Consider the following 144,179-nt stretch of genomic DNA (forward strand, 5'->3'; position numbering starts at 1 on the left):
GCAAAGAGCCACAGCCAGGAATTGAGTCCACGGAGTCTAGCTCCAGAGTCCTGCAGTCTGTTTTTTTCATGTTACTATTCTCAGAATATAGCACAGTATAGGTGTTGGGTATTAAGATCTTAAAAAAAAACCAAAGACAGTTTTCCTTGAGCATTTTCAGGATAATGCGATTCAAATTAAAGACGGGGAAAACAGACTTTAAAACCTCAAATTTGTGAGGAGAAATGCATTTTAGCTACACAGCCTTAACTTGCTGGCCCAAGGCCAGCAAGAATTTTTTTTTTTTTCAAATTTATATGTATTTTTCCTTTTGTGACAATCTGATGTTTCTGAACGCTAGGGGCTCCCTGATTCTCTGGCTTGAGAGTAACTTTTTCTTTTAGATTTTTTTAAAGGGGGTGGGGGAAAATGTGGCCTTAATTATGCTACGTCTTAGGCAGCTTAAGGAAGGGGCTGTGCTTTCTGAATCCCTTCAGAGCCAAGTGAGGAGGGCCCTCTTGTTCCCTCTCTCTCTTTTTAAAGGACCTCGTGAAATAAAAGTGCAGAAAACAAACCCGAGGCGATCACAACTGCAGCCGCGGCGGCGGCAGCACAGCAACAGGAGGAGGAAAAGTTGGAGTTGGGGCCGGCGCTCCGGAGAGGCTGGGCTGCGCGCAGCTCTCATTCATTAAGTCACCTAGCTGCGGAGGAAGGTGGTGGAGCGCCCGCGCTGCCCACTAGCTCGCTCGAGCTCACAGACTCGCGCCAACCCAGCGCCTCTCGAGCAGCGCAGCTCTGCAAAAGTTTCTGCTCGGGATTTGGCTTTCTTCCCCTTGGACTTTCGAACGATTTGGGGTTGAGAAAGGAAAGAAAACGGAGGCACTCAAGGGGAGCAGAAAACACCACCATCTGCGTTGAGAGCAGGCAGCGAAGTCGCACTCTCGCCTCCGAGCCCCAAACCCGGGCCGACCCCCCGACCCTCCCGAGCAGCCTCGGCCAAGAAGCGACCCCAGCGTCTGGGTGTGTGGCTGCTGTTGCGGGGCGTCTTCGCGGGGCGGGAGGCTCGCGCCGCAGCCAGCGCCATGCAAAACTACAAGTACGACAAGGCGATCGTCCCGGAGAGCAAGAACGGCGGCAGCCCTTCGCTCAACAACAACCCGAGGAAGGGCGGCAGCAAGCGGGCGCTGCTCATCTGCCTCGACCTCTTTTGCCTCTTTATGGGTGAGCCCAGCCCCGCTGTCCCTTGGCCCCTGGGCCCCTCGGCTCTCGGCGCGGGTCCCAGCCCGGCGGGGTGCCTGCGCGCTGGGCTCCGCACTTCCTCGCTGGCGCGGGGCCGCCGGCCGGCCGCGTCTCCGGACGCTGCCGCGCTGTCAGTCCCTGGAGGCCCCCACAGCCTTCTTGGGGAGACTTCGGTCTCCTTTTGGCCCCCTGGCCCTCGCCCTCCCCGATCCCACGGACTTCCCGGCCTGAACATGAATGTTTGGGCGTGCTTAGGCTTTCGCGGGCAACTGTAAACCCACTCCTTAAAAGCCGTCACCGCTTGGAAGCCCAGGCGGAATCCCACGGGAAATGTGGGTTCATCCCTTTAGTTAGGGGAAGTTGGTTGAACCATGAACTAGAGCCAGCGCATAGCTTGTTGCCCTCCATCCAAGTAAAATGGATCTGCTGGAGCGCCGGGCTCCTGCCCGGAGCCGAGCTGCCTTCCCCTGACTGTATGTAAACATCCAACCCCTTCCGCCGTTGCTGCCCCGGCCAGGCCAGATCTGAAAGCTGGCCTTTCCACTTGCTCCTCTCTTCAGCGACCCCCCAGGGCTTTAGAAGGTGCTCTCTAGGGAACTGATGGGTGGTACCCATTCTGTAGTGACTACTTCTTAAGCGCCTACTGTGTGCCAGGGGGTAATTTTAACTAGCTCCCTGACTCGGTGCTGTTCGGGTGAAGAGCCCCATTTCACCGATGAGGAAACTGAGGCACTGGGAAAACAAGCCACAGTCAAGTTTTCGGACCACAATTAATGCACCTCAGAAAGCTGAGACGATAGTCCACTGTTGTTTATCAAACTAGTTGGGAGGGCTGTGGGAGTAAAAGGAATTGGAGTGGGAGAGTAAGGATTTATGAACTCGGTGCAGGGAGGGAAAAGCTATTGACACGAATCTGCAGAAGTTCCAAGGTTGAAGTCAGCGTAGTTTTTTTTTTTTGTTTGTTCGTTTTGTTTTGTTTTTCAAAGCGAATCGTGGTGTAATGGAAAGAGCACAGGACTTGTCATCAGAACCCAGCCCCTCTGCAACTTCTCTGGTGTGCCACCTAACTGCCTTATTGGCCTTAGTTTCCTCATCAGTTGAGTGAGTGGGCTGAACTTGATGCTCTACAAGGCCCCTTCCTGCATTAAGAACTCGGATTTGGTCCAGGAGCTGCTCTGCCAACTCTGCTAACTGAGAAACATCTGTGTTCCCTATTCAGTTCCCTTAAAATAGAACTCCTGCACTGAAACTTAACATCCCCTTTGAAATGGATTTGTCTAGGCAGATTGTGCAAACCAGGGATCTCTTGGGCTGGACTCAAACTACCTCTGTTTATGACTCTCTGTAGCAGGGTCCTTTGGCTTGCCGACCCATAGTAAATTCTGAGAGTCAAAGAAAGATGGGACTCTAAAGGATTTAAAAATTGTGCTGTGTGCATAGGAGGAAAGGTGACTGAAAATTCCATCCCCACCTCTTCTTGGAAATTCAACATTAAGATGCTATGTAAGGAATTGTCACTGGGGGGCCCACCTTCCTGAAAGTGACTGGCTTATTATCATGCACAGTGGGAAGATGAATACTTTCTTTGCCAAACTATTGAATTTTTAAAAGACCCTCTCTGGTTCTGGGGAGAATCAGGAAATGCTAAACATATTGAATCTGTTCACTGTAAACTTGCCTGGAGCTTCCAGTGTTTATTGGTGTGCTGGGTTGGTGGTAGGGTGAGCGAGTGCTTCCTTGCCAGCCGGTGCAGTGTGCCTCCTACTGACCTACTTTGTGATTAGGAAAGCCCAGCTGGCATATGCTTGACAGCCTTTGTGGCCTTATTGCTCTCCTCCAGTCCCAAAAGATGGTGTATTATTATTATTGAACGAGAAAGACTGTGAAGGAATTTGCAAAAAGACACACTATCAGTGATGCTTTAGGCAGGGACATGGAAACCCCAAGCTGCTCTGCTGGGCATGGAAAGTGTACGGAAGGTCTATGTTTCACCTGCCCCAACTCTCCCTGCCCCCAGCCCCATCACCCAAAGCTAATATTCTAAACCTAGTTATTATGTTTACTCACTGTTGGCCTGTTTAAGTAAGTGATTTTGTTTACCTCTAAAAAGTAATGGTAACAGAACCTTGTATTTTATTACCAGACACACAGCTATCCATTTAATGTATGTGCCTTGCCATTAAAGCCATGACAACTAAGTCATTTTCAAAGTGACTTATCAGTGCCCCCCCCCCCCGCGTAGGCCTAATTACAATACCACTCATTTAATACCTCTAACAACGTTAGTGGGGAAACCTGTAAGGCAAATATTTACTTGAGAAATTTATGCAAGAGAACTCTATTTGGCTCTCAAAAGAAAATTAATAACACAACATGTGATTTTAATATTCCACACACCAAAGTCCTGAAAAAAATTGTTTCTACTTGCTTCACTTTTTGCCTAAAACTGTCAGTATGGTTTAATTTTTATGTAGTTTATTGATCATATGGTCTGGATTACAGGGCACTAATATATTAAAAAGAGAGAAATAGTTTTCTGTTTATTCTCTCATAGGAATATACACCAAGCTTCATCTTCTTGTATCTGGAAAAAATAAAAGCCCATGTGCTGTGCAACTGGAAATATGCAAGCAGTTTAACTTGTTCCACATACCTTTACAGAATGTTAAATCATTGGTGAAAAAAACAAAAGTCCACTCGTTTGAAGGCCAAGAGTCCAGTGTCAGAGAACACCAGTGGGAGTTTACCTTCCAGTGAACAGCTATTTTTACCTTTGCCGACTAATTGTTTTTATAAATACAGTTATGAATCTTTGCATGATAGTTATTCTGAAATGGGTTTTGTTTCGCTTGCAATTAAGTAATATATACACACCTCCTGTTTTCTGTGCCTTGGTTCTGGTGTGTGAGGTTACAGGAGAGCAGCAGAGAGTATTCTCAGGCAAGAAGGGAGGTGCATCTACTACTGTTAGCTTATTTTTAATATGAACTAGTTTATGTACTCTTCACTAAAACCCTCATGAAGAGATTATCTCCACTTTATAGGTGAGGAAACCAAGTATCAGAGAAAGGAAGGACATACTGAAGCCGATTGGGGTTGGTGTTGAATTCTCAGTGAGCGACTGGAGTCCATCCCCCTTCCTGTTCCTATCTCAAGAATCTTGAAACTCAGATTCTCATCAGTAAATCCTGAAACTCAGTTTGCAGAAAATCCTGCTTTTCCACATTTCTTCCTAGTTACCCATTTGCACCTAAGCAGATAGATAAAGGCTGTTCAACTCTGCTGGTTGGTTGTATGGCCTTGTTTGGATTTGGGGCTAGTTCTAGTACTAATTCCCAGATTTGGAGGCACCTTTTACCCCACGAGACAGTGGTTCCAAAGAAGGAACACAAAGCAACACATGGCTGTTCCACAACACAGAGTTTTGGGAAATCTATGTTGAATGTCCGTTTCTGTGCCTTGTCTTCCCTCTTCCCTATCCCCCTCCCTAGATACAGATAGAGGGCCTTCTTCCAACCCATACACTTGGCTGGGTTGGCAGTTTAGACAGGTCCAGCTTTTTGCCCTGTGGTCCTTGTTCAAGGTTCTTCATCTTCTGAGTTCAGTTAGCTCATTTGCAAATGATAATCAGAAGGGGCACTAACTACATTGCTGTGAGGATCAGAAGAAACATTGGGTATGAAATTTATTTTGTCACCTCTCAAGAGGTGGACAAATGCAAGGGATGAATAATCTGGAGCCCCGGATGAAGTTTTTGTGGTTGTCTTCTTATCTTGTGTCTCACTGGTAGATTAGATCGTGAAGTATATACTCAGTAATGATGTTATAGTGAAGAACACAAACCATTCACTGCACATAGCAGAAAGGCATATTTGCCCAGTAAATTGAGAATGGGTGATTTCTATTCATTGTTCATCTAAACTTTATCAGAATTCTTGAGCCCTAGATTACCATCTAATCCTCTTTAGAGAAAGTTCTTTTGATCAGAAAGACTGTTCTTCATTTATTTGGCTTTTGATACCAGGAAGTAAGTTAGCTAAGTACCAGGATGGGATGTTTAAGGAATCGGGTGGTGGTCCGGTTAGTCTGAAGGTCCTGATTCCTGTTCCATTTCCCACCAGAAGGCAAAGTCACTGGGTGGAGAGTCATGAGGCAAGGAGAAAGAGGTTCAAAGAGGCAGAGGTTGAATTTGGACAGTCAGCCACCTTGCTATATAATTTATTTATTCCAAAATGTTTCTGGACATTTCCCAGTTTGCCATTAAATGGTTAAGATGTAATTCTAGCACCAGTGCCATATATGGGATACTTAGAATCATCATCTGTTATTAAACTATTCACTTTTAATAGTGAGAGGAAGGCAGTGTTGTATAGTGAAGAGAGAATGGGCGATTTGGAAGCTTCAGATCCCTGTCCATCCACTGCCACCATCTAGTTGTGAGGTTGCGGATAAAAGTAAGCTTTCAATGGATCTCAGTTCTTTTCCCCCATTGGTACAATGGCTGGTCGGGCGAGATCATGTCTATTGTCTAAGGCTGCCATGCAACATTCAGTGACCAATTTCAAGAAATGACATTCACATGTGTTGACTGTCTCCCTCATGTACACTGTCTGTTTAGCTCTTCATTGTACATAACCTCACTGAGTCCTCGCAACGATGAGGAGCCTACGGAAACAAGTTCTGGTCCTATGCTGCTACTACCTGGCTGTGTGACTTGGTGGAAATTCACTTGACTTTCCTGGGCCTTTGTTTCTTTATCATTGCAACAAAAGGAAGGGACTAGATAATCTCTCAGACCCCTTCTAGCTCTAACAATTTTATTGGTTTGTGCTGGTAGGTATTGTGATGTAGAAACTAAGTAATTACTTCTCTTTTAACAATATGTTAACATGTTTCACCAAAGAACTGGTGCTGACAATTTGCTTACCTTGGTGATTATTCTGGAGAGATGGTAAGCACTTTTTCTGGAGTTAACCCAATGTATGGAAGAATGGGCTAGACTTCTCCTTGGGGGGATGTGTGCTCTCATCTGCCTGCTGAAATTTATACTAATCACAAGCAAACAAATAAATAAGGTGACCTTCCTGCTTTCTGTTGCTCTGTTATTATATTCACTAAGTATAGGTTTTTAATAACTCAATAGGTTTTCGTAGCTTAATCTACATGTGAAGCACAGAATATAGGAACAGATCTTCATTAATCAACTGGTGAACCATCTAGTTGAGCATCCTGCATGGACTGAAATAAAGAAGGGAACTTCTATTCAGTAGGTAGGCCCAGCTGACTCTCCTGGGATAGCTGAAAACCTCTATTTTCTCTTGTCCAGAATGGCTTTTTTTCTTTGCTCCTTTTCCCTTAATTTTCTCATATACTTAATAGATATACCATGGGGGTGTAGCTGCCTTTGGGGGAGACTACTAAAACCAGAGTGGGTGGCCTTTTCCACTATTAGCCCTTTGGATTTCCTGTCCATTTTGGAGTCTTCCACCCCCCCGGCGTCCTGCGCTGTTGTTCTGGCTGCCAAGCCCCTTGGTCACCCCATGATGCTAACGAGACCATAGGAAGGACTTTTTCCCAGCGTAGGCAGTTATATTTACGGAGAAACTCTACCCTGTGTGCCAGCCAGTTCAATTCAGTACACATTGTTTGAATAGTCATGATCTATTTTGGGGATGCCCTCTATTGTCAATATTACACAAATTCACTTAATAAGGAGACCCACTTGGTGTGAAATACAGATTCTCAGACCCCTTCCTGGGACAGGACAATTCAGTAGGCTTTGGGCCAGTGCCTGGGATTTTTGTATTTTATCAAAGCTTCTTGTGATTCTTATCAGGCCATTTGAGAATTACTATGGTGTTTAGTAGCTGATGTCTTAAGGGCAATTGATTTATGCAAAGGGCTTTTTGTCCCTGTACTGAATGCTCTGGCACTTGCCACATTGTTAGATGTCTGTACTTTTTTTTTTCATTTGTGGCTAGTATACCTGTCTTTTTCAGTAAAGACAATCCAGCTTGTTATAGTTCGTCAAAGGGAAAAAATTACCTCTGGGTGCCACCCTGAGGTCTGCTGTGATTTTTAGTGCAAGGACTTGGGAGTGTTTCCTAATTGTCGAGAGGCTGGGATTTGTTCTTATTCTGGGTTCCAAACTGAGTTCTAGGTAGTTGATGTTGGCAGCTAACTGGCCACTTTGTATAAATAAGGTGTTAACACTATAAATATTTTCTTTTGAGATACTGAAGTTTGTGTGTGAATAAAAAATGAATGGAATAAATTAGATTCCCCAACAGAGCCTTTAAAAGATCAAAATTAGCTTGGCAAAGTATTGTAGAAATAATACAAGATTTGGATTCATGTACAGATGGACTTGAACCTTGACGTAACGCTAAGATAGGTGTGACCTGGGCAAAAATTATTTAACCTTTTCAGGCTTCAGTTTTCTGATCTGTAAAGGAAATAAACAAACTAGTGACACCCCTGTGTGATGATACTCAGATGACATCATGGATCTGCAAGCACTTTGAAAAGTTAAAAAACATGTACTTTGAAAAGTTAAAAAGCATGTACTATTAGGTATTATGTTGGTCATGTTATTCATAGTAACAGTGGTAATTTCCTTTCCTTCCCAGTGCCCTCAGTCCCAGTGGTTCTGTGGAATCCTCTTTCATTTTTTGACACCAGTGTTGCCTAAAATATATGAGTAGAAAAAATTGTGAGGAGAATCATAAGCAAAAAGCAGGCAGAAGGAACATAAATGTTTCTCATTAGCTGAAGAAGAGCAGTGGCAGGTTTCCTGGTCTGGGAAAGTTATATTGTAGGAGCCTCAGCTGCCTTTGGTGGCTGTTTGTCCCCCTTCCCCTCCCCCTTCAGGAAGATGGCCATATCATCTTAAGAGAAAGACAAATGCCCCGTAGGAGAGTGGAAGGAGATTTGGACAAATGGTCTCATTTAGCATTAACTCTTCTCTATCTTTTGTCAGCCCAGGGCAAAACCTAACTAAATAACATTGCTGTGATTGAAAGTTATCAAAAATGCTTGTTTATCCAGGGTACTCTGCATATTTGTTGAAGAAAGGAGTAACTGTTCTGATGATCATCTTTATTATTCATGCTAACATGTGATATAGATATTAGATCCCTTTTATAGATGAGGCAACTGCAGCCCAGAGAAGTTAGGTAACTCACACAAGGACACCCAGCTCCTAGGCAGTCATCAGAGCTCTTGTCAGCTTAGCTTGCTGCCCACTTTTCAGTGCAATTAATGCAAAGAAGACTCGCTCTTTTCCATTTCATTCCACTTTATTTATTTCAATTGTATTGAGTCAGAATATGTATAGAAGGTTCTATAGGACTCAGTAAAGGACACAGATGTGAGTCTTAACACAAGGATCAGTTTGAATAGTGGACGAGACAGAGTTTTACATAAATAATTGTGAAATAGCTTAGAGTGTGCTGAATGAGCCTCTCGGTGGACATAATAAAATACCATCAGAACAATTCTTCATTGTCTAGATTCATGGAACTTGAAAGTACCTTAGAGATAGCATTATCAACAATGCCAAGGTCATTTTTTATCTTGGTCACTAAAGCAGGTCTCTTTGAACAGGGGAAGGTTGGAGGTCTGAGGGGTAAAGCACAGGCTTTAGCGTCAGACAGATGGGAAGTTACTTACTGTATAAGCTTAAGCAAGTTACTGGAGGTCGCTGAGGCCTCAGCTATCCCATTTGTAAGATGGGATAATATATGCACGTGAAGTTGTGAGGATATGCCTGGCATAGAGCATGGTGCATGCACACCCCACTCAACAGGTGGTCGCTGCTCTCATCACTGTGACCATGGACTCCTACTCCGTGCCCTGGATTCATGTGTGGTGAGCCCGAGGCCTGGACTGGTTAGTAATTAATTGTTCAGTTATAGTGAAAGAGCAGGGCCTAGAACCAAGGTCTTGGCTTTCAACCATTTTATTTTTCTGGTGTTTACTTGTCAGTTTGAAATTTGATGCCATGTGTGAGGCAGAGTTCTCCAGAGAGCTTAGGCTCTTCTTTCTCTTGCCTGCATCTATTAAGAGAGGAACAAGACAAACAGGTTTAACTTCTAATCCAGATCAGTTGGTGGTAACTGAGTGAGGCCAGAGATACATGGGACCAATTTGAAGGACCAGACCATTTCTGATATATTACTTTTCTTCAAACAGGTGCATGTTCTAGAAAATGCTTATTACCAAAGACAGCTGCTGACTGATTCAAGCTTAAACAGGCACCATCTTTTTCAAATGATGTATTCAAAGGAGAGAAAAAGAGAACCCATATTTTCCAAGTTTTGCTTTTTAAAAACTTCTCCACCATCTCTTGAGGTAGAAATTATTCTAATTTGACTGAGGAGGAAACTGAGTCTCAGATTAAATAAGTTTGTCAAGGTCATGCATTAATCAGCGGACATTCAAAAGAAGTCTAGGTCAAGTTCTTGAACATCCTTATGAAACTATTCTTCCTTTAGATCCTGATTAAATTATAAATTATAATCTGCATTAAAATCCCCAAATTTAAAACAAACCAAACAAAATAACACACATAAGACCCAGTTGGAAACTTTTGAAAGAAAGTTGATTTCTGTGTGCTTTGAAAGTATACGTTGCAATCAGAGTATTGGTGGTAAGTGTGTTTTTGAGGTTTGTCATAAATGAACTAAATTATATGCCTAGAGAGTTGTGCAGAGAAATGCAAATCAGTGTAAGCGCCTTGTCATAATGAGCAGTATGCTTTGGTTCCTGTTTATGCATCCCTAAAACATGTAATACACGTGATTATATTGACACGAAGGAAGCTGTTCTCATTGATGGTTTCTGTATATCTGGCCCCCAAACTAGTCTGTGGTATCAATCATGTAATTTCTAGAGAGTCCGCTTAGTTGTCTATGTTTGTATCTGTCTTTTCAAGTACACATCTTCTGCATGTGTTTCTTGAGCATCTACTAGATCTAGGGGATTCCTTGCCTTCTAAGAATTCCTAGGCTGTGTGTGTGCATGTGCATGCGTGTGGGCGTGCGCGCACACAAACACACACACTGATGCTGACTTTGTAGTAGTACAGAAGAGACAAATTTGGTGACAGTGATGAAATTTGCTTAAGGGCATGGACCTGGAAATACCTTTAGCCATGCAGGGGTAGAGGGTATTGTGGCTAGGGTCACAGCAGTGCTAAGACTCTTGGGAAGGGTGAGGAGTACAACAAGTATGGTGTGTTTGCACTGAGTGGGGCAATGATGGTCTAGGAGATGGGACTAGAGAAATAGGCTGGAGCCAGATTATAAAAATAAAAGCAGGCTGCAAATGGCAGGCAGCTAGGAAACTTGAACTTTATTTGGGAGGACCAGCAGAGCAAATAAAGTTTTATTTTTGTTTTCGTTTTCCTTTCATTATGGAACATTTCATATAGAAACTAAACACAATCTAGAGTGAGGGGTGGAATTGCTGGGTCATAGGGTTAACTTAATGTTTAACTTTCTGAGGAACTGCCAAAGTGTTTTGCCAAAGTGGCTGCACCATTTTAGAAATAACACAAGGTTAAAATATTAAGAACAAAATACAGAAGTTTTACAGACAATACTTAGACTGACATATTTGTGAAAAAAAGTAAGAGGAGATTAAGTTGATTCATGTTGATTGCTGGGCTTGAGGGGAGGAAAATTGGAGGTGGAGAGGAGAGAACAGTTGGGAAGCACAGGAGAGCGGTACCTAAGGCATGGGTGGGGGGAGGAGGATGGGCAAGAAACAGGTAACAGGTAGCTCATGATACTCTGGTTGGGAACTTCTGAACTGTGAGGATGCCGCTCCCTCCACTTCAGATGCAGTGTTTATAGAAAACTTACAAAATCCTTATTATAGGATTAGTAAATGCTTATGTTCATAGCCTTATTGGAAAGATGAGGCTGTAAGTTATCTTTTTTTTTTTTTGGCTTGGAATTTTTAAATTTCTCAAATGCCCCTTGAAATAAACAGGCCATTAGAAATCTTTTTGGTTTATAGAGACAGTTGTTCTTGGGTAACAATGGTATTTAAAAAACAGTTTTATTAAGATATAATTAATCATGCCATACAATTCATCCATATAAAGTGTATAGTTTACTGGCTTTTAGTGTATTCACAGAGTTGGGCAACCATCACCATTATCAACTTTAGCACATTGTCATCATTCCAATAAGAAACCTGTTGTCATATTAGTCACTCCAGGTCTGCCCTCCTGCCCCTGAGACCCCCCTGCCCTCATCCCATGGCAGCCACTAATCAATGTTCTGTTTCTATAGATTTGCCTGTCTGGACATTTCATGTGTAAGTGGAATCATATATTGTGGTCTTTTATGACTGGCTTCTTTCACTGAGCATAATTTTTTTAAGGTTTATCCGTCAGTACTACATGTACTTTTATTACCAAGTAATATTCCACTGTGCACACATAACAGCTCTAATTTATACACTTGTCAGTCAGTGGGTTCTCTGGGCTATTTCCGTTTTTGCTGGGAGGGGCTGTCAGGAACAGTGCTGCTAGAAACATTCGGTGCAGATGTCTGTGTGGACATGTGTTTCCAGTTCTCTCAGTGTATCTGCTCCGAAGTGGAATTGCTGGATCATATGGTAACTCTATGTTGACCTTTTTGAGGAACTGCCAAGTTATTTTTCATAGTGGCTGTGCCATCTTAGGAACATATTAGGATTAATTAAATATATATAAGGAAAAAACACAAAAGTTTTACCAAAGACTTTTGGAATTAACATATTCATGAAACCACTATAATGTCGCTTTGTTCTTAGGGGCATGTTTTCACAAAGAAACCGTTTTTAATCAAGTAGTGTCACTGGATTTAAGATGAGCGAGCAGAGAACAATAGCGTTGACTACAAACAGGTGCTGGGTTGTGGGCCAGACCCGCTGGGCCGCTGAGTGACACACTTCCTCAGACCAGGGTGTGACAAGCCGATTCCTGCCTCCACAAAGGACAAAAGCCTTGAATCTTCAGAGTTCCTTGGAGACAGTTAAAAGTCTAAATATTAATATTGAAACCTATATATTACTAGGATCTGCTTTACAAGATTTTTAAAATCATGAACTGGAACTGTAGTTCCTGATAAAGATGATTATTCATACTCCCCCCCATACATAATTATCACCTCAAGAATTAGATTGCCATCTATCTTTTAGACTCGTGTGTTGGATGCTTGGAGGTGTTAAAGAATATAAGGCACAAGTAAGTACAGACCTTTAGGAATTAGTTGGAACATCAAGTTGTCAATGGCACTTACAAGTGCGTGAGAAATTAAACCGCTAGATATTACAAGAGGTGAGGAAAAGGCCCTCACCTTTATTACTAGGAGCTTTAGATGACATCTCACTTAATCTTTTCAATAACAGCAGAAGGAAGAGGTCAGTAACCTGGTTTGCAACCCAGTGAGGTAAACGATTTGCCCATGTCCACGTGGCTAACACAGTGTTGGGGCTGGTGTGTGGGATCGGGTCTGACTGACTCATGACAGTTGCTAATGTTTATCTGGTGCTGGCTTTGTACTTCCCTCCGGCTTAAGCACTGTGCGTCCATTCCCTTATTTAATCCTCCTCATTACTGCTATCTTCCATTTTACAGAACTCAGGTGCAGAGAGGTTAAAAATATCTACCAAAGGCTATGCAGCAAGTGAGTTGGGGAGCTGGGGACGACTGTCTTGTGAGGCCAATCTTAACCACTAGACTTGATTGCTTATGTTTTCTGAAGCCCCGATTTTTCCCAACCCTGGCTGGCTTTCACATTAGCAACATGATGCATTGTCTAAAGTGAGCGAGTCCTGTGATTCTCACCCTGGGTTCTTTGGACCTACAGAGATCCGATAGGGCAGCCATGAAGCATCATGGTCTTTTCAGCATTTCAAAAATATCTAATGTGTATTGCAGGCTTCCCAGTGATTAACTTGCTCAGACTGACTCAGAGGTGAGCCTCAGCCTAGACTACTCAGAGCATCTGCATTTTGCTAGTCGTTTGGATTTGAAGTGGCACCTGTCAGCTCTCTCTAGGCTTGCCGTTCATTTTCATAAACAAGGAGATGGAATTGGCACTTTGTACACTTTGATTAATAAAAGCAGAGAAATGATTTTAAACAGTTAATTTGCTAGATAAAGATGCCTTCCGGACATCACAGAGGCTCAAGAAAGAACTGCAAGGGTTCTTTAGTAGTGAAAAGGTGGGACATCCTAGAAGGGACAAGCAGCAATGTGTATGTAGAAGAGGAAAGGACCATCGGATGCTGGGGAGGTTCCCTAAAGGGGGGGCCCCTAGTTCAAGTACTTGAACTAGGCCTTTGTGCCTATGGGCCTGATCTTCTGTCCTTGTGGTTTGGTGTAACCTTTGGTTCACATTGAGAAATTTTGAGCTTCTCTGCGCATGTCTGTGGATGCTGCAGAAATTTTGAGCTTCTTTGAGCATGTCTACAGATGCTGCATGTTCATTAAATGCAGTAAATAGACCTTCCACCAGTAGCCTCTTCCCCACAAATGACCCACATTGTTGTAAAGTTAGCAATCACTGACAGGAAGTGGCAAAAATGTTCCTCAGCCACACAGTAATTTCATTAAACACTTGCTCTTATAGTTGTTTTGGTCAATTCAGCCTATGTAAGTTTCTGGGGATGAATGGCCTAATACACTGTTTCTCATCATTGCATTTGTCTTGTTTGTCATCTTGGCTCTAATAGATATTTTGATTAAATAAATGCATAGTGTCTTCTTTGGGTGCAACTGCACATACTGTGAATCATAGGGAGGAACTTCTGGCAGGCTGAGATTTTAAACATGTTTCCAAGTTGTTACCAATTCACTTGAGTCTTCAGTTAGTAGGCTTCTCATGTAAATCTGTTTGAAAAGTGGGGCTCCAGTGATATGGCAGGAGGGATGATGGGCTGCACTCACCCCTGTAAACCATTGCTCAGCAAGGTCTGTAGCTCAGCCATTGTGTAGACACAGAAGTCCTGGGAGCTGCCTGGGAAATTAAAATGTAGTTCTTGGGTCAAAACATTCATAATACAGGGGAAAATCAACCATCTTTTCCTAAAGCCATTGATGGGGTTGAAGAACCTATAATTATAGCTTTGTCTTAAATGGGTTATTTATAGTCGTTCTGGCCTCAGCGGAGGAATTCAAGCGTTTATTATTAATTAATAATCTCTTTCACTGAATAGTTCTACCAAATGATAATGCATGCATCTTAAATTTGAATGTAAATATCCTTTGTTGCCTCAATTGATTTTTCTCTTCTAGATCTCCTGTTCTACAGCCCTGAAAAAACAACAAAACAAAACACCAAAACTACCACACCCAAAATATTATTATTTTCAAATATCAGCTGGAAAAAGAACATTTTTGAACCTTGATAGTTAGGCATATTCATGTATCTTATAAAATTGCACAATCCTGAAGGGGAGATACTGCTCTAATTGATTTTCGAGGTGAGGCAGTTGCCTTTTGGAGAGGTTGAGGGGCTTGCTGGGGATCCTGCAACTGGAAAATGGTTGACCGTGTGGGATAAGAACCAACCAACACCTATGTGCTTTCTTCTAGCAACAAAACTAGCATTGGAATTGGCACTGAATATAGTTTTCGATAATATGCACATGAACACAGCAAGCAAACCAGAAAGTTTTTAAATTAAATTATCAGGTCTTATTAGGTGTTCAACTGTGAGTTGGAGTTGAAAGTCATTTGCTCGTTTTAGTATTGCCTGTTTGATTGTAAATTCTTAGAGGACAGAGATTAGACTCAAAACCTCTAGGCTGGAAGGGGGAGGGGCATGAACTTTACAGAATACTTCTCTGGCAGGTGGTAGTGAAAGGGGCTTTACATGCATTGGCAACTTACTCGCATTTCACAACAACCCTAAGGAGGAGGAGGTTGGAGTTCATTTCAGTTTTTCATAACCTGGTCCACAGTGCCCATCTCAACTCTTCTGGGGAGGTGGGTGGTGACATACTGGATTAATAATTGAACTAGTTAATCACTAGCAAAGATGGTTTACTGAGATTCCAGGGGAAGTGCTTTGCTAGAATCTGCTTTGAAGCTGGTCACTAGGACTACTCATCCACTTTTTTTGAAAATATGTCAAAGATAATCTCAGCTCCATTTTGTAGAGCCTTAAAAGGGCAGAGACATGGTAGAGAATACTTTGCCAATTTCATACAGAGGTGGAATGACTGTCCTGCACAGGGATAGAACTGCATATTATATTGTTAATTCTTCTTATCAGTCTTCTCCAAAGGACTTAAAAAGCCAAGGAAATGCGACATTTTGCGTGAAGTAGCCTACCCTTTGGTTAAAGGCTCTGTGTATTTCCCAGGCTATTGTGGGGCTGCTATTCAGCTGGGATTTGAATGGCGGTGGTGTGATTAGCATGAGAGCAAGTGTATAAAGTAGGTCTTTTTTCCCCTTTCCTAAAAGAAGTTTTGTGGCATTTCTTTTTCTGACAGAGTTGGCATGAAGCTTTGACAAACACAGACCCATGGAAAAGTTAAATAGGACTTCGAGAAGGCCCATTTTGTACAGGCCCTTCAGACTTAGAATGCAGAGCAGCAAAGCAGCTGGCGAGAGACACCTCAGACCATAGGAGTCATAGCAAGGGCTATTCCTCCGCCAGGGACTGGTGATGAATGGGAAATACAAGGCCAGTGGGGAACTGTAGCCTTGGTTCTTGACTGTTCTCTGTTGTCAGAAAAGTACAGATGAGAACATTCCTGTTGTTTGTCTTATTTATCCCTGAGTATTTGTTGAGATAAATACAAAGCACTGAGGGAGAAGATACAAGAAATACAAGAGAAAGTCCTGCCTTCCAGGAGCAGGTGGAAGGATGAGAAGGTAGACACACCAGCTACGGATGGAGAAAACTTGGCCAGATGTCTTGAGCTGATCATTCAATGAAATTTTAAAAAATAAACATCCAGCTGAGTGCTGAGCTGGGCTTTGTTTCCAGCTTGGCTCCGTTAGCTGGGTGCCCGTTGGCCAGTCACTGGCACTTTAGGTACATGAGGGTGAGGACCCACTCCCTGCCTGCCTCGCAGAGCTGTTGAGAGCAAAGGGTATGGGTATCCATGCAGGAAAATGCTTTGAAGAATGATGATTGTAAAGTTGTATTTGTACGTGAATATAATTTTCTTTTATCTTCTGAATCTGAGCTCTCTAATCTAGTTCTATTCTATTTTATACACATTCTAATATACATAGAAAGCTGAAAACATTTATTTACAGGTCCCCCCCAACCCAGGGTGATGGCCTCTCCTCTGTATAACCTTTAGGCAATGGTTATACAGGAGTCATTTCTCAAACTGCAGTTCTGATCATGAGGGTGCAGGTCCTTCTCTTTAGAACAGGACTTTTATGACCCTTGTTAGCTGCAAAATCAACTTATGAGCATATGTGAGACCCTTCAGAATCTGGCTCTACCAACCCTTTCTACGCCCCCCACCCCCGATTCATTGCCTTGTTTCCAGCCCCTCTATGCCCCTCTGTGCCCTTGTCCCCGACAGCTCCAGTCTGTGGCGAGTCCAGTCACTTTCCTGCCCATGTCACTCTTTTTGCTTAGTGTGTGCTACTCACCTCTCAATACTCAGGTCAAGCTCCACCCGCTCTGTGAAGCCTTTCCTGATTTCCTCGGGGCAGAACTCAGTCTGGTTTGGGCTTCCAAGTGCTTTGTGTTGACCTTTCCCATGTGAAACTCTCCGGTTGGTTTCACAGCTTTGTACAGTTCTATCCGAATACATTATGATTTCCTTGTACATAATGGGTGTTCAAAAATTTTTATTGAAGAAAATGTCAATGAAAAGTTATTTTAGAAAATGCAGACAAGAAGCAAAAAGAAAAAAAAGCTTTTTGTTGCCTGTACTACTACAACCCTAAGGCAGCCACTGGCACGGTATCTCTTTCTATAAATAGCTGAATCATTATTAAGTATAATTATAAAGCTAAACACCGGGTGTCTAATACATACCTCCTTCAAGTCCGTGTGATGAAATGGAAAAAACCTTTGCTTGCTAGAGTTTGTACTAGCCCATAATGAAGTATTAACTAACCTGGGAGAATTGGGAGTATGTAACTTAAGAGCAGCCAGGTATTTTAAGTTCAATTTTGCCTTCCTATAGTGTTTTGTATTTGGCCAACAGACTGAATTTGTGCTAACCATGATGGCTCCTATTAAAAAATAAAGAGTTGAACTTACCTTAAAAGCCAGGGCTTCTCGATTCTGAGGGCTGAGATCGGAAGACCAAAAAGCCTGATTCAGAAGAGAAGAGAACTAACGGCATTCCTGTGTGTTTTATTCAGTCTCTGCGGAATCCTAGTGGAACTGGTGTATCACTCCAGCTTTACTGATGGTAGAACTGAGGTGTAAAGAGCTTAGGTATTAGGAATTAACCTCAGAACTGTGTATCTGATTCCAAAACTCGGGCTTCCAGACCGTTGAAACAGTCCTCCCACTCTCCCACCCATTGGGGCACAACCCCCGTACTCATCTTTTCTCAATTAGTACTCAGCCTCTACTTGATACTCCAGTGATGGTGAGTTTGTTCCTTGGAGGCAGTTCTAAGTGTCCCAAAGGTTATATTAATATGCAATCTACCTTCCTGTAAGCCCAGCATCAACTATGTTTGATTCCATGGTGATAGGTAATTATTAGCATTAATAATAATATTAATCACTTTTTATAATTAAAAGCCCCTGAATAAATGATAGTAATGTGTCATTTCAACAAACATTCACTGAGCACCTTTAATGTACCTGGTACCTAATGTTGACTTGGATGCTGTCCCAGCCCACTTCCATTTTATAGATGGGAAAGCTGGACTCAGAGAAGTTAACTGTCTTAGAAAATGGGTGAAATCCAGAGGAAACAAAACTCTTAAACCTTATGCAGACTCAAGTTAAAATCCAGTATATACCATATTTTAAAGTATCCCTTTACACTCTAAATTTGGTTATTCTGTAGATCAGACATCGGCCCATGTGTCAGTAATCTACAAGCCTTTTAAACCTCAACATAACATTCCACAGCACAGTAATACAGCAGTGGGCAAAAGCAGGCTTTCAGTTGTTCATATGGAAAATAATAGAATAATTAATGACAAGAATAAACTGTTGTTTTACATACTCACCACTGTAAATCTACTTTTGCCCACCCCTATATGTTCTGACTGTAAAAAATGTTTCAGAAATATGATTGCTTTAAAAGGGAATAACCCTCTCAGCATTCCTCCAACTTCCTGCCAGCCTTATTTTGAGTGCACAGGTACTCTGATTGACATCCACCTTCATCAGTATTGGTCTCATTGTTTCGTAGACCCACCCCACAGGTGTCTGCCTTCTGGCCTTTGATCACGGTTTTTCCCTTCAAAGCATGCTCCCCTTCTGCTCTGCCTGTGGGAAAGGCTATCCATTCTTCCTTCTGGTTTCTGCTCACCCCGCTTCCTCACCTCTCCAGCTTTGGTATGCTGTCACCTTGTTTTCAGCTCTGACACTAGTTAGTGACCTTAAACAAATCACTTACACTCTCTTGGTCTAACCTTTCTTTCCTAAATAATGGGGCAGAATTAGATGGGTCTTTAAGATCTGCTGAGGTCATCATGGAAAAATGACTCTGCACCCAGGACAGTGGGATGCCCTGACTGTGCTGAATTGTTGAGTCCTGTCACAGGGTTGTGACATAAACGGGGACATGAAGAGAGTTACCACCATGAGGCTTTCATAATTTTAACTTGGAGTCATAAAGTTTTAAACCTATTTAAGAGGCAGTGTGGCACAATGGAAAGAGGATTTCGTCTTGGTGTCAGATGGTTCTGGGCTCAAATCTGGGCCCCATTGTTAGCTTACCACCTGAGGCAAGGTAGTAACCTCCCTGAACTTCAGTTTCTTCATCTGTAAAATGGGGACAATAATTCCTGTCTTACCAGTTGTCCCAAGATTAGAAGATGCCTGGTAGGGAGCAGGTTCTTCCACATTAAGCTACCCTGTACCCTAAAAATTTTTTTGTTTGGAAACTGTTCTCTGTCGTAGGTAATTAGCAAGCTTTAGAACAAATAGGTATATAAGAGCATGCTCCCTGGATTTACAGCATGAGTAATATACAGAGTGGGGATTAGATGCAGTCTATCTGATCTTTGAGAAGTAACTCTGGAGCCCTTCCAGAGAATCATATGGCACCTGCGCGACGGAGCTAGCTTTCCATCTGCACTTGCTTTGGGAAGGTGTTTTCCAGTTGGGAGAGAACATGTTCAATATTTGTCTTTAATGCATTCCAGTGTTCTGAGGCAAAACTTGCCAGAGATTGAGCAGAGCATATTAACCAATATCATTTAAAGTTGATTAAAACTATCATCTTAATTAAATACAAGAGAACAAGAAGTTCTCAGTCTTCTGGTAGCAATTAACGACTAAAGAGTCAATTTGAAGTTGTTTTTGCAACTCTTAAAATAATACTCCTTCTCCCCCCTCCCATGAAAAGAGTTTCTTAGCTAGAGACATGCCCTCACATTGAGGTTTTTGAAAGCTGTTAGGACCACAAACCTTCTGGCAAAGCCTTCTGCTGCCAAGGCATTGGAGTTCTCAAAAGCAAGAGGGTTCAAGCTCAGGATACGCTGATTTGGAAAGAGAGGCCAAACAAAGGGCCTTTTGAGGCAGGAAACTGGGCTTTGGCCTCGGCACAGAGCAATGTGGGATTGGAAAAGCGCCCTGGGACTTGCTGAGTTGAAGAGGGACTATGAGATGGATCGATGGAGGAAGTGTGAAGTTTCCCCATATGGTGAGAGTTTATGTCTAAACCCTCGAAAGTCGGTTTCAGATGCGTTATCTTTCCTGTTAGCTTAGTCAGCATGACTATAAGATGTGGACGTACAATATCATGTGTCTTTGAGCACAAGAGGAAAATGGACCATGAAGGTATGCCTAGACATTACCAATCTCGAAAGGATGTCTGACCTGAAGACCGATGCTTTTCTCTCAAGACCCAAAGCAACAACATTTGTGAATTCATTCATTTGCCCACTTAACCAGGCAATAGTTCGTAATCACCCACATATGCTAGGTTGATGCAGCCATGAAGTTAAAGAGATGCAGCTCCTACTCAAGGAGCTCACAGCCTCGTTGACCAACACTTAGAAGATCTGAAGTGAAGGAGACAGTCTTTCCTAATACCTCTCACCGTGTTTACATATACACGACCCTCTGCCCGCCACGCCACCCAAACAGGTTTTTTAATTTGACTTCCCCAGAGGTGAAGCTTCTGGTCATCTTAAGAGATATTCTAAACAGCAGCAAACTGCCCAACAGAAGGAGCTCAGCAGGGATGGTTCAGTTAGACAAGGTTTATAAACATGGGACAAGACCCAGTGATGTCACTCAAGGAAGATAAAGTGATTTAAATTCTTGTGGATTCCATTCTTCATTTTGCCCCCTGTTATTTTTGTATATTTGAACTTTATCTATTAAGCAAAGATGTTCAAGACGAGAAAAGACCCACTTCCTGTGAATCATATGGTAAGGTTAGGGTGGGGAGAACAGAGCAATAGGGACAATAGAAGGAAAAGAACCATGGACAAGCGAACTTACGCTGTGAGGAGACTGAGCCCTGTGACCAGAGAGGCTGAGCAGTGACTTTGGCTCACAAGTGTGGGAAACTGATTTTTCTGGAATAGATGGGGCTCCAAGTATTGAGACAGGAAGGGACATCTCATGCCTTCGTGACGTTAAATGTTTGCTCTATGCCCCAAATGTGCATCAGTCATGTTATTCCATGCTGTGTGTCTTCCCAGTATCAAGAATCTAAGTTTATTCAGTCTCTGTCTTATAATGTTATTTATGTGGCAGTCAACTATATTTTTCCTGCATAGTAGTTTTACAGAAATAAGCTTGATCAGCAAATGCAAACACACTTGAATTCACAGGGGCCTGGGCCTTGAGTCTGCAAACAGCGGCCCTAACGTTAGTCAGATGTCATCGTGAGAGGTGCGGATGGCTTTTTCCTCTCTTTGGCTTTGCCCTGCTTGTGCAGTTTCTGACAGCTGGACCTAATCAGAGAAGTTACACTGGCTAATTGATTTATTGAATAAGGACATTTAGAAGATAAGTTTCTGATATCTAGATATCCTGGCCACACAGGCAACTTTCCTCTTCCTCTTTGAATTAGTGTATTTGTGGGGTAGATTAAAATTCAGAGAAAATACTGTATTTTGATGCATATTTGGAAAAGTATAGATAATGAGTATGAGCTTACGAAGAACCCTGACATTGAAATCTAAGGCAGGGACCTCATCTTATTACTTCTATATTCCTGGTGCCTTTCTTGGGGCCTGGTACATATAAATCGTTGCGTGAAAATTGAACAAAATAGAAAAATCTTGGCGTATCGGGAGGACACTTTAACCACCTGGCCAGGGCCTTTTAGCCTTTTTTCTAAAAGGTAAATTTGTGTTTCATTGTTGCTGTCTTAAACTACACTATTGCAAATTTGAGAAAAGGTGAAAGTCACATACAACCCACCACTTAACACAAGCACTATTTGAACATATTTCTTTTTAGCACTTTTTCTTTTATTTCCTGTTGGTTATATGTACATCTGCATGTGATTTTCTGTGTTGCTAATAGTTATTTTTATTCTTATTTGACCAAATGCCCCCCTAACCATCATTCAGAATTAAGTATCATTTACTCACTTTTGCTCTCCATTGCCCAGTCCCTCAGTGCACAACTCTCTGGGGTAGGTACAACTGCACCCCATTTGCTAGGGCTGCTGTGGCAAAGTACCACAAACTAGGGGGCTCACACGGTGGAAATGTATTGTCTCCTATCTCTGGAATCTAGAAGTCTGACATTAAGGTGATACAAGGTGGTTCCTTCTGGGGGCTACACGGGAAGGATCTGTTCTAGACCTCTCTCCTTGGCTTGTGGATGGCTGTCCTCATATCCACACAGCAATCTCCCTGAATGCACAGCTCTGCACAACTCTCTCCTTCTTATCAGGTCATCAGTCATGTTGGATAAGGCCCTACCCTAACGACATCATTGGAACTTGATTACCTCTATAAAGAAGGCCCTATCTCCAAATAAAGTCATACTCTGAGGTCCTAGGGTTAGAACTTCAACGTAAGAATTGTTTTGGGAAGGGGGGCAGAATTAGACCCATAATCATCACCACCAACCCCTGCCCCTGCCAAGTATATGCGAGTAAATTGAGGCCCAAGCCAACTGGTTTGAGATGTGAATTAGGCCTGTGGGGCTCTGACATGGTGTGCTTTCCTCACATCTGGTTTTCTAGCCGTGAATTAAAAATGCCATGAACAGAGAGAAAACGTCCTCCTTGACCTGAATTTGATCAGTGTGGGACAGTGTTTAATGATTATTAACTGCTAAATTTAACTGGGTTTGACCAGTTGAAACTTTATAATCATGTTATTTAAAAACAAGGTTAAGTACAGCACACTGTACTTAGTTAAAACTTCCTTATTGTTCTAAAGCATTTGCTGAGTCTGTCACATAGAGTATTCCATTCTTATTTGAAAGGTCCAAGAAAGACAGGGACATATCATTCCAACCAGCATGAAGCACAAAGACACTCCAGTTATTTCCTTTAGGTGGGAATAATCAAACACCGAAAAGACTGATATTTTAGAAAACTCTACGTACACTGTTGCCCTTGCTTCCTTTAAAGGAAAGGAAGAGCTCCCACATGGAGACGAAGGGCTACCACATCGGCATCTTTCTTCACTCCGATGTATTTTGGAGGGGTGACCGTTAACAGTAGCAATAGCTTCTGTGAACTGAGTGCAGTATGTGTGGTACTCTATGTCTCAACTTCATGGTAACCACTCAGGGCTGGCTGTACTAGCCCCATTTGACAGACGGCCTAGAGAGGTTACCGCTTGCCCAATGTCACAGGACTAAAAAGAGCAGGTCCCAAGCTCCAAACACAAATTAATTTTTGACTCCAAAGCCTGTGTTTTTTCTGATCATTGGTATTGTCAGTCACCCACACAGCCGGTAATTTTCATAATCCGTATTTAGTCACTCTGTGAAGTAATGGACTTCTTTTTTTTTTTTAACCCTCAACCAAAGACATTCTTTCATTGCTTTTAGAGAGAGAGGAAGGGAGATAGCGAAACATTGATGTGAGAGAAGCATCAGTTGATTGCCTCCAGCACCGACCTAGACCCAGGATTGTACACACCCAGACCAAGGGTCAAACCTACAAGCTAGGCATGTACCCTGACTGGCAGCCAAACCCTCGACCCTTCTGTTATGAGATGATGCTCCAGCCAACTTCGCCACACCAGCCAGGGCAATAATGGATTTTTTGGGGGGCCAAAATAACACTGACCTCTTCTTACAAGAGACGTACCATTCTGTATTCATATGGTAACATTTTTTATCATTTCTCTGTGCCAGGCATTATACAAAGCATTTTCATACACAATATCTTATTCTTCTCACATCCGTGTGAGAGGTTAACTGACTTATTTAAGGTGGAGACAGGATGTAGGGATATCTGCCTCTGAAATCCACGTGCTTGAAGCTACACCACGCTACTCTTTGCCATGGTTCCTCACTTTCCCACAGATGGATTGCTCCCTTTACCCGTCTAGCTCTAATCTACACCTCAGTATGCTCCTCAGTAGTGCTATGTGTTAAGGTGACCTGAGCGAGTCTGAAGAGGGGGACCGGCCGTCAGTTCCAGTGAGGTGTTGGACGCACACACGGCACCAGCCACAGACGCCCCTGGACAGCAGTAGTGTTTATTCGAGTTGTGCTGTCCAGAACCTGGCACAGCATCATGCTTGTGAGAGGCCTTAATATATCTCATTCAGGGTTGATTGTCTATAAAATGCAGGAGGCTTCTCCTTGGAAGGTGGTCAGTCATATCTCAGGTAGCAAGGAGCTCGAGTTAAGAAGGTCCTGTGCCCCAGTTCGTCTTCCACATGCCACCAGGGCAGTCCTTCTGGAATGCAGCCTGGCCATGCTGCTGTCTACCCTAGATGTGTTTCACTGAGTCTCTGCTGTGTGTCTAGTACTATGGAGGATAGATGAAAAATATAGCCCCTGCCAACTGGAAAGTCAGTCTTGTTTGAAAGCCATACTCTCAAAACATACTTTCAGAGCCAATTTGACCTGTGAAGGTACCATTTAGGCTACGTGTTCTTAGGGAGTGCTCTGGACAAATCTGGTTCTTCTAGGTTGCACATCTCCCTGTTGAAGCTCAATGGTGAACTTGGATGAAGGCTGCATGCAGTAAGATAGCTTCATGCCAGATACGCTTTGGAATATGACCAAGTGATCCAACCTCTTTTCTTTAATAGTTAAGGAGGCTCAACGAGGAAAAAGGACTTAAATCCCAAGAGAGTCCAACCCTGGGTTCCAAGACCCAGCCCAGGGCTTTGTCTGCTGCACAGGGGCCTCAACATTTTACTCTCCACCCTGTTTCTGTCTTCAGACTGAGGCACGTTTTTTCTCCTGTATCTCCTGAGAAACCATACGCTTCTCAGGCTTCTTTTCCCCTGCTAAGGTTGGCCTCTGCTGTTTGGGGTCTGAAATCATTGTTTCTTTTTTGGAGTCAGCCTGGCAAAGATATTAGAAAGGCTAGGTTCACAAGGAGGCAGAAGAGAGGTGGGAGAACTGCAGGGTTGAATTCTTACGAGGTCCCTTTGGAGGCAAGACAAGTTTTACAATCTGGGATATTATTGGCCCCCTAGCCAGGGAGCTCTTGCAGGGCAGAAAACCTGTCTTACTCATCTCAGTATTTCCCATCCCTAACACACAATAGGGGCTCAGTAACCGTTTTGACATTCAGTGTGGTTTAAAATTGTGTTTATTTGGTCTATGCATATATAAATTGCATTTTATGTATATTATACATTGATGTTTTTTTAAGCCCTAGAATTAAAACATGAAATTGTTTTTCCTTTTGGAGCAGTGACTACCACATCACCTTGGGATAGAATCATCTCAAAGTCTTGTTAAAAATGAGAATTCTCAGGCCTTTGCCCCAGAAATTCTGATTGGATAATTGAGTGGGTCTGGTCATTGCCTGGATTGCATTTTGTAATAAGTGACCCTGATGATTTTGATGTTTGGCCAAATCTGAGAATCACTGTCCGGACTGTTCAGTTTTCCAACTGTGTTCAATCCCCAGTTTTGCCCCTGAAGACAGACGCGAACATAAGCTCTAGGCTTCAGGCCTGGAACCTTCAGACAAATCAGCGAACAAACAAGCAAACGTGTGCATAGGAATACAGACAGGATATATGTGGAACAAGTGGCCAGTGTACCTGGTGTCAGATTGAGAGGGGCGATGGAGAGAAATGATTTGCAAGCCTAATTAGACCCGCTGCTGGTTCTCAAACCTGCAGCTCTAAGCCTCCTGCTAATTGGCAGTCCCTTAATAGATTAGGACTTGGCATGGGGTTTGCATGTTATTATAAACCACACACAGAAAAACCCAGTGGCTGAGGAACTCCTGCCAAACCCAGGCCTGGGTTTTTGTGAGGCTTTTGAAGTGCACTGGTCTTTCAGTATTTTCTATAGTCAGTGTGCTGAAAGGCATCAAACCATTCCTTTGGACGGGATTTGTGAAGGGTGAGTTTGTTGAATAATTAATTCCCCCAAACCCATTCTGTCAGCTTGATGGACAAGCAGGAGCCCCCATGGCAGTTGCGCTTTCTGTGGCACTTGGAGCGTGATAGGAGAGATGATTTCTCACAGATCCTGTCCGATTCTCAGGAATCCGGCCTCTTCCCTTAGTGGGTTTCAGGCAGGGTGGGGGTAGGGGGGGTCTGAGGGGGTGGGGAGAGAAGCATTAGAGTGCCTCTGCCAGGTGCTGGGCTGTTGAACTCGCCCTCTCAGGAAATCCTCACAGTAGCCCTCCCAGACTGCGTGGCCTATTTTGACAATGAGGATGCTGAGGTCCTGAGAACTCACTCATCCCGGGTCATGCTGCCACAGCCTGGCAGAGAGGGATGGATGTGAACCTAGGTCTGCTAAGTACAAACTGTCACCCAACCAAATCAAACTTGGAAAACCCTTTTTGATTTTTGTGGTTACTCAGTTGATTATATGGGCAGTGAAAGAGTTTTTTGCAATTTATATCACTCACAGGAATACCTGTTAGTGTCGTAGGTGATATAAGTTCAGTAAATGCTCCCGTCCCTCCTCTAACTATATAATAGGGTCCCCTACTCTGAGATGAGGCTGCCCATACAGAGAGCCACCTTGTGCAGAGGAATGAGAGAGGGGCTGGAGAAAGGGGCTTCGCAAGGGTGCACAAAAGGCCCGTTACAGGCTCCAACGGTGCAGCAGTATTCCTCAGGGTTCTGAGCAATTCCAGGGGCCCTGCTCTCCCCTCTTGTCTGCCCATTTAAGTTCCTGTTGGGGATTCTTCCACTTGTTTCCAAGTCCATTTCCACAAAGGGAGAGCTGTAGTGGAGGCCGAGACTTCCATGAAAACCTTCCATTTTTCAGGCAAACATACCAAGCAGCTCTCATGGCAATACCATGGTGAAGGGTAATAATGTTATTTGGCATTTTGCCCTTTAAAAAAAGTGTGTTGGGGGGAGGTAGTTGGGTGGGTGGGAGGATGGGCAGCGAGAACAGTGGGGGCTTTGTAATTTACTGCAATAGAGAGGTCAGGTGGGCAAGGTCATGACGGGGGGAGAGGTGCAAAGAGGGCCTGAACCCCCCTTGGGCTTCCAGGTCTCTCTCTCCCCCTCAGCCTGATTCACACATTTTGGGCCTTTGTAAAGGGGTAGTTGGGGAGTTTTTATGTTTTTTTTTATTTGGGAGAAGGACTCTAGACATTCTGTCCCTCTGAGAGAAGCTGGCTCCTAGCTGCTTTGCAAGGATTAAGGTCCTGGCTTCCAGAATCATTGCAGAAACATCCCAGGAACTACCCTTTTCTCTCAACAGCTGAAAAATGCATTACAGAGCTGTCGCTTCCTGGAGAGTTTTGGCAAAAAGATCTACCCTCTGGAACAATAGGGTTCCTGTAGCCAACCACCTAAGAGTTTTACTGCAGAGGGTTCTCCCACGAGGATCTGGATGCCCACCTTTTGTTATCCCCATCCTGCTGGGGGAAGGGGCGGGGCTGCTGAAGCAAAGGAGGACGGCCTCAGGGCACATGGATTTTGGTCTGCAGAGCCAGCCAGTTTGAGATGCAACCCTTCTCAGGCCCAGTTGGAGCACCTGCGGACTGGAGTGGGCTGGCCGCAGGGAACTGTGCGAGCCAGCCTCACCCAGGGCCATGCCTGCTGGACGGCTCTGAGCCCTCATTTCTGATCTTCAGTTGGGGCCTGTCCCACCCTGAGCTGGTACTCTCTACCTGGAAAGGATTACTGAGGGGAATAAATGAGGTCTGGCTATAAAGAACCTAGAAAAGTATCCTGTTTGCAGCTGTAGCTAGTGCTAATTCCCACTTGCCTCCAACCCACCCCACATTTGTCACTTTTTTGACACAATCAAGAGCTGCCAGTCATTAACTTAGTTTGTATCTGAAGGTTTGAAGAGTTGGGGATGTCTTTTGCAGTTGTTCTTTATAAATGATCATCTCTGAACTCCGGAGGGCTCTGCTTGGCCAGGCGACGTTTACAAACTTAAAGTGACATGTTCTCGGTTACCCCAGCCAAGAGAGTGGTCAAATCGATGCCCATCTGCTCTGTGTAGATACCTTCAGGGTTTTTTGTTGTTTGTTTGTTTTAGAAAATGCCCTGCCTTCCTTAGATAAAGGTGAAAACTCCTAACCTTGGAAAGGTCTGCAACCTGGCTGGTGTGGCTCAGTGGTTGAGTGCTGTCCTGCGAATCAATGAAAGGTCCGCAAGACACCTGGTAACACACCCCTTTCACTTTGTACATAAAGAAACAGAGCCTGAGAGAGCAGCAGTGTGACTGTGTATGTGTGTGTGTGTGTGCATATACACATATATATAAACACTGAGGATTACAACTAATTATCAATCACTGTTGCCTAGTATTTTTCTTAAGGTTACCTTGGCAAAAGAAACAACAATACTCCCAAACTCAACTGTGTTATCTTATTGATATCAGGCATGTCTTCACTGAACCAAAAACTGGGATTAAAATGATTTTCCTTTCCGGAATATTGGCTGCTGACCCAGTGCAGACCACCTGAGACTATTCCTCAGTAGGAGAGAGGGTGGCTAGTTTGTTAGAACAGCTACACAAAATAGAATGACCCTGATATATTTATTTGGCATATGTTTACTTCATTTATAGCAATCCCAGTAATGATTAAATGATTAAAACTCCTTTTCCCAATTAAGATATTTCTTCTGGATTGAATAACATTTTTAGCTACCAATTTTTTCTTTTTCGCATGTTTTCAGTGTCTATGTTTTGGGAATCAAATGGACTCCCTTGAATTACTTTTCTCCTTTTTTTCTCAGGGTTAAAATTTGGGAAGGGGGTGAAGGTGGAACACAGCCATTTTGTTAACTTTTGGTGAGGGTGGGAACTTTCCAATTCTGGATTTCTTTTCTTTTAGCATAGCCTTAAATACATTATTGCCATTCAGAGATAGCAAGGAATGTTTGGGGTGTATTCACAGGGCTGGTTGGTGAACTGGTTGGTATTGCATCCCTGCTGGCTGCCAGGTCATGTGCTGATGTCTGTGCTCCTTGAATATTTTAGAAATACCTCTCTGGGTGTTCCTGTCATGTTGCATCATGGGTATTTGTCCCCCGAGTATGCATTCTTTGAGGGCGGAGACCATGTCTTATTAGTTTCTGTAGCCCATAATTCTTCGAGGGAGGAGTTTCCTCATTCAAAGCAGCCTTTTTTCTCCTTCACTTTCTTGCCACCCAGTGCAACGTGTAAAAGTCGGTGGGGCACGGACCAAACCTCAGATGTCTGGGAAAGAAGTTTGACTTGTACTTTAATCAGGTGTTTTGTAATACCATTCACTCCCTGGATACTTCTAAAGTGAAAATGGAGCCTATAAGGACAGCACAGAGAGAGGAAATAAACTACAAATTAAAAAGTGATTAGTGAGTGTTTAAGCAGAAGGTCAAAGGGATTATTTTGGACTTCAAACTTTTCGGCTTTCAGGACTTGTATTCGGTTACAAAATTACATCCCTGAATTATTTGTGCAGGTGGCAGCTGTCATAGTTGAAGAAGGTTTCAGTGTTTTACAAAAGGAACATTGACAGGGCTGGGAATGGGGAGTGTGCTCCTGGGGTGAGGGTTGTCTTATCCGCAGCCCACTGGAATGGCTCCAGCCTTGCTCAGCTTGAGTGACAGTGCTTGTCTGAGCTGACACAGCCATGTCCAGGTTAATTTAGCCACCTTCTTGAGGAAACCAGTCAAGCTGGTTGATTGGCATCCTGTAAACAGCTGGATGGTAGATTTTTAGGACAGGGAGGGTAGAGAATCACCGTCTTCATACCCTACCCTGTGGTATTTCGTTCTCACAGCTCCTCAGTGGTTATTGACACCCGGTCTTTACAACTGGGGTTTAGAGAAGTTAAGAAGCCTGAAGAAGATTGCACAGATTAGAAGCGGCAGAACTGGTTTTCAAACTCAAGTCTGAGTTGCTTTGTTGAAATGGGTGCCCTTTTACTTAGCTTTCTTTAGGGCAGAGATTCTCCAGAGGGTCACAGCAAATGGGGTAGGGGTGGGCTGATACTGATCCCTTTGGCTCTGGGGCGCTGGGCAGGGTGGGGTGCTGAATCACTGACTGGTGGCCTCCTCAGCTTACCCGAGGCTGCCCTACAAACCATTTTCTGGTAGTTTCACTGCGTGAAAAAGGCCTAGAAACTGACACCTAAGCTCATCCAATTCAACCACCAAACTGGGAGCTGGTAAGGTTCCCCATAAATTATTCCTTATGGGAAATGTCACCTCTTCATGAGAATGTGTCATACTGTGTTGCTTTGGGGGATTATGTTAGAAAAACAGGAGTTGACATGTGAGAGAGACGAGAGAGGCGGAGTTCAGAATTCAGAAGGGGAAAAAGGATCCACAAGTCACAGGTTGTATTAGGAGTGGAATCAGATGTTCTGATTTTTAGTTTGTATCGTATACATTTATTCAATACACATTTGCTGAGCATCTAATAAGTGCCAGAAATTATTGTCTTTGCTGGGGATACAGAGATAAATAAAATATATGGACCCTTTTCTGAACAGACTCACAACTAGTGAAGGAGACATAGGGGAAAGAAATAATTAGAATGCTGGTGTGCGGTGGGTCTCAGTCCTCCCATCTATTAAATGGAGTAAATGACACCTAAGATCTCTTGCAGTTCCAAAACTTCACCAGAGTATTACTGCAGTGCCCCTAACTCCATTTATAGTAAGATTTGTAATACCAACAAAGATCTGATGGGCTTTACTTCTTAAGCCATTTCTCATTTGCATTTACTGTTTAGAATTCATGAGCTTCTATCAGAAGGAAGCTATTTCGTTTTTATTTTAAATAGCTGTTGCCTTAAAAAGAAGAACTCTTGATAACTTTACGCACCACCAGGGGCAGGCTTCTAACTTTGTTCTTTTTATAACTGAGACCTTGGGCAAGTCACTTACCTTCCAAACTCAGTTGCCCCACATCTAAAATGCAAATATTATTAACTGCCTTGCCATGGTGACTTGACACAATCCTTGAATTTATCATTGAAAACAGGGGGCTCAGTCTTAGGTTAAGATTGAGACATATACATAATATACATAATGGGTACTAGACTTATAGGGGTGATCACTTCGTAAGTTATGTAAATGTCTAATCACTATGTTGTGCCCCTGTAACTAATATAATGTTGTTCATCAACTGTGTAATTGAAAAGTAAAAAAAATTAAAAAATTTAATTAGAAAAGAAACACACACACCAAAAAAGACATACATGTAAACACATGCACATGTCCATTCACATACACGTATGTCTGATGTGGCCATTTTTACCACGGAGGACACTACCAAGAGTTAGTTATTTTTATTTTTATGGGTTCAATGCAAGGACTTCCATATTCTTTAGAGCAGGGATAGAAAAGCAAAATGTCTGCAGGGCCCAGGCCGTTGAACATAAATGACTGAAGTAGGCCAGGCCCAGGAAAACTCACAGCACAAGCTAAGTAAGAATGGCATCTGACCACAGGCTTTGTGTCATGGAGTCAGCAGGGAATGTTGGCACCCCGGGGAACTCGGGCTGCCACTGTCAACGCTGCCTGCACTGCCGCGTGGCATGAGAGCTGGTTATAGAAGCTGGAAATCTGGATGTTATGTGAGACCTCCCATTACTAAATGTTAACAACTAATTTAAAAAATTTTAAACCCTGGGTGGGCCAAACAGAACATCTCTGCAGGCCAGGTTTGCCATGGGCTGCCAATGTGTGATCTTTGATGTAGAACTTGGACCATGCAGCTTGATGGGTTACCTTGGAGTGCCAACCAGCATGATGCTGTTCTTTCAGGGCCTCCAATAATGCTTCCACTCTTCATTTTTGGCTCTGCATCTGGCTCTAGTCTTGCCTTTCGACTATCTTGAACTTTGGCCCTCCCAGGTGTCTGATGTCCTGCCAGTCCACATGCTGTTTATTTTACCGCCATGTGAACCTGGTGTTTTGTGTACACCTGGGCAGCATGGCTTGGATAGGGGTGTGCGTGCTGATGAACATTTGTTTAACTGTTGGGAAAATAAAAAGAAATGTTTCTTTTCGCTCTTATTATAGCTTCGCCCCCCATTCAGCCTCATGTGATCTTTGAGAATGCATGGCAGGGTTGCTGCTATGCCATTTAGTCTCTGCATCAGGGTGCCAGGTCCTGCTAACCACTGTCAAAGCCCCTTCTGTGTATATAATCCCCAAAAGTCCCAGAAATTATAGGATTTTGTGAGCATGCTTTCCCTTTGGGGTCAGATTGCATTTGGGTAGTGGCTAGCAGGCCTGCAGCTACTTTAGTGAGCTTTTGACAGAACTTTGATTGCATCTTGTCACTGCTTAAAAGTTTTCAGTAGTAGCTTTCTGTTGCAGGCAGAAGCAAGAATAAATACATATATGGAGCCAGGTGATCACTGGATATTTTAACCGTCTCAGTTAGTCCTCATAATGTTCATTAACTCTCACCCTTAACTCTTACCCTTACAGAGTAAGAGTTTCCTCACACTCTGTATGTTGGAAACTCTTGTGGTAAGTCTTATGGTGCAGTGATGAAAACGAAGTTCAGAATGTAAAGTGACTTGCCTAAGGTCATATAGTAAAGCATGACAGGTGGTAGAAGTAGGAAGTGAAAGCCTGTCTTTCTTCTTGATTCTGAAGTTCATGGGTAAATTGGAAATAAGTAACTCAGCCAGAATGAGTTCCATGGCTAAGTGAATCCTGTGAGAAGAGATGTTTAAGTCTCAAAGGTGAATAGGAGTTTGCCAGTGGTGCTTTAATCCAGATGTGAAAAACATTACTTCACAGAGTTGTTAGGAAGATCAAACGTGATTATTTATTTAAGAGTTATGAAATCCTGTATTTGTGTGTGATTCTTGTTGTGTCCTCACTCTGCACAGCTATATTGCAAATGAGTCATTTAGGTCATGAGGGAAACTGAGGCAGGAGAGTGACTGGATCTCTATAAAACAATCTCTACATCTAAGGAGGAGCTTGCTGTTTATCCTTGTTCAAGGTCAACATATACTTTTCAGAGCTTTGTAGCTTTCCTAATATCTGCATAGACATAGTTCATATGTACTTAACAAGAAAGGCTAACTGGCCCCATCTCTGAACGAACTTTTGAGTCAGAGTGTCCTATTACATATCCTGGTTGTGGCTTTTATCAGCAAAGTGGACAGTGAGGCAAATAATAATCTCTCTGACCCTTGGGTTTTTGGCTACATACTAATTAATTTGGGGGATTATTTTGAGAGTTAAACCAGTGGATGTATCCAAAACTCCTGTCATAGAGTAGATACTCACTGAATGTAAATTTACTCACATCCTTATTTAAAAAAGGGATCAAAAAAGAGGAAGGAGGTCTTGGGAAATGACCCAGTTTTACCTGGGGTGTAGGAATCCTAAGTTCTGTTGCCTCTGGTAGCTGTGTATTAGTACAAATGGAATAAAAAAGTCCATTTGTGAAATACATAATGGCAACAAAAGATGTCTGGGTCTCTCTCTGTGGAAGGTGTGAACCACAGGCTGCAGGTCGGTTTGTTTTTGGCTCCTGGTGGGTATGGCAACCGTGTGAAAATACAACTTAAAGGGCCACATGAGCCACAGCTGGGGGTATTCAGATAGCTGATATTAATTATTTTAAAGCATAAAGTGCTTTCTCTTTAAGCATTTTCAAATAAAAGGCCATCAGAGTTCTTTTTTAAACTCACGATTAGACTAAAGACAGGTGTCTCTTTGTCCTGGAACCTGAAGCCTTCCAAGGCTGTGGAACTCAAAAATAGTGCAGTGTCTTGCTCATCATTTTGTCCCTAGCACCTAACATGGTTCCCAGGATTCAGAACCTGTCCATACGTGTTTGTGGAATGGGCTGAACACCTCGGACTTGGGGTCAAGAAGCCCAGGTATCAGGACGAGATTCACCGTTCGTTTCTTCATTTATACCATGTAGATGCTTTTGGTTCTGACAGTCTTCTTTTTGTGAAGAAAGGGCCTGGACTTTCCAGGGCTGAAGAATTGAGCATTTGTCAAAGGGAACCTCTAGACCCAGAATATTGCGTGCTCACACCAGCCAACAGCAAGTGTTTTTCATGGCAGCCCCTTTCAAAGGTCGGAAACGCCTCCATAGTACACTTAGTTTTGTCTCATTTGGATTGTGTCCAGTCTAAAAATCTGGACAAATATTGTAAACCAAAGAAAGTTTGCACACTTCTAAGACAAGTAGCAATTAATTATTTTAAATAGAAACCCTGTCACTTACAAGCAACATAAATATTTGTATTTTGAACCTCTAAGTAGCAGTTGGGTTGACCATTCTGGCCTTAAGTGATTAAAAAAAATCAGTTGGTCATATTTTAACAGGGAATACATTTATAAAGAAGAGAAGGGTCAGGTCATGGAGTAAGCAAACATGAGCCAAAAGAAAGACAGACCTGGGTTCAAATCCCATGACTAATCAACTCCCTTGGGTCCCTTGGGCAAGTTACAAAACTTTTGGCCTTAGTTTTCTGTTGGGTACAAATGAAAATAGTAGCCTATAACTTTTCATAGTGATGGTAGAGATTAGAATGCATTGATTATTCATTAGACTCTACATACACTCCTTGAAATCAGAAGCCCAGCATCCTCTATCTGTGTTTCTAACATCCAGTCCAAATTGATGCCATTTGCTAGCTTTGCACTTCAGGTGAGCTGCTTAACCTTTCTGAGCCTCAGTTTTTCATTGGTAAAGACAGTAGGACTACGGTGTGGGTAAGATGGATAAATTCCTGTCACAGAGTCCTAATAGCCGCCTGCTTTGAGCCACTTACTCTATACTTGATACTTACACTCATATTTGTGTTTGGTATTATTTTGTGGGTAGGTGTGTGAGTTTTCTGCAGATGTTAGTTTAATTATTACTCTCATAGATTCTGGACTTTGCTTATTTTAAGGTAACTGCTGATCGAAGGAAGCAGAAAGTTGGACAACTCGGGAAAAGGCACTTGAAGGACTTGGGGGATAGAAGACACGGGAAGCTCCTCCCTAATGCTTTGATTTGGATCATGCAAAAGTGCAATGATTTCTCATTCACTCTCTGATCCCCATGCTTTCTTTCCTTCCTCACACCCGGGGCTTTCTAAAGAGCACTCTGAGAGCAGGAGACTGTTTAGTTTTGTGCAAATGCGAAGCTGTGGCTGAAGGGAGTAGGGCTCTGGGGCTGGGTCACTTTGGTAACACTTCCCACATGACTTTATCAATGGGTGGGCTGCGAAAACTTATCCTCTGTTTTTTTACACCTCACTCTCAACCACCCAACCTACCCGAGTGTTAGTTTTTCAAAGCCTGAGAAGTTTCAAAGGCCTGAACCCAACACAGGGGCCTTTCTTAATGCTTTGATTTTCTGCCCATTAAGTGTTTGTCAGTGAGTTCGTATTTCACCTCCTCTGCAGCTTTTACACATCTCAAGAGGTCCCTGGAGGTATAGGAAGTTAATTGATCCTTGATTAAAAGAAGGAGAAATACTTGAGTCTGGGTCTAGAATCACCAGATGGTGTGTGTGTGTGTGCACACTCTTTGGTTCTGCTTTGCAAAAAGCTGGTAATCTACCTTTCATTATAGATACACATCTTAATTCCAGGATATTGGCTTCAGAGTTTCGGTTGAATTGCATCTCGAGCACATGTGGTCCAGGGTGTATGTTCAGTGAACAGTAGCCACTGCTGTTGCCTTGACTGTTCCAAACAAACCATTATTTTTCTTCAAAGGCCAGAAGGTTTGCTGAGCTTTAGTTAATTTATTGATACTCCTCGGTGCTTCCTTCCCTCCATTTGAAGTGACTCCCTTACTTTAGAAAGCACTAAGAGGCAGATCATTTGAGCCCCATTCAGCTCTACCATGTCCTTGCAGAGTGACTCTGGTATGTCACTTTAATCCCTTTGAACCCTAAATTGACTTAACATGTTAGTTGTTTTTTTCTATAGAAATAACTTTTTAAAATTTTAAACCAAATGTGTATTGGTTGTAAAACTTTTAGAAAATAATAGCCAACAGGAACAAAAAAACAGTATATGTGATTTACCTTTTGGAGATGACTACTGATGTGTTAGTTTTCTTTTTCTTTTTTTTTTATTTTTTTGGCGGGGGGAGAAAGGAAGAGGAAAAACAGAGAGAGAGAGAGAGAGAGAGAGAGAGAGAGAGAGAGAAACATTGACTTGTTGTTGTTCAACTTATTTAGGCATTCATTGGTTGATGTTTGTGTGTGTTTGCCCTGACCGGGTATCGAACCTGCAACCTTGATATATGGGGATAACGCTCTAACCAAATGAGCTACCTGACCAGAGCCCATGTGTGTTAGTTTTTATAACTGTTTCTCCCATTATCCTGTGGGCCACCTGAAGGGTGGGATGTAAATTTCTTCATCTCGGTAGCCCCTGTACCTAGAGCATAGCAGGCAGCCAGGTCTGTCAGACCGTAGTGGTCTGTGTGGGGATCCTCAGCACAGCGTGGGCACGTGGTCGTTGTTTAGTAAATGTTCACTATTGTTACTGTTCTTCATGATATTTTTCTTCCTTTCATTGTTTCCTTATGTATCTCTGTGAGCTCTGTAGCCAAATTATAATTGCATTTTCATAATGGACATCAGTTTTGTTGATTCCCTTAGTGGAATCTCTACACTGAGTTCTTGTGAGTTTACCTAGCCCCTAGACCCCGGAAGCCTCTTGCTCTTATAAGGGTCAGTGGAAACCTGCCATCCTCCGTGGGCCGTTTTTAGTGGCCCTAGTAGAGTAGTCTTTTGTGCCCTCGCTATAGTCTACACGCATGTCAGTCTACATGTTAGAAATATTTTTAGTGCTCTCATTCTTGTGTCTTTCTTACAGTATCATGAGCCTCTTGAGGACAGGTACTATGATGTGTTCACCTTTAGATTCCCAGTGGCTAACAGTGGAAATTTTCTGGAAATGAAAATGATCGGGGGCTGTAGTGGTTGGTAATAAAGACGGTTCTGAATTTGGAGGCGGAGATCCCGCTTTGGAAAAGGAAGAGCCTCTTCTCTGTGCCCTGGAGAGGGAAGGCATGGTTTATATCTCTGAGGAGCAGCTGCCCTGTTGGGGAAAATGTTTATGCTTTTCCCATCGGCTGAAGGAATCTGAGGTTTCTTTCTTCCTGGAACAAAGTCAAGATTTGACTGCCATCACCCCCAATCAGACCACAGTTGGTAGGGGAGACAAAAAAAAGCCATTGGGTTTTCTAAATGCTATTTCCATGCCTTTCAAGAAAACAAACAGAACATATTCAGATCCAATTTCTTGTCTATTTGTGGCCATCATCCACACAATCGGAACTGGAAACCCTCCCCTCCCTCCTCCTCTTTTTTTCTTGCCTTGAACAAGGAAAAAAGAAAAATGGTTTGGATTGCTCCCAGGTGAAGAGGGCAACGGAACTAACCAGACATTTTTGTCCTAACCTTCTGTGTGGGACTTTTCCCCCTTCTTCCTTTTAACGTTTAGCGACCGTCCATAGCGTGTGCCAGACTGTGCTCACATTGCAAATGCTGTTGCTTGGTGTCTTCCAACTAAAGCAGCAACACCCTGTATATTGCATATATGTGTCTTCCCCTTCCACAGTGTAAGCTCGTTGAGGGCAGGGCTTGTCGTCTTTGTATTCCCTGTACTCTGTATACGTAGTAAAAACTCCATAAATATTTGTTGAATGAATGAGTGAATGACTACATTAACATATGACATCATCCCAGCAATCTCAAAGCTAGATTTAATTCTTCCCATTGAACAGATGAGAAGGGACTTTTGGAGATATGAAATAGCTCTCGCAAGTAAAAAGGAGCAGAGTTGAGATCATTAACTCAGTTCTGTCTCACTCCACAGCTCTTTTATATGTGTTTTATTGTCCTTAGAAACATATGTTTTACAGGCCTATCATGTGCACACTATTAAAAATAGAAGTTGGGGGCCTGAGAGTGTAGCACAAATTTAAGGAACTCGGGGTCTGTTCCCTACCTGAGTTTATTAGCAACATTTTGGCTCCCAGGCACTGCAGAGGCTGCGGCCGGGCATGTACACCAAGCTAAACGATTCTATCACCGTGTGCGGAACTTAAAAGCAGACTATTATTATCATACTACTGGCTTCTCAGCTACTTTTCATAGCCAACTTGGCCACATTTCAAAATGTTTAAGCAGTGGAATGAAGACGGTCCATTCCCATGTGCTATCTTTCTCTCCCAGCCTCCTAACCCCGAAAGATTAGCTAACTGCTCTTGCCATTTCTAAGCCACACGGCCTTCCTTGCCCCCTTCACTCCATTGCAGAGATGGAGTTTCAAGGGCTAGTGGTTATTGCCTTCCAGGGCCCCTCTGTGTTTACTTTGAGAAGGTCAAGCACAATGCTGTGGTGTGTTGCTGTTCTTTCTTTTCAAAGCACCAGTATGAATTTGATAAAGTAAATTGTTGTTCTAGCAGGAAGCAGTTAGGGGGTCACAAAATAAATAGCCGTAGAATTCAAATAAATCCCAAGAATAAAACCAAATAAATCCATGTGCGTATACACAGTGATACATAAATACACTTTTTAGAGAGTGAGCATTTTTATTGCTGCCGGTCTGCACCAAAGTAATTGAAAAATTGTGGAGTTCATGGTACATTTTTTTTAAGAGGTGGTCTGGGCCCTCAAGCAGTTTGACGTGAATTTAATTCTTTTTGAAAAACATGAAAATGGAATTTTATCTTTTCAACAACTGCTTATCTTGGGATTTTTTTAACTAATAAAATTCACATTTGGGTAAAATTAATTTGCAAAGTAAAATTAGGGATTTAGGCATTTGGGGATGGGCTAAGAGACTGAGTGAGCTCAGTAGTCTCTCTGACTCTGTTTTTTCCACTTAAAAATGAGCGATAGTCATGCTTCAATGATGCTTTTAAATAACTTCTCAAGGTTGTTGAGTCTATGCAAAAATGGATAAAAGTACCTTACACATTAGAGGTGCACATCACCGGTGATATTACCATTAACTAGATGTTTTTCCTGGTCTTCCCTAGTCCTAACATTCAGTGGCTCACTTTTTACATTGTAAGGTGGCATTGGGGCTTGGTATTGAACTTGGGTGCTAGGGGAGAAATAGGTCTGTCTAAGAGCCTGAACCAAGATAGTCTCTGTGTACTGTTTTTTATAGGATGGGGTGGGTGGGATGGGGGCAGGAGACAATGAGTCTGGAGAGGGGAGGTTGAAGTCATGCTTTATCTTGTCCCATGCAATGGGGAACCATGGAAGAGGCTTTTAGCAAGGCAATGTTATGGTCAGGAAGTAAACTGGTGGATATGTGTAAGAGGCAGTGAAGGCCAGGGGACCGATTTGGAGGCTACTGCAGTGTTCACACAAGAGAAATTGTGATGTTTCACTCTTTATTTCAGGGTTATGAGGGAGTTTTTCCTGGCAGGTGATGGAATCCATTTGCCATGACCTTTAAGAGAATGGCATCTGAGCTGGCCACTGATTAAACCAGCAGCAGCTGCACCAGCAGCTTGGAGCTCTCAGGTGCCCTTGGGCTTTGCTCCAGGTCTGCAGGCAGCAGGGTCCTGCTTGGCTCTGCTCAGTCTTCACAATGACTCTGAACAGTAAAAGAACAAGACGGGAGTATGGCACTCATTGACTAGCCACTGTGTATCAGGCACCGGGCTAGCAATTTTATGTGCTTTTTTTCCCTCTTTTAGTCCTCACCACAGCTCATTTGATGTATGGGGAAACTGAGGCCCAGGAAGATAGAGCGAGAATCAGAAGTCACACTGCTAGGAAATGGTGGACCTGGGATTCCAATTCAAGTTGTCTGACCCCAGGCCTTCACTACACCATGCAATGTAGCCTTAGGATGACCTTCTCAAAGGGGAAATGGTTAAGACTTAAGAGAAGAATGTACTTGAAGGCATAATGAGACATCATTAGACTTGGGACTGTGTTAGTAATTACTACAAATTGGGGTTTAATTTTTGGCAGGATGTTGTACAGTAGTGGACAAGCTGCAACCCTGGCTCTCCCACTGCCGCCCTCTGTGCTGGTAGACAGGAGGGCCAACGAAAGGAGGAAAAGGGAGGTGTGGTGAGAGCTCCCATTAGGCTGTAGATCACTAAAACGCAGGGAGTTAATATCACTGTCAGGGTTGCTATATAAGTGTCTTTGCTGTTGTCATTCTTTAGCCAACTTGCACTGATGTTTTCCCCTTGTTTTGTTTTGTCTTTTCCTGGCACATGCAATGGTTCCGTCTTGACCAGCGGGCCTGCCCTTCCTGATCATTGAGACCAGCACCATCAAGCCTTACCACCGAGGGTTTTACTGCAATGATGACAGCATCAAGTACCCTGTGAAGACTGGTGAGACAATAAATGACGCTGTGCTCTGCGCCGTGGGGATCGTCATCGCCATCCTTGCAGTAAGTGCCCAGACCTCCATGCTCAACCTGTCTGACTTCCCTGGCATCATATTATGGAATATCTGAGTTAGCTAAGACTTGGTAGATTAATTAGAATTTTACTTGATTAGCACTATTTATTTAATGAAGTTAATACTATTATTAAAGGTACTTAAAAATACTTTGCACACACACATACATATATAGCAGGTCCTCAAATAATGTCATTTCAAATTCAATGTCTTGTCTTTTTTTTAAGATTTTATTTATTTATTTTTAGATAGAGGGGGAAGAAGGGAAAAAGAGGGAGAGAAACATCAGTGTGTGGTGGCCTGTTGCGTGCCCCACACTGGGGACCTGGCTTGCAACCCAGGCATGTACCCTGACTGGGAATTGAACCGGTGACCCTTTGGTTCACAGGTCGGCACTCAGTTCACTAAGCTATACCAGCCAGTATGTAAAATTCTATGTCTTTTCATTATAAAGACATTGGTGAGATACCATAGGAACTTAACTCTTGTTTATATCAATTAGCCTATGATAAAATTGGTTTTGTTATACGTTGTTTTGGTTAAAGTCGCAGATCCTATCATATACTGTATACTGAAATACTTTGTATGAATTATCCTCACAACAACCCAATGAAGTCTAAATATTGTTCTTTTTTCTACCTATTAAGTAACTGAGGTTTACAGAGTAAATGTAATTTGTCCAAGGTCACTTGGTTAATAAGTGGTAGAGTTAGGATTTGAACTTATTTGTTCCTTAGCCTAGAGTCTGAGCTCTGAGCCCCAGAGGAGAGGGGAAAGACCTTGTCAGGTATCTCAGACATTTTCTGGGTTCTTTCCATATCATCACTGTGCTGCTGTAACAGTGGTAATACCGCTGGTATTTATTTCTCTTAGCCAGTGGCTGTGATATCCAAGTGAAAATAAAATGAGACTTGGAATCTAGAGACTTTGGTTCTAGACCTGGCCCTCCACTGACAAGCCATGCATCTTTGACACCAAGGATGACCATCTTGCTTCATTGCATTGCATGGAGGAGTAAAAGAGGTCATGAGTGCTGAAATACTTTGCACACACTTAACTGCTGAGCAGGTGACTCATATACAGGTGTAAAGTCCAAACTTATAACCAGGTCTTCCCATAGACCACAAAGTTCTCATTGAGAACGAAGAACTGTGCCATGGACTTGGACAAAGTCCACAACTATCTTGAGCAGTGGTGGCCTCGTGGAAACTGGGGTATGGCCTAGCTGTACTTGGAAGCTCACCACTGTGTTTTAGATCTATCCATTTGGGGCCGAGGAGGGAAGTAGTAATTGATGGCAATCCAGTCTTAAAACTTGTGAGTCATACAGTGTTCACAACCGTCCATTCCGTATCTCCACTATTATTCTAAGTTTATTCTGTGCTCCTTAACCTCAGCCACGTGGATAAAAGACATAAATAAGTATCATGTCCACCAAGATTCTTGGGTCACCTGTATGTTAGCCATATCCTGGAAGTTTATGTTTGGCCTATATTAGCAAGCCAAGAAGAAGAAAGTTATTACTAAGAATACCACATGTGGCCCTGCTGAGTGGCTTGGTTGGTAGGACTGTCTTCCTGTACACCGAAAGGTTGCGGGTTTGATCCCTGGTCAGGGTGTGTATGGGAGGCAACCGATCGATGTTTTTCTCTCACATTAATGTGTTTCTCTGTCTCTTTCTTTCTCTCTCCCTCTCCCTTCTCTATCTCTAAAATCAATAAAAACCTATCCTTGGGTAAGGATTAAAAAAACAACAACACTGCATGTGAAGTAAGTGCTATTATCCCCATTATACAAGTGGAAAATCAGAAGGTCAAAGGGGTTAAATGATAATCTCAAAGTCTACGGCTTTTAAAAGCTGGGATTCAGACCTATGCCTGCCTTCTTCCAAAGCCTTCTTTCCATCTTGCTGACTTGATTTTGGAATGCAGGTTGTCAATTCCAAATGAACTGCTCAAGGGGATAGGCAGTTAGCTAATCTTGCCTGCTCTGGATCAAATGTAAGCTGCTGATGGTACAGGAACAACATTTCATAAAGTTTTTCTTTGGACTTCCCCACTCTGGGGGTTGGTTGTAAACTTTGAGACCCCTCTTTGTTTTTTAATAACATCATAAACCAGGCACACAATCAACAGTTTGAATTTGGGGAGGGGGAAGGGAGTCTATGAGAATTCTTTCCAACCTTTAAAAGAAAAACAGTCCATTTGGCAACTGTAGTAGTTTCTTTAAGGTGGACTAAGGATTTTTGTGTTCAGAAAATGAAGAATTCAAACTCAGTTTTATTATTTGCTCCAAATTGACAGTGTGGGTTGAGTTCTTGAGGAAGAATGGCTTTTCCTGGAAATGATGTTTGTATTAGAAGGCAAATAATTATGTTAACATTTGAACAGGTGTTTTTGACCTTTGATGGATCAGTTAATTGAATGCTTTTACCCGAAACCCCCCCCCCCTTGTAACCAGGAAGTGGTAGTAAGAATAGCACAGGGATGGGGTTGTTCTGTGCTCTTTCCTCACATGCCATCATCACCAGCTTGCCTAGTGAGATGCTCCCAGACACAACGCAGCAGAAAGAGAAGTCCCCAACTCACAGGGATTTCTGTAAGAATCGGATACTGTCATTCATGAGAATGCACTTGGTAGCAGCAGGCTAGATGGACAACAGGGTGCTAGAGTAGCTTCTTCCAGATCCATGTTTCTTCAAGCAAAACACCTGCTCAGCCACTCTTTTCCTGCTTTTGGCAAGACCGTCCCTCCCATCTTACAGATGCTAGAGTTTCCATGAAAAATCTTAGTTGTGACTTGCCTCTCTCCTCATGTCATGTCGATGTTTAAATTGAAATGCTCTCTGACCTCCCAGGTTTCCTTGAAATAGTCATGTGCTGTGGCCTTGGTTATAGGCTAAGCAACAGCTTTGCTTCCTCAGCCCATGCAATATTAGCAAAGTCGGTTTGCATACTGCTTTCCTATAGTTCTGACGAAGACCAAGCAAGTAAAATAATGCAATCTTTTGTCAGGTGCTGCTGTGTGCCATAGAAACCTGTGGACCATGTTCAAGCATTTTATGCTCACAGAAACCCTGAGTGGTAGGCATTCTTATGGTTCTTACAGGGGTGTCCAACCTGCAGCCCACGGGCCGCATGCAGCTCAAGATGACTATGAATCTGGCTCAACACAAATAGTAAATTTACTTAAAATATGAGATTTTTTTTAGAGATTATGTGTCACAATGTATTTAATGTTTTAATGTGTAGCCCAAGACAACGCTTTTTCTTCCACTGTGGCCCAGAGACGCCAAAAGTTCACCCCTGGTAAGATGTGGTTAAAGGCACGAGCTCTGACATGTATCTGAGCTCTGCTGCAGATCTTGCAGCAAGTTGGGCCTCATTGAACCTCATCTCTTAAATGGAGATACTATGTCTACTTATTAAAGTTTTCAGAATTAAATGAAGTGAGTTAATGTAGATAAAGTAACTCAGTATTTGGCACCTACCATACACTCAATAAGTGTTAACTATTTCTATTATGAGTAACCAGATTCAAAAAATGGTGAAGTGACTTAGCCAAGATCCTGTATCTGGTAAAAGTAGAATCAGGAAAAGAACTCTAGCCTTTGGACCCCTATTTCCTTTTATAGTCCACTGAATTAAACTCAGGTCTCATGACTGTCGCTCCTGTTCCTTTGCAAAGAGACCTTTACCCCCTGACACAGTTGTCCTTGCCTTGCAGCTGGAGGTGTGTGTGAGATGTGGGCAAATGGTGAGGTTTCCTGGCCCATTTACCTGCCATTAAGTGCCATAGTCCTCCTGGAAAAAGTCAAAGCAAAGGCCTCAGAGGAAAAGAGAGTCATTCACTTCAGTAGACTCATTTCTGGAAAAGCTATACAGCTTAAATTAAACAACAACAACAACTTCTTTCCCACTTTCCCATTATAGGCAGTCATAGAGCCCAGCTAGCTCCCACCAGAATCTGCTTCTGGTCAGAGGGCCTGAGTGACAGGCAGGGATGGTAGGTGGCACTGAGAGCTGGAAATCCAATCATCCTCCCCTGCCAAATGTCAGGTTTGCTTCAAATAACAAGGGAAGCCTTGACTGATTGGGTGCCCTTGCTTTAGTTTGAGTGTCCCCATAACAAAGGAATGGAATGGTGGTGGTGGAGATTGTCAGAAGTTATAGAGAAAGCAGACGCTCTTCTGTGGCAGGAGATAGGGAAAAATCTAGTCATGTTGACCTCTTTTTCAGATGTACCTCAGGTTCTGGAATTAGCATAATAGGAATTCCTTCCAAATCCACAAAGCAGTGGATTCTCTCCCTGCCTTATAAAGGCTTAATGACTCTAGCAGCAGTGAGATTAGGAGCAAATAGTAAAATATCATCTCCTATCTAGCCTCCTCTCATGTTGCCTGGTGCTGTGCTGTGGAGAGTATTATAGGCAACGATTTGAATTTGGAAAAAATGCTCAGTATTCTTTTTAAATAAACATGGGATCAGTGATTGCTTTGGTCAAGCCCTGAAAGGGGTTTATACAGATTCTTAATATCTAGGAGTTGACACGTGGGTGAATCCCCTTCTCTCTCCAGGCATAAAAAGGCTGCTTTTCCTCCTTAATCCCATTGGAACTAGTACTCTGTAATAATATTCTAACTGGAGGAGAAGCTCAGATTCTGGCATCACCTAACTTAGGTTCATATCCCAACTTTTGTGCTTATTTATTCTGTTACTTATCCTTCGAACTCGGGCAAAGCCATTGACTCCCTTGGAAAAGAGCTATACCTGCCTTTTCTGTAAGCTCTTGACTGTAATTCACCAACTCCATGGCCTTGTTTTGGGGGTCAGATCCAGTGACATTATGTGTGTCATCAGTGAGAATCATTCTTTTCATTTTTGCAGTGTCGTGCAGTTTACAAAGTGGCCTTTCTGTGCACATCCTCTCATGGTACTTGGCAGTCACCTTGGGAGGTTGCTTCTTACAGCTTAGGCAACTGGGTCTCAAGGATAGTGAGTTTCCCATAACTAACTAGCAGCAGAGTCAAAACAAGAGTCCTCTGAATCTGCCAAGGCTTTAAAAAAACAAAACAAAACAAAACAAAAAGAACAATACCACGACTGCCTTCTGAAGCCTTCCACAATTATTTATCAAAAACCGCGGTATAGCAGGTGCTGGGGACTCAGCTAGTTGGGTGAACCTTATCCCAACTAGCTGCATGTTTTCTCTCATCACTGAACTGCTAGAAGCTGCAAATAGCACCTTCAATACACATTGTGATTTGTGTCACACTGCTAGATAATAGGTTCCTCGAAGGCACAGACCAGGCCTTTCCCTCTTGCATAGGGTAGGTACTAAATAAACAGGAGATATTTCCTTCTTCAGCTGCCTCTTTCCCCACCTTCCAAAAGTCCCCACGACCCTTGGGCCCAGCCCTATCTTTGTGGTGACAATGCTGAAGTGTCATGTCTACCTACCTGCCTACCTTGTTTGCAGCATCAGGCTATGGACCAGTCTGATTTGATTATTTATTGCTACTACAAGGCACAGACTTTGGTGATCAATATATGTTTATAAAAATCATAGGAGGCCATACGTTTTCAGCAGAAAATAAAAAAGTATTAGGTCAAAAGATGTCAGAGGATGTCTGGAGCAGAGAAAAGCATCCTATTTCTTCCCTAAAATCTTTGTGGTCCATGATGCACATGGAACATGCTCTGTACCACATGGAAATTTCTTGCTGGAGAGACATGAAGAAGAGCTGAATACCTCTTAGACTTGTTTGTTCAGGATCAGGCTTCAGTTTGCCTACATCTGGACTTCATTACTTCCTCCCCACCCCCATCTCCCTTTATCTGAGAAAAGCACTGCCAAGAAAACAAGGTTCCCCAAGATTGCCTCCTCATTAAAGGTTAGTTGAGTTTTCAGCTCCGAAAAAAGTGAAGTCTTGCTGGCCCAGCGGTGCCTTAGTGGGGGACCCTGTCCCCCAGTTTACAATCCACTACATCTGTGCAATTACCAAGACCACCAACAGAGAGTGGCCACATTAATCCTTCAACTGTGTCATCCCATGATCACAGGGCTATGGAGTTCTTCTGAGACCCTCTTATCCCTGGAGGGGTGATGGGAGGGGGCATCTATTTCGATTTAACAAAACACAGGCATGGAGATTAGGATTTACTGTAATTTGTTCCCTGCCACCCCACTAACCACTCTGCAAGAAGGGAGAGCTGCTGCAATTCTTCCTTTGTTAGGTAGAGCCCTGAATGGTTAATAACTATTTGAAAAATATATCTAATATGAAGTTGACAGTTTTCTTATTTTAAGTGATAATGCTTAAAGAGTCTCAGAAATCTGTTTCTGTGAGTCTGGGTGTATTAGGGGATGAGGTAGAGAGTTGGATAACATTTGCGAGCTATCTAATGGGCCAAAAACTAAGATGCTTTATCTTAAATCCTCTTCAACAGCTGCATGAGATAGGTATTGTTTACCCGATTTACAATGAGGGAGGGAAGGGACTGAGGCTCACAAGGGTGACATGACCAGTGTAAGGTTACTCTGCTTACTGAATGGGGCAGCAGGAATTAAAACCCAGGTCTGTCTGGCTTCAAAGCCCAGCTCTCGAACTGACTCTTTTTGAAAGCCGACTCAGTGCTACATGCTACGCAGAGTGCTCTTTATTTAGTGAGCTAGTGAAGCTTTTAGATCTTGGGCTTGGAGAGCTCAGTGTATGGAGGACGATAGTATTTTGTATGAAGTGGTCTGTGCAAAAGGTGATAACCTGCTAAGGTGCTTCACAAGATGCTTAGTGAAAGACTTCTCCTGTAACAAGCAAGGGGTGTGATAGGTACCTTGGCCTAGAAGCTGATGTATAAGACACATACTGGCCCTCAGAGCTTATGGTCTAAGAGGGAAGCAGGGCAAGTATAAGACTGACTGTACAGTTAGACCCTTAAGGAGACCAAAGAATTGGCCAGAGAAGAAGAGACTAAGGGCAATGCAGAGTGGTGGACCCCAGAGAAGGGAGCACTTCAAACACAAAACAGGCCAAATGCTATTAATGGTCTGAGAGATACATACAGCACTACAAGTGTTCAGATGATGACCACTGAAGGTTATTTTCATTGGCAAAGCCTTCATCATCATCACCATTCTTTGAGCACTTCACCCATTTGATTATCACAACAGTCCTTGGGCTGTTGGTACCACAACATCTCTCTATTTACACATAAGGAAACTGAGAGCTCAGTTGTGCAAGACCCTTACGTAAAAGAGCCAAAACTCTAATCTGGTATACTTGTTGGCACTTGAGCTCTACTTTGAAGGATGGTTGGGACTTTCATCAGAGATCCTGACATTCCAGGCAAAGGAGGTTTCTTCAAGTATAGCAGAGACTGAACAATAGAGCTGCTTGGCTGTAGAAATGGAGTGTAAGGGAGAAGACAGATAAGATAAGATTACAGCAAGGTTGTGAAATTCCTTGAATGCTGTGGAGTTTTTCCGGAATTAATAGGCTAGAGATCAATGAAAGTATTTGAAGCTAATTTGGTCAATTTTGATGAGACCTGAACCACAGTGGGAAGCAAGGGGAAGAGAGAAAAAGGTGGCATGTGAGAGGCCTTGCAGAAGCCGGATGAGCAGCACTGGAGGATGGTGGGATGAGGGAGATGAAGAAGTCTACGACTTCATGCCTTTGAAGTTGTGTGTTCTGTAGCACCTTGACTAGAAATGGAAGAAAGGAAAGTGAGGTTTGGGACAGAAGCTGGAGTGAGTGGAATGGTTAGGGTGCTTTGCTAATAACATGGATTTGATAAGCAGTTGGGAGATTGGATTGAAGATTGCAATAGAGCTGATTGGGGTAAGATGTAAGCTGAAACTAGAGAGGGAGGCAGAGGGAGAGGAGAGAGAGAGAGAAAGAGAAATAGACAGAGCCCCTTGTGGAGGTCATCTTCACAAAAGTATAATTGAAGCTATCGCAGCAGCTGAGATCACAGCAGACAGCAAGAATACGACATTAGGGAAGACCCACATTTATCTGGTAGAACTCAGCAGAGGAGCCACTGGAAGAAGGAGAAAGGTATTTGAGAAATAGGAAGAAAAGCACTGTGGTACTGTCTTAAGGAAATAGGAAATTCAATGTCAGAAAGGAGTAAGAGTTGGGCAGTAAGCAATGCTGGGAAAGAACAGCCAGGAGACTCTTCCATGGATGGGCAGAGCTAGTCATCTAGGAGACCATGGCTTTGAGTCCTGGACTTTTGAGAAAAGAATGAGACTTCATGTCTCAGACCGCCTTCTCCATAAGACTGGTGGGCACAGGGTGGCCGCTGGTGATTTCAACCCAGGATAGCTTCTGTGGCCTCTGTCTGGCCTCTTTGTTGTCCATATTCTAGTTATTGGAGTTTTGACTTACCCGTAGGGCCAGCCCACCGGTGGCTTTGGACAGATTTGTGTCCTCGTTGCCTTCATAGTATGTGAAGTGCTGATCTGCCAAAGAGGTTGAGGACAACCAAGTGAGAGAATAATCAAAAATGAATTTTTTCCATCCGTTATTTGTAGTCACAAACACTGCATGTTCTTGCAGTAGATGGAGCATTGAGCTTCAGAGAAAATACAGCTGCATTTATGTCTTCATCCTTAGAAGCAGGGCCTAGATACATCACGTTTCCTTTCCCTTGGGACTAAGAAATAGAGTGAGAGAAGATATTTGTTAAAGGAATCTCTTCCAGATTGAAAAAGAGGTTCATTAATCTGCACAGCTGGGGTGGGAAAGAACAACTTGGCGCTCTGTGGCTGGCAGGGACTTGGGGTCCGAGTGCCTGAGGATCGCAAGTCCTTACCGGGTGCAACGCTCACCTCACTGGAGACGTAGACCCTGCTGCCTGCTAGGACTTCTAAGAGAAAGCCGGCTTGAAAGCCTTCGGGCAGAGCATGAAAACTAGAACTAGCACGTCGGGCTGCAGCAACAGCCCTGCTATGGCCTTATTTCTGATTGAGAGCAGTTCACTGGCCTCTCTGCCCTTCACCATCCTCATTTTTAAGCTGTCCGCAGTAACTTAGTAATTCACAGGCTGGTGTGAGAAGCAAGTAACAGTAGATGTGAAAGTGCTTTGTAAGCTATGAAGTGCTATGCAAAGATTATTATTCAAGCAGATCAGAGTACAGGGAAGTTGGTCCTTCGAACTCTGGGGGGGAAGAAGAGTGCTGCCTCTCTTTTTAGAGAGCTCGTTGAAACACTGGGCAAAAATCTTACTTTTCTTGAGATAATTTAAAATAGAGTGGAGTGTGAAAAAAAATAACAGTGCAGTATGCCTCTTCTACCTTGGGTTTAGACTTCCCTTCCACTTCGTTCCCTTGAAAAAGCCATCTTAGATACAATGGTCCAAGCCCACGCCATCCACACACAGGCTTCCCGGTTCTACCCTGGAGGGGTGTTACTTCTGAACTTTAGCACAGAGTGTTCTCCTCCAAGGAGCTCTTGGAATTGCCTTGGAACAGACATCCTCTACAAGTATTTGTTCATTTTTTCTTTCCCCTTTTCCAATGGAAGAAGAAAATTAACTTTTGGAGGGCTCCTCTGCTGGGTGCTAGGCATTTGACCTTTCACCTTCTTGACTCCCCTTGGTGATCCTGCCAGGTAGATATTATCAGTCTTCTTTCACAGACAAGGAGACCTAAGCCCAGACCAGTGAAGTCACTTGCCTACGGTAAGAGACCAATATTTTGCTGGCTTGCCAAAGTCAGTGCTTCTTTCAGCACCCTGTGCTCTCTCCTATCCAAAAAGCCTATTCTAATGTTTCTCCACATTTCCTCTCCAGAACAGCTCCATGTTTGTGCATAGGTGGGTAGCTGAGCTCTTTTTCACCGGAAAAGACAGAAAGAGTGGCTCTCTTACAGTTGGAAACAGCCTCCCCCCAAACTGCAGCCACTCTCAGGCACGGACTGATCCCTTTCTGTCCCCTCATAGCTTAATTGCAATGCTTTCCCAGTTTATTAGTTTCCAGATTCTGTGCCAAGGGCTTTAAGAGGCAGGTAGGGGAGAGTTCTCTGCTAGCCTGGCAGCCTTCCACACCCCCACCCCCAGATCTGTTGCTTGCTGTTTCAGAAAGGGATCAACATTGAAGGCATTTTTCTCAGCAGTGAAATGTACATATCACAACCTTGCTGACTGAAGCAGAAATGAGGGCTCCAGGGTCAGGAGGCTTGGGGTGGGGGTGGGGGGGGGGGGGTGGGGGTGGGGGGGTGGGACACAGCCTTTGTAGGGAGAGAGGGAGGGGCGAGAAGAGCTTATTTTATTACGCAGGAATAAAAACATTGTGAGTAATGAATAAAGTCCGAAAGCAGTAAATCTGGGACTCCAGAGTTAGGTGTGTAACGTGTCAGAAAACAATTTAAGCCTTCGCCTCTTCTGCAGAGGTGAGGTATGCGGGCTGTCATTCACAGCCCGAATTTCATTAAATGGTCTTTTAAGGGTTAGGATTACAAGAAGCCAAGTCCGGCTGGTTCATAATGATGATTTATGGCTGTGTTGTCGACTCCCCGACCCTTCTGTACAGGGGGATAGAGAAAATACATAATTTGTTGCTCATTAACTCCGAGATCTGTCAGGGCTGGCCCAGAAGCCATGTGGTCCTGGAGTCATGTGTCTGCTAAATGGTTTCAGCCTGGCCTGATCCTTGAAAGTATACAATTGTTACACTACAGTGGAAACTATTCTTAATGACAATAGCAATAATGAAATGATCTCAGTGTAGACTGCTGTGGATCTTGGAACTTGAGAGTCAGAATATCTCGGCTCTACTCTTAATCCTGCAGATAAATGAGTGTCTCACACAGACTCAGTATTGCCATCTGTAAAATGGACATGCCTTCTCCAAAGAGGGGCAGATTAAATGAAACTGTGAAGTGCAAAAGAAATGAGAGTGACTGCTGCCATGATTAACACTGTTGTTAGGAATTTGAGGTATACAATATTCTCTTTCTGCCCCCAAGATCAGAGAAAGCATTTTATTTTATTTTATTTTATTTTATTATTTTTTTTCTGGAGAAAACATTTTAATTAGCAGTTTTCTGTTTGCAAGACTGGGACACAGAAAACTGAGGTTTTATAATGAAGGGATATTAGAACCCAGAGGAATTTCGAGTTGTAATCAAACCCCTTCTCTCTAAGCTGACTGAAGCAGAAGGGTGACTCACCTGTGATTCATTAGGAAATCACGTAAGGGATGCTAATTTGCAGTGGAAACCCATGTGTTCTTTCTCAGCATCAAACAGGAAATCACGCTCAGGCCAAGTCCATTTAGAAACAGTTTCTTAATCTGTGACAGTGGTATGGTTCAAGGACCTCAGGAGCAATCCAAGGGCAGGGGTTGTGCGTGGGGCCTCGGTTCCACTCCTTGCCAGCAGTCATCTCCGAGGAAGTACTTTGCTTTCCTACTGCTTATTACTGTTGCTGGGTTGGGAGGCTAGTGGTGGAGGTGGCACAGGAGGGTTGAGAATAGATGTCATTGCAATTATAAGGTGATAAATCATGGAGTCTAGCACCCTCATTTTGCAAATGGAGAGCCTGACTTATTCCAAATTCACTCAGTGAGTTGAGACTTGAACACTGGCCCCTTGACTCCTAGTTTTGTGTTCTTCCCCCTGCATCTGAAGTCACACGAGCATGACATAAATGAAGAATAGGAAAGAGAGAACGTGGTGGCGGTAATAAACATCTGGAATGTGTTAGCCTGTAAGGTTACGTAGGGTAAAAGTGTAAACAGGTTCAAAAGGGGAATTAGACCATGAATGGTAGGAAAGAATGCTGGGTGGGGACTCAGAGCACCTGGGTCTAATCTGTAGATGTGAGTTAACTTGGATTCAGTTTTTTCTGTAAATAATGGACCCTTTCATTTCTGACTTGCTATGCTTCTCAGATTTTAATCTTTGCAACGTGTTATCAAAGGACTCTTGGTAATGTTGAGAGGATATTTCCAATTTTGCAATAAGGCAGTTGTGAGGACTACTGTCCGGCTCCCTTTCGTTCATTCAGCTGACAGTCTCGGAGCACCTCTGCGGGATCGGGTGTCGGTCCTGCTCACCCAGGGGGTGGCTGAGCCTAGATGCTGGGCAGGACTGGTCTTTTATGGTCTCCCTCTAACATAGGATCACACTCAGTGTGATTTGAGAAGCCAAAGTATAACACTTAGAACTAGCAAGCACTTTTAAGCTCAGAATCACTGCATGAATTTTAGCAGAGGAAGTAGCTGTTCTCACTATTGCACCTGTTGGCCCTGGGCCCAGCTGGCTCGGCCTGCCTTGTATGGCCATCCTATCCCCAGACTTTGGCACCCTTGAAGACTTGGATCAGACCCCATGCCTTGATGCCTTCCCTCACTGTGAAAAAATAACAGGAGACTTTGGGAAGGAGTGCCCCCATATATCGGTCTATTGCTTCCCTTGTGGTTGTGAACATGCTCTCTGCTCTCTGAAAGGGCAAGTGTGGCTCATCCCATCGCGTGAGGGAGCGTGAGAGGGTCTTTATGATGAGTGATGAGTTGAATATCACTCTCCCTAGACTGTGGTTGCAACAAGGAAGTGGCCAGGGCTGTGCTGTAGAGTTAAGACAAAGGCAGCAGACTGTGTGGTTTGGTGCATCACCAAAGCAGAATTGGTCCTCTCTTGAATAGGCAGCATAAGGAATCAGCTGACCCCACATTCTTAATATAAAACCAGGCAGCTTCAGTTGAACTTCCTCCCGTCTCTGAGCCTCAACTGTATCTATCATGGTTGTTGTGAGGATTTCACAAAATAAAGTATATGAAAGCAACGTCTGGTATGAATCAGTAATCAGTGGCTCTGGTTTTTGGTTTGTTTGTTTGTTTGTTTGTTAAAAAGTGATAAATGTCCCCTGAACATCAAGGAGGAGACACTGTGGGATGGAGGGTAAGGGTATGAAAATTAAGACTCACTTGCTGTCCTCCAGGATTGAAGCGACAATGCAGGCAGACTTGAGGAAATTCACGAACTCTGAAGGACATTGCAGTAAAAGTTCCCTGCTTTGTAAACCAGTATTCATTTCATCATACCATACTTCTAAAAAGGGAAATGGAAGAATAACTTCCTATGACCCAGTTCACTTATTACATTTAAGCCCACAATGCTGCAAAGGTGTAGAGCTTCCTTTCGTGGAGAAGGAAACTGAAGTTTGGAGAGGTTAGGTTATTGCTGAAGGACACCAGGTAGGTGGCAGAGTCTGGGTGCAAACCCAGGACTTGGTCTTGGGGTATTTGCTCTGTACTACAGAAACCCCCACCGTGGCTCAATGGTGGCACAAGGCTGAGGCCCTTCGTAGGGTTAGATTGTTGCTGGTGACCCTTTACCCTAAAGCCCAGAATCCTCACATTTGCTCAGATCCTCTGACATCCCAACCACCCTTAACTATCTTTGAGTCTTCACCTAATAGTATTTTATACAGCTAAGTTCTTATTTATCTTTTTCTTTTCTTAAGATATGTATATGTGTGTGTGTATATATATATATATATATAAAACAATATATTTAATTGTATGTTTTTCTTATTATAAAAGTACTGTATGGCCATGTAAGACTTTCCTGAAAAGGGGAGATAATGACTATGTTAGCACTTTGAGCTTTCCTCCTGTGCGTATTTATATCTTTACATGTCTTAAATAGGAAATTGGGGTTTCCTACATTATAACTTGCAGTTAATACTGAACATTCTCTTATGTTAGTAAGTGTCCTTTACAGCATCAGTTTTGATGATCTGTCTTGATACTGCCTAATTCCCCTATTGGTTTCCTTTTAGATCATCACAGGGGAGTTCTACCGGATCTATTACCTGAAGGAGAAGTCCCGGTCAACGATTCAGAATCCCTATGTGGCAGCCCTCTACAAGCAAGTGGGCTGCTTCCTCTTTGGCTGTGCCATTAGCCAGTCCTTCACAGACATTGCTAAAGTCTCCATAGGACGCCTGCGTCCTCATTTCTTGAGTGTCTGCAGCCCAGATTTCAGCCTGATCAACTGCTCTGAGGGCTATGTTCAAAATTACAAATGCAGAGGCGATGACAGCAAAGTCCAGGAAGCCAGGTAAGACACCATCTCTCATGACCGTGGGCACTCCTTTGCTGCAGGCAGTCCAGTGAGCATGTTCTAAGCACCTACTAGGGGCCAGGCCCAGTGCTGGGCTCTGGGTTTGATGGTTAAGTATGGCAGAGTTCTTGTTCTTGAGGAAATCACAGTCAAATGATTGGGGTAGATATATAAATAAACAATCATTACACAGCATTTGTAAGTCCATGCATTCATTCATTTGTTTATTCATGCATTCACGGTTGCCTGGGAGATTTCAGGCAATTTGTCTCAGGCTCCACAGAAGACATACAAACAAAAAAGATAGTGCTACTCTCAAGGTCACAGTCTAGAGAGGAAAGATAGGCAGACACACATAGATCAGGAATGTGAATATGGCCCCTTCATGGCCCTCTCTTGTTCTTGCAGGAAGTCCTTCTTCTCTGGCCACGCCTCCTTCTCCATGTATACGATGCTGTATTTGGTGGTAAGTACTGCCCCCTGATTCCAATGTCCAGCATCTAGTCCCAGCTTAAATCCCTTCTGTATATAAAACCCCCAAATTGGTTAGGGACAGATTTACTGTGAAATCCTTGAAAAAAAGAGATGAGCTAGAAAAGTTCTATTCTGAGCTCAGCCACTGCCTTAGCAGAAGTTGTTTTACTTGCTAGGATTTTCTCATTTGTCAAATAAAAATAACATATACCATAGCTGCTTGATAAGTATTGTGTACCCATTTTGAAATTACAAAGTGATAAAGACACTTGCATGACATTTTATGGTAATAACCATTGTTTTCTGCAAATCCATTAACTCAATTGCTGTTACAAGAACCTTATGTCATATGTAATATTGTTTCTGTTGTGGGAAAGGATTACCAATTAAGACTCAGAGACTTCAAATGAACTGCCAAAATTTACAGACACTAAAACTGTCACTCTAATCCAAGCCTTCTGGCCACATTCCTTGTAGTGTTTATACTACAGAGGAGGACTTTGGATCTTGCTGGTCCTCCTCTGTATTCTTCTTATGGAAGGGTTTGAAAACCCATCACCCAACTACATAGAGTTTCTGGTTTTACAAAATACTTGTGCATACATGGGCACATATGACCTCGTGATAAAACAGTGAAGTACAAGCAAGCTCCTTATCCCATTGCTGGTATCCAGAGAGGCTAAGTGGCATGTCGGAAGTCCTTCAGCTGGTTCTGGAGCCATGGTCTGAATCCCCATGCTGCCCTTCCCACGGCCGTGTCTGCTCTGACTCCCTGGAGATGTTGGGACAGTGCAGGTGAAGTCCCCGCTCCCCTCCAGCTGCTGCACAGACAGTGGCTGGTCTGTTCCTCTTGGTCAGTTAGTTAACCAGGGTGCCCCTGCCTTTCCCCTCCCCTGAGTGAGGCCCAGGTGCCAGGGCACCTCCTGCTTTTGGCAGCTTTGATAGAGCTCAGAGTGAGAAGTCCCTGAGAGGTCAGACAGAGCTCAGAGGAGCGTAAGCTGTTTTGATTTTGACTTACTTATTTGGGGGGAAAAGAAAACAACATAATTTGGAATTGGAGAAAATGTCAGGGTTTTTTTGTTCTGTTTTGTTTTTCCCCAGTCCTTTCCCAGTTTGGAGGGCTCTGGATACAGAGCTAAAAGTGGGCCCCCCATTTATAGAAACATTGAATGTGGATTTTATTTATTTGTGAATAGAACTTTCCTCCATTCTTCATTTTTGTTGTTGTTTTTGTTTTGCTCTTGGAAAGGATAATTTAGCAAAGATATTTAGTTTCCTGTTCCATTTTTACATTTCACCCTAGGCTGGAAATAATTTTACAGATGTAATTTCACTGTTTTGTAAAGGTGCTTAAAGGAGTAGATATATGTTCGTTTTTTCCAGATTTCTTCGTTTTCTTCCAAGAGGAAAACACTAAATCATTTCGAAACCAACCCTGTACTCTGTGCTCCACCTCTGCGAGAGGCACAGGTGCCGGCGGGCGCCTGGTGCCTGTGTGTGCCAGGCACTGCGTGGAGCTCACACTGTGATGTTCATTCTCCCAATAACCCAATGGAACGCATTGTGATTACCCTGCTTTCAGTTTAAAAGGAACCAACCAACTTTAAGAAGTGAAGCAGTAAAAGTTCTACATCTAGAAAGAGGCAGAAAGGGTACTGAAAGGCTAGTCTTTATGATCCTGGCATCATTTTATGGTCTTTCCATTGTATTACAAAACAAAACAAACCTCTGCAGGACAGACTTAAAGAATATAAGCCCTTGATGCTAATTTTAATTCCACGTGAAGGCAACCTGCCTTACTTCAGATCTGCTCTAATGGGGGAGATGCTCCCCTCGCCGCCCCACCTTCCCACTCCTCAGTCACCTCCTCACCAGCTGTGATTTCAGCAAGTCTCTGTCGGGGTAATGGGTGAGGAGTAGATTTTGATTGAATGTTTATTTGCATCTCTCTGCAGGAGGAAAAACTGTAGTGCTGTTATATTTCTGGAAGGAAGGGAAAGACGGAGGTGGGAGGGAGGAAGAATGGGAGAGGGGAAAGGGAGCGAGAGGGGAGAAGAGCCTCCTTAATCCTTCCTCTCCTAAGCATATTATTACACACACTCACTCTTGCAAACACCGCACACTCTCAGGAACCCTTGTGAACATACACACATTCAACCTTCACGACTCGCAGACACCCACACATACAACATACAAACGCAGGCTCTATTTTCAGATTGAAGGTTATCGTGCCTTTAAACAACCCCTGAAGCTAAGAGTCAAAAAGCAGGGGCCGTGCTCTTTGCCAGGATTGTTTTTAGATGATATTACACAGAAATCCCAGCCCTTTGAATGCCCAGTTTGCAAAACTTTCTAAAGCAAGTTTGAAGAACACCATTGCCGCCTGTCGGGGCCAGTGGGAAATCCTGCCATTGGTTAGTCAGAAAAGCCTTTAGACCCTCTCCCCAATGCTTTCACATTGGGCTTCAGGAAGTGCTGCAGTTGGGTGCTTTTGTTAGCACAGTCTGTGATGCCCAGCTTCCCTGGGGCCTTGGGGAGCATCACATTTGAACCAGCTGGCTGTAGCATTAACAGCTATTGCCTTTAGAGTCAGGCAGACCTGGATGCTTCTGGCCATGGCAGTGACTAGCTATGGAACCGTGAGTGGGTTACTTAGCTTTCAAGTCTCAGTGTACGCATTTGTGAAGTGGAGACCATCATTTCTATTTTACACAGTTATTGCCACTTTTCTTCTCAAGATTTTCCCCTTCTGTCAAATGAAAGAGTGGAATTAGATGGTGTCTATTTCTATCTAAATCTCAATGGGTCTCTTTGAAAGAAGTGTGAACTACCTAACTATTGACAGGAAGCCACCAGGGAACACTGAGGCCCACATCACCTCAGTGCAGTTCAAAGAGAGCTGCCTGCTGCAGGCGCTGCCTTCCCTGTTCCAGGCCTTCCAACGCCCGCTGCCATCTAGAGCTGCCCGTGGCTCTGAAGGGCATGCCATATTGGGCTTTGACTTGTAAAATGGTTGGCTTGGAAAAACCATGCCCCAAACACCAAATTATCTCTGGGCATGGAAGCTTAAAGGGAAGAAAAAACCTCAGAGACACAGACAACAGCATGGTGACTACCAGAGGGAAAGGGGAGTGTGGGGAGGTAGAAGCAGGCAAAGGAATAAATGGTGATGGGAGGAGACTTGACACGGGGTGGTAAACACACAATACAATATACAGATGATGATTGTACAACTGAAACGTTTTAATTTTATTAACCAGTGCCACTCCAATAAATCCCATAAAAATTAACAGAAAGAAAAGAAAAAGATCCATAGCTTATAAGCATAAGCAGCACTGTCTACCCCTGAGCCCTGGCTTAACCCCCAGAGGACCACTGCTGGGTTGGTCCTACACTTCCACAGTCAGGGACTAAAGGCGACTTGGCTGTCTGGCTAAATGCCAACACCCGAGCAGGCACCGATTCATGTAGCATACCTGGTATTTCCTCTGTTGTGCCAGGCAGTCTGTCACCTTCTGTGGCTGCTGAGATAAATCAGACCTGGGCCCTGCACTCCAGGGACTCACCTGTGAATCCCGCATTCAGCATCCAGCACGTATTTAGTGGGTGACTGTGACTGTTATGCGCCAAGCACTGTGCTGAGGGTGGGGATATGGAGATTAGTAAGGCCTGGGCACAGTCCTTGGAGAGTGCAGTTTAGAGAAGCAGGCCGACCATGACAACAGTCTGGTTCACTGGTGCGGGAGGGGCATGGGGATGTGCAGGTTACTGTGGAAGTTCAGAACTGTGGCAGCTAGCCTGAGGGCGGGGTGGCCGAAGTCATGGAAGGCTTCCAGTAGGGTGAAGGTGGGAGGCTTGGAAGGACTCCCTATGTGTAGGTGAGAAGGAGGATGGTGATTTGAGAACTGCAGGTATACGGTTCAGTAAGCATTGATGGCTGGTAGGAAGCAGGGAGTGGAGGGCGCTTTGAGAGCTGAAAAGAGCTGTGGGATCACAGGCCCAGCTCTTTCTTCTGCAGCTCAGGTCAGGGACAAGTTCCAGCGGAGGCCTTTTCCTTGGTCGTGCTGTGCTCTCTCAAGGATCCACACTTTGCCTCCTCACCTTCCTCAGTCAGAGCAGCCTTCCCTGGCCACCCTGTTTAAAATGACAGCTCCCTCACAGACACAAAGAGCACACGGGTGGCTGGCAGAGAAGAGAGGGTTTGGGGGACTGGGTAGAAGAGGTGAAGGGATTGAAAAGTATGAATTGGCAGTTACAAAATTGTCATGGGGATGTAAAGTACAGCATAGGAAATACAGTTAATATTGTGATGACTCTGTATGGTGCCAGATAGGTACTGGAAATATCAGGGTCGGGGGGACACTTTGTAAAGTATGTGATTGTCTAACCACTATGCTGTATACCTGAAACCAATACAAAATGATATTGAAAGTAAACTGTAATTGAAAAAAAATAAGAAAAATGACCACCCCCTCCTCCAGTACTCCCTAATTTCCTTTGAAGCCTTATTCTGCCCCCCAATTTCTCACCATCTGACATGCTATATATTCACTTCTTTGTTTATATCTGCCAGAGAAACTGTTAGCTTCTTTCCATTGCATTTAGAATTGTGTTTGTCTCCCCCTCGCTGGCTTGGTAGATCACGAGGGGCCTGCATGGTAGAAGCCACTAATGACCGTTTTTACTGTGGTGCCCGTGAGAACTGCTAATGTGTCAAAGGGTATGCTGAATACCAAGGAAATGGGGAAATGGCTGTACGCTGACAGCCGTGTTCTGTGGCCTGTGGTTGTTAGTCACGGAGGTTTGGTTCAACATGCTGAGAGTCCTGAAACAGTGGGGTCTGGTGCACCCGCGAGGCCTACTCACAGATCCTAGGAGTGTGTGCCAAGACTTTGCAGGAACAAGACTGTTGTTTGCGAGGGAATCCACCATGGTACCAGATGTTTGTTCTCTTCTTCCTCTCTATCCACTTATCCATCCATCTGTCCATCTGTCCACCCACCCATCCATCCATCCATCCATCCATCCTTCCAGTGATAGCGGCCTGTAATTAGACCTTGTGTAAGCAACTGGGGACATCAAGAGAGCCCCATTTTGTGTGGAAAGCCTGAAAAGCACAGAACTGCAGAGCCGTTGGGTAGGTTCTTTGTCTCAGGATGGGCCAAAGCACTGGAGCACAAAGGAAAGGGTTGTTAACTCCGCTGTGAGGTGACCTAAGTCAGTTCACAAGCCCTCCTTAGCTTAAGATTGGGTCAGAGATTCTATTCTTACAAAGCTGTGCACTTATATTTCAGACATGGGTGTTATAAAAGTGTGTGACAGGTAAATGAGAGGACCCTGAAGTTCTGAATGTCCCGTGTAGATTGTCCTTTATTCCAAGATACCTGCGTAGTCTCCTCTTTTCTCCAAAGACAGAAGTCCAATAAAAAAGACCCTAATACTTGGTGTGCAAAGCACCAATTACCTAAGGAAGCCAGGTGGGTCTGTGGTTAGAGCTATGGACTTAGGGAGAGGCAAAGCTTATATTATGACTCTTTGTTACCTTGAACAAGTGACACTGCCTCCTTTGGCCTTGTTCTCTTTATCTGCAAAATGGGCACAATGGTGTCCACCTAACGGGTTAATGTGACAACACAGGCTATGTCATCTGAAGTGCCTAGCACAGTGTCTAACACAGTGCTCAGCAAAATGATAGTTTCTTTTTCTATCCCTGATAATGATAGAGAATGAGGTCTGATTCCCTTCTAAAGGAGAAGGAAAGTCAACTAAAAATTTCTCTTTTGTCCTGTAAGTAGTTGAATGACTTTCCAGAGAGAAATTCCAGGTCTATGGCACATAGACTAGTCACCAGGCCCTGAACCAGAGCCAAGTGTGGGCCACTGAGGAGATGAGAAAAGGGATAAAGTTTTCCCTGTGGGTGTCAGAGATCTGGACAGACTTCCAGGAAGAAAGCAGGCAGGGACAGAAGGAAGGACAAAAGCCTCCTTTTCACTCTCAGCACAGCTGTCCCCAGAGTGATGGAAATGAAGTGAGAGGACAGTACAGACCTGTTTCGCCAGTATGCAAATCATGTAATGAAACTCAAATGACTTAGCAAAAATGGAGTGTGACTCACCCACATCTGACTCTGCTAGTTCAGACTGGAGGAGCCGGATTGAATCCAGCCAGAGCTTTCTAAGGAGGTTTTGTTGGAATTCCACAAGATCCCAGTTTTGGAGCGAGGACCAGGAAGAAGAGAACTCCATTCATGGGGTGTGTTCCCTGTGCTGGGGACTTCAGGCACACATCATGTGGTGGTGGGGCAGGGGTGCGGGCAAGGAGCAGAAGTACCTATCTACTGCAATCTACCTCATATCTACAATCAGCAGTTAACAATGAGAAGAAAAATATCACTACTAAAAAAGGACTTTAAGATTACATTTTTTTTTCGTGAAGGAACTTATTTTATTCATGTCTGTGTCTTTCACAGAGTTGTGAATAGAATAGATGCTCACATCTATTCTTGAATGAACAAATCTCCTTCTATGAGAAAGCAGAAATTCAGAGAAGCAGCGTGACTTGTCCAGGGTCACACAGTTGGTATGCAGCAAAGACAAGATTCAAATCTAGTTGCTCTGATTGCAAGTCAAACACTGTCTGCTTTCTGCATTGTCACACTGGTGGGTAGGAAGTACATTCTCCCAGCCCAGCCAGCTTCCCACAGATGGGGAAGTGCAGGCGTATCGGACAGGACCTCAGAGCTGCTGACCGGTATGAGAGGTCAGGGTGACTTACTTCTTAGTTTTCTCTCCAGCTCTACTCACCCCATTCCTAACCACTGTTTTTCAGGGTCCTAGGACTTTGATGAAGTCCCTGTAGGAATTCTGATTCTAGGAAAGTCTCCTTGCTGTTTGGTTTAGGACAAGGACATTACATCCTTGTGGTCAGAGGTCTGACTTCCTGTCCTGAATTAGGGGTACCTGCCATTGGGGAGTGACAGTGAATAAGGCCTGTTGACCCACAGAGTGTCCCCAGGCTTAGGTTTCCAAAGGAGCAGGCCACTCCAGAAAGTTCACGATTGTGGGGAGGTCTAGGCCTCTGGCCTGGAATGGCTCCTGTGAACTGGGCCATGAGCCAGCAAAATTAGCAGTTTGATTGGTGTGGGGTGGAGGGAGTTACCAGGTTCTTCAATCAACCTTAAAGCCTTTGTTGCCAGCTAACTTCTCAAATCAGAAGTAGTCACTGGGTGGAAGGTCATTGTGTAATCTTTCTTTAGCAATTTACTTGTTTTGGTGAAATCAAGCACAGTCATTGAGTAAATCTCATTTACCAAGGCAAAGGGGTGGCGTGGATTCACGGAAGAGTGCCTTGCATACCCATCTGATGCTAGGCAGGGTCCTCCTGTGTTGTCTCATCAGATCCTGGCAACCCCGAGATTGAGATGCTGTTCAACCTGCTTCAGAGATGGCGAGGCTTTGAGAAATTAAGTGACCACACAGTTAGTGGTAGAGCTGGGACCAGAGTCAGGGCTATCACCCCAAAATTCACTTTACTACCACTGTGCTTTCCCCTGAAGCCCCAGCTGCTGACACCAGAATTAGTCCTGAGATCTCGAGACATTCCTCCATAGATTTGTTAGTTACTGATGAATATGGGGACAGGGGACAAGCTTCCCTCTGCCCACTGTAATTCCGTGTCTGACTGCTTCCCAGAAAGATTCTTTCCCCATGGCTCCGTATTCCTTGCTCATTCATAAGTATTCTCTTCCTGAAGCTATTCTTATGGCTGGTCTCTCTTCCTCTCAAGTTCCTCTCTCTTTTTTTTTTTTTTTATTAAACTCCAGCCTTAAGTATCTGAGTCAGTGGAGGGGGAGACGTGTGCCTTGTCCGGTTGGGAAACCCACCCTTCCTCTGCCCCACCCCAATTTCCCAGGCCTGTGACCTTAAGTCTACATGGAAGGGGCAGGGGGAAGTTTTGGAGGATTTCGAACAAGCATTTTTTGAAGACCTGCTGATTTTTCAATTGAGGGAAATTAACAAATCTTGAAGCTACTCTGTCCAAATTAAGAAAAATGGTTAGAGAGTAAGATCCTCTGCTGACTGAGCAGTATATGGAGCCAGGCACTTGATCTGTGTTACCACCACTCTGTACTACAGTGTGTGAGACAGTGATTGCTGGACTTATTTTCTACAGGAGAAAACAGGATCAGTGAGCTTTTCCTGATGACAGCCTGTGCTCCTTCTGTCACCCATCCCACCGCATCCACTGACGAGGCTTGTTAGAGGGAGATCAGCCCATAATGGACACAAGACAAATGGACTACTCCTTGTTCCCTGAACTTGGTTCCATTGTCCTTAGAACTTATGTTGGGTGGGAGCTACACCCATAGCACCCCCATCCCAACCCTCCAAAGCAAGGGAGCTTTTGACTTATGATGGTAGATTCTGCTGTAGGGTCATGTCACCAGAACTGAGGGACTAGCCTTTGACGTGTGGATTATTTTGTATGGTACTGAGTGCCTTGCTTAAAACTATTTAATTTTTCACCATTGCTTACAGCAGCATTTCTCAACTGGGACTCAGTTGGGACTCGATTGGTAAATGTTTTATAAAAATTATTGTGACAAAAGTAAGGATTTAGTATATTACCAATCTTTTTTTTTTGTAAGGTCTCTATTATTCCATGTGGTACAGTTTAGGAGAGACTGACCTACTAAATAAAGACCCAGTTCCTTAGTTTGACATCCGATGCCCTTCACGAACAGCCTGTGCTTGCCGCTAGCCCGTTTCTTCTCATCCACCCTCTTCAGCTGTACTGAGCTACGTGAAGTGCTGTCGGTGGAACTCTGCCTGGAATGCACACTCCTCACTGCTATCCCCTTACCTGCCAGCAAACACCTATCTTTAGAACTCAAGTCAGATATTTCTTTCGCTTAGTAATTGACCCTGGCCCCCCAGCTTCTTTCATAGTTCCTGTCAAACCCCTAAATGTACTTATTTTTGCTTTCATGTATCCACTCCCCCCACTGCTCCCCAACGGTTGTATGGTCCGTGGGCAGGAATTGTAACTTCTCATTTCTATGTCCCTAGCACATATCATACTGCCTGGTTTGTTCATTTATAACTTAATTTTTATTTTAAAGTTTTTTTCTCCAAATTTGTACAAGATGTCCATGGGACTCTGATTGAATTTGTGTGCCATTTAATGAGTTTATAAGTTAGGTGTTCTTACAAATAAAAGTTTCCTTACAAATAAAATTCTAGCCCTCTATTTAAATTATCCTTTATGTCCCTTATTTCATACAGGCTATGTGGTTCTTTGGAAGCAATCAGTATTTATTTAATCATCTCTGCTGTTAGGATGATTTTTACCTCTTTTAGATCTTTAACTGATTATGTTTTATATATGAAGAACCATTGATTTTTATCACTTATTTAGCAGCCAACAACATTAATGTATTCTCTTTATTATGTTTTCATTTATTATTCTTAAATTTCCAATAATACATTCATATAATTTCATAATAATTATAAAGTTGCCTGCTGCTATCCAGGCCTGGGTTTTTGAAATAGTCGCCCAAGTGGTTGAGGAGTCAGTGCTAGACTCTCTTCTGTCACGGACTCCGGAATCTTCCACTCTTCTGTCTCCTCAGGATAGGCCACTGGCACACTTTTCTTCCTGGCCACCAAAAGGAAAGTGTCCATTTGTCTCAGGAAGGGCAGAGGTCTATCTTTAGGCCATAAGCCCCCTCCCCTTGGCTCTCTTCCCCTTTCTCCTGGTCTTCCCGAGGGCTTTGCTTTGATTTGTAGTCGGAAGTTCCCTGTGTCCCCTTGCCTCTTCCCCCCTCGTTTCCCAAGTTCCCACAGGAACCTGGGAAGGAGGTTGTGTCCAGAGGTTAGAACGGAAACTGCAGCAAGATAACTATGGGGGACAATGCCCAGCTGACGTCATTTCAGCTTTTTTGCTTCGGCCAGAGGTGTTTTTTTTTTTTCTTTCATTTTTCTTCAGGTTACTCTCTGACCCCACCCAACCCCGTGTCTGTCAACTTCTGTTTGAAAGCTCTTTGGTATTGTCTGGTCAGTTTATGTGTTTCCTTATTTTCTAATTCAAAATCCAGAGTCCCGAGCAGTGACTTAGAAACTTGCCCTTTGATAGAGTCGCTTTCTTCTGAAGCAGAAGCACCTCCTTTGTGACTCGCAGGATAACCTCACTCGTCTTTATTTCCATGGCAATCCTAGGAGGCAGGCAGCGTAGGGAATGCATAGCCATTATCTCCAGGAAAACACACAAATGCGTTAAATGTTATCTTTTGTAAAGGAGAAACTTCTAGTAACCCTGGTTACTCTCCTTAATTAGTTTCAATCAAGAAGTAAAGAAAAAGAAACTAAACATTTATTAAGTGTACAGTACGTGCCAGGTAATGTGTCAAGGCCATTGTCATGTAATCTCATCCTCCACTCTCTGAAGCTGACCTCCCTAGAAAACCTCCATTTTTCAAAAATTATTTTTTTAGTACAGGAACCAAGGCTCAAATTTTAAATAACTGGCTTGAGGTCATGTCTAAGTTGAATGCTCTTTTCACATGATGCCAAACCCAAGGTATAAATGTAGCGTGTGTCAACCCAGTATTCTACGGCTGGTGAATGGTGAGTCACTTAGTATCTGTTCATTTTATCTCCTGCCTCCAGCTGTACCTCCAGGCCCGCTTTACTTGGCGAGGTGCTCGTCTGCTCCGGCCACTCCTGCAGTTCACCCTGCTCATGATGGCCTTTTACACCGGATTGTCCCGCGTATCTGACCACAAGCACCACCCCAGTGACGTCCTGGCAGGATTTGCGCAAGGAGCCCTGGTCGCCTGCTGCATAGTAAGTAGCATCTTGTCCTCAGTGTGTAAGCAGAGCCTTGGACTGCTGCTTGGAAGACGTTTCCAGCTCAGTGGCCAAAGCCAGGGAGCTCTCAGTCCCTGTTTGTGCTTGGTGTGCGAACAGTCACCTACTCCAGGACCCCTGCCGTAGAAGGAGAGTAATGACTGCATCTTTCAATCTTGTGTGCTTTCACCCAGCAGGGTCTGTACATCCTCTGCTCCACAAATAAGGGCAGATCTGGGCTTGTAAAATCTTGCAGTTGGAAGAGAACTTAGATGCAGCCCAATTCACTTTATCTATGAGGACATTTAGGGTTTGAGAGGAGAAAACTTGCTCCAGGTCACATGCACATCTCCAGAATCATACTGCTCAAATGCTGCTTTGGCGGACGCTTACTATTTAGTAGAACTCAGCTTCTTGGAAAACTGTCTGTCCCACTGTGACCTGCGGTCAGAAGAGGGAGTTTGGTGAAGGCTAAGGCCTCCCTCAGCCCGAGGGCCTTACCCATCAAGTCACAGAACTCCCAAGAGAATGGCCTTGGGACTGGCCACATTCTGATTTGCTCCAAATGAATGAGCTCCCCTTTTCACATACTGATCCCAGGGAGGATAGGATAAGGTATTCCATCTCTGGGCCTCCATCTCCCTGAGAATCTCTGCTTTTCCTGCCTGCTAAAAGTTTTGAGGGGCATATTCAGCAAACATGAATGAGTACTTATTCTGATATTGTACCTTCCTGGGCCCTTCTCAGGGGAGCTCCCCAGAGTCTAGCAGGAACCCCCAGAATGTAGTAATGACTGGATGTGTGAGCACCACACATATAGGTTGTATTGTTGTTAGTATAACCCTTGTTCATGCACAATAAGAATCACAGACAATGGGAAATATAGACCATCCCCTGTCCTCTCCTAATTCCTAAGCCTGGCTGCAGCCCCATGTGCCCTTACAGCCACCTCTCTCACTGTCCTCTACGACAGCATTTGTCCATACTGAAATTGTTGGTGTGTCTCCTTTTAGAATGTGGATTCCTTGGGGGCGAGGACCATATGCCACATATTTGCTATTATCCCTGCCTCACCAAGGCGTCTCAGGGATCCTAGCTTGGTGTAAATAAATGCACCATTAATCGGCAAGAAGCTAGAGTCAGTGAGGTGATGTGCCCTTCCCTGAGAGCACCGCACGGGACGCTCTCCTGAAGCAGAGGGATGGCTAAGGCACAGCCCTTGCCCCCCAGGAATGTGAGTCTAGTCGCTCCCACAGTCAGACCACGCGCAGGAGTGACAATACAGTGTGCAGCTGTCCTGGAGACAGGGACAGGGCACTTTGGCAGGCAGCCGAGGGACTGACTCAGTGCAGTGGGCAAGGAGAGGGACGAGGAGTGGGGCAATCAGTGTGGACACCGCAAAGAAGTAGCATCTGAGCTGCTGGCCAGCCTGGCATGTGAGTCCCAACCTCTAGAGGGTTGGCTGTTTTGGTGTCTTTATTCATTGCTTTTTTCCCATCAAGGCCAGAAGGGAGAGAAGTAGGTGGGGGGGGGGGGGAGCAAGCTGGTAACGAGAGCAACTGTCACTGACCAGCTTGTTCTCTGATGCTTGGTCCTTTCATATAGAGTGACAGTGGGGGATGGGTGTAAGCACCGACAAAGGGCAGGGTAACCCTTTGCTGACTGTGCCCTTCTCGGCAGGGGGAGGCCCACAAAGCCTGCAGTTGTGTTTTCCTTCTTGGCGCCACTGCCTTAATTAGAGTCTCCTGTACCCCCAATTAAGAAAAAAAAAATTAAAAGACTGGGGATCCTCTGTAGCCTTCCCCTCTTTTTTCTCCTGAGCATTGGCCATGAACAATTAGACAGTGTCCAGGACAGCCAGGGTTTATTTTCAAGAAAGGAAGTGATTTTTTATATTGTTTGGCTCTGGCCTACTGTAGCACAGGATAGGAATTTGGTTCTAGCATGTGTAAAGCACCTACTCCATGCTAGCACTGCTCTAGATCCCTTACCCATTGTCTCCTTTGAGGCTCACAAAGCCATTTTACAGATGAGGTGACCGAGGCTCAGAGAAATGACTGAAGTCACCCAAGGTCAGAGCTAGTTGACAGCTGCTCCCAGGTGCTCTCTGACTCCACAGCTTTGCCCTCTGTACTCGGCAAGGATGGATGGCCACTGGAGCTGAGGTCAGCCAGAGTGAACCTGAAGCACAAACAGCATAGACAGCTGCTTAACGGGGCACACTTTAAGGGTGTCACCGGGCCTTCCCAACACTGTGGGCTGACCCAGCCATTGCCCCAAGTTTGAAAGCGGGTTTTACAGTGCTAAGGTGGTTCAGAAAGGGGTGATAAATGCTTTTCCCCGTCTTTTGCCCCCTTAGCTGTGAACACTTGGGGGCAAGGACTCTATCTTATTTATCATTTTTCTCTAGTGCCTAACACCCAGCCTGGCACTTGGAGCTCATGGTCCTGACTAGCTGGGAATCACAGCACTGAGTGAGCCACTTCATTTAAGCCATTTGAGAGGCCAGGGCAAGAAGCTGTGGCTCGTCAGCAGAAGAGCTTGGGGATGCTCAGCTTGCGGAAAAGAAGGCAATGGGTCCTTTCTCATCATAAGATCTGTCATCCAGGTTTTGATTGGAAGGAAGACAGAAGCCAAGCTTGGGACCCTGGTTTGAGCAGAGATGGATCTGGGAAACCACAAGGCCATCTGAGGATGCTGTTTGCCCAGGAGAGGGAACTGTGAGGAGGCTGAAGGATTTCTCACGCACTTTCTCAGAGTAATACAGCATAGCTCTCAGCCTAGGCAGACCCCTACTATGCTTGTGTCTTATAGAACTTTCCCCCAAGAATCAAGGTTGGCTGTTCTAGTGAAGTCCCAGAAAAGCCAAGTTCTCTTCTCACCTGTGAATGGGGCTATATTGAATGGATCTTGAAACACAGAGGCATCGCCTGAGGTTAGTTAGCAGGACTGAAAAAGAGGCAGGCAGCGCAGTATGTTACAAAGCCACAGCATGGGCTGCCAGGAGGCCCAGAGTCCATTTCCCACTCTGCCTGATAGCCTCCTAAGCCAATCTTCAATGAACCCCCATTCACTTAAAGCAGAGTGGGAACTCTGCTTTTCTAGAATAACATTTTCTAACATGTGTTGAAAGCTCGGTGTGCCAGCCACCATGTTAAATACTTTACATAGATCATCTTCAGTCCTCCCCGGGTCCTATATTGAACCTTATAGTCACTGAAGAGATAAGAAAACAGGGACTACGAAGGGTTAAGTTACACGGAGAGGAAGCAGAGAAGCCAGGAGGGGGTTCCACACAGATCCAAGCTGCGTTCAAGGGCCTCATCTCCTGCTCCCTCCAGGCACACCGAACTTGACAGTGTTCTCCAGCTCCCTGAGCTCACCTGACACCCTTTGATGTAATGCCGCTCCAATTTCCCCTCATCTCTGATGAAGCCTTCTGTGTTTGTTTTCCTTGTAGCAAATCACCACAAAACTAAATGATATAAAACAACAGAAATTCATTTTCATGCAGTTCTTGAGTTCAGAATTCCAAACTGTCTCACTGGGCTGAAATCAAGGTGTTGTCAGGGCTGTGTTACTTCTAGAGACACTAAGGAAAATCCATTTTCTTGACTTTTCCAGCTTCTAGAGGCTGCCTGCAGCCTTTGGCTTCTGGTCCCTTCCTCCGTCTTCAAAACTAGCAGCATAGCATCATCAAATCTCCCTTCTATCATCACATCTCCTTCTGTGATTCTGACTCTCCTGCCTCCCTCTTATGAGGACTCTTATGATCACATTGGGCCCACCTGGATAACCCAGGGTAATCGCTCCAATCTCTCCGTATCTCAAGATCTTTAATTTAACCACATCTGCAAAGTCTATTTTGCTATATCAGGTAATGTATTAGTAGGTTCTGGGGATTAGGACAGGACATCTTCAGGGGCCATTGTTTAGCCTCCCACAACCCCCTCAGTCTTCTCTGAAGACAGAATTGTCTGACTTTCTTCTAGTGCCCCCAGTGCCCCTTGCATGCTTTTCCTGCTATGCTATTCATCCTGGTTCTATCATAATTGTCTGCTCATATATCTGTCTCCCCAGCGAGACTGCAGGTGCCTGAATAGCAGGCTCCATGGCTTAACTTTCTGGTCATTCATTCTCAGTGCCTAGAACAGTGGCTGACACACAATAGGCGCTTGATAAGCATTTGTTAAAGAATGAATCATCAATTAGCTTGTGATCTCAGGCAAGACACTTCCCCTCCGAGCTAAATTTCCTCAACTGTGAATTGATCTTGGAGGCCCTACAGCTCTTTGACCTTCCCGCACAGAGATCCTTAGGTGTGGCTGATTTTGTAATGTCTGGGCTGGACTTGCTTTCTCAGCTGTAACCATGTCCCATGAAGACAACCTCTACTCAGGGATCATGACATGTCTTTAAGCCCCCAGTGCGTACAGTGCATCACGCACAATGATGGCTTAGTCACTGTAGAGTCTAGGCACCAGGCCGTGACAGCCAAGCACTTTTTTTTACAAGGGTCATGTCACAGCAAGCAGATGTGTTTAGACAAAAATCACATGCCAAACAGGAGTAGGTCTGGTTTCCTCCCCATACTGCTCTTCAGTTGAACCCTTTTCAGACAGAGAAGACAATGGCACCCAACACAGACAGAAAACCCACACAGTGTCATGGACTCAATACTAAGACATGGGCACGTAGGGTCATATAGGCCTGTATACTGATTCATACATGCAGGCAGAGGTACACAGGACAAAAGCAGAGAGCCAGCACCCAGAGAGACCCAGAGTCACACAGGCAGATCCAGTCATACCCAGACACACAGACAGACAGGTCAGGGTAAACACAGGCATATACTAACCTTCCCAGTGCCACCCCCCACACCAGCACACACACAGTCACTTCTATCAAGATGTGAATGCTTCAGCTGCACTCACCATGCCCACTCCCTGGAGTAATCCAGGGACTGGGATGAGGGGACAGACATTAGTTCATTTCCTGTCTTGTGACAATTTGCCTATCTGGTCACCTCCTCCTTTGACCCTCTAACAGATGGCAAATTACAGGACCCTGGGAGGGGGTCAGGGCAGGGCCAGACCGCCATTGCTGTGGGTTCAGCAGAGGAAGCAGCTGCTTGGGAATTTCATAAACACACAGCAGAGTCTTTCCTGGTTTTCCTCTTACCCTGGGGTGGGGCTCTGCTGGCAGTCGCTCTTTTGTGTGCTGCTGTCTTCCTCCAGGATGCAGGGAAGGGCGAGGGTGCTCTTTGTCTTTGCCCCAGTTCAGAGAAGAGACGAGCAAGAAGGTGAATATGAAGACGAGTCCAGTGGTGACATCTCCCTCAAGAGGAAACTGGGGTCCAGAGAGGGCATGTGTGACATGTGTGGGACACACAGTGGCAGAAAGGAACCAGATCCTGCGGGTCTTGATTCTATCTCAGAGGAATAAAATAATACATTCTAAAACATGCTTGGTCTATGCCATGAATTTGTGAGATCTCTTTCTCTTCCAACAGGAGAGATTATCTATTCCCCCTGGATTTATTCCACTCTGCCTAGGCACAGGGGAAGTGGATGAAATGACCTCCCAAATCTCTCCTGGCCCTGGAAAAGCTTAGCTTTTTGCCAGTCCAGGCCCTCACTCTCAGGTGGGCAAGGGTGCCAGGACTGTGGATGCAGGAAAGAGAAAGAAGTTGAGGCAGAGGTAAACGCTGACCCCGCCAGGAGAGGACGACAGTATCTTCACATTATTCTGCAGTTTGCAGAGTTCTCCCCCCTAAATTCTCCTTTTGCACTCCCCGCTGAGATGGATGGGGTGGACAGGGAAGCAGGAACTCAGGATGTGGAGCTATATTCCTGCCACTTGCTAGTTAGGCAAGTCACTTCCTCTCAGTGGCCTTCTCCCATTCAATGAAGTACAGGTGGTAATAACCACATATGATGTTTGGGTTGAGGATTCAGTGAATAAAAAAATGTACCATGCTTGGCACATGCAACACATTGATTGAATATGTATTGTGTGTTAAGTACTAGGCTTTGTTTGAAGATATGGCACCCAAAATAGCTGGTCCTTGAAGAGCTTAGAGTGCAGTAGCTATCCAAGGCTTGACCACAATTCATAATAAATACGTTTTACATCATAATCCAATGGAGGCACCCACACAGGACTAAAATATTTCACAAACTAAGACTTACCCTTACTGTATGTGGTACATTACAGTGTTTTTAATTTAATTTTTTTAACATGTGGTGACCACCCAGTATATTGACTTTGTAAGTTACCTGACTTATGACATGCGGTTTGAAAAACACTGATCTAGAGCAGACAGACATGTGAACAAACGTGCGACTGAAGGCACATATACTAGGATGGGACCCTCCCCTGGGGACAGTGGGGGCTCAAGAGGGGATAGTTCATTCTCCTTGAGGCTGTTTGAAAGCTAGAAAAAAATTTCTAGAGGAGGTGATGCTTGAAAAACGAGTGGACATTTTCTATGCGACACAGAAGAGAAGGAAGGGCATTCCATGCTGAAGGATAACAGAGGCTTGGAGATGGACACGTGTGGTATGACTTGTAATCCTAGGAATTCAAAATGATGGATCTGGTGGGATCATGGAGGAGATGGGTTCAGTAAATCATGGCCTCCCTCACCCTTTCAGCTTCAACATGTATAAGTTCTGGGAGTGGGGGTGCTCGCCTTTGGCCAGCCCCTGTCGTCCTTGGCACCACATTCCTGCTGACTCCTGATGACTCCTGCTGAATCTAGCACCCCGTTCACAGGGCCGTCAGCCCTCTGGTCCTGCTGACCAGGAACCGTTCTTCCTGACAGCCCAGGAGTGCCTTTCTGTAGAGTCCTTAGCAGGACGCAGATCCCTACTGTCCTTCAGAATTGCCTTCAGCTTCTCTCCCATGCTGCTCCTACTTTTTGTGGGACTAACTTGCTTCTTCATGTCCCTCAGTAGCAAAGAGATCATGAATGATGATAACTGAGGTAGGATTTGAATACACATGTTTATAACTGTTTTCACATGAATTCTTATATTTCAGCCTTAAAGTAACTATGGAAAGGTATATTTTTAAGTAACATTCGCACAAAATTCAGCACAAGATTGATCATCCGATGTCATAAACCTCTTCATTTCCTGTAAATTCAAGCCTAGACGAGAGCGTGACTTAGCCTGGGTCACACAGCCATAGCACTTTTGGGACTAGATTCTGACTCCTCATGTGACACTCTTTCCACCCCATCATGCTTCCTCCTCTCAGCTGCATTAAGAAATCACACAAATTCCCAATGCCAAAGGCTACTGAAAGCACTTTATTTTACTGAGGTAAAAAAAAAGGTACTGATTGCTTTTACTGCTTTCTAAAGCACTAAAACAGGGCTGTCAAAGATGGCTTTTCTTTAGACATTTACTATTCTTCAGGTATGAGGGCAAGCCAGGTCCCAAGAATTTCTCCTGTAAAGAAAGTCATTCCTTAATCTGTACATTGCCTATCCCATTAGAGTAGGATGCCGAAAGGAGATCCCAGGGCCAGCGTGTGGGCCCTGCGGGAGGGGCAACTGGCAGCCCTGGAGTCGGAGAATGCTGACAAGAAGACATCCGTGCTTCTTTCTTTTTGATTGTGCTGACTCATTCTCCAGAATAGTCCCAGAAATTATAGGACATTGACAGCAAGTCCTACAGAAAATTCCCATTGGCCGGCAATCTTCGTGTCCAGTTTAAACCTGGCTTTCATGTGTCCATTCATATTCTCAGTTGTTCCTGTTTTCTCCTCTCTCCTTTTACTTTCTTTTCATCCTTTCTCTTCTTTCTTCTCTTTCCATACAAGGGAAAGGGAAAAGGAGGGATTTGTGGAGGTAGGTGCTAAACACACAAACCAGTGAAATGGCTCCCATTTATTAACCTTTCACTTGGCACTGGGCAACACACTGCACCTGTGCCTTTGGTTATGTCGTATAATCCTTTGAGCAAGCCTCTGAGGTAGGTAATGGATCCCTCATTTAGGTGTGTTGTGTGTTCCGTGGGGAGTGGGAGATGGCAGCCCAGTGGTATAATAGTGATAGTCGTCATTTGCGAGGGGACTCCCTGTGCATTTCTCAGCTCCTCGTCACAGTGAACAGGACCCCTCCAGCCTGCAGCTGCCTTGTTTGTGTGTAGTCTTGCTCTGACAGAAGGTCTCCCTTGTCCTGAGTGCTGGAGCAAAGTGGATCACAGGACAGCCTACCATTGCAACCCAGGAGGAGGGCAGAACCACTTCCCCAACCCAAAATCAGAGGGAGCCAAAATATGAGAAGGCAGAGGAAAGCAGAGCTATAATTTTTTCCACTAGAGCAGTTACCTAAACTTTAAGAGTTTTGATGGGAACAAGTACAAAGATTTGTAGAGGTGAAAACAGGAGTGGAGAGAAACTTAGCTCTCCCTGCAACACATGCACACCACGTCCACCCACTGAAGTTCCGTCCTCAACATTTCGAAAACCATCCCCTCTTCTTTGTCTGTACTGCATGGTTATAGTTGAGGACTCATCCTCTCCCAGATTCTGCAATAGTGTCCTGACTAGTACCCCTGCCCACAGGTTCTCTGCACCCTTTCCAGCTCCTTCTCTATCTTAGATACCATCACAGTCTTAGTGCAAGGCTTCCCAACACACTGTTCTCCTGATTCAGCCTTGACAATGGCTCCAAAGGCCAATAGGATACGGTCCAAGTTCCTTAACACATCCTAGGAGGCTTCTGAAGATCTGGCTGTCTCCTCCCCAACCTCACTGACTGCTTGGCCCCAGCCATGCTGAGCTTCCTGCCACTCCTGAATGTGCTGTACTCACCGCTGCACCTCTGCACACACTGCTCCCTTTGCCTAGAACAAAATTCCTGGCACTCACCACCTGGCTACCTCCTACTTATCCTTCAAAGCTAGGCTCAAATATACCTCCTCTGGGGAAAGCCTTCTAAGACCCTCTCTCCTCCCCTTCAGCCTAGGTTAGATGCCATTCTCTGTGCTTCTTTAACACCTGGCTTCCCCGTATCATAATCCTTAAAACTCTGCAATTGTAGTGGCCTATTTACCCAGATGTCTCTCACTGCCCTGTGAACTCTTATAGGGCAAAGGACACTGCCTTGCATATATTTATTTTTATAATCTCAGGACTTTGCACAGAGCTAATGTTCAATAAGTGTCTACTGATTGCATTTTTCAAGAAAACATGCATGTATAAAATGCAAACAAAAGGAGAGATGGAATTGAAATCATGTATTGGGGTAGGTTAACTTACAAGTTTTCCTGGGGCTTCGGATATAGATTTTGTGTTTGCTGAGACTATGTATTGTCTGATATGTTCTTGCATCAAGGGGGGAAGATCTGTAGAGTGGGACTGGGGCCGGGAGTGGATGTGTTCCATAGACCGAAGATAGCTACCTAATTTTTAGAGACCCTCCCCAGCCTGGGTGCCTGGGTTTTCTTTCTGGGTGGAGATCATCTTCTGCAGGAAATGGAACTGCTCCAAGTCAAGACATTTTCACTCTTATTAGTCCTTTGTGTGTTCTGCTGTCCAAGCATTAGGAAGACTGAGCCCTGTTTGAGGCTTGACAGGATCATGTTTCATGATCCCGAAAAAGTGTTTGTATAACCTCAAGCCACACTGCAAGTGAAATATAGCTTCAGGGGTGGGGCTGAGGGTGGGGGGAGGATTCTGCTGGACCTGACTCAACTTTTCATCTGGCCACTGGGCTGTGTGCGTGTGGTGTGTGAGGATGTGGTCCGGAGGTGTTAAATGTGCTGATAAGATCCAAGGCCACAGTGCTTGCTTTCAGTAGAGAGGAGGTTAGAAATTTAACAACAAACATTTGTTGAGCCCCTGGTGTATGCAAGGCTTAGTGCTGAGTGCTTTAGGTGATATAGGGTGATTAGGTCCGAGGCTCTATTCTCAAGAAGCCTTCCATCTAGGAGTTAAGGCTGATCTCCAAAGTCCTGGAGACATGAGAGGGCATGGCCATCACTAGGTTCAGTGATCACTTTGGTGCCCAGGGAATTACAGAAAGGAGCGCCTTTTATTGATCTATGTACCGGACGTAGGTTTAGGTCTTCTCAAGCACATGTTGCCTCGCACCCTCTGTTATTCCTGTCTTGCAGTTCAGAAATGGAAGCCTTTGTATGCGGTAGATATATGCTCAGGAAATTAAATTGGGAAAGAAGCCACTAGACTAAGGTGGTTCCAGGGTCTTGGAGGGGGGTATTTATTTGGGGGTGGAGAGACTGTCCCCTGCTCTGTTTGCCCTCAGCAGGTGGGATGGAGGCTGGGGAAAGACCTCTCAAATGACAGTGGTAAAAGCTCATTTGGTAGAATAAGCTCCCGGGTTGGAAGACGTGGAGTTGAAACCCAGCAATGGAGGGATTGATCAAAACCTTCCTCTGGACAAAGTGAAGGAGGGAGGGGAAGGTAACTTCCAGGTAGAGATGAGGACATGGGCTTTGTACCCTGTCAGAGGAGTGCTGAAAAGTTTATTTATCTCAACCCTGGCTGGCATAGCTCAGTGCATTGAGCGCGGGCTGTGAACCAAAGTGTCACAGGTTCGATTCCCAGTCAGGGTACATGCCTGGGTTGCAGGCCATAACCCCCAGCAACCGCACATTGATATTTCTCTCTCTCTTTCTCTCTCCCTTCCCTCTCTAAAAATAACTAAATAAAATCTTTTTTTTTAAAGTTTATTTATCTCCACATTTAACTTCAATCATGTTTGTTAGTATTTCTTCATCAGAGCACGTGAGAACCCCTTCTCCCAGCACTTATAAAGGTTCCTGCACAGAGGAGTCTGGAGCCTCCTGGCTGGGCCCAGTTCAGGCCTTTTCATTCCTGGTTCTCGGGTCTGGCTCTGGCTCGGAGACTGGCCTTCCTGCACTCAGTTCTCATTGCTCATACCTCCCTAGAAAAGACAGGGGTGCAAGGCTGGATTTTTTTCCTTTGCAAATGGTACATTCGAGAGCACTCAGGCTATAAATGTATTATAATCTTACAATTCTTGGCTAATATTGCACTTTCTTATAGTGGCATAGGATTAGCCTGGCCTTTGTTTTTACAAAAAAAAAACCCAAAAAACAACAAAAAAACCCCCCAAAAATAGTAATTAAATATTTCAGTAGGTAATATGTAGAAACAATTGATGTGATGCATACAAAATTTGAAAGGGTGTAAAGTGTTTAGTGGTGACCAGTGAGTCAGTCTCTGCTATACTTTGTCTTCTAGCCACCCAGTTCTTCTGGGTTAATCAGCGTCACTGGTTTCTTGCTGTGGTTTTTGTAGCACTTTGTTGCTTGTTGCATTACTACAGAAGGGACATTGTGGCAGTTGGTTCAACAAATGCTCCAGGTCCTTAGTGTGTCCTGTCCCTGGCTGCTAGAGCATGATGTTGGTGAAGTTTTATTATAAACTTCATTTTCTTGCCTAAAATGTGTCCAGACTGAAGTCAGAGTGCCATCATTAATAGCAAGACCATTCCCCTCTGCAGGACAAAGCTTTTTCCCTCCAGAAAGCTGTCAGAGGAACTTTGACAGTGTTTTATTCCCCAGTTTGAAACCCAGCCACATGTTTCCTATTAAATTACAGGACTGATAGGTGCCGCTTATTGCTACTTAATACAGACTCCTGTTGCTAAATGGCCTAAATTGATGTCTGTATTTACTTTGCCATCTAATACAAAGCATAAATTTTTCTTACTCTAGTAACTCGTCAAGTTCTTGAATCTTTTGTCAGAAGCTAGTTGAGACAGGAGCTATGCCTGAGCCATCTTTACACCCTTGCAAGTGTGTGTTCAGTAAATGTTTCTCAGTGATTCAGGAGAGACTCGGTGAGGTTGCATGCTCAGAAGGAGGAAGGACTTGAAAGACACGATAGGCGAGTTTTCGGTGACCTTTCCTCTGGGTTAGTTGCTGACTCCCTCAGCAACGAGACCCTAGCTTCTTGACCCTTGTCAAATTGTTGATGTCAGGAAAAGTGGTCACAACTGCTTCCTTACTCCAACTCCTGCTGATAGGAATTCATAGTGGTTGCTGTCTTCTGGTTACACCCTACAGCCCTTTGTGAGGCAAGGGAAATTATCATGGATTAATGACAGACCAATTAGAACTTGCTTCCTTTGTTTGGGAACTTATCTTTCACTGCTGCTTGTTTGCCTTGAGAAATAAGGAAGTGGGGGTTGAAGACCTGGAGCACTGGGCTTCAAGTCGGCAGAACTAGATTCCATTCCTATCATAGCTGTGCAACCTGGGGCATGCCACAGTCCTTCTCTGGGCCTCCGTTTCCCTATCTGTACAGTAGGAATTGCACTCTGAGCTCTATGGTCCTTCCCTGTTCAGAGACGTACAGTTTGGGATCCTGGGTTCCTAAAGTCCACATTCTTGTAACCTTTGCTTTGTTGTGCCCAAACCCCAAATGTCAGTTTCTGATTTGGATCTCCGATTTGTCCTTCTAGGTTTTCTTCGTGTCCGACCTCTTCAAGACCAAGACAGCACTCTCCCTGCCGCCTCCTATCAGGAAGGAAATTCTCTCACCTGTGGACATTATCGACAGGAACAATCACCACAACATGGTGTAGGCGCTGCCCACCTCCTGAGCTGTTTTTGTAAAATGACTGCTGACAGCAAGGTCTTGCTGCTCTCCAATCTCATCAGACAGTAGAATGTAGGGAAAAACTTTTTTACCCAACTGATTTTTAAAAGGAAAAAATTGTCTTACTTTGTGGCCTTCCAAAATAGGTAGTGTTCACCTATGTGGAAACAACAGCAAACTAACACCAAGTGCCGGAACCCTGGATGTGCAATTGGTCTAAGTGTTCATGTTCTAATGAACACGGGCTTGTTCTAGAACAAACACTAAAAGGTTTAGAGTAGAGTCTGCCAGTCACCTTTGTGACCTGAGGCATCCCAGGCCTGTGAGAAAAGCTCAAATTAACATTGTAGCACATGATGTCAGAAATAGCACTGAAGCAAGAAAATAGCCATTGGAGACTCCCCTCTAATGTCTCTGTCCACACCACTCTGTCTTCTACTGTGACTTTGGTTCAGGAAGGTTGGTTTTTTGGGGTTTTTTGTTTTTTGGTTTTATTTGTATAAAGAAAGAGCAAATGCTCAGTCAAATGATTAGATCCTGAATCCAGATTCTTAGACCTAAAGCCTGTCACTCACTTCTTGGCCCATAGGCCAGCACCACAGTCCCTCACATTAGTGATTAGGAGACTCTTTGTGGATGAGTGAATTTCACAAATAGCACAATTTCAGGAGAAATTGAGGGTATAGGCCCTCATTTGTCTTCTTCTGACAGACCATCCTGTGATGTTGAGGCATCGGTTGCAGGATGCTGATGTTGTACATCAATCACCTGGGCACTTGCACACTCTTAGTCATGGTTAGCTTTGGTTACTGCTTTTTCCCTTGAAATCCTTGCTCTGTGCCCGCCGGGATTTCCTGTGAGGGCCCAGAGACGAGCCAAGGGGTGGCCTGCCACTGGTTGATGGAAAGCAGCCTTCCGCAACAGAGAGAGATGGGGGAGTGAAGGGGCAAGAATGAAAAATGAACTAACCCTTTGGCTACTCAAAGTCAGAATGAGCCAGAGTAGCAGATGGTCTCATGCCTGAGAGGCTGCCCTTCCAGATAACGGAGCTGACGAGGTCTCTGTGGGAGTCGCTCTTGCTAAGCTGTGTAAAGCACTATTGTCTTGGGGTTGATCTCTAGGGCAGTTCTTGGTAGGTTCTGCTGGGCAGAACATGTGGGCTAAATCTCCGTAGAGAGTTTTCATCCTCTATCTGTAAGTGTCCTCACATGTAAGGCCCACTCTAGGCAGTAGACGGGACCCCTTCTACTGAATCTTTGGGAAAAGGAGGAAGGAAGAAATGCTTTCAGATCTTGGATGCAGACCTTTCGAAGGGTTAAATGTAACTACACGGATCAACCACAAGCACATCTTTACCACAGAAGCCGTCCTGTCATTTCAACTTATAGCAAGCTATGATTTTTATATATAAATATTATATAAATAATGTATAAAACATTAAAAGTTAACTATGTAAAATATTATTTCTGAAACAATTTTAGCTATATCCACTATGATTATAAACTGTGTCTCGACCTGTGTTACTTCATTAGCTGCTTAAAAAAGCATTGAGTTAATTTTTTTAATATCAACTAAAATAATGTAGTTCTGTGGTAGACATTGTTTTATAATAAAAGAAATAACTGCAACTAGAGAAAACTGTATAAAAACATTGTCAGTATTTTTGTAAGGTTTCATTTTGTAAAGAGGATAATATTCAAAGACTTTTGTAGAATACAAAGTGAAAACTTGTATCTGCGAAACTATACTTGTATTAAATGTGCTTTTTAAATAAAAGCTCGTAACATGACTAATAAAGGAAGTTGGAAGCCTGGCATGTCTGAAGGATGTTTGCCTTGGATATATGGGTAAGAGCAGGCCCGCCGCCGTGAGTGGGCTTGCCCCAACTCAGGGCCCTGCCGCCTGACTGCTTCGGGGGGAAATACGGGGGGCCTCATCTGGGTCCAGTGGAAACCCATTTGCCAAGTGAGGCTCCAGTTCTACTCTCATCTCAGTCTCTTCTCCTTTTTTTTCAATGATAGTCTACATTCCATACTACTTTATATTAGCTTCAGGCGTACAGCATAGTGATTAGACACATAATTTACAAAGTGATCCCCCCGATAAGTCTAGTACCCACCTGGCACCATATGTAGTTATTACAAATTATTGATTATATTCCCTATGCTGTATTTTACATCCCTGTGACTGTTTTGTAATTACCAATTGTACTTAATATCTTTCTCTTTTTCACCCAACCCCCACAACCCTCCTCTTATCTGGCAACTCTATCTGTTCTCTTTACCTATGAGTCTGTTTCTGTTTTGTTTGTTTATTTTGTTCTTTAGATTCCACATGTAAGTGAAATCATACACTCTTTGTCTTTCTCTGTCAGACTTATTTCACTTAGCATAATACCCTCTAGGTCCATCCGTGTGTGGCAAATGCTAAGATTCCATTCTTATTTATTGCCAAGTAATACTCCATTGTGTATATGTGTACACATCTTTTTTATCCACTCCTATTATTGGTTATTTGGGTTGTTTCCATATCTTGGCTCTGTAAATAACCCTTGCTCTCTCTTCACCTTCTGGTGACCCTATTATACAATGGTGTTACACTCGATGTTGTCCCAGAGGTCCCTTAAACTATCCTCATTTTTAAAAATAATAATATTATTTTGCTCTTCTGATTGGGTGTTTTCTGCTACCTTGTTTTCCAAATGTTGATTTGATCCTCTGTTTCATCAAATCTGCTGTTGATTCCTTCTAGTATATTCTTCATTTCTGACTATTTATGGTTTCCATGTCCTTTTTCTATGCTTACTAGCTCTTTGTCAACTTTCTCACTGAATTGATCTATTCTTCCCCTAAGTTCCTTAAACATCCTTATAACCAGTGTTTTGAACTCTGTATGTGGTAGATTATTTGCCTCCATTTCATTTGGTTCTTTTGCTAGAGATTTCTCCTTTCATTGCAGGCATGCTTCTTTGTCTCTCCAGTTGGATTGCCTCTCTGTGTTTGTTTTACTCTCCTTTCAGTTCTGATTTATGGAACTTCTTTTGATCTGGTCCATGTGTTAATGGGGAAAGAATTGTTATGTTACACTTTATTCAATGGAGGGAGCTATACTTTATGCAGCATTTCTATGTGCTTTTTTTCTGGGGGAGGTAATTCTACAGGAGTTAAGTCAGCTATGTTGTTAGATTTGGAATTTCAACATGGGCTTCCTTTTATAATCCCACAGACTTGCCTATCTGTCTACCTCTATTTCTTTGGATGCACCTACCTTTTTCCTTATCCCCTGAAAACCAGCCATGCTGAGCTGCCTGCAATTTTTCTCAACTCACACTTTGCTATTGCATATGTAGCTACTTCTTCCTAGTCATTTTCAAGGACCAGGTCTGCTTCCACCTTCACTGGCAAAACTCTGAGCCCAGAGGTTGGATTGGATGGTGTTGGCCTTCCACTGTCTTCTTGCTCTGTGATTGACTGTATGTTTATCTCAACTATTGACAGTGAGCTCCTTGAGGGCAATCACAATGTCTTGTCCTTTGTTGTTTCCTTAGGATGGTGCACAGTGGCCAGCACAGAGTGGGTACTCAGTTTTTTTTTATTAAATAAGATGCTTAGAGAGTGCATCCTTTAGTTTATGTATGTGGAAGAGTATGTGTATGTACACTCTTATACTTGTAATTATATGTACAAGTATATATGTGTATTTGCAAATACATAATTGTGTATCTCTGGATATGCATGCAGATTTGTGTGTGTGTCCACATAATATGCCTGTATGTTCGTATTTACCCTGCTTCTTCTGAGCGGGTGACACAAACCCTTAGGTAGCATTTGTAGAGATGCTGTGATGTTTGCGGTGACAGTGGAGAGGAGAAATAAAGGATAATTGCCACTTTGGTGACCAAACTGTGGAATATGTGGTCCAAGCAGCTCTCAGAAACTCCCTGTGGAAGGTGCCTGTCATGGGGTGTGGAACCCGTTGTACCTAAGTAAACAGCACACTGCTCTTGGGTTGAAGGTGTTGGGAGGAGGGGACAGAATGAGTTTTGGCATCAATGAGACAGCCCTGGTGGACAACCGTGGTTTCTGTGGACCTGATCTCTTAATTCCACTGAAGTTTATATGCCACATTTTTATTTTTCATTTTCATTTTTATCTATTAAAGCCAGTTCCTGCCTTGTACAGTGAGGCCTCTCTCTCTCTGATTAAGCTTTTGCCTTCTATTTCTGTGTTTCCTTTCCCCTAATTACTCGAGCATGTGTGGGCAAACAAACTTTCTATTGGTACTCCCTCTTGACATCGTTCTCAGCTTGATTCATGGGCTGCTGTCTGGGGTCCACCTTTATTGGCAGAGGAGTCCTATGACCATGATGTCACCACTGCTCAGTTGGAGGACCCCAGCAGGAATCAAGACATTAGAGGAAATGAGTGGTGATCCCCCAAGGCAACAAGCTCATAAAGTCATCATTAGTGACAGCAAAGGAAATTAAGGAAAACCAAGGTCAGAAATTAAGGAAAACCAAGGTCAGGGTTATAAGACTACAACCAGTGTTTGTTTATTCATTCCTCATTCATTCAATGAATATTCACTGAGCTCTAATACTGTGAATTAAACATAGTACCTGTCCTCAAGGAATTTACAGTCTAACATGGGAGACTGGTAAATGGGCAAACAGAAAGACAAAGGTACGCCCAGCATACTATGAAAACCCAGAGAAGAGGAATCTAAGTGACAGAAAGATCAAAGGGAAAGCAAATCGTAAACACACCAATGAAGAACATGGGCTTAGAATCAGATACACTGGGTTTAAATCTCCACTCTGCCACTGAGCTACATAAGCCACTCACTAGCAGAGCCTCTTTTTATTGGGCATTGGAAATAGCATACCTATGCAAAATGGTTGTGATGATTAAATGAAGTGAGTTTTTAGCCTACAGTCTTACTCACTGGAAGCACTTAAATCAGAGATATTTTATTTTATGTATATGTTTAATGCTAAAATTTTGAAGCAACGACTAGGAGGTGGCTACATTTTAAAAGGGGGTGATTATGGTGTTCTAGACAAAGAACATGACTGCCCAAAGGTCTGATGTATTTAATGAGCTGAGAATAACATGATAAGATTTGCAATTTTTAAGTTACTCTGAGAAACCTTGGCAAAAGCGTCAAGAGTGTCACTCATATAATCTGATGTAATCATGGTACTTCTAGGAATTTATCATAAGAAAAAAATCAGACACATGACAAAAATTTAGGTACAAGAATGCACGTTGAAGGCTGTTTTATAGTAATGAAATTGAAAACAATCTAAATGTTTAATAATTGGAAAATGATTAAATTGTGATACACCAAACTGATGTAATATTTGAACACATTGAAATGTATTTGACAATATTTAAATGAGTAGGAAGTCATTCATAATAAAATATCAACCTCCCAAATATTCAAAACTTAAATACAATATTCTAATTTTGGTTTTAAATAAATGCACAGCAAAACTATTGAAAGGAATTGCACCAAAGAAACAAAACACTATAGTTATCTTTGCATAGTGAGATTATTGGTGATTTCTATTCTCTTTTTAAAGTTTTTCTGTACTTTCTATATCTATAGAATGAATGTGTAGATTTTACAATTTAAAAACATTTAAAAATTATCACTCATAAGCTTTGCACAAAATAGAGGTTCATCTAGGGCAGACAAAAGGAAATGAGACAATTAGTTTATTATTATAATAACCTAGGGGAGAAGTGATAAGGATTTTAGACAAGGCATACCCATACCTAGAAGGGATATAGATGCAGAGACAGATTCTAGAAATATAAAGAGGTAGAACTGGGGAGGCATCAAAGCCTATTAGATATGCATGAAAAACAGGAACAAATCAGTTGGATGCCCAGGTTTCTGACTTGGGCAATCAGGTGGAGTTTGTACTAGTCTCAGAGAGAGAAAACAGGGAAAGGGCAGTTTGGAGGAGAAAACGTAGAGGCAGGGAGTTCTGTTTTGGGTATGTTGAACTTCATGTGCTTGTGGGATATTGAAGTAAACACATCCAGTTGAATAGGTATTTGGATAAACAGGCTAGTAATTCATTTATTCATTCATTCAAACAAACATTTATTGAGTATCTACTATGTGCCAGAAAGTACTTTGGTTTTGGACACACAGTAATGTACAAAACAAAATAGAGCTTGTATTTCTGGTTCCGGGCTAGAACCTATAATTCAGAATAGACATCTGGCCTGAAGACAGACTTTTAGGAGTCCACCACCTGGATATGGTGACAGTAAAGAAAGCCATGAGAAATGAGTGAGATGCATGATCCGGGGAGGGAGAGTATTGGATTAAGTTCAGACGAACTATTTTTTTGTTCTATAGCTTAGAGGATTGAACTGCTTTGATAAATGTCTATAAAGCTCTTAAATATTATCACTTCCGGCTCTATGCAACTCCTGATCTAGCTATCACTTCTGTGAGAGGTGGACAAATCACTGCCTCTCTCTTTACTTCTAAAATAGATCTAGTATGATTTTGACTTGCATCAGTATAACTTTTCTGTTTCAGGACCTCTGCACTCTCTGTTCCTCGAATGTCCTTCCCCTATAAGCTTCCTCTGCTTAGCTCCTTTTTGTCTTCCAGATCTCTGCTCTACTAACACTTCTGCAGAGAAGACTTCCCTGAACCTCCAGCAGAAATCAGCATAAGCCCAAGCCCTTGCTACTTTAGCACCCTATTCATATCACCATCTCATATTTTACTCATTGTTGATTCTCCCACCCTTTGACCAGAATGTGTCATGAGAATACCAATCAAGCTTGTCTTGTTCTTTGTAATAGTCCCATCCCCTAGAACAGAGCCTGGCACAATTAGGCAAGCAGTAATTTTTAAATTATTTTGAATTATTTTGAATAAATAAATAAGGGATTTTTCATATTTAGGAGTAAACATTAAAAAACAATCACCAAAATTTCTATGTGCCCAGTATCTTGTTAAAGTGCTGGTGATTCGGAATAAATCTTATTTGCTTCTTATTTGCCAATAGGTACACAATCTTATGAGAGATACAGACACTTGTGCAGTTATTATAAGGGAGTGAATACAGGTGGGGCATAGGTTTGAGTGGGTGTGAGGAAGAGTCTGGAGATGTATTATCTTTGTGGAGGATGAAACTAGGTAGGGTTTATATATATACACATATATATACACACACACACCCATAGAGGTGCTCATTAAACATTTTTTTAATAAATAAAATTTCATCTCAGTGTGGAATAAAATTTAGAGCTGGTATATACTTACAATGGAATATTACTCAGCCTTAACATGAAGGAAATTCTGACTCATGCTACAACATGGATGAAACTGGAGGACATTATGTTAAATGAAGCAAAAAGACAAATGCTGTATAATTTCAGTTACATGAGGTATGTAGAGTAGGCAAAGTAATAGCAAAAGAAAGCAGAATGGTGGCCACCAGAGCCTGAGAAGGGGAGGAAATGGAAAGTTGTTATTTAATGGATATAGGTTTCACTTTTGCAAGATAACAAAGTTCTGGCAATTGGTTGTACAACAATGTGAATATACTTAACATTTAGTGAACTGTACATTTTTAAGTGGTTAAGATTATAATTTTATGTTATGTGTATTTTACTACATTTAAAATTTTAAAAAACAGTAAAAACCAGAGTACATGCCTGGTGATTCATCTGTACCTGGATCTGGGTTATTTTGTTATCCTAAGGAGTTAAAGAACCAAAAAAGTCTGGGTTCCTGGTCAGAGTTCCTCCCACCTTCAGATCGGACCTGCTTGGAAGGGGGAGAGGAAAGTAAGGCTGAGAGATTTTATAACTTGTCCAAGGTCACACTGCCAGTAGGGTTGGTCCTGTGATTAAAACCCAAGTCTTTTGACTCCCGGGCAGCACTCTTCCCATTCCACTGGCCAGGCTGGGGCAGGGGCAGCCTCTTCAGCCACCTTTCCCATCCTGGTCTTGGGGGGGCGGGGGGCGGTGGGCACAACCATTCCTGCCACAGGAGACAGAAGATGCAGTTCCTTGGTATCTCTGCTTGAATGTGTGAGAGGCACCTCACAACTAGCATACCCTATACTGAGCTTCTGATTAGCTATGAGATGATATATTCTTTAAAATAATTTTTGATGATAGTTTACTGTGTGGTTTTTGGAATATAGCTTAGATGGAGTTCAAAGAATGAGTCACATTCCTATACTAAAACTCTTTCCCCACATACCTATTTTTGAGAATAAGTTCTCTCAGTGTTGATATCTGTAAATATGAAAAATAGGAATAGAATGGTGTTTAACCCTGTGGCACTCCAGCAATAAATGTTATATACCAGTGGATAAATGAACTAATTTAAAAATCCTCATATAGCTCATTAAGAGATGAATTTTTAAATAAAATTGTACTTTATATGTTTAAGAATCATTTTTAAAAATATGTAATATTTATTTTGATCAAGTGTGTACTGCTGATAATTATAATGATGTCAGTTCAGATGGAATTTTATAATACTTAGAACTATATGGTTACAGGAAACAAAACATTTACATTTCTGTTTATATACATATTCTTGTTAGTGGTTATTCTTGTTAATGATATGACTGATAATCAATAAATGAATTTAAATTATATAATTTGCATTAGGATAAGATTCTGGAGGGAAGGCAAATGGAACAGAAATATGAGTATAAAAGGAACTATACAAAATTTCTGATTGTTAAGAAGAGCTCTTTCATATATTTTTAAGGGAATATAAGTATCAGAATGCTATGATATTTAAATTCAACTAGATACATTTAAAAGAGTGACTTAGCACCCTTATTTCAAACTTTTAGATAATATTCAAAAATTGTCATAAATTACCTTCTTGCAACTATTTTAGATGTCAGCTTAAAAATGTGTATGAGAGCACAAAATTTTTCAAAAATTTTTTGGGGGTAGGTGAACAAAACAAGTTTGGTGGCACAGACCCTTCGGATGAGCTGCACTGTAAAGGATGCTGAGAAATGGGTAGGTAGTGGAAGGAAGGTGTGGAACCAAGCAAGACTTTTGTTTTTGGTTTGGTTTTAGTTTTGCTCTTGCTTAAAGATGGAAGAAATTACAGAATGTTTGTGTGCTGAGGACAATGGTCTAGTCAAGAGGGGAAGGGTCGTGGTGCAGGCGATGACTGGGGGTTGCTGGGGCCCTGAAAGGTGTGGGCATGGAGTACCAGCGGAGGTGAGGCCTACGAAGGCCAAGACAGGCCCTTGGCAACTCCCAGAGGGGGTGCAGAGAGGATGGGCCCAGGGCGAGTGCGGATGTAGATGCAGGGGGTGGGGCGGAGGAAGTTCTGGTCTGATTGCTTATATTTCCTCAATAAAATCTAAGCAAGATTCGCAGCTGTGAGAAAGGATGGGGGAGGAGGGTTGAGACTGACAAGAGAGGAGAATGTAAAATAGATGTCTTTTCTATTTACTGAAGAGAATCTATTCAGTAAATGTAGTAGGTTCTGGGCTTGATATTCAGAATTTATTGAGACCAGTCAGCAAAGCAGTGTGCTGCTCTGGGGGCGCAGGTGAGGGCGGACAGCATAGCTGGATTTAACCAGCTTCAGGTTTGACAGATGCGAACACTGAGGAGAGTGGCTAGAGCACAGGTGGCAAACACAAAGCCAGGGCGGAATCCACCCCTCCACCTTGTTTTACCCGGCAGGCACCTCGTTTCTAGCCGCAGCAGCGCGAGCTCTCTCCTAATTATTAAGGAGTAGTTACATTTATACAGTTCTAAAATTACATTGGCCCTTTGAAGGTAACCATGAGGTTGACGTGGCCCCGGGGTGAAAATGAGTTTGACACCCTGGTAGAGAGTTGAAAAATATAATGCAGTCTGGACCTGAAGCTGCGGAAGGAGAGAAAGAACGGCATGGGGATGGGATATATGAGTTACTAAATCTCTGTGGGTTAACTGCTGCCTTTGGAGTACTGATTTTTCTTTTAAAAACATCAGCCATAATAAATATTTTTTTTTCCAAAAGCACATTCTGATTCTTCAATCTTCTCTTCCTTAATAGCCTCTGCTGTCGTTTTCACGGGTGGATTATCTTCTCAGTTTTCGGAGGAAATTAGTCGCGGTTTCTTTCAGCGGTACTTCTGCGGCCCGCTAGGCTCGCTTAGTCAGTTTCCTAGGGAGGAGCGGTTCGATTTGTTTTGGTCGGGGCTTCCCTCCCGCCTCTGCTGCTCGCGCCTGTCCTATCAGGTTGCTGAAGAGAGAAGGAAACGCTGATTGGAAGTTCCGTATTTGTGGGTGGAGCCTATTGGGCCAGCCGAGTCTCGGCCCGTCCTCCTCAGCTTGGGTTCTTCTTGACTTCTCTGTACCTTCCAGAGTGTTGGGCGGGTGCGAGTTGGGGGTCCCGGGACTGAGGGAGGCGGGGCGTTGCCGAGTTTCACTGGCCGATTTGCATCTAATTCCCTTGTTTTCTTTCCCAGCGGGACGTTTTAGAATGCACGTGCAGCGTGCTATGGTAGAGGTGACGTGTTCTGGGAGAGTGCGGTGAAGTTACAGTAAAAGGGTTTTGTTTGGCCTTCCCAGTGCCGCCGACCCCCACCCCAACGGAGACCAACTCGGATAGGAGGGCGGGGCAGGCTCCGGCCAAAATGGAGCAGCCCAGGACTTCCAGCCCCTCCTTGTTTGGAAAGGAGGGTGTCCGTAGAGTGGTTGAACATTAACCCTTGGCGGTGGTAGTTTATCCTTGGGGAGGCCCGGTGGCTGGGAGATTTGGATTTCCAAGCACCTCTGCACAACGTTCGGTCTACTGACACTTCATTTCCTTTGTGCCACACCCTGGCATTTCCAGAAAGAAAGGCAAGTTCCAGCCTTTCCTCTGATTGCCTCTGATTCTCCTATCCCAGCACTGATTCTCCTGTTCCATGCAGTTTCTGCATGGAATCCTCACAACCCTGTGCTGTACATCTCCCTTTTTAAAGATACGGCAGTTGAGGCTTAGAGTGTTGAAGTGACTTACCCAACGTCTAGCTAGGAAGGGACAGAATTCGGTTTGGCCCCTATCCACCTTCAAAGCCCAGGCACTTTTTATTACACTACCCCCGACATGCCCTCCAGGGGTACCTGGTTTGCTGGGTGAGGAGAGAAAAAAAGAAACTAATGATAATTAAAGTGGTCAGTGCTGTATCCTAAAGGCAGGGAAAATGCCTATGTTTATTTTTGTTTGTTTGTTTGTTTGCTTCTGTGCTATTTAGGGAGGTTATCTCCAGAGGAAGTTAGATTTAACCTGTCATACAGGATGAGCAGGTAGTTCCCCAGGCAGAGATGAATAGTTCAGGCCCAGGGAGCAGAAGGTTCCAAGGGGCAGAGATTCTGGTACCCACAGAATATAAGAACTGGAAGGGCCTTAGGGACCCTCTGTCCCTTTTACAGAGGAAAAAAATAGAGGCCCAGAGAGGGTAAGTAATTATTTCAGATCACAAAAAAGAGAGTGACAAAATGGGGCCTGGAACCCAGATGCTCTACCCTGTAATCTGTGGTCTGTTTTCTTTATAACTTAGTAGTCAGACATAATGTAAGAGTTCATAGTTGTTTAGCAAGTGCTAAACAAGTACTTTATATACTTCTGTTTCTTTTAGTCCTTGTGACAACTCCATGAGGTAGACAGTGTTTTACAAAGGAGGAAATTGAAACTAAGAAAAATAATTTACTCAAGATCGTATGGCTAGTGGGAGCCTAAAGCACTTACTTTTTCCTACCCTGCTATACTAATAAGTAAGGAAAGAAGGATGTGACCAAGAAAACCCTTTCAATGTAGAAAGTTTTGTTCTTGTTCAGATGTGGAAACTGAGGCTCAGGTATGTTCAGTGACTTGCCTAAGGCCATGAAGTGATAATATGATGGAGCCAGTATTGGAGACCATGCCTGGGTTCTCTTCACTCCACAGAGCACAGCCCCCACCTTGGGTAGAGAAGCAATCACAGCCCTCCTTCTTGTGACCGTCTTTAAAATCTTCCAAGCAGCTCTGCATTGGCACTGTTGGCCTCTGCTGGCAAAGTAGCTCTACTTCTAGTCCAGTTGTACTATCAAATCTCACTTTTCCAGTGGGGAATTACCTGGGCAAACAGGATGGGGACCTGGGTCTCCCAGCTGCCAGTGTAGTGATTTTCTGCATTCCTCATCACTTTTTCCTGTGCAGCATGTCATCAGGGGTTCTGGATCACATTATCCCAAAAGACCAAAGCGTGAGATGCTTTTAGCCCTGTGACCATTAGAGAAGCCTCTTGATAAAGCAACTTTGGTTTAGGTTTGCAGGATGAGAAACAAAGGGACACAACCCCATCAGGAAAGAGGCACTGGAGGCCTGGGGCCTGCTCAAATTTAGTTAACACCTCTTAAATCTGGGTGAGGAGTGATAAGTAGATGGAATTATGAATTGGGGGTGGAAAATGAGTCTCCCTAAATATTTCTGTTTGCCAGTAACCTTCACTGACCAAGTGAATACAATATGTAAGAGTTCTCAAAATTAGGTTTAACTGGCTTGTCTTCACTGCTAAGTAGGTGTCCCTGAGAGCTAGGCTTCCAGAGGGATTTTGGAAGGTGGGTTTACACTGTGGAAGGAAGCCCTGGACCTGGGGACTTGAGTCAGCTTTCCCAACTATTAGCTTTGTGACACTGAAAAAGGTAATTCATCTCTGTAGGTCTCAGTCATTCATTCACTCATTCATTCAGTTAGTCATTTAGTAAACATTTGAGTGCAACTCACTTGCAAGTTTGCCCTTGTCCACTCAAAAATGTACATTCACTTCTTCCAGACTTGCAACCAGGGGAGCAATGGGCAGTGGCAGCCGGTTCCGGGCATATCCCATGATCCTGTCACCAGGAACCTGCGTCCTGGCCTCTTTCTTTCTCCACTTAAATAAAATTAGCTTTGAACTCTCTTGGACCTGGACCTAAATTCTTTCCTGCATGAGTCAAGAGCCTGAAGGTCCTGAACCATGCAGAGCAAGGCTTGCCCTGACTTGAAACAGGTCTGGTGACATAGCCACCTCCTAACATGACTCTAAACCACTAACCCATGGTGTCTTGTGATTTTGTTCTGTATGTAATCTGTAACCTTCATGCCACTGGGGGGTTGGGTCTTTCAAGGAATGAGCACATACTCCAAATTGGTCAATCCTATAATAAACTACTTGCTTTCTCCACTGGAACAAAATATCTTGAACCCCTGTTTTGGGCCTGGCTTGCTCTTAATGGATAACACACTTTTACAGCCTTGAAGGGGAAATAGACAAGAATAGACATTGTGAGTAGATGCTAAACTACTCTAGGATGGACAGAGTCCCCCTAAAGTAATTGATATTAAGAGGACCGCTGTTATCCCTTTTGGATTCATGGTGAAAATTTGAAAAAGGCACCTCTTTTTCTGGGCAGATTCAGCCCCATATCAGGATGCACTGCTGGCGAATAGATCCCAAGCAAGTGTTTGTGCCTCTGCTTTCCCCCAGACTAGTCATTCTCGCCTGGTAAACAACCTGCATATTGAGACACAGCAGGCCTGTGTGTCAAGATTGAGATGCAAAGGTCTAGTGGAAGGCAAAGGTCACCGAGTCCATTTCAAGCTGAGGAATGAGCATGTACAAAACCTGCAGGCTTGGGAAAAGGACTTCTTTCACTTGGGGACCTGCACTTGGTTCCATGTGACTAGAGTGAGTGATATATTAGGGGAATTGAAGAGGAATGAGACTGGGAAATTTGACAGAGGCTGTTTATTATTCACTCATTAAGCAAATACTTATTCCAAGTTTAGTGCTGTAAACACTAGGGAAATAATAGTGAACAAAACTGATATACGGTAATCCCCTTCTCTTAAGGAATTTACATTCTAGTGAGATCCTGATAGGCTGCCAGTGTCTCTTAAGGTATCCTAAGGGAATGTTGATTTCTGTCCCACCTTCCCTCTAGCATCATGCAATATCCCAAAGGAGACAATGTGTGTACAATGCCTTTGGAGCCGGGGACTTCTGGTGGAGTATATGATTGTCTCACCATGATAACAGGAACTCTGACGCTCGCCCTTGCTCTGTTCTCAAGACCCATGCAGACTAGGAAAGAAACCCATTCCTTCTTGGGTTCGCTGAGCAGGCTGGGCTTCCTGGGGCCCGTGTAGGTTCTCACCAGCTCATCCTTAGGCTATGGTACCTGTTGTGGTCAAAGCCTTTTTCTCTTCTGGTTGAAATACCAACAAAGACGAGACAGTCACCTAAAATGATCAACAAAATGGAAGCTTGTCTCTGAGATAAAATGAGCTGAGGGCTTCCAGGAGGACTTGTCAGGTTGTCCCCCAGCTAGAAGCTGTGTGGCCTGATCAACAAGTCTGATTCAGGTGAGAGAGGCTAGTTCCTTGGCCTGGGAACCTCACTGTATGGTTCCTCCCTGTGTGGCTGGTCACTTCCCCTTTCTGGACTAGTTTATTCCTCTGTTAACCAGAAAATTGGGTTTACTTAACCTTGAACTACAGAGCCCTTTAAATTCTATGAAACCCTGGTATATAAACCAGATAAAAGCAGAGGTGCTGTAGTGGAGGCAAAGGTTGGGGCCTGGGGTTCTGCTTATTTTGACTCTACCTGGTCCTGCCTCATCATCTCAGGATTTCTGCCACTACTAGATATAGCCCTGGAGTCATAGTGGAATTTAGTTTGAAATGATTGGGTTAGATTTTTTTTTCTCTAATTGGGCTCCTCTGGCCCCTGGGCTCAGGGTAGGGAAGAAGACAGTTGAAAAATCCTGTGATAATTTTTACAATTTTGTATTTACATTGAAATGATTATCTAATGCTGTCACTATTCAATACAACATGATCTGGATTATCCAGATGACCCTCTCTCCCCCGACCCTGATTTCCTGGTATGGACATGAGATTTCAGTGGCTCCAGTTGAATTTGTATTCATGACTGTGGTAACACTTCCCAGGCAGTGTGTTTTCAAAATTGGAAAATCTGTAAAATTTTTAAAGGGATGTATTTGTCAGAAGATGGTGGTATAAACAAGATAAGAATTTATTTCCCTGTCATATACAAAGCCCAGGTAGGGGGTCCGGGCTAGAATGACGGCTCCACAAGCAGCAGGGCCCCAGTTCTTTGTGCCGTCTTGCTCTGTAGTCTTCAACATGAGCCTTCCACACTGTGATCCAGGATGGCAGCCCCAGGCCCTGCCATCAAGTCTGCATTCCATCCACCAGGAAGAAGGAAAGCGGGAAAGGGCAGAGCCTACCCTTTCCTTTTAAGGGCAAAAAGTTGCACATACCAGTTTTTTTCACATCTCACTGCCCGTATTCTGGTCATATGGCCACATACACCTGCAAAGGAGGCCAAGAAATCTCTTTCACAGGGCAGTCTTGTGATTATCTAAAACTTTTACTATGCAGGAGAAGAGAACAGATAAAAGTGGAAATGGAAATGGAAGACCAAATGGAAATGCCTGCCAAAGGGGTCTAACCATTTCTCAAGTTTGAGAAATACTAGTTTATACAATTCTTTCTGGGTATGGAATTCTGTGAAGTGATTAGACTCTAAGGACTTCAAACTAGAAGAAAGCTCATGAGTTTAGTTAATCCAGTGTCCTTCATCAAATGATAAAGATATTATGAACCCATTCTACAGATAAGGCAATTGGGAGCCCAGAGGGGTTGGGTGACTTGCCCAGGGTGAACTCAGTAAGTAGCAAAGGGAGAAGTTAACTTTATGTAGATAATCACAGGGGTGGTAGAATTCACTGGGAGCCTGGAGGGGCTCTTGTCTCTGTTCTTTATAGTCCTACTCTCATGACACCTTGGTTCTTCAGACTATACCTGACCACTGACGCCATCATTGGGAATGAAGTAGACTCTGCTCCAGGGATCAGGATATCCTGAAAGGAATATGAGCTTTGGCTGGCTTTCAACCCTGGTTCTGCTTCTTATTACTGAGATGCCTTGGGCAAGGCATATCCTCTTTTGGCTTTAGTTTCCTCAGTTTAAAAAGAAGATAATATCTATCTCATAGGTTTCTTTTTTTCTTCCAACCATCCTCTGAACTCCCTTCTTCCCTTCCTTCCCCTCCTCTTCATCTTTCTCTTCCCTTCCCCTCCCACCCCCCTTTTCCTCCCCTCCTTTTCCTTCTCCCCTCCTCTACTTTCTATACTCCCCCTCCCACCCTTTTTCTTTCACCTCTGGAGTGACTAAATGAAGAGAGCTGATATGGAATTCAGTACATAGAAGTGTAAACCAAAGGTAGTTTTCTTCCTCTCTCTTTCTTCTTCTTTTATTTTCTTTCCTTTTATTTCCAGTGTCATATAATTTTTATATTTTTATATGTATACTTTTATCTAGTGTCATAGGATTTTATTTTATAATCACAGAACAATACACACCAATCTTAATAATCACAGAAACCTGAGGACTGTGATAATGTAATAAATGTAATAGTCGATTCTCACTAGATTCTCTTCAGAAAATGATGTGCCCAGAGACAGTTTGACCTGACCAGTGAACTTCTATTTCCTTTTGACTTTTTTTTTTTTGCTTGTTTATTTTTTGACTTGTAGGAGAAATAGAATGCTTCTTGGGTTTCCCCTGTGACCATCTTGTTGCTGGACCCTGACGTGACTATTTCCTTCCTTCTTCTACATGACTACTGAACTCTTGAAAATGTTTATGTAATTTTATTCTTACTGTGGTTTTTCTCCCCTTGTCTTCAGCTACAGTTTTCAATGAGCTTCTTGAGGACAGGGAATATACTTCTGTGTACCTCTGCAGCCTGGCCCAGAACCTGGCCATCAGGAATGGTCTGCAGTCTGTGCTGAATACCTATCAATTTATGTGACATTGGAGAAGTAGGTCAGGGGAGCATGAGACTCCAGAAACCACCTCTTTCCACCCTTACATTTTATGGATGTAAAAACCAAAGCCTGATTGGAGATGAAGTTCCTTTGAGCCTTTGTCATACTTCTTTGCATTCATTATAGCACACATTAAGAACAAAGGGAGAAAGGAGTGGAGGAAAGGAGAAAGAATGGGAAAGAGGGAGATAGGGAGAAGGTGGGAAATCAGCAATTATTTAGCACTAAAAGTATCAGCTTTTAAGTAAATGCTATCTCACTTAATCTTGAGAACACGCATGTGAAATATCTTGTCCTGCAGAGGATGAAATTGAGGCCCAGAAAGGTGAAGTTACTTGTCCAAGTTCCCACAGTGCAAATGGAACAGAATGAGAAACTGAAACAAGGTCTATGAAGCCGAGGCCACACTCTTGGTCTTGAACCACAAGTCAGAGTTACTGACAGGGTCAAGTGTGAGGATTAAATGGACTGTGTAGGAAGCTAGATCAATCTAAGAGATTTCTTTTAACAATAATAGTAGGAAAGCTATATGACCTCAACAAGGTCATTCCATGTCTCTGAGCCTCATTTTCCTCTTCTGTAATGAGGCTGCTCTCTGTGAGTGCTGGGGTCCCTCTTGGCTTTTGAGTGCTGGGACTCAGTCTAAGTCTCCCTGAATTTCTCAACCATCAGTCTGAGCTGTTTAAAGGGATCGATTCCTCAAGGGGAAGAGATATCTCTTCAGTTAGAATCTGCAAGGTCAAGTCAAGCACACTTACTTGAGATTTTTGATGGGATTTCTCTTAATTGATTGGGGTGAAAAGTTCAGAGCTTTTCAGGTCCAGGCTAGAAGAGACAGGGGCCTGACATGATCTGAGGTTATCTGATGATGGCTATTCCTGCCTCCTCTTAAACAGCTGACTGGAGAGCATTCAACACCCAGAATTACTCTCTACTCCCTGGAGTAATGAATAAATATGCTGTCTTGGTCACAGAAAAAATGATGCCAAATTTCTGGGGTTTCCTATTTCAACTCTTTCATTGCCTGGAGGGTTTTTGGATGGACCTTCCTTCCTTCCTTCCTTCCTTCCTTCCTTCCTTCCTTCCCTCCTGTCTTTCACTATCTTTCCCTCCCTCCCTCCTTCTCTTCTTTCCTCCCTTTCCCCTCCCACTCTCCCTTCCTTCCATATACTTTATTATTCTAGGTTTAAAAACATTCAGGACAATAAGAAATTTTGAATTATAATGATCTTTAGAGTGTAGTTAACAGTGATTTTATATCTTTTGATCATTAGTATTTCTTGTTTATTCCTTATTTATTTAACTAAGATTCATTAAAAATACAGTAGTTACCATTGGGAGAACTTACTTACTGATGGATACCAGGCAACATTTTTCAGGTCCTACAAGATACTACATTCTTTCAATCAACAGATATTTATTGAGAATCCAACAATTTTCAGGCACCATCATGAAACACTGGGGATTCAGCAGTAACCAAAACTTTTCTTCATGGAACTTACATTATAGTTGGAAACACAGACAATTAACAAATAAACAAATATTTAACATATTTTCAGGTTATCTAAGTATATCTTCAAAACAACGTCACAGAGCAGGTATTAGAAGCCCATTTTACATATGCAGAAATGTTGAGCTGCATTTAGGTAGTAATGTTATCTGTCCAATGTCAAATGAAAAGTTCAAATGCAACCCAGCCTGTGATCTTTCTAGACCATCTAATATAAACCACCTAATATAAACCAAAATTCCAACAGGTGTGGGAAAGGAGAGGAACTTTATTCAGGTGAAACAGTTTGCAAAACAGAGATATGAAGCCTGTGGTGGAAACTGAAAGTGCACTCCACCAAGACAAAGGGAAACCCACCTTTTGTAGAGAAAATTCTTTCCTAGATTCCCAACTGGTCCAATTTTATGTAAATGAGATCCTCAAATCCATATAGTTCTGATTGGTCTGAATCTTGCTGTTGATTAGTTGGTATCATGGGTTCTGATTGATTGTCATAGAACAGTTCTGCCTGATATAATGCAAATCAGAATATAATTGTGTAGTTCTGATTGGATGGGGCAGGTCTCAGTTCATTGGTGCAAAGATGAAACCAAGACTTCCCTGCAGTCTGATTCAGACAGTGTAACCAAGCAGTCCATAGTGCATGAAGCTAAGAATTCAGTCTGAGTTTTTCCCAGTATGCCAAGTACATGAGGAGCCCCTGTCAACAAATGCCACTAGACTCTTCTTATTTCTAAAATACGGGCCCTTGGTTGACCATGGGAAGGAAATCTGTCTCCTCAGAAAAATTCCTTGTCAGGTTTCACATCAAATGAAGCTTCCTTCTGAGGGTCCACACTAATAAGACTTTTTATTATGAGCTCAGAAGCTGATAAACTGTGAAACTGTAAAGCTTAAGCTTCAGGGCCCTTCACTTGCATGAGCCTTTTCTAAAATTTCTTTATACCTAATTGTTAATCCTTTTCTTAATTAGGGACTGCCACATTTTATAAACCTTGGGACTCTCAAAACTTGGAGCAGTTCTCATTGATGTAAGGATTCAGAGATGATCCTAATTTCTCTCGAGAACTCAGAAGCCAGTGGAGGAGACAGACAAGAAAACAAATTATGATAATACACAGAGATAAGAGCTATAGTGAAAGTATCAGGATCTGATATGCCCCCTTCCCCCAAATTCATATGTGAAAGCCCCAGCCTTCAGTGTAACTGTATTTGGAGATATAGGAGGGCCTTTAGGGAAGTAATAAGATTAAATGAAGTCATGAAGATGGAATTCTAATCCCACAGGACTGGTGTCCTCATAAAAAAAGAGGAAGAGACATCAGAGAGCTTCCTCACCAAGGACACACAAAGGAAAGGCCATGTGGGGACACAGCGGGTAGGTAGCTATCTATAAGCCAGAAGGAGAGCCATCACCAGAAACTGAAGCTCTCACTGCTACCTTGAACTTGAGCTTCTAGCTTCTAGAACTGTAAGAAAATAAATTTTTTGTTGAAGCCACCTAGTCTGTGGTATTTTGTTATGGTATTCCAAACAGACTAGTATAGGGTAGATGTCTAAGGCTGATGGGTTTGAGGATGAGAACCTTTCCAGGCATAGAAAACAGCCCAATTTCTACCAAAAGGTGTAGAGCAGGGGTGTTGCACTCATTTTCACCAGGGGCCACATCAACCTCGAGGTTGCCTTCAAAAGGCCGAATGTAATTTCAGCTCCTTAATAGTTAAGGAGTAGTTACATTTATACAGCCCTAAAATTATTTTGGCCCTTTGAAGGCAACCTCTAGGCTGATGTGGCCCCTGGTGAAAATGAGTTTGATGCCCCTGGTGTAGAGACTCGAGAGAACACAGTAAATGTGTAGAATTGCAATCTGTAGATCTGCAAATAGTACTTGTGCACACTAGTGGAGTGTGAAGGCAGGTGACGGGGAGAACATCACAAAAGGTGTGGCGTGCCTTGTGAAAGAGTTTGGGTTTTATCTGATAAGTATGGGAGTTCCCCTGCTTCATCAAAACCATTGTGGTGGCAGTACCTAGGAGAAAGGTAGATGCGAGGGAGGGAGACTAGTTAGACAATTAATTCAGTAACCCAGGAAACCAAGGGTGTGGCTCTGGAGTTGGTCAGTGAGAATGGAGAGAGGAAAGCGTTTCAGAACTGGAATGAAAGAATGGGAGAGACAGAGAGGGAGGAGCTAGAATCATACTTGGGTTTCTCCTTTGGTGCTTGGAATACGAGAAAAAGGTTTTGGAATTTTCATGTTTCGTGGAGGTATCAGGGGAAGTGCGTAATGGTTCTAGATCTATAGGTCTGGTCAACTGCTACTCTGCCCTTTGGGAATCAGCAGAGTGGGAACACGGTGGCTAGAAGGCATGGGAGAAGACCTGCAGGCAGGCTTCATTACCAACATTATATTTCTCTTTTCTTTAAGATTATTTATTTATTTATTTTATTTTTAAAAAGAGAGGAAGGGAGGGAAAAAGAGATGGAGAGAAACATCAATGTGTGGTTGCCTCTCGTGTGCCTGTGCCCTGACTGAGAATTGAACTGGTGACCCTTTGGTTCTCAGGCTGGCACTCAATCCACTGAGACACACCAGCCAGGGTTATGTATCTAAATTGTTTAAAATGCCTCCTCTACCCCTCCACCCAGGAGGGTGGTTACCTGGCACCCTCTCTTCTTCTGTTTTACCTCCCTAATGAAATTCTATTCATCCTTTAAACTCAGTACAATGTCACCTCTGTGGTCCCCTTTCTTCCCTTTATACATACTTCTATAGCTATACATTCTTAACATGTTACATGAAAATTCGCATCTTACTTATCTGCCTATAGCTGATCCAGTATGGGTGAGAACCACGTCTTATTTACCTCTGTACTTCTAACATCTATTCTAGGTACTCAGTTAATGTCAATGGAATGAATAAATACAACAAATAAATGATGGGATGAATGTAAACTGAGGTCTTCTGGAGAATATAGAATCAAACAGAAAAGGCTTATGAAGCCATGTTCTACATGGTGTAAATGAGGCTAGGGTTTTTCTCTCATCTGGTTATTTCTTGGACCTATAGGTCATCGTCCTCATTAAGGATGGCTACTCTAAGCTGTAAGCAGGAAATGCCTTGATATCAGGCCCAGTGGCCCATACTGAAGACATAATCCTTTGGCTCAGGACTCACCAATGGATTCCAGAAGGCTCAGTGTGGGTGGCCTTCTTCAATCAATCAATGGCTGGGCGTCCTGGCTTGTGATTGCATCCCCTTCCTGCCATCCAAGCTTATGGGTCTCTCAGATGCATCTTGTATGGAGGCCTCTGGCCATTGGGCTTGCTCAATTTCTCACCACCCACCAGGAGACGCAGGGAAGCATCCATAAAAGCTAGCTTTTATGACCACTTATAACCCCTTGGGCATGGTCATTATAATTATTTAACTTTTATGAGACACCCCCAGTGCTACAGAGGTGAGGGAAAGGCAATTTGGTAGCCTCAACAAAAATAGGTATTTCTGTACAACCCCACAAAGGTGCTGCCTCCCACCCAGATTATTTTATTTGCAACTATGTTCAATACCTCATACCTTAGGACAGGGCAAAACTCACTTAATGTATCTTGTATAACATCAACCCAGGCATTTCCAGGGAGGTCTCAGTTAACCAAAACTCAACAAAGAAGAACCTTCAGTTAACCAGATTTTGATCTTTGTACTTTTAATAATTTGTTCTCTGGGTGATGGTGATGTGCAAAGTCTTTCATTCATTCTTTCTCATTCAATAGAATATATGGGCTTCTGACTTTATGGGAGATGCCGTGTCTAGTAATGGCATTATGGAGATAAATAAGATAGCCTGTACCACAGGCAATTCAATCTTGTGAAGACAATAGGCATGGAGACAAAAATATAGCATTATAGGTCGTAAGTTAGAGCCAAGTTCACAGAAGAGTGGAGGCCTAGAGGAGGGAGTGGTCAACCCACTTCACTGGGTGGAGACCAGGTTAGGCAGGCTTTGCAGGAGGAAATCACAAGGTGGCATTTGATGGATGATAGGGTGGGTGGATGTGGGTGGATGTGGACCTGACAGGTAGAGGAGATGACTGAGCAAAGGTGTGGGAGGGTGAAATGGCATGAAATATTCCGAGGACCCTAAGCTATGCAGACAGGATGGAACTGATAGTGCAAGAGGATGAGGTGGGTAATACAGGCAAGGGCTAGATTATAAATGAGACCTTGCCCATCAGTTAAGAAGCGTGGCATGGTTGCTGCATTTTGAAACACTGGTCACTCTTCTTTCAGTGCACTCTTCCCTTGGTTTTGTTAATATCACACTCTGTTGGAGCAGGGCCTACCTCTCTGATCACTCCCTGTATGTCATTTGTATGGGATTGTCATTCTCTGCCAACCCTGTAATGCCAATGTTCTTCAGTGTTCCCTCTACTGTTTTTCTCACTCTAGACCCTTCTCTGAGGAGTTTTTTCAGTGCAGTGGTTCTCTAAAAATCTCTCATATAGATAAGTTCTTTCCTGATCTCCAGATATACATAGATCCAACTGCCTAGTGGAAGTCTATACTTGATAGGGGCAGCCATCTCCTCCCTAACCCTTTATTTACTGTGTATTTCTTGTGCTTACAAAAAGCATCAATATCCAGCCACTTGTATCCTCAAACCTGGAATTATCGTAGACTCATTGCTTTCCTTCATAAGTCACATCAAATCTACCAACCATTCATTCATCCATTCATTCGACATTTATTTACTTCTTACTTTTTGCCAGGGCTTTGGTAATGTAGAGATAAATAGAATAGAGCCCTAGCCCTTGTGCAGCTCACAGTCAAGTGAGAAGAAAGGCACATGAACATGTGGCTGTCACTCTGGGTGCATAATGTATAAAAGATTGCTGTGGGAGCATGGAGAAGGCACATATCTCAGGGGTAAGGCTGGGATGGGGTGAGGGAGATCTGGCAAAGCTTTCTCAAGGTGGTGATATCTGTGCTCACCTCAAAGAATAGCAATTAGTCAGGGCAATATGGGATGGGAGGGGGTGGAGGTGGTGGGGGGAGTGAAGCATGCCAGGAGAAGGGAATAACATGAGGAAATGAATGGAGATGATAAATGGTGTGATGTGGTTATAACTACAAGCAGTTCAAGCTGCTGGAAAGAAAAGTAGAAGGCAGAAGTAGCAGATGAGGAGATGTAGTTGGCTTATGCAGGACCTCATATTTTCTGATAAAGTTTAGACACACCTCAAAGGAAATAGGGATGCAACAGTTGGAGCAAAGGACTAACCTCATCTGGTTAATTGCTGCTGAAAGATCATACCCACAGGTAGAGTGGGTTGGTAGGGGGAGGGAGGGGCCAAGAGAGGCAATGAGGCCTGACCTAGGGCAGGTGCTCGAGGAATGGAAAGGAAGTGAAAGTGGAGAGACGTTTTTCAAGTAGAATCAGCTGATTTTACCTATCATTTGACTATGATAATGATAGATACAGAGATACAATTGAAACAGGTTTTTCCTTGCGGAATGGTAGGTTAATGTTGGGATTTATTGAGAACACATGAATAGAAGTAAGCTTGGGGGAGGGGGGAGCAAGAAAGAGCCTTCAATTTTTTATCACTTTTGTGATACTTTACCGAAAATGCTTTATACACTTGAAAGATTTGTTTTTTTCACACGGGCGACTGGGGCTGACTGCAGCTCCTGGATCTAATCTTGACCTTTCTGGGTTGAAGCCCTATTGACTTGAGCATTCAGGACAGAACAGAGGGCAATTTTGCAACATGGATACCTGAGATTGAAGTAATAGCATTTCTGAGATGGAGAGGAAGCCTTTGTACCTTTGCTGACCTGTGGTCTGCTGGCTCCAGTGGAACTTCTGCTCTCTGCCATTTCCTGCTAGCAATGCTAGGCTATCGGATACACAACAAACCCCCATCCACACCAGAAAGGGAGAAACTTCTTGAATTCTGTCCATCCTTGCCTTCATTCCCGGCTACCTCCATGTGGTTCTCATTATAGACTGATGGGAGGGGGCTGCCGTGGTTGGTGAATTTATCATCACTCTGTCCTCCTTCAACTCAACCCTCTGGAAAAGCTGATGGTATTAAAGTGAGAGGGCTCTGAAGGAAAAAGTGCAGTTCTCAGGAAAAAAAATGGATTTAAGTGCTATGTTTATATAATGGTTTTCTTTTTTCTTTCTTTTTTTTTTGTTTACTTTTTGTGTATTTTGTTTTAAAGGGCAGGTGTTTCCTGTTGTCTTTGGACAGAGCAGCATCTCTCCGGTGTTTCTGTGGAGCAAGTGAACTGAGGCCAGCCTGGGGGTGAGGGTATTGAGCACGGAGTTGCCAGCCCTGAGCCACTTCTTCCTTGTCGGCAAGAGTTTGAACTAGAAGATATGGAAGATCCTCTCAGGTCTGAGAATCTCAGATGTGATCCTGAGGGTCAGTTAGCTGTGGAGGCAGCACCATGAATGGAAACATCAGTAGCTCAGGAGTCCTTGCTCTTCTTGCCCACTGTGAGATCCTCGGCCATTCAATAACCTCCCTGAATCAAGATTTTTAAAATCTGTTAAATGAAGATGATTATCCTGTTTGCATACTTGCAGGCTTTTGTGAGGATCAAATGGAAATGTCAAAGTGTGATTTGTAAAATGCTGTGTACATCCAAGGAACTTGGGTCTAACTGGTGACGGTCCAGGCAGCTACTTCACCAATTCAGGCCAATTGAATTATGGCCTAGAACATAGTCCATGTCAACAGCCAGGATGACCTCATCTCAACTAATTACATGCAATGACCCTATTTCTAAACAAGATCACATTCTGAGAGACTAGGTAATAAAACTTTAAGATAAGAGTTTGGGTGGGGGCGGAATACAATTCAACTGGTGAAAGATGCATAGCTGGTAGTCCAAATGTATTTGTTGAATGAAGGGATGAATGAATAAAGGCATAGAGGCGAGAATTAGCATGGTGGCTGTGGGGAGCACTGGGTTCTTTGAGATTTTCTGAGCTTCAAGAGCAAGGCAGGGAGGGGTGAGATCCAACACCCAAGAAGTATGAGTACCTCCTCCTTAGCACATGGAAAGCACTCAGTCAGAGGAAACTGCTGATTTTAATTTCTACTGGTTGCCAGGTGGCTGGCTACATGACCATCTCTGATGCTGTCCTGTTCCTGGATGATTCAGCGTGCAGCACAGCAGAGCCAATTGTCAGCAACGGGGCTGACACCATCCTGTTTACCAAGGACTACATGCATGCACACTGGCTTACTCAGCAGCAGAGGTCCACATCATGAGCCAGGCCCTCTAACCTGGTCATCTTTCCTTTACATCCCAACAATAGGCTGCCTTCTGCCCTCTGATAGTTTATCAGTCATGAGCTGAAATCAGGGACAGGCTGATGAGGGTTCTGGAACATTTCCTTTAGGGTCATAGCCACTGAGACACAACTTCTGATTAATCAACCTTTGTAATACATCGAGAGCAAGGTAACAACATAAATACCAAAGGAAACCAAGATTAATGTGGAAATGTCCCTCAGATATCAGGATAGGAAGTTGTGAAGGAGCCAGGGGCTCCTTGGAGAATGAGCTGGAAGTTAGAGGGAGATAACCTAATAATAGTGGAGTGAAAAAAGGGCTCTGGTGTTGACCGCCTGACATGAATCCATCCTGTGCCCCTTACTAACTGTGGGAATGGGGGTAAGTCATTCTCTCACTGTGAATCTCAGTTTCCCCAGTCCAAAGGCAGGGAAATGAGAGAGAGTACATGAGAGTTTGATGTAGAGCTTGCGTTGTGCAAGAGTTCAATGCATCGTGACAATAATAATAGCTTACGAAAATTGAGTGCTTACAATGGGTGAGGCACTTTTTTGAGAGATTTAACCCCATGAGATAGATGTGATCATAAAACTCATTTTGCAGATTTTGCAGTTGAGAACACTGAGGCTCAGAGCATTTAAGTAAATGCCAAAGGTCACACATCTACTAACTCACAGAGCTGAGATTCAGACTGAGGCAGTCTATCCTATAGCCTGTGCTTTTTACTATTATTCTATGTCATTGTGGGCATAATTATAATAGATGTTAATGTTCCTTAGCTATAAAGTGGGAATTTGGGGCATTTTCAATTAAGACACCTGGGAGGAAATGAAATAAAAGTTGTTAAACAATTCCCAGGTGCCAGGTGATAAAATACTTATATTCTCTCAATTAATCCTCATCTGTAGCCTGGAAAAGATATATTATCAACTAAATTTCAGAAATAAGAAATCATGTCCCAGCCAGTGTGACTCAGTTGTTTAGAACACCATCCCACAAACCATAAGGTTGTGGGTTTGATTCCTGGTCAGGGGACATGCCTGAGTTTGGGGTTTGGTGACTGGTCAGTATATATACGAGAAGTAACTGATCAATGTTTCTCTCTTAGATTGATTTCTCTCCTTTCTCCACCTCCATTCCTCTCTCTTTAAAATCAATAAGCATATCCTCAGGTGAGGATAAAAAACAAACAAACAAAAAATAAGGAAACCATGACTCAGAAATATCACCCATCTAGTTTCAAACCCAAGTCTGCCTGGTTCCAAAGCCCATGTTGTCTTCATCACACCCACTGCCTCCAGGAAATTCACTAAAGGTTACGTAGAAGGGGCTGCATGACCTCCATAGCCCTTTCCCTAAGAGGTGACTAAAACGCCAGGGCTTTTCCTGACTTGTGTCAGAGCTGACAGTTAGGTGAGGAGTACCATTAATGAGTTCACAAGACTGGGCTAAAATGAGTAACAAATCAGACTCCCACAGGAAATTAAGAGGGCAATAGGAAAAATACTGCTGGGTCTGATGGTCCATGAAGTGCAGAGGAAACATCAGCAAATAAGGAAGATGGATAGGAGAGCCTTTATTTAAAACTGGCTGGAGGTAAGGAAGGAAGCCTAATTTTAGAAAGCCTCAGACTCTGAGGCTCCGAAGATACACAACAAGGAACTTGGGTGAGGGTGACTTGCCAGTTACCATCCACTGGCCTCCAAAGGAGGGGTTGGGGATGATTCAGCTTGAAGGCTACCCCAGCAGTGTCTAAAAGGATGACCTTGGAAGTCAGATAGACAGTGTTGAGCTATATTTGGGCAAGAGACTTATTTCATCTCTCTGAGGCTTGATTTCCTCATCTATAAAATGGGATGATAGTATCTGCCTGAACAGTTTTTGTTAAGGATTAAATGAGATAAGGTTGAAAGTGCTTAACAATTTGCCTGGTGATTGCTAGGCAGTCATTTAATGTTCATTGAATAACTAGCTCATGAAGAGATGAAATGTTTGTAAAAGGAAGTCTTAATTGAATTGTGCTAAGAGTATCTTCAGTCGATTCTCACCTCTTTAGGCCAGAAAAGAAGTTCCATGTCTACTGTGTTTGGCTTTTCCCTTATTTGATGTCCACAACACTCTGAAGGCTCTAAGAATGCTTGGTAACTGTGTGAGTATTACCGCATATACTAAACCCTGGTGTAAAATATCATGGTTAATTACATAATGCACTCTGAAGTTTAAGTTCTAACACCATTGTCTCTTTTTTCTTTAAAACTGAGATATATTTATGTTTTTTTTCTGATTCTGAAAATAAAATGTTGGTTGAAATAATTTCATCAATTCAGGGTGATATGAAGTAGCAAGTGGAACAATACTGTCTAATTTGACTTTCCAGACATAACCATTTTTTGTTATGTGTATATGCTTCCAGACTTTATTCTGTACTTATATAAACACATACATTGTATTCTACACACACACACACACACACACACACACACACAACTTAGTGAAGAATCTTGATTTTTAGCTCCACACTTTGCTGCCTGGAATAAAGATTGCAATTCCCAGCCTCCATTCCAGTAAGCCTTACTGAGTAAGGTATGTGCTTGTGGCTAAGTTCTGGCCAATAACATATAAGCAGAAGGTTTTATGGCACTAATTCACATGGGCAGTGTGTCTTTTCAGCCTTTTTGTCTCCTTCTGATAGACAAAAATGCATGTGAGGTAAAGTTCCAGCTGTCATCATTGTGGGCCATGATGGGACCCTGAGGATGGAAGCCACACATTGCAGACCAAAAGAAAGGTATCTGAGTCATTGATAACTTAAAGAGATAGCCACACCAGCCCAATTGCATTTTTCCAGTCAGTCCTGCTTTAACATTGGAGAATAATTCTGTGATTTTTCAGCCACTGTGATGAGGCCTTCTGTTGCTGGCACCTGGATACAATTTCTGAATGATAGAAATTACTATCTCCAACCCCTTACACTATATATCCCTCTCCACCTCCCTCCCATTTCTACTAACGTTATATTAAATATATTTTTCCACATGAACAAAAACTAGGGGTGGTGGAAATAGGAGGGAGGTGGGAAGAGCTAGAGGGGTGTTTGGCTGGGGTGGGAGTAAAAGACAGAAAACTGTACTTGAACAACAATTAAATAAAAAAGAAAAAAAGATATTTTTCCCTGTAATGTATAAAAAAATCTACTCTATTTTTTCATGGCTACATAAATATTCTATTATAAAGATTTACCATAGTTTACTGAATTCCTTCTTTTTAAAAAATTTTTATTGATTGATTTTAGGAAGAGAGGAAGGGAGAGAGAGAGAGGGAAACATTGATTTATTGCTCTATTCATCCATGCATTCACTGGTTGATTCCTGTATGTGCATTGACCAAGGATCAAACCCACAACTTTGGTGTATCAGGACAACATTCCAACAGAGTAAGCTACCTGACTAGGGCCATAATATCTTCTTGATAAAAGTCATAAGTATTTTTCAATTTTTGAAAATTATAAATAATGTGGAACATAAATCTTTGTGCATATTTTAATATTTTGGGGGGTAACAAGAGGAATTTTAGGGCTAAAAGTTTTGTGCATTTTCTTTTTTCAATTATATTTTATTGATTATATTATTACAGTTGTCCTGATTTTTCCCTCTTTGCCCTCCTCCACCCAGCACCCTCATTCCCTCAGGCAGTCCCCCCACCCTTGTCCATGGATCCACTCTTGTCCATGGATCATGCATATGCATCTTTGGCTATTCCATTCCCTATACTGTACTTTACATCTCCATGGCTATTCTTCTGGAACTACCTATTTGTATTTCTTAATCCCCTGACCTCTTCACCCATTCTCCCCCAACCCCCTGCCATATGGCAACCATCAAAATCAAAATGTTATCCATATCCATGATTCTGTCTCTGTTCTTCTTATTTGCTTTGTTTTTTTTAGATTCAATTGTTGATAGAGATGTATTTATTGCCATTTTATTGTTCATAGTTTTGATCTTCTTTTTCTTAAGTAAGTCCCTTTAACATTTCATATACTAATGGTTTGGTGATGGACTCCTTTAGTTTTTTTCTTGTCTGGGAAGCTTTTTATCTGCCCTGTCATTCTAAATAATATCTTTGCTGGGTAGAGCAATCTTGGCTGTAGGTCCTTGCTATTCATAACGTTGAATATTTCTTGCCAATCCCTTCAGGCTTGGAAAGTTTCTTTCCAAGTCATAAGTATTGATGTTCACCTTGATGTTCACCTTGATGTTCACCTTGAGAAATCAGCTGACAATCATATGGGAACTCCCCTGTAGGTAACTTCTTTTCTCTTGCTGCTTTTAAGACCCTATCTTTATCTTTAAACTTTGGCATTTTAATTATGATATGTCTTGAGGTGGGTCTCTTTGCATCCATATTGTTTGGGACTCTCTGTGCTTCCTGGACTTGCATGTCTATTTCCTTCACCAAATTAGGGAATTTTTCTTTCCTTATTTTTCAAATAAATTTCCAATTCTTTGCTCTTTCTCTTTTCCTTCTGGCACTGCTGTATGTGAATGTTGGATCTCTTAAAGTTGTCCCAGAGGCTGCTTATGCTATCCTCATTTTTAAAATTTTTCTTCTTTTTGTTCTGACTGGTTGTTTTTTGCTTCCTTATATTCCAAATCATTGATTTGATTCTCAGCTTCATCCACTCTTGTGTTGTTTCCCTGTAAATTATTCTTCATTTCAATTAGGGTATCCTTCATTTCTGACTGGATTTTTTTTTTATGTTGTTGAGGTTCTCACAAAGTTCCTTGAGCATCCTTATAACCAGTGCTTTGAACTCTGCATCTGATAGATTGCTTATCTCCATTTTGTTTAGCTCTTTTCTAGAGTTTTGATCTGTTATTTCATTTGGGCCATGTTTCTTTGTCTCCTCCTTTTGGCAGCCTCCCTGTATTTGTTTCTATGTATTAGGTAGAGCTGCTTTGACTTCATGTCTTGGTAGTGTGGCTTAATGTAGAAGGTGTCCTATAGGGTCCAGTGGCACAGCCTCCCCTATCATCCAAGCTGGGTACTCAAAATGTACCCTTTGTGTGGACTGAATATACCTTCCTCTTGTAGTTGAGACTTGGTTGCTGTTGGCAGACCACTGGGAGTTTCAGTTTCAGGCCAGTCAGTTTCAGGGACTGGCTGTGACCACTGATCACCAACCTCAGCCCTCAATGGAGGGTCAGCTGTGCTGGGGCAAGGTGGTGGTGCTCTGACATGGTCTATAGGTGTTCACTGGGTGTGCTGACCCTGGGGTTTCCTGGGTGGCACAGGCTAAGGTCAGCCCCCACCTGTGTTTTGCCCAGGGCATCTGCCTGACCAATAAAACAATCTGAGATGGCTGCTTCTTATGCTGAGCTTGGAGATTCCTACATGAAGCCAAGCTATGAATCTAAGATGGCTGCTGCTAGTCCTGGGTCTGGGGCTCACTGAAGTCAGCTATTGCTGGTTTGATAGGATTAAAATGTTATGAAACATGAGCCTAGACCAGCCATTCATATGGAAAAGCAGCTTGGGTGGGCCCATAAGTTGGGTGGGGCAGAGTCTCTGGGGATCTCCCAGATGGAACAAATGGCATTAGCCAGGTTGATGGAGTCTCAGATATGGTACCAGCTTGCTAGCTCTGTTGGGGGAGGGTTTAGAAAAGGGACAATGGCCTCTGTTCACCTTGATGCCAGACATTTCAGTTTCTTTCTATATACCACTGGGCCTTTCAAGCTGCTACACAGGTGCTGGAGCTCAGAGGGACAGAGTCTGATTAGATGAGTCCATGTGTGTATTCTTTAAGAGGAACTTCTTGGGACTTCTAGCTTTTTTTTCCACTGACTCAATCTCCAGTGGTTTTTGCTGCCAGTTTTGGTAACTTACCTTTCTGGCATTGGAACCCCGGGCTGGGGGCCTAGTGTGGGCCTGTGACTCCATACTCCTGAGATATCCCTCCTGAATTTATCTACCACACATTGGTGTGGGACTAGGCTGTTCCATGTCTGCACCCCTCCTACCAGTCTAGATGGATGTGGTTTCTTTAATTCCCTAGTTGGCAGACTTCCATTCAACTTGATTTACAATGGTTCTAAGTGATGGTTGTTCTGTATTTTTAGTTGCCACCATCTTGACCAGAAGTCAGAAGTACAGAAGTCAGGTTTGTGCATTTTAAATTGGTAATAAAATTAAATTGATAAATCAATTTGTGCATTGTAATTGATATATATTGCCAAATTGTCTCTTAAAAACTTGTTCCCAGCCATACTTCTTTAGGTAGAATTAAAAAAATATATTGTGAGATATTTCATACATGCAAAGTGCAAAGGATAGCATAAGAAACACCTATCTACATTACCCAGTTTAAGAAGTAGAACACTTCTAAAATTCCCTGAAATCCCCTGTGTATCTCATTCCAATGGCATCATCCAACCCTTGTCAGTCAGCAAGTCAGTGTCTCTCTTGATCTTTTAAGAACCCTCAAGGCCAGTGGGTGAACATGTAGGACTCTTTCATTTACAAGTGATAGACACTCTCCTCTATCCAAAAAAAAAAAAAAAAAAAAAAATCATGTGTTGGTTCATACAATTTAAATGTCCTGGGATAGAACTTACTGAAGTTTGAAGCTCAGATGATCTCATTAGGACCCCACCTCTCTTCCTTTCTCAGCCTCCTTCATGCTGGCTTTACCCTCAGTTTCTACACAGTGGCAAGATGGCGGCAATTCCTCCAGGCCTACGTTCTCTGCATTCGCATCCAACAGAAAAAAAAATAGTGCATCTTTCTAGTAGCTCCTGCACAAGATCTGGATTCACTCTGATTAGATTAACTGGAGCAATATGCCAATCCTGAACATATCTAGCTCCCACTACAGATTTGTCATCTGGAATCTATCAAACACTGCTAATGCTTATTTGTATTTTCTGCCTGTATTGGAATAACAAACCCCAAGGTTAACTACCTTTTTTGTAATGTGGTCCCTGGCAGAAGACAGTACAAAGATAACCAACACTAACATTTACTAAGTGCTACAATGTGCTTGGTGCCTTACTTCATTCAATCTTCCCAACAAATCTTCAAGGTGCAGATGATGCCCATCTTGTAAATGAGAAAATTGGAGACTTCAAGAAGATAAATAACTGGGCTGAGCTCACATAGCATGTGTGTGTGTTGGGGCTGGGATCCAACCATAGATTTGCCTCGGTCCAGCAGAGACGTGGCCAATCCACATGGCCTCTCTTGCAATAGGTCATGTAAATGTAACATGAAAACACTATGTAAACTGAAGTACTTCACAAATGTTAGTTCATTGAACTCATTGGTATGTCCTAAATTTACCTCCCTCAAGCCCCTAAGGGAAGGGGAGGGGACAGCTTGGTAACCCAGTAATCCTGGGGTAAACAGATTAAGTAAGGGAAGAGGGAGACAAGTTATTCCTGAACTATTTTTCTTTATTTCTGCAAATATGTTTTTGAAAAGACATCTACAACTGTTTAAGATTTTAAGAATAGTATAAAACACTTTTAATAAATGTTTACTCTGGTCAAAGTACTTGGAAGATCCTATGAAGTATGGAAAAAAGTAGAATTCAGAGTGGACAAGTTGGGTTTTCAGCCTACATCTGGCCTTTGCTGACCCTGCTGTGTGACTTTGTTGGCCTTAGTTTTCCCATTGGTTCAATGGTGGATAGAGACATTTCCCATCCTGGAGTTGTTGTTTTTTTTCTATAGAATACTTGTGGGGTGAAGGTGATTAGGGAGTGATGGTAACTCCAGGCTAACCAGGTATCATCCATGAGAGTCTGAGAAAGAAAGAAAAATACTTCCCATCAGCTTCAGGGCAACTTTCTACGGGCTGAGGAGGAGCTGAGGAATGGGACCCTAGGGATTTTCCTGCCTCTGGAAATATTTGGCTTTGGGTAATCCCCAGCCAAAAGCTACTTGACTCTTGCAAGGAGTTGCTTGGAGTACCTGGCCAAGCTCCAGTTTGGATATGAGGAATATAGGTCATTAGCAAGAGACTTTAATGTTCAGCAAACTGGCTTTTTGAGGGGAGTACTTACCCCAGCATAACTGAGCTTTAGTGAGAAAGTCAGCCTGTTTCCATCCAGTGGCACTCAGAGCTTTGAGAGGGAGGAGGTACAGTGCTGGGAGGTGGGATAAGCACTAGACGAGGAGTTGGGGGTTCTAGTGTGGGTGCTGTCATTGACCTGGACAAGTCACTCCCTCTTTCTGGGCCTCCTTTTCTTCATTTTCAAAATGAGGGTTGGTATTGGATGAGCTTTGGGGCTTTCCAGCTCAGACAAAAAAATATGCAGAGATTCAGTGAACAGATATTAGAGCCACCTTGCCTGAGCTCTGATCCAGCCTTGCTGCTCACTCTTTTTGTGCCTTTAGGTAATTTAGTTAAACTCTCTGCCTCTATTTTCTCATCTGTAAAATGGGAATACTTTTGGAACACACCACATGGGGCTTTGTAACCATTAATTGTAAAGCACTTTCATATAGTTCCTGGCATAACGTAGATGCCCTACAAGTAGAAATCATCACTGTGACTTCCACCCTCTGATTAGGGGTGAAAGGAGCAAACCTGCTACTGTTGGGACCACAGGCCTGCAAAGCTCCAGCAATACACCAGGCTTCCTGTGGCAGTGCGGACATGACTTCATGCCCAGCTCTTGAGGACTCTTCAGGGAAGGGAGCCTCTTATCAAGGAAAACTTGTGAAGTCAAAGTGTAAGCCTTGGAAGCCTTGTGGCAGGGTTTTGGGAACCGCCCTGCCTGGTATCAGAAGCTGTAATCCCCACCAAGGCTAAGGCTGAGGGAATGACCTTGGACCATAAGCCACCAAGGAGACAAAAGTTCATCTCCCTGGCAGGAGCATCGCTTCTGCTCCTTTTACTTCACTCTGCCTGGCCCCTAATGCTTGGTCAGTTAGCCAATGATGGGTAAGATTCCCCAAGGGGGGAAAGACCTAAGACAGGTATAATCACGTGGGAAGCCCCCAAGGAAGGACTTTGAGGGCTACAGCAAAAGGGGGTGATGGACCCTCACCCCTCGGCTTTGACATAGCCTGAATCCTCATTGTCTGTGAGAAAATCTCCTAATCTCATGGCTGCCTTACTTCCCTTGCTCCACCTAAGCCTGAAACAATGACAGAGGGTGGTGCAGCCCTGTGCTGGCAAGGGCAGGTTCTCTGGGTGATCAGGCCTAAAAAACAATATGTAAAATCCTGTGAAACCTGCTTTGTTTAGAATGCTCTCAATTAACTGATAAGGGTCCAAGCAAGAAGTAAGTTTGTTCCTCAAAGTTTTACAGCTCTTTAGCTATCTGACCCTGACTCAAAATAGGCCCTCAGACTTCCTTGTTACCTATTGTTTGATCCTTACTTCCTGGAAATGATTAATGAGCTCTACCTGAATTCCTGTGTAAACAAACCCAATAAAAGCCTGCTCGGGCAGGAGAACGGGATGTTCTCCCCTAGGACGGGTGGCTGAGGCACTCCCCACTAGAGAGAGTGGCCGTTCCGTCCGTATTTCCCCACAGGACCTGGTAGTCTCTGTGTATGTTTTTCTTGTGCTTTGACGAGCCATCTGCTGCATTCCACGGTCACTTCAGGACAGTGATCATGTCACTGCAGGCCTGCAAAGCTCCAGCAATGCACCAGGCTTCCTGTGACAGTGCGGGCATGACTTCATGCCCAGCTCTGTTGAGGACCCTTCAGGGAAGGGAGCCTCTTATCAAGGAAACCTTGTGAGGTCAAAGTGTAAGCCTTGGAAGCCTTGGGGCAGGGCAGGGAGAGGGCAAAGAAAGGAGGGATAGAGGTAGTAGTCTACTTCATCTATAGTGAGAGCAGGGTGAGCTGGGTCAGGCAGAGCAGGCAGACTCAGGTTCAAGTCCTGGCTGTGTTGCTTACTTGCTATGGGAACTCTGAACAAGTGTATGGGTTTGTCTGGCCTTCATATTGTTTCTCTGTGAGATGCAAGCATAGTGCCCAGGCTATGGATCACCATGCTGTGGAGCATATAAATGAAATAACGTAGTAGCATGGTGTTGGCTATACTGATTATGCTCCACAAGTGTGCACTGAATCTGAATCAGGAGCACAGACACCACCAGGTGACAGCACCAGGTCACATAGATTGCTGGTGGTGATGGTGGTGCATGTACAAGTGTGTGTAAAGCTGTATTATGGCAGAGGTAGAGGAGGATAAAGAGGAAACAACTGCACTTTTCTGAGGTTTGGGAAGGACTTACCTAATGACCTGTCAAGGTCTCTTTAGCCTAAACCCCACTGCCATGGTCCAGGCCCACACCCATCCCATTGGGACATCTGCCACGGCCTCATAACTGGTCTCCTTGCCTCCAGTCTAATGCACTGCTTTCATTTTCCTTTATATTGTGATCAGAGCCCTTCTTCTAATATGAAGGTGTGAGAATGTTACCACAATGGCTCCCCATAGTCCTAAGAATAAATGATAATTTCCTGGACAAGGATGTCTTCTGATTGTCCTCTGCAGGTCTACCATCCTGCTCTAGGCCCCATGACCATGACCCATACGGAGTGTGTCCATGGGTCCATTTGCATTCATCTTGCCAATTGGGTTCTGCCAGTGAAAACCTACAAGAGGAGAAGAGAAGAGGAGGAGGATGGTCAGAGCACTTACGTCCTTCTTCCCTCCTGCCAGGTTACCTTGGAGGGCTGTGTCCCTCTCCCAAAGGTCAGAGCTCCAGTCAGTCTTCTCCAAACCCCTCACAGTTCTGGTCTCTCTAGGCTTAGGATTGGTAATGGCTACCAGCCTATAATACTGCAGCATCCATTACTACTTTTCCTACTTCCTGCCTATACTTTGGATAAAGTTTCTTTCTTAAACTTCTCTTGAATCATTCAGGTGAGAATCCCATCCCTTTCCTGCTGAGACAAGCTTGATACAGAGCACAAGGACTGTATGCTCCACCCTAGCTGATCTCTCCCCTTGCATCCTGCGATCCCACTTCTTTCCATTATTCGCATGCACCAGCCTAGTTCTCACCTCGAAGCTTTCCCACACCTTGTACTTTGGCCAAGATAAATTTGTTATTCCATACACATTTCCTCCCAGAAGACTTCCTTGATAACTCCAGGCTTAGTTGGAGCCCTTTCTATGGCTTCAGTGGCCTCCTGTACTCTCCCCATCACAGAGTGTAATATCATATTATACTGTCATTGTCTCCTTATTTGCCTTTTTTCCATGAGACTGTGAACCCCCTGAAGGCAGGAACCATATCTTGCCTGTGGAGAGTAAGGCAGTACAGTAGAGAGGCTAAGAACAGACTTCGGGCTCAATTTCAGCTTTTCATTTGTCAGCTGTGTCTGTGTAGCCTTAAGCAAGTGACAACCTCTATATGAACATCACCCCATCTGTAAGATAGGGATACAGGAAATATCTACCTATAGGTTTGTTGTGAGGATTAAATAAACATATGTAAAACTATGTACTTTATGATTCCATATATTAACTTCCATATATTAACTAAATTCATATATGTAAAACTAAGTGTTAATATGAACTAGTATATGTAATATATGGAAGTTAATATATGGAATTATGAACTAATCTGACATAAGAAAATAATACCCTGTAAATGTTAGATATTATGGTCAGTTGGTGATGCCAAGAGTATGCTCAATAAACAGAGAATGAATGGATTCTCTCTTACAGGAATAGCATTGCACAATTCTGGACTTTCCCATTGAATTTTTATGGCAGGGCTGGGAGGAAGAGGGTCGATATTCTCTCCCCACTTCCTAGATGAGGACACTGAGCATGGAGGCACTTGTCCAGGGATCCACAACTGACATAGAGCGAAGGGGCATGTTGAACCTGGATACTGACCTCCTTAGGCTGGGCACCCTTTTCCTCAGCTGCCACAGGGACTGAGAAGGTCCATTTGATTCAGCTCTAGCCAGTTCTGCTCTGGGAGAGGGGTGGCTGGCAAGGTCAAAGAATCAGGAGCTTTAGAGGCATTGACTTCATCAACTTTCCCTGAAAGTTTCTGACTCACCTTTGGGATTTTCCAGGCTGTAGGCTCCAAGAGTGTTAAAAAAAATAGAAGAAGAAAGAAAGAAAGAAGGAAAGAAAGAAAGAAAATTTGATGTGTTGCAAGTTCTGAGACCAGGGATGTAGGATCTAAAGGGAAAACCCCAGGAAGTGCAATGCAGAAGGGAAATGAGCCTTTGATGTTGCAATAAATAGCAATAATAATAATTTATTTAAGGCTTGTAAGAACACCAATCATTTATCCAGTGCTTCTGGGTGTGAAAACAATTCTCTAATAATGCGTAGCAAGCTGCCTTTTGAAGTAGTTGCAACATCTGTGTCTTTTGTACCTTGTCCCTGGAGATTCTCATCGAGCTCCAGGTCCCAGACCAGCTCAATACCTGCACCAAAGAAGGCTCACAAATGGTTATAGAATTACTGGCTAAATACATGAATGGATCTAGTCTTCTTGGTCCCCACCCAGCTCTATTCTACAGATAAGGAAACTGAGGTTCAGAGGTGTTAATGCCTTGACCAAGGTGACACTCTTCATAGGAGGGAAGAAGGGGAAGTAGATGCAGTTCCTTCAGGACACTTCCTGATTTAAGAAAGAGCAGCCAAAACGTCCAGGCCAAACTGACCTGTGTGATTTCATATGAGTTACTCACCTCCCCGAGCTTCAGGGAGCTATGCCAGCAAAATGGGCACACTAATAGTAGATATTTTATACAGTCATTGCAAAGGTTAATGTACTGCATGCAAAGGGATGGACATATTGGCACTAAGAGTTCTTTAAGTGTTGGTTATTATTCTTTTGGTCTTTATTCTCCTTTTTATAGGTATTATTTCTAATTATTATATAAATGATACACTGCAGTATTGCAATAAGGGAGTTCCTTTCCTTCCCAATGGTCAGCCTATTGTAGCCCCTACTGTAAGGGATGGCCCCAGGACTGGGGGTTTGAAGAGGCTCATGAAGCCCTGACTCTTGCAGATGTTGGGGGTGTGGAAAAGGGTGAAGCAACAGGGGATGATAATCTGGGAGTACATTTGTTATAGGCAGATGGGCAGAAAATGTCATCCTCCTTCTAAGCAAGTTGAGAACCGCTTCCCTCCAACTCCCAGATCCCACACACTATCCCTGCTCTGTTTGTGTGAGGGCCACAGAGCTATTTCAGGGACTTTCCGAGGATTTCTTGAAGCTTCTTTCTTCTCCCAAACCCTCTACACCCTAGCCCCCTCCAACCTCTCCCTAATGACCAACATTTGGTGTCTTCTGAGTTACTTGCCTCTACAAAGGCAGCTCAAGGGACAGCTTCTTAAGCAATATTTATTTATAATCTATCTGGGAGCCAGGTCATCGTTCTCACATGTAAAGACCTTCTGTTGGGCTTCTGTTGTCTCATATTTATAAACCTGGAAGACGCTGGAGACTTTTTCATGATAACAGAAGAGGAATCTGAGGTTGAGGGAGGCCAGTGATTTGTTCAAAGTCACATACCAATTAGTGGCCAAGTTAGGAAGAGGACATGAGGTCATGGGAAGCAAGAACCTGCATGGGCTGCAGCCTGGTTCTTCTATTTATTACCTGCCTGTGGCCTTGAGTAAACACTCTTATACTCTGAACCTCCGTTTTCTTACCTGTAAAATGGGCTTAATTGTACCTTCCTTGAAGGAGTGATAGAAGATGATGGAGAGGAACTTGTCTAACACAGTGCTTGGGATAAAACAAATCCGCTTTCCTTGCTGCCTCCCCTACCTCCCTGAAGTGAATAGAGACTTTGGAATCAGCCAGTCCTGGGTTCAAATCCTGTCTGAACTGGGAAACCTATTAACTTGGGGGGTCTTAGTTTTTCTTATTTATAAAATGGCAACAGGAATGACCATACTGAGGGGTCTTTAAGGAATTCATAGGAGGTCCTTCTAGACAAAGCTTCCCTTTTTCCTTCCACCCTCCTCTGGAACTCCCTCCATAGCCTCTCAGGCTAGGGTTCCTGGTCCCAAGCTAAGGTGACAGGGTAGCGTGTGTCTGTAACTTTCTGCCTCCTCCTCTGGGCACAAAGAAATGAAGAAAGGCAGCCAGTTTGGGGGCAGGCACAGGGTTCAGCCAGCAGAGCTGATGGCTCTGGGGACAGCCACATTCCCTCCCAGTCCTCAGGCCACTTCAGGACACAATCCCTTGGAGGTGTCAAACCCAGAAAGGGTCACTGAAACAGCTTGCGAAGTGGGGTGTTGGAGATGGGGACATGTAAATAACCCTGAGGAGACAGCCCCTTGGCACCCCTTCCCGATCAGGAGTAAACATTACGTTATTCAGAGAGACACTTAGGTTTCAAACCACTTCATATTTAATCAGCAATCATGCTCCCTTCCAAAAGCCATTCCAGGAAAAACATCAGTTTAATTTTTGACAAGAAACAAAGCTTTCTGAAAACTTATGCACACAGCCCAGGCCTCAAGGGACTAACTCATGGCCCTGTTTGGAGCCAGAGGTGGCGCCAATCTAGGACCCTGTGACTGAGACACTGCACATCTGTCTAGTGTTTTGGCTGTCCGGTGGTGAGCGGTGGCGGGAAGTTCAGAAACAGAGGGGCTATGCAGACACACCTGTGTTGGAGTCCCACTTCTGTGTCCTTCAGCGGATGGGCAAGCCCTCGGGGCCTCATGTTCTTCACTGTCAAAGAGAAACAATGGGACCTACCTGAAGGGCGTGTGGAGGTTGAAATCATGCACAGCACCGGCTTAGGCTGGACTGTATGAAATTACTCCTTTTGAAGGTCACAGTTGGATGTTGGCGATTTCATGTGCTTCAAACTACTGTGTAAAGTACCTGGCACATTGGAATAGTCCTCAAATTGGGCTAAACATTTACACAGTGAGCCTCAGAACTGAGTAAGCACAAGAAGTGGGGGAGTAAGGAGTATTTGAAAAATATCTGATTGGGAAGATCTTTGTGGGGCTTGGAAATCTACATTTGAACAGACTTGTAATCCCCACTCCAGGTGATTTTGATGAAGTGTTGCTTGGTGCTCAGTTGCACTAGGCATTGAACAAAGAAAAACCTGGAGATGAAGGAGTAGAATAAATGACAATTCCTTCTCCCTTAAGTGGCTCCCCCTTCTTATTTTTTGGGAGCAGGGTGGGGTGGAGCGATTTCCAGAGGGTTGCAGGATTAGCCTGGGGTGTGTGTGTATAAGACAGACAGAGACAGATAGAGAGATAGAAAGGAAAGATAGAGATAGAGGAAGCAAGAAAAAAAGAGAGAGGCAGAGGGAGGGAGAAAGAATGGGAGAGAGCCTCAAGAATCCCTTCTCACTGCACTACAAAGTCTCACCCTAAGCTTTGGGGCTTCTCTTCCCCTGTGAATTATCTATGTCCTAAATCTTTGCATGGTTCTGAGGTGAGGGTAACGTGTTTTACACTCAGTAGCCACTCCTAATATCCTAATATTCAGAGCACAATTTCAACTATTTTCAAAATGTCCTTAAAAGATGGAGCAAGAGGAATAAGCCATTGGAGAAATATGACTATCAGAATAGTGTTGTGAGCCCTTCTGAACCCATCTCTCATCTCAGGTGAGGGAGACAGAGCCCAGGAAGGAGATGGGCGCTTTTCAAGGCCGTGCAATGCAAGTTCGGGCAGAGGTGGAACTTTAGCTCCAGTCCTTGAGGGCTAAACCTTTGTTCTCTTGGGAGCTTATAACTAACCTTTACCTTTGTCTCCTTATCACTGTTACAACTTATCCAACCTTGGCCAGCAGTTTCTAGATTGCATAAATGTGAACCTACAGAACTTTTCTCAGCTGTTCCTTCCTGTTACAATGAGTGGTGCCAGGTAAAACAGTCTTATTCATTCACCTCCTCATTCAGTACATATAAATCAGTACATATAAATGAGGATATGGTGATGAGCACATTAGGCATAATTCTTACCATCATGAACTCTACAGCTTCCGTGTTCCCATTGTAAATAGCTATAAGGGCTATAAGGTAAATGCAGTGGAACTTTGAGAATGTATAACAGGCAGGCCTGCTCTCATTGAGGCTGGTGGGAGTTGCCTGCTCCTCACTTTATGATGGGAACCCAGTAATGAGTCCAGGAAGCCAGAGATATTTGCAATTTGCATTACATCCATACTAGTTGCAGACACTATGCTGGTCTCTGTAGCTTAGCTATGGATGAAGAAGAAAAGATGATGAGGCCAAAAAGAGTACCAACACCCAAGCTGAGGTGACATTGGCGAAAGCCCTGCACCTCACAGTGTCTGAGGAGAGCCCTCAGATTTCCTGTGGGGAGGCATTCCTAGGGTCCCATTTCACACACAAGAAAGGAGGCTCAGAGACTACCCATGTTGCTTGGTTCTGGGCTCCATCCCCACATCTGCAAAATGGAAACAATTAAGAGTCTCTTCCTCATAGTGGTTGTTGTCAGAATTAACTGAAAGGACATTTGGAAGTGTCTAGCACCAGCTCTTATTTTGTAGTACCCAGGGAATAATATTCATTCATTCCTTCCAGGAAATATGCTCCACACAGCTTAGATACTACATGGCAAAGTGCTCCCTACCTTGACTACATGATGAGGTCTCCTCAGGATAAGTGGTGGAAAATTCTAGAAGACTTTATGCTTTAAATTTGAACTTAATTTAGGAGGTATTAGGGATCCACTAAAGGTCTTTGGCAGCGGTGGGGTGGGGGGGGTGTCATATGACAAAGCTGCTTTTCAGTGATGAATGACCAGGATGACTATGGGGATTGAGGATGGGATGAAGACTAGAGGCTAAGAGTCTACTCTATTTTGGCTAGTCCATGAATTCAGGTCTAGAGGATTACTCCACTCCTGGACCACAGCAAGGAGAGGCTGGGATGCACAGATGGAAGCGTGGTCATCTCCCCACCAAAGCACTTAGTGGCTATCTGTATAATTTGAACCTAGTTCTCATTTACTTTATGTGGCACATCAGCTGCACCCGCAGCATTTACCTCAGTGTCTGCTCGCTGTTATGTTGGCTGGTGATTACACTGTTCCACCCTTGGAAGAAGGCAGTGGCTTCAGACACCAAATTTAAATTGCTGCTGTTCAGAATTAAAGTGGTAATGATTCTGCCAGTCAGTTACCCATCAGAAACAATTTTACAATTGCTCTTCATGCCCGGAACTTTTCAGATATCTCTAGTTCTCCCAGAAACCCTTAAAAATGAGTGTTATTATTTGTACTTTATAGAAAAGGCACCTGAAGCTCTGAGGTTCCTTTAAACAACATGCCAATGAAACACTTTAAAAAAATGAAAAAAGTAGGCCAGGAACCTAGCTTGCTCTGAGTGTGAAATCTATTGCTTTCTTCTTAACTGCCTTTTTCAGATGATCTATTTTTCCAGATGAGGAAACTGAGGCTCAGAAAAGGTATGTGAAAGACCCAAGATCATGCAGCTAGAACAATAGCTAAGTAACAACCAACTTTTAGAGAGTGTTCACTATGGACCAGGCAGTGAGTGGGCTAAGGGTCTAGCATACACTAATTCATTTAATCTGCGTAACACCTTGACTTACGACCCACATAAATGCCAGTACTGGTATTTATCATCAGATCTACCTGCCTTCAAAGCTTTCAACTGACCAATTGTGCTTTAGGGAGACTGATGGAGGATTTATATAAATCTTGCGTCTTCAGTGGAGGAAAGGTAATGTTGGTTATGAAGGCACCTAATCAGAATTTATGGAGTGAAGCTACGATAGCCACCTCTTCCTTTGAGTGCAATTCCTGTCCATTCCTAAGTGACGGATGGAAGTCTGAGGAGGACCAGGAATGTCTGGCCTCACGTAAGGGGCATTTGAGTGAAGGGCACCAGTTGGTTGCTGTGATCAATGAAGAGATAAAATCCCAAAGACCCCCGGAGGGCTGAGATCAGATGAATGAATGCAGGATGCCTCTGGGATATTTCTTTTCCAAGGAAATTGACGGAAGATGTGTCAGGCGGAGCTCATTGCATTCCAGCCCAAAGGGTCAGCTGTCCAAAACCGGTGAGTGTCACACACCTAGAGGTGAGGGGGCTGGGAAACTGTCGTCACAGTCTCTGACCCTGGCTCTGTAAATACCAAAGACATTCCTGGGAGATGAAAGCCAGTTTCACAGACAGCATCCTAAGCCCTGCCAAACTCCAGGCATGCACTGGTCATCCTGGCTGGCTCTCTCTTTAAATAACCTTATAAAATATAGTGATTGCTGTGAAGGGTGGTACAGGATGAAAGGCAGAAATCTTATCAGAAGCATAATTTATTTTCTCCATGCAACCTCCAGAGAATCATTGCATCGTTGAATTGGAATGATAATCATAAAATTCATGGGCTCCGATGGAAAGTTTTGGAGTTGTACTGAGTGCTTGCATCTACACAATCTTCTTTCCTCTTCCAGTCCCCCAGTGAGGAAGGCATTGTTACTATCCCCACTTTTACAAACAAGGCAGCTGAGGCCCAGAAAGGTTAAGTCACTTGTCCTTAGGCCTCAGCTATTAAGGAGCCAGGTCTTGTGTCCAGGGCTAACTCTGGCTCCCATTTTTCCTACAAAATGACTTAGAAGTTCCCTTCAACCTCTGACTACCTCTACCATATATTGGACAGATGGGTGTCCCAGCTCTGGTTAAATATCTGACATGGCTGATTCCAGGGTGAGATAGCCATAATCTAGTTTCAAAAATAGTAGTGCCATTTTTTTGAGCCCCTGGTACGCACCAAACCATATACTAATAAATGCATATTACCTCTAATCCTCAGATCAATCTTACCTGGTCTAAATTTGTGAGAATTGAGTTTCATAGATCACACATGACTTGCCCAAGGCAACCTAGCCAGTAAGAAATAGAACAGGAATTCAAATTCAAGTTCTCTTATGTCAAACCCACAGTGCCACACTTTTTCCCTTATTGAACAGGAATCCTCTCTGGATTCTGGATTCAGTTGTGTTTTATCACTTGGCTTCTGAGATCCTCATCTATTCCATGTGAATACTACTTAATTTTGAGGGTTGTTGTAAGAATACATACTATGAAATTAAGGATGTGCTATTTCCTCAGGAAAAAGGTGGAATAAAGAACATGGAAGTCCAAGCTAGTGTTATTTATAACAGCCCAGTCAGTAAAAGTAAAGCCTATTTTTCAATAAAATAGAAAATAGTACGAACTGACGCATTTACAACAGGAGAATGGCTAAGTATTAGTGGTATATCAGTTTGTTAGAATATTATTTAGACATTAAAGTTTTTCTTCAAAAAATGCCTATGATTTGATGCTAACTAAAACAAGTTAGATATGCCAGTTATACCTCAATAAAGCTAAAAAAAAATAAGCCCAAGCAAGATACAAAACTTTGTCTCTGGCATGATCTCAATCTCAACTCCACAAGAAATAAGACTGGAGTAAAATACATCTCAAACACTAATAACAATTATTCCAACAATTATCTTAAGGTGATGGGCTTATAGATTGTGTGTTTGTATACTTTATATTTTCTGTTTTCCCAATTTTCTCCAACGACCATGGGTCATTTTTAAAATCAATAGAAAACATGGAACTCAGAATAAAGCACAAAGAATTAACCCAAATAAGGTCTCACTGGCCCAAAGATCAATTGACACCTTTTCAAAGCTCTTTTTTTTTTTTTACCGCCTGTTGTGCCAAAGTGTCATTTCAGCATCTCTTCTCTGCTCACTCATCTCTTTTGGCATCACTATCTTGATCTGACGGGGTTTAAAGAGGAAGCAAACACAATAGACTCAAGCCAGTCTTTAGGAACTGTCTGGGCTCATGTTGCAAATCGGATGTGCTGATACAGTCTAAAAAAACAACCCAAACCTAACAACCTCTTTAGCATCTCACTAAACAAACAGCATGAGGAGAAATTTACCTGAAAGGTAATATTCTGGCCTTGTCACCTGCTCCTGGAGGGTTAGCTGTCCGGGGCATGCCAGGGCAGGACCAGGCAGGGCAGGTTGCTGGATAAATGACTCTGGCCTAAGACATTTGCAGGTGACCTGGGGACAGCTGATTCTTAGCAGGGCAGCTCCCTACATTATGTCTTCTGTGCCTGATAATATTATAACTGATTGCCTCTAGACAAAAATGTGATCTCCCACTTGCTGGGGAAAGGTGAGGAAGGGGAAGCCAGGTATCATGCAGTAGGTGAAAGGTGAGGAAGAGCATGTTTTCTGGAGTTGCTTCACTTACATGATCAGAGCAGCAAGAGGAAGCCGAGCCCTCTGTGAGTGTTGGGTGGTTTCTGAAAATGGCAGAAGCTTAGCCCCCTTCCTGTCCTGCTGTTGGAGTGGCCAGTTTCTGAGGACTTTATTTTTTACTTTTATATAATGGGACTAAGTGAGAAGGAAAAAAAATGTAGATCTTAAGGGTTGCATCCCCTTTGTTGGTATTGAGGGGAGGGCGCCAAGGTCTTGCCAAGGTCTTGCCAAGGTCATCCAGGCAGCAAGACAGGATTAGGACCTTGGGTACCTTGCAGTCCTCATTTGTCCATTATAGCACATGAGGGAGAACTGGTGGTTATTTACACCACCATCCCTCTCCACAACACCAATGCTGAAGAAGTGAGCCAGGTATCATGTAGAAATTTAGAAACATCATTCCATCTGTTATGGGCTGAATTATGTTGCCTGCAAATTCATGTTGAACTCCTAACCCCCAGTATTCCAGAATGTAACTGTGCTTGGAGATGGGGCCTTCAAATAGATAATTAAATTAAAGTGGTATCATTAGGGTGGGCCCTAATCCCATATGACTGATGTCCTCATGAAAAGATGAAATTGGGACACAGAGGGAAAACCATGTAAAGACACAGGGAGAAGACAGTAGTCTGCAAGCCATTGGGAGAGGCCTTAGGAGAAATCAGCCCTGCTGATGTATCTTCATCTTGGACTTCCAGCTTCCAGGACCATGAGACAATCAATTTTCATCCTTTAAGCCCCCCAGGCTGTGTTAGTTTGTTGTGGCAGCCAAGCAGACTTGGAGTATACCATCTTAAGCATGGCCCTGCCCATCGGGAGCACTGGTCCCAGCATCAAATGAGGAAATGCAGGCTCAGAGTGGTGAAATAACTTGTCCAAACTCATAGTCAATGAGATGACTTGATTAGAATGCAATCTCAGTGAAACCTAAGGCTTGACCATAGCTTTTAGAAAAAGCTGTGCACAAGTGCATTGCAAACTGTAAATGGTTGTTCAGTGAGCATAGCATCATAAGGCATCTCCTCTTACCTTTGCTGTGGTAATTGGTAGTCTCTTTATAGGAAATTCCAGGTTGAGCTTGGTCTTGCAGAGGGGTGCATCCTGGAAATCCTTTGGTCTTCAATCCCAGAGGCCCTTCTTTGGGCTTGGAGAAGAGTTGGACGCAACCTGGCTCCTTAGTTGAAGGGCATTGTGAGGCAGTGGACTTGGAGCCAGGGCTCTGGGGCTCCACTTCTCTCCATCTGCCAGAGGCATGGGGTGACCTTGGGTGAAACTTAAAATCTCTTTTGGCATTTGAGTTTGACCTTCACACATTCTGGTTTGCTCTGTCAGCTTCTGCTACCAAATTCTTTATGGGCATTTTAATGTGTAGGAACTTATATTTTCCTATGGGCAACCAAATCCCATTGCCAATCACTGAAAACTTTAAGTCTTTTCACTTTCCGCCTTTTGCCTCCTTAATGCTAATGCTGGCTTATCCCTTCCACAGATCTTGACTTAGCTGTCACTTCCTCAGGTAAGTCTTTCCAGCCTGTACCAGTTTTGCCTTTTTGAGCTAGGTTAGCTCTAAAACAGAGGCATAGTCCTTGATATATTTCTCCCAGAGCCTAGACCTCTGCCTGGCATATGGTGGGCTCTCAACAAACATCGATATACAAATTAATAGTCTCTTTTATTGCCCTGCCCTTTGCTTTCCCTTCACAGCACTCACCATAATTTTAAATTATGCAATTGATTAATTCTGTCTCCCTGTTCCTGGCCACTAGGCTCTAACTCCAAGAGGACAGGGACTTTGCTTTGCTGACCATTCCATTCTCAGCACCCAGCAGTTCCTTGAACAGAAGAGAGTCTTTAAAAATATTAGTTGAATAAAATTAAATGAAAAAGCTTAAGAGGTCAGAGAGGTTTTAATTTATCCAAAAGATATGGTATGCAAGTGAATTTCCAGGCCTTAGAAGAGCTAACTCTACACCATTCATTACTGTTATTCATTCAACAAACACCCATCTCTCTCTTCTTGTGCTAGGCAAATTCTTAAGAATTGTCTCAGCCTCTGTGTGTTGACAGTCTGGTTGGGAGGCAGGCATTGACACTGGGGGTAATGAGTCAATGTAGTCAGTGCTGTAAGCAGAGGCAGGACCTGGGTTCTGGGCAAGTGCATAGCAGGATGCAGTTGATGCAGGAATCAGAGGGTCATGGAGGGCAGAGAGGAAGCAGATTTTGAGCTGAAATGGTGAAGCCTAAGTGCACCTAAGAGAAAATCATGAAAGGGACATGTTCTTGAGCAAAGGCCTGTATGGGAAAAGGACATGGCTGGCTGGGGAAGAAAGCCATTAGGGGGCTTCCCTGGAGCTATGCTGGGGGGGGGGGGGATGGGAGGGCAGTTGGAAGGTGAGGTGGGAAGGTGGGGTGGGCCTGGAGGGACCCTGCCTGCATACTCTCCAGAGACTTTTGTGAAAGGAGGAGGAGAGCCGTCTAGCTGGGACTCAGCTTTTGTCCCAGTCTGGGCCCAGCTCTCTTTGATCCCAGCAAGGCCATTGTTTTCCCAGCACTGGCCTCTCTGCTTCACGGGGGGGCGGGGAATGTGGTCTTTGTTCTCCTGGGACTTTTTTATCCCAGTCCTGCCCTGGTGGGGACAGGCTGGGGAGGGGCTTCCTGGGAGGACCCTGTCCCTGGCAGCTGAGGGACAAGGGCCACCCCTGTCTTCTTTCCTCCGCCTCCCGCCTTGCGTGGGTTGCATGAAGTCTGAGCATCCTTTCCCTCACTACAAATCATGCTGTGTTGCGGGTGGCAAGGGAATTCTGGGCAAACAGTTTCAGCTTCTTTATTCTAAAAAATTGTCTTTGCTAACATTTTTAGGCTGATCTTAATATAAAGCAAATGTACAAGGCCTGGCAAAACCTGGGTTTCAATCTTAGCTCAGACATTCACTGTCTGTGTCAACCTGGGTGAGACGTTTCACCTCCCTAAGTCTCAGTTGCCCCTCTGCAAAATCAGGGAAATAATAATATTTACCCTACAACATTGCCATAAGGTTTTATTCATTCATTGAATAGATATCTATTAAGCACTTACTGTGTACCAGGCACTGTGACAGGTGTTAAATAAACACTGGAGAATGAGACAGACTTGACCGTGCTCAAGTTGAAGCTTACCAGGGAAGAAAGACATTCAACACATACTTGAATCCTGCAGTACATTGCTAAGGAAGTGTGTAATGGGACTTCACAGAGTCTTGGGGGGCCAGCAGAGGGGCCCCCAGGAAGGTGAAGCTTATGCTGAGATTTGATGTTCATAAAAAGAGCCTGCGACTGGCAAATGGTCTGCCGGTGTTAGTTCCTCACTGCTCGGCTTTGGACCAGACTCCTCACCACCACCTGCTGGGTTTGAGTTGGCCTACCAAACTCCCTCTCCCCGCCAGGGAATGTAGCTGAAAAGGAGTGAATGCTGGGAACTGCTTCCTGGGGCCTAGAAATTGATGAAGACACAGACAAGGGAATGAACACGGGCCAGCTGTGACATTTTCTGTGTGCCTTCATTAGAGTGCTGGGCATGTGCTATCAGAGCTGAACTCTTGGCCCAGCTCCCCAGGCCGGAGAGGGGGGAAGGAGCTCGCTGACTGCAGTGCTTTGTAAGGGAAAACAACTGCGCCTGTAACTTGATCGAATCAGGAGGGGAGGCTGCCAGAGCTGCGAGGGGAAAGAATAGCTTTTCTAAGGAGTGTCAGGGGGAGGAGGCAGCCTCCATCCAGCCAGTGAGAGGATGGCAGAGCTGATCTGACTCAGAATTGGTGGGCGGTGCCACTTTGAGCATCCTTGGGCTACAGAGCTCCTCTGTATGGAGCACCTTCTGTAGGCCAGAGACATTCACAGAGGGTCTGAGTAAGTCCTTTTGTTGCCATTTTTATGGATGAGAAAGCTGAGGCTCAGAGAAGTGAAGTAACTTGCCTGAGGCCACACAGCCAGTAAGTGATAAAAGTGAGATTTATATTCAATTCTCTGTGTCTTTTAATCCATACTTCTTCCACTATATAATGCTTCCAGATACATTTTTGAACAGTATTTCCTTCTAAATTTTCTACATATAATAATGATAAGAAAAATCCTTTTTATGTAATGTGTTTCACAAAGCACTCTGACAGGGTCTTCATAGTGGCTCCCCTGTGAGGTGAGGTGTTACTATCCTCATATTCCAGATGAGGAAATAGATCAGCCAGGCAGTGCATCCCCAAGTGCCACAGAGCAAGGAAGCCAGGGGGCCATGGTAGATGCCAAATCCCATGTACTTTCCATCCTTCTCTGGAGATCCAGGTGGGCTCCTCAGGTCTCCACTGATATCCAGCCTCATCTCCTGAAACTTCATCTGAAAAAGCCCAAGCACAATCTGTATTCCTAACAAGCTCGGAGCCTTCACTTTGTTTCTAACTCTTGATAAAGCCAGCAGCCAAAAATCCCCTTTCCAGGGGCCCCTCCTTCTGGGAAAGGGATGGTTGGCCATGTGTATTTTTCACTGGGGCTCCCACAAAGAATGTTGCATATAATATGAAACATGTGTCATTGGCGTTTGCTGGAGTGCCCCACCCCAGCCCTTCCCTGCACAGCTGGGAGCCCCTTCCGCAGGGCCCTGTCCAAGGGGATGGGGCCATACTCCCCCAGAACTGCCCCCTCCAGAGGCAGAGTCAGGTCCTGAGCTCCCTGAGCTCTCCTGTCTTACTCCCCACTGCAGTCCCTGCCCATCGTATTTCCATTTCTGACTATGGATGATGGAGCTGGGACTCACAATCAGATATGTCTGAGTTGAAGCTGGAAACACACATAGCATGTGCTCAATGTATATCTGCAAGATAAATTACAGAATGAACAAGGGGATGAACCTTCTGCCTTTCCTCTCCAGATGCAGCTAGCTGTGCTGCAGTGTTTAGCATACTGTGATGGAGACCTTCACATTGGGGTGGTACTGGAGAATTCTGAAGCTAAAGGAAGAATATTTCTATTTTGTCATTTCCCGCTTAGAAGATAGGATTATCTGGAACACAGGTTCTTGAACTTGAGCGTGCTTTAGAATCACCTGGAGGGCATGTTAAAGCAAAGATTGCTAGCCCCACCCCCATTGTTTCTGACTGACTGGTGGGGCAAAATGATTTTCATTTTTAACAAGTTCCCAGTTGACATGGTACTGCTGGTTTAAGGCCACTCTTTGAGAATTACTAAAAGAAGGAAAGGAGGATAGAAGGGTGAGTGAGAGTTTGGGAGAAGAGAGGGTAGGAAATGAGACTATTCTGTGTTCATAGTTATCCTTCTAAAGCTCAGGCTTGGATATGTGACTAACTTGCTCAGCTGTCTCCATGGCTTCCCACTGCCTGCACGATGGGGCTCCATTGCATCACTTGGCATGGAAGACCCTTCCCAGTTGGGCTCTGCCTTCATCTCAAGCTTAGTTGCCTCCACTTCTGTCTTTAACTGCCACCTCTTCTGAGAAGCCTGCCCTGACTCTCCCAGATGAAGTTTTGGCTTCCTTCCCTGTACTTCTGCAATAATGGGGTTGCATCTCTACCCATGGCTTTATCCCCATACACACTGCAGTGATCTCTTGCTCCCTCTAGCCTGGGTCTTCTTATTTATCATTCTATCCTGGGACCTCACCCAGTGCCTGACACAGAATAGGCATTGGATAGATGCTTGTGGACTGAACAGATCAATAATGACATTGGTTGTGCATCTGTTATGAGTTCAGTGCAATCCATGGAGAGTAAGGTAATTCATGGTAGGTCATTCATGCACCTGCCCTGGGTAGACACTATGCTAGGTGCTAAGACTATAACTCTGAGGAGTGGGAGGCATAAGTCCTGGCCCATATACAATTTATCATCAGACAGGAAGACAGGCATAAACTAGTTAATTTCAGCACTGGTAAGAGGGTTAATGGGGGGACGTGGGTGCAAAGGGGGCTGATAGCTGCAAAAGGGACCTAATCTGAGTGGGGTTGGAGGCACGGATCAAAGAAAGGCTTCCAAAGGAGGTGACATCTAAAGTGAGGCCTGAAGGATAAGTGCGGGGAAGGTGAACCAGGGCATGTGCATCCAGGGAACTGAAATTACTGTGGCAGAGTGCACAGATGTAGTGGCCTTGGCTTGGGCAGGAAAGTGAAGCAGGGTTTGGAATGGGCAGAGATGAGCACAGAGGAAGGGCCCTCTAAGAGCGATGATGGAGGAGAAGTGGGGAACCAGATGATCCCTTTCTGAGTGAGGTAAGCTACAGCAGAATAGAAAAAGGAGAAGAAAGAGAGTGACTGTCTCACGGTGTGGTCCAGCCTGAGGACCTGTAGAGGCCATCAAGAGGGGTTTTCTGGAGACAGGGTTGTCAAGAATAAGGAGGAGTCCCTAACAGATGCAGGTCAGTGGGTTGGGTATCATCCTGCAAAGCAAAAGATTCCATTCCCGGTCAGGGCACATGCCTGGGTTGAGGGTTTGATCCCCAGTATGGGCAGTCAGGTCTTATACGAGAGGCAACTGATAGATATTTCTCTCTCACATCGATGTTACTCTCCTCTCTTTCTTCCCCTCTCTCTAAAAATAAATTTTAAAAATCCTTTAAAAAAAGGAATGAGGGAGATTTGGAAAGTAAAAGGAAGAAGGGAAGAAAGGTGAAGGGGAACCTGAAGGAAGGCACGGAGACAGTGCCGAGCACAGGCATGGAGGTGAGGAGGCCTGTTTGCAGAGGCGAGGAGACAAACAACCTTCCTCGTCAGGGTTGCCTGTAGTTCACAGCCTGCCGGACCCCTGTGAGTCCATGCGCACAGCCTGGCAGCCCTGCCGGGGCAGAGATCACCATCCCACTTTCCTGAGGAGGAAATTGCACAGGAAGTCATGGGAATTACAAGAGGGAGGTCAAGGGGCCACAGGTTTGGTGTCTGTTCTCGTGTGAGGAGTTGACCTTTCCCTGATTTTTAAAAGCTCTTTGCAGCTGCTTTACCAGGGGCAGACCATACAGTCCACTCCACAGCAGGCTGTGGTTTCTCTTTCACCTGATTTTGGTCCTGTTCCAGTTGGCACTTTAAAACACCATCAACACTCTTGCCTTCCTTAAGCCATTTGACTATGACTGCCTCCTCCTCCTGGTTCCCTGCAATACATTTTTCATCCCATAGTCATAGGAAAGGGAGGGAAGGAAGAAACCTTCCCTCCCAAAGCTCACCATGTGTCAGGACCATGCTAGGTACATTTATGTGTGACAACTCACTTAGTCCACACCACCAACGGCTGAGGATGTTGTAGAAAAGACATGGATGCTGAGCTAATTGGGCCACTTGCCTGAACTCACACCGGGAGATAGTGGAGCTGAGATCCAACCTTAAATCTGTTTGAATTCAGATGCACAGAATAAACAATATCAGCTGGGAAAAAAGCTCAGAACACAGAGCCTTACCAGAGGGTCAGTGTGCAGTGGGAAAATGTTTCCGAAACAGGATATACTCTTTCATGGGTTCATACCTATTCATGTGCTGGCCTTCTTCCTGTCCTTACCAACCTCTGCCCAGCAGCTCCTGTTTATCTTTTAGGCATCCTGATGATGACTTCAAGGACCTCTGCCTTCAGTAGGTCCTCTTCCAACCTCCCATTTCTTTGTACGTATCCATAGTGCACAATCTATTATGGTGAATGTTTTCCTGGGCTTCTTTTTCAACTGAGTATAAACTCCCAGAAGCAGAGTTTTTAGGGGTCTCTAAATGCTCAATGCCTAGCACAGCACTTGGCTTATCACACAGAAACTGTGTCAGTAGATTGTCATTGAATAAATGAATAAGCAATTGAAAGTCTGAGTCCTGTCCTCAGATTTATTTCACCAGGGTTGACCTAGTAGTCCCACCCTCCATGTTAGGCCTAAGGAGATTCAGAGAGATAAAGTGACATGCCCAAAGTTCCATGGGTAGCCAGAACGAAGCTAGCTAAACAAAACTAAACAAAGCAGCAATAACCACTGCCACCACCAATCAATGTCTGCTGTCCCGTTACACTTTGCAGAGATCAATCACCCAGATCTTTTATCCACAATTCTGCTACTCTGATGATCAGCTCTGGAATTGTAGCAGAGATTGCTAGGAGCCTCCCCAATATCCATTCTCTTTCTCTTGCTTGCTAATGTAAGTTAATTGGGGGCTGCAATATGCCCAGTTTAAAAAGGAAATTTCAAAGCCTCCTTTGCAGCAAGGTGTGGCTTTGGGCCCAAATTCTGGCCAATGAGATATAAGAACTTTTGGGGTGGGAAGTGGAGGAAAGCCCCTTAAGGAGGAGGAGGGTTTAACAGATACAAGGTTCCTCTTCCTCCTTCTCTTGTTTTCCTCATTTCCTTTTAGAATGTGACATAATGATAATGACAGAGTTTTAGAATCAATCTGGGACCATGAGACAACCTTGAGGGTGGATGTGGTTTATTTTAAGGGTGAAGGAACAGAAAGTCAGGAGGAAGTTGAGCCCTAAGTACCATGGAGCCCTGAAATGCTTGCTTCTAGACTTCTTATGTGGAGAAAAATACAAATGTCTAATTTGTTTATGTCACTCTTATCGGCTTCTGTTTTTTAATCAGAAGCCACAGGAAGGAAAGTAAGGGGTCATTGGCTCTGGATCTGGTGGGCTAGGCTGTTTTCAGGAATAGAGTCCAGAAAGCTGCCAGAGGTGATGCCTGGCTGAATGCTTGTCCTGCAGGTCAGAGAACAGTTCAGGGTTCGCTCGCCAGTACACCTCCCCGTCCAGGAGGAACTGGGCAAGGTGTGGAGGCTGGGAGACCGAGTGGGTGGTGTTTCAGTTCTTCCCACAGCAGTCCATGAACTTGGATTGATCTCAGCTCATTGTACTTTGAGGCTTGAATAGACTTTAGAGAACCAGAGTCTATGTCAGATACGGGGTTGCCTGCCCAGCAGCCATTTCCATTTCAGTTTTCCTTGTCAGAACACTGATTTTGTTGCTCATTGTGTTAATTCTTTTTCCCTTTCACAGACTTGTTTAGGTACAGGGCATGTGATCATCCTCCTGGCTCCAATCCCCCCACCCCCACTCTATGAACTACAAGGGGCACATCTGGAAAAGTTTTCCTTATTCTTTTCTAAAGAAGAGGCCCAGGACAATCGCTAACCTCCTTTTGCCTTTGGGCATTACTGAGTGAGGGTGTGAAGCTGGGAGCTGTGGGAGCCATCTTGACACCATTAAAGAATCACATAGAAACTGGCTTGTGGCCCTGACACCTTCCTTTCTTCCTCCCTCCCTCTCTCCCTCCCTCCCACCCTCCCTCTCTCCCTCCCTCCCTCCCTCCTTTCCTTCCTTCCTTCCTTCCTTCCTTCCTTCCTTCCTTCCTTCCTTCCTTATTTATAGAGAGAAGGGAAGGGAGGGAGAAAGAAAGGGAGAGAAATATCAATGTGCAATGTGAGACAGAAACATTGATTGGCTGCCTCTTACATGCCCCCAACCAGAGACCTGGTCCATAACCCAGGCATGTGCCCTGACTGGGAATCAAACCGGTGATCTTTGATTTGCAAGACAATGTCCAACCTACTGAGTTACACCAGTCAGAGTGACCCTGATACCTTTGAGTCACTGGAATACCCATCCTGGGACCCCTACATGTAGACTTCTTGCTGTGTGAAATAACAAGATAGTGTTATTATCACTTTTTTTTCTTGCAGCCATAAGCATTCTAACTTAGATAGAATTTGACCTCTTTATTTGACAAGTGGGGAGAATGAAGCTCAAAGAAGGAAAGCAAGTCTCCCAAGGTCATACTGTAGTATAACAGTGGCAACCTAGAATTCTATTCTCCTATCTTCCTCTCTAATAATCAGAAAAAAACATTTTTCTGCATAACACATGGAATCATTTTAAGAAAAAGTGAAATTCTACGTGTGTTTGGGATACATGGATACCATCTCAAAGGTTTTTCCCTTTCCAGATGAGGAGTCACTGGCACAGGATCAAGTCCAATTCTACTACAATGAACATGATTCCTTGTGACAACAAAAAGAATAATCATTTCTCAAATTTATAGAGCACTTCATTATTTATAGAACTGGTCAACATTTGCCAAGGTTTTCATATCCATAATTTCATTAGATTCTCACTAATGGATCTAATGGATCTATGGATCTAATTTCATTAGGTCCATAATTTCATTCGATCCATAATTTCACTAGATTCATTAGTGGGGTGGGCCAGGACATAGTTATTATTCCCATTTTTTGGATGAGGACCCTGAGGGTTAGAGAGGCAAACTGATCCAGCTGAGGGAACCCCAAGCCTGAGGTGTGAGTGGATTAGTACAGGCCTACCCTTTACTGTTCACAATACTCTGTTTCCTGCTGTGGTCTTAGGGTAAGAGCCACAGGACTCTGCTAATAGGCCAAATGAGTATTGCTATTCCCACTTTAGACCTGAAGATGTAGAGGCTTGGAGAGGTGGACAATATGCTTAAGATCAGAGCCTGTCTGTTTTGCCTACAAGTTGTCATCTGTCCATGACTCCACAGCATTATCTATAATCATTTAATATCAATACCTGACCTTGTGGTGAGCAGGGCAGACAGTTATAGCCACCTAGTATAGGGAACATGTCACAGGGGGAGTGAGAAGCTCAGGGACTTGGCTGAGATAACTGTGCCAGTAGCAAAAATATGAATCTGGGCTTCCTGACTCCCTGGTTCCATTGCTCTCCTCTCTCTCCTTCCTACTTTCATAGCCAAAGGTGATATTGGCTTATGTTATCACTTTAAGGAATCATTTTTCCTTTTGTCTCTCTAGGGAATGTGCCCATTTTATTTACTGCTATACCCAATTGCCTGGAATAGTGTATGGATCAATATAAATATTTGTTGAATGAATAAGTAAATCTGTATATTCCAAGCAAATATTTATTGGTGGTCAGCCATCTGGTGGGCCCTGGGAAGAGGTGAGAGAGTCAAGGTCAGCAGTGACAAGGTACATATTGGAGTCCACCTATGAGTTCTGCTTGTCTACCCTGCTCTATGCCCACATGGACCAAGTATAACATCCTACACATGGCTCAGACCTGAGCAATCTGGGCAGCCCCAGCAATAATAGCTCTGGTGGGGCTTAGAATAGGCATTGCTGTCAGTGTAGCCTAAAGGTCTATTCATTCACTTTATTCATTCATTCATTCCATCCATTCATTCACTTGTACAACAAACAGACGTAATGTTGGGTCCTGAGGATACCAAGACACAGAGTTTCCCCCCATGAATTGCTCACAGTCTAGTAGGGCCACAAGTAATGAGCAAATATCAAAACAGTGGGATAAATGGCTACCATAGCAATAAGCAATAGAAGAAGGGCACCTCATCCAATCCAGGGCCCAAGGAATGCTTCATACACAACTACAGCTGCCATTCATTGAGGTTTTCCATGTGCCAAGTTTTGTGCCAAGCTCTTTACATTCATTAACCAATTTACTTCTCATAATAACCTTGTGAAGAAAGTGTTATCATTTCCATTTTACGGATGAACAAACTCAAGCTCAGAGATGGGAGGTGACTGTCCCAAAGCTGCAGAGCTCACATGTGCTAGTGCTGAAGTCTGCCTCAAATAGCTGGGCTCCTAACAACTGCCCTGCATGCTGAACAGACTGCCTCCTGGCTAATAAGGTTATACTTGAGTTGCATTTTGAAGGATTAGTATGAGTCAAACAAGTAAATTGACTATGGCAAGGAGACGTAGGAACTGTGGATTTGAAAGATAGGTAAAGGCATTTGAGACAAAAGGAAACTGCATGGGCAAAGGCAGAGAGGTTGAAAATAGCAGGCTGTGTCTAAGTGGGGCAAATGAATGGAAGGGAGGTCCTTCCCACTGATCTACATGGAGAAATTATACAGGGAATCTTCCTGTGTGATGGAGCCACGATGCATTGTCTCATTACCCTGACAATCCCACTGGGACTATAACCTTTGAGTGACTGGGTGACTGGGTACATTAAACATCACACAGGGAAGTCCTGTTGGAAAGACAAACCATAGCTGGGTTTTGTGAATTTGTAGTTTTTGGCCAGGAGGACTAAAAAATAAATATCTGGACCTAGCTGTCAGAAGGAGGAGTGAGACTATGACTCTTCCCCATGGTTGAGGGGATAGGAGGAATGGCTAGGTGAGTTGCTGATGCTGTTGGAGAGGGGGTGTTTCTATTTTTTCTCTCCCATTCCTATCTTTCTTCTTGCCTGCTATACACTCTCACTGAACACACAGTGTGTGTCCTGTTTGGGGCCATGGTAGATACATGAGTCAGATCTGGTCACTACTCTCAGAGCATCTACAGTCTAGGAGGCAATGGGACATATTGATAGATGTCCTAATTAATGATTCTGGAGGGAGCATCAGTTACAAAATGTTTTTAGTTGGACATACATTTCTAGGAAGCCATGTGTGTCCAGGTGTAGGAAAACAGAGATAAGTATTATAGAGCCCCTGTTTCTGAGAAGCCACGGTTGAGAAAGAGTGTTGCCATGGAAGCACCATGGTGCACAGAGGATGGAGGAAGAGTAAGGGAAGCCACAGAGGTGAGAAGACATTTGAGCCAGACCTTTCTCCCAGCCAAGGGCAGTCACATTCACGCGTCGTGCACATGTTCTCTGTGGAAATGAATTTTTGATCTATTATTTCAGAATCTTTCACAGACTCTGTGAAATCCATACAACAACCTCTGTTTTTCTATTGAGGGAAACTGAGGCCCAGAGAAGTGAAATAAACCACCCAAGACCCCACAGCTGGCAAGTGGCAGAGCTGGGGGCAAACCCCGGGCTTTGGGCTCATGTTCTTTTCAAGACACCCTGCTGCCTCTACAAACACAGGGGAGAGAGTGACAAGGGCCATGTGCCCATGGGCTGTCTACTTTTAGCTCCTTCATTGGACCAAGGCCCAGAAAGTGTCCCATCGTGTCACATCTGTTCAAGGTTGTGGGTGATCTGTGGGCTCAGGCTTAATCCAGTAGGAGGATTTAGTAACACAGGTTGCCTGGCCTCTCAGTGGGAGAGCTGCTTAATCCTCCAAAACCCCCTGTTCCAACTCCATCCCTCTGTCATGCTGTTGGGGATGGGCTCTGAGCCCCATTTGAAATGTGAATGGCCGCACTCACCCTGAAGCTTTCCTTGAAGACTATTGCAATGAAGGTGTGAGGCAGAGCTGCCTTGTCCAGGCAGTGAGGCATGCAAAAGTGGGTGGGGGCCTTTTGAAGTGTTTCGAGAAAAGGGAAGGAAAGGGCACTGAGGCTGACTGAGTTAGCACACTTTGCTAAATGCTTTACATACATCTGCGCTGGGCTCGGAAAACAGGGTCTCACATAGAGATGCCAGCAGCCCCTACTCTTTCCAGAGGAGCCAGTCAGATTCCAGTTCTGGAGAGCAGAGGCCATTTTGCTGAGAGAATGACCTCTTTCTCTCATGAAGCTGCCTCTTTCAGAACTGTGGCCACCCCCAGCCCCAGCCACTGAATGCAATTGCACCAAGAAATAAATGGTTCTCGTGGCCAGAGAGACACTTCTATACAGTTTAATTTGGCATAATTATAAGTTTCCTCAGCACATTTTATTATGTGCATTGTTGTTGTAGCAAAACAATGTTTGGGTATATGAAGTTTTTTATTATTGAAAAAAATAGTAATTTAAAAAAAGTTGTTAATCATCCCCTCAAGGCTGATTCTCTCCCATAGTCACATGCATCAGTGATAAGCACATTCTGAGGTTGCTTTTTCCTTTTCTCTACATTATGTTTTGGAGGAACTGGGGAGCCTAAATTATATGGGATGATTCTAGAGGCTCAGGCCAAGGAAGGGAGGAGGGGTGCCTCCTTGAAACAGAGCAACCCTGAGCCTAGGCATCTCTGGCCAAGGATACTGGCACACATGTTGTACCCCATAGGCCCCCAGGAGCACTGGCTTAGGGGGTCTCTTAACCAGAACTCAAATCCTGGGTCTGTCCTTTGCTAGCTGTGTGACATTGGACAAATGACTTAACTTTGCTTCTTTCTTTCTTCCAGTTCGCTTCCCATACTGAGGTGCAAAATTTCTAGGAGGATTATGTCACTATGCTGAGAGATATAAAGTCACCCAGTTCATACATAAATAATTAACTTCCCAATGAAGCACCTGCTTTCATCAAAACATCATATGGGGAAAGGGGAGATACTTCTAGGGAAGTTCTAGGATTACTGAACACTGAGGAGGAGCTTGAAGTTGGGGGCCCATGCCTACACATGCTAATGTTTGCTGAGTACATGTGTAGGTGCTCTAGCAACAATAATATAATATTTATATGAAAACAAATCCAGCTAGGTAGTGAAGGAGATAGTCATAAGCCCCTGACTGAAGGCTGAAGAGGTAACTTTGAAGATATTTAATGTTTGTTTTAGCCTGTTTTATCTACATATTCTCTCTTAGTGCTTACATATTCTCTCTCTCTCTCTCTCTCTCTCTCTCTCTCTAAAGATACTTCTGAGATAATTGTGATAGGAAGCCATTTCTCTTATAAAACTCGATGTAGCATCCCTTGCTTAAGAGCAGTGGTATCATGATTACATAAGGGAACATACTTAAAATCATTTGAGGCTTGGTAATGAATTTTTGATATAACACCAAAGACATGACTCATGAAAGAAAAAGCTAGTAACTTAAACTTTATTAAAATTAAAAACTTCTGCTCTGTAAAAGACACTTAAGATAGTCAAAAGATAAACCAGCAAATGGGAGAAAATGTTTGCAAAACATTTCCGATCATGGACTTGTTTTCAAAATGTATAAGAATACTTAAAACTCAGCAATAAGAAAATGGAGAAAAGACCTAAACAGACACTTCACCAAAGAAAATACAAAGAAGGTAAATAATCACATGAAAAAATGATCATTTGTCATTAGGGAATTGCAAAGTGAAGCAACAATGAAGTATCACTGCATACCTATAAAAATGACCCAAATCCAAAACACTGACAACGCCAAATGTGGGCGAGGATGTGGAGCAGCAGGAAATCTCATTTATTGCTGCTGAGAATGCAAAATGGCACTGCCACTTTAGCAGACAATTCGGCAGTTTCTTATAAATCTAAAAATATTCTCATTATCATCCTGCAATTGCAGTCCTAGGTATTTCTCCAACTGATTTGAAAACTAATGTCCAAACAAAAACCTAGTGTTTATAGAAACTTTATTCACAATTGCCTTACACTGGATCCCCTCACCGCACATACCTGAGATGTTCCTCAGTAGGTGGATAAGCTGTGGCACATATTTAAAATAACAATAATTCCACACAATTATTAGAAAAATGAAGAGCTATTAAACCATGAAAATATATGTATGAATCTGAAATGTATATTGCTAAATGAAGGAAGCTTATCTGAAAACTCTGCATACTCTATAATTCCAATTATGTGCCATTTTAGAAAAGGTAAAACTACAGCACAGGTAAAAAGATCAGTAGTTGCCAGAGTTTTGAGGAGAGGGTTGAATAGGTAAAGCATAGAAGATTTTTTGAGGAGTGAGGGTGAAACTATTCTGTGTGATACTATAACTGGATAAATGATGTTATGCATTTATCAAAACATGGATTGTACAGCATAGTGAACCTTAATGTATGCAAATTAAAAAAATTACTTAGGAGATCAAGAATTCCAGGATGGGCTGCAGAATGTGACAAAATACTCTAATTGTATTACAAATGTGTGAGAAAACTTCAGTAATGGAGTTGGAGGAGGAGAGGTGCTGACCTAAGTCATTTTGGAGATGAGTGGAGTTTGTAAAACTAAATGCCGCCCCCCCAAAAAATACAATATATAAGCAGTGTACTCTAGCGGAAAAATTGTTTCCCATGAGAATATAGGTTAACTCTTCTGATTCTTCTATACAGTATACTGGAATTGAATAATAAGTGGATGGTGGGAGCCAGCTTTCTTACCATTGGAGTGAGAATGCACAGTTGAGCCAGAGGATGAAGCTAGAATGATCCATGTGGTAATGAATTAGAGTTGGAGGCATCAGTATGAACTATGTTTAGCTTAATATAGATACAGCTGGTTACATATAGAAACATTTATAGATAGGTTACCAGTGAGTGTATACACACATATATTTCCTTGCTCTGTCAGCTGAGAACCTAGGAACAATGACATCTCAGCCACAAGGAGCAGATTTCATACCATTCTACAATAAAAGGAACCAGTTCTCTTTAGAGAACCTAAGACTGGGGCAGGAAGTGTGTAAGATGAGTCTAGAGCAACTCAAAGTACCAGAAAGTAAGAAAGTGCTCAAAACCAAAACAAAACAATGATGGAGTGTGTCAAAGGGATGTAGGAACCAACCAAAAGAGCTCCCAATGGCCAAAGCTGGAACAATTTAAGCAACAAAATAAATAAGCTACTGTTGCATTATGATATGAAATAGAAAAATAAATATCCATGAGTCCATACTAATATAAACAAATGATTAAATAAGTAAATCAATGGGGGAGAACATACAAATTTTCCACATAGCAGAATTCCATACAGCAATTTATGTAGATTCTCTGCCTTCAGTGAGGTAAAGCATATCTCCCGACACAGTGATTTCCTTCCAAAGAGTGCTGTATTGAAAGAGAGAAGAAATCAGTGACTTTACAGAGGAGAAATCGGACAAATACTACCTCAGCCAGGTGTTCAAGGTCAACATCAACAGTGATAAGTCAAACTGGTGGTATGTGTCTTTGACACAATGTGATCAAAATGGCACTTTACTTCTGTGGTCTTTCTCCCCAATCCCTGGTCTATCTAATCGTAAGAAAAACATCAGACAAAGTCTAACTGAGGGATGGTCTACAAAATACCTGGCCAGCACTTGGCAAAACTGTCAAGGCCATTAAAGACAAGGGAAGTCTGAGAAACTAGGAGTCACTACAGCTAAATATAATGTGTTTTCTGGGATGGAATTCTGGAACAGAAAAGGATATGAGGTAAAAATTAAAGATACCTAAATAAACATGGCCTTCAGTTGATAATAGTGTGTCAGTATTGGCTCACTAATTCTAACAAATGTACCCCCATTCATGTACAATGTTAAAAACTGGGGATCTGGATATGACCTGGATGGGAACTCTGTACTATCTTTCCAATGTTTCTGTAAATCTAGAACGGTTCTGAAATGTGAAGTTTATTTTTTTAAATGGGGTAATACTATAAAAAATCATTTGGTGAGTTGTTGCTATGAAATGGCAATAAATGATAATAAGACTGAGAAAGGTTTATTCACTCAAGTGGCTCACAAGGAGCATCTGGAGTAACAGCCTGAGAAGACCTGTTTCTTTGGAAGCTGGAATTCCAAGGGCATGGACCCAGCAGATGCCAAGGTTTCACAGAAGAGGTATCATTATTCTTCATGAGATAAGGAAAGTTTTATTTCCTTTGGAGAGGGAGGAGAAAGCAGAATAAAACAATAATGGACATTTGTAGAGTGCTGAATTATTTGCCAAGTGCTTTGTCTGTTCTAAGTGCTTTATCTCATTGAATCTCGATGAGGTTGGCACCACTATTTCCTTAGATAGAGGAAAAGAGAGGGAGAACTGAGTCCCAGAGAACGTGACCTGCCTGATAACGTATAGCTGCCTGATAGGGGACAGGGAGTGTGAGGCAGGATTTGAACCCGGGAAGTTTGACTCCACAGCCCTCTCCATGAGGCTACTTGCTAGGAAAGATGATGGTTCTCCATGATCACTCACATCCTCTGCAATGTTCCAAAACTCCTGGAATGTGTGGTGTGTGCATGTTTTTTGTAGAAACAAGAAAAGGACTGAATTTTCTATCTTGGATGACTCTTGACTATAAAAACCAGTAAGAGTTTAGGTCAAGTTTACTTATGTCTCTGAGTGTCAGGACAAGGGGGTGGTGATGGGGGCATACTACTTAGCTGACACGGGACAACACTATCATTATTACTACTGGTCATCCCTTCCTGCCCCACTACCTACTCACCCCTCACTCCAATACCCTAGAGCTTCCTTCAAGCCGGGCCACTTCCTCAGGGGAAACAGGATATCTTCTACAGTCTTGAGCCAGGTCTCTGGGGATTTGAGGTGGGAAGAGGCTGTCTAATTGGTTAACACGGAGCTAGGCACCAGAGAGGAAGTAATGTTTCCGGGAGTTGAGGAAACCGCCATTTCCTCCTCCAGCAGGAAGCGGCCCGGGCTATTCTCAGCACCCGTGGCCATGCGGAGCAGTGGAAATCACAGCCTGGCAGTGTCTCACATTTGCCTCCTGCAGTTTAACAATCTCCCAGTCAAAATAAACTGGCTCCTTAGGTCTCCGGGGCACGGTTAAGGTAATAATTGAGAGAAAGAGAAGCCAGAGGTCTGGCTGTAGCACAAAGACGCGTAGAGACTTTTAAAATATCAGGCTGGTATTGACTGCTGGTGCCTCATTAAAGTAGTTTAATTGAAGCATTGTGAAGATAAACAAACCAAGAGATTTAGTTACGGTTTCTCCAACAGCCAGTCTCTCCATCTCATGAGAATCTGGACTGGTGTGGATAGGGGAGATTGTTGATCCTTTAAGCATACATGTAGATGAAGTTTCAACAGGAAACCTCTATGATTCAGTAGAAAGGAAACTGGAAAATGAATCAGAGAGACCTGGGTTAGAATTTGAACTTCAGCTGCCATGCCATTTTGAGACAGTTACAATATGGCCGACCTAATCCTGTTCACATAGCAAAGCCCACCCAGTTTACCTCACAAAGCTACTCTGAAATCAAACTTAATTCCTTCTTTCTTTTATCTCTTCATGTTCACTGGTTCCAGAGCCCTGGATATTCCCTTCTCACCCCCTCCTTCATTCCTTCAATCCTTCCATAAAAGTTTACTGAGCCCCTGCTTAATGTCTTGCCTTTGGAGATTCAACAGGGAATGATAGAGTTGATCTGCTTTTGAGAAAGCAGATAACAAACAAGCAAACACAAATATATGAGATAATTTTACACTGTGATCAGGGCTATGAAGCACATAAGCATATGCCTTGACAGAAAGTGACCAGGATGAGAGGGGAGGGGGTGGGAGGAGGGGTTACTCTACATGAGGGGGTGGAGCCCTCCCTGATGAGGTCACGTGTGAATGATACCTCAGGGGTGGGACAGAGCCAACCCTGCGAGGGAGTGGGTCTCTGAGGGCATGGGGTCACTGTTCATTGATTTCATGTGATTTAGTGGGGGTTTCCGGAAATGAGAGATGTGGTGGTGAGCCAGATGGTCAAGGTCATTGTGGTCTTGGAGCTTATATTTTGGAGGGAGAAGAGAGAAAAATGAACATACAAATAAATAAATACAACTAGGTATTGATAAGCACTCTGCAGAGAATTAAGACAAAGGTTGGTCCCAAAGTAGAGTAACTGGTTGATCAAGCAGAGGAAACAACAGTGTAGATAGAGGGCCTGAGGCAGGAAGGAGCCTGCTGGTTAGATAAACAAAAGGAATAACATGTTCCTCTGACCCACACCTGGCCAGTTTTCCGTGCCCCACTGGTCATATTCATCAGTGCCCAGATCACAGTGACTCTGAGTCCCCACCCCATGTACGTGTTGACTTGAACAGAATTCCATCCTGTTCCAGAGGTTCTTTCTGGGGAGTGCTTACAGTCCTGCAGCTTGGGTGTTGCTGGGCTGCTGTCCCATACTGGTGTGTCTGGAAATCCATGGACTGCTTGACCCATCTTCACATTCAGAACTGCCAAGTCCTCCCTGATGACGGTCTCCCCCAGGACACATGTGGGGTTGCTAAAGGTTTAACAACACTGATGTTGAGCGAAATGCAGAGCTACTTGCAGAGAGATGAGCTGATGAGATGAGACAGCGAAACCCCAAAGGGAGTCCAGCAGGAACCCAGAGTGCTACCCTGCCTTTGGGAAGCAGGTCATGAGAGAGAGAGACAGAGAGACAGAGAGAGAGAGAGA

General features: G+C 43.6%; 1 protein-coding gene across 1 annotated transcript; it reads left to right on the forward strand.

The window, feature by feature from the left end:
• Window positions 1-479: 479 nt before the first annotated feature.
• PLPP3 (phospholipid phosphatase 3) lies at window positions 480-80,112 on the forward strand. Its single transcript, XM_045858014.1, has 6 exons — window positions 480-1,200; window positions 40,134-40,291; window positions 54,092-54,372; window positions 54,784-54,841; window positions 65,517-65,693; window positions 78,163-80,112. The coding sequence occupies exons 1-6, from the start codon at window positions 1,062-1,064 to the stop codon at window positions 78,283-78,285; spliced, it is 936 nt and encodes a 311-aa protein (XP_045713970.1). The 5' UTR covers window positions 480-1,061; the 3' UTR covers window positions 78,286-80,112.
• Window positions 80,113-144,179: the final 64,067 nt, after the last annotated feature.

The sequence above is a fragment of the Phyllostomus hastatus genome, unplaced genomic scaffold (genome assembly GCF_019186645.2).
Source record: "Phyllostomus hastatus isolate PE091 unplaced genomic scaffold, TTU_PhHast_1.1 phas_contig_147, whole genome shotgun sequence".
Lineage (NCBI taxonomy): Eukaryota > Metazoa > Chordata > Mammalia > Chiroptera > Phyllostomidae > Phyllostomus > Phyllostomus hastatus.

Excerpts from the sequence above, each read along its gene's own strand:
- PLPP3 (XM_045858014.1), top strand. The coding sequence starts at position 1,062 with ATGCAAAACTACAAGTACGACAAGGCGATCGTCCCGGAGAGCAAGAAC. Across the intron at positions 54,373-54,783 it reads AGCAAAGTCCAGGAAGCCAG|GAAGTCCTTCTTCTCTGGCC; the intron begins GTAAGACACCAT and ends TTGTTCTTGCAG. Across the intron at positions 54,842-65,516 it reads ATACGATGCTGTATTTGGTG|CTGTACCTCCAGGCCCGCTT; the intron begins GTAAGTACTGCC and ends TCCTGCCTCCAG.